Here is a 121,896-nt window from a genome sequence, read left to right as displayed (position 1 = left end):
ATACTGAACTCTAGGCCAGGCCCAGTCCTAAGAGATTTATGTGAATCATCTCAGTAAGTCCCACGTTGGCCCAGTAAGTTACGCATTTCACTCCATTTTACAGATGAAGAAACTGAGGCACAGAAAAGTAAATTACTTGCCCAAGCTCCACCCACTGAGTGGTGAGATTTGGACTCAGGTAGTCTGATACAGAAATAGTATTCTTCACTTCACTGCTATTCTATAGATATACTCTTTTAGGAGTTTGTCCTTCCCCAACCTTATTGTCTTAGAATGATGTTTACATACACTTCCAGAGCACTTTACAGTTTATGAGTGTTTTGCATCTAATATCTCCTTTAATCATTCATTCAAAGAATACTTATCACTGAGTGTCTGCCAACTGCCTACCAACTGTAAAGTCCTTGCTGCTCCAAGTACAGTCCTTGGACCGAGCAGCAACAGCAACAGCCCCTGGGAGCTTGCTGGAAAGGCAAAGTGTTGCACCCTGCTAGAAAGCTGAGTCAGAATCTTCATCTAAATAAGATTCCCAGGTGATTCACTGGCATATTAAAGTTTGAGAAACCCTCCTTTTTGATATTTCCATGATAAATCCATATATAGATCTCACAACATGAATAGATACAGAGATACTGTGACTTGCTTGTCTTCCCACGGCTGACAATGTGGCAGTTCAACATAAAGAGCTTACAGCTGTGCTTTGCACATTGTATGTACTCAACAAATAGCTATTAGTATAAATGACGGAGGCAAGCTGTGAACCATTTGATTTCTTAACTCTAGAGTCCTCTGACCTCTGCAGAGCCTTCTGAGGCATCAGGCATTCATTCCAAGAGGCAAGGCAATGACTGTGGCTCTGGCTTCCTTCCCAGCTCAGCCAGGGTCTAGACAATGTGGATTTAGGGCTCCAAAAGCTACTGTTTGTGTACACCTGATCCTAGAGCAGGGGCATCCCAGTGGGGATGTTGTTCTCCAGAAGAGGCCAGATATAGAAAGAGGGAGACCAGAATGTTTTCAGGGGATCCCTCCTGGAAATTCAGCACCTGTAAACCTCATGCCCTCTGTCTCCAGGATTCCCCTGTGTTGAGGAACTTCAGTACCCCACACCTTCCTAGACTTCCTGTCTTCACTTCCTGCCCCTATTCCCTTCAGGCCACCTGTACTGCTCCCTCTCAATCAGCAGTTCACAACCTGAGAAAGAAATGGGCCTATCTCCCTTGCTGACCAAGTCCTCCTCCTCAGGACTCTCTCCCGTCCGTGGTGCCTGTCATCCTGGACAGTTTCCAAAACACGTGCTCTGACACTTCCCCAAACATCCCTGCTGTCTTCTTGGAAACTGCTGGCCCCCCATCCTCTTTGGAGAACTAACAATGGAACACAATTATTTCTGAATAGTCTACCATTTTATCTTTATTACTCTCCGAGACAAAAATTTAAATGTTACTTTTGATAAAGCAAAAGTTGCTTATGACAAAATCAATAATACTCAAATAATATAAAGTGAAAGATCCCACTCTTTAAAATTTTCATGAGAATTTCTTGACGACCTCTTTCCTTTGCCAAATGACCTGAGCTTGGAAGCCGTTCAAAATCAACTCAAAGAAAAGTTCTCATCAGACACTTCACTTTTCTCTATAACTTCATGTCTCCGTAAGACAATAAACGTTCGTTCCAAATGCGATTTGCCTTGTCTCTGCCACGAGCCGGATCTCGGACCCTCGGCCCTTCTCCCACTCTCCCTGGTCCTCAAGTGCGGCCCCGGCCCCGCCTCCAGAGACCCCTCCCTCAGGGGAGGAGCCTCGCGCCCTCCCCAGTCCGAGCGGGGTCCGCCCCGCCCCGCCCTAGGGGCGGAGTCCCGCTCTACCCCACGCCCCGGGGGAACAGCGAGCTCTACCCCGGCGAAGGAGGAGCCTTGCGTCACCCCGCCTCTCCCCACTTCGAGACCTTTCCCGGCTCCCTACTCCCGGGACCGTTCCGCATCCATCTGCGGGTGTGGGGTGCGCGGACGCGGGCCGGCCGAGTCCTCTACGCCCTGCGCCGGAGGCGGCGTGCGGGCCTCGCCGCGGTGCTGGGGCGGGCCGAGGGGCGCGGGCCCGGAGCCGGTGAGTGCAGCCGCCCGCCCCCCGGCGCGGGCGGGGAGAGGGGAGCAAGCCGGGGGAGGCGGCGTAGGCTCCCTGCGCAGCGGTGCGCGGAGCCGCTGCGGTCGGGAGTGCCCGGCTCTCCCGCGGGCTGCGCGCAGTCGTCGCCTGCTACCGGCGAGCCATCGCAGTGACCGGCAGTTAGAAGAAGCGTGCCTTATGGGACTGATCCCCTGGCCCAGTTTTTTGGTTGGTTTATTCACCACTGTGCCGCCCTGCATTTATCCCTGGGAGCCTCCCCCAGTGTCCTTAAGCCTGTCTCCGAGACCCCCCATCTTCTTCCCTCACCCCGAGAAAGAGTTGGGAAAAGCAGCCATTTCAGTCTCCCGGGGGAGTGAGTGCTTAACCTCAGAGAAGAGGACGCCCTGACGCCCTCTTCTCCGCCACTGTCTACTAACTAACCAGCCTCACTGCCCTTAGCGTCCTGAAGTCCTTTACGCATCTACTCCCTTAAGGCTAGGGCGGAGACAACTTGCTGCCCGCCTTTACATCTCCGTGAGTATACCTTAAATGTGCCCCTCTGTGAAAGAGCTTTCAAGGATTAGGTGCATTTCAGATGAAAGCCTTTCCAGAAACTTCGTTTTGTTGGAGAGGACCCGGGCACTGAGAGCTGGCTGAGGTTAAAGTAGGCTGCAGTTAGGAGGTCTCCTTGCAACCCAGCACTTTTGTCAGTATGGACTCTCCAGTGTCCTAAAGATCTGACTGGGGGGAACGGCACTACTTTTTAGCAAATCTAAAGCACCACCAGGTGTAAAGTACACATTATTGGATGTGCTGCTAATTCAGCTGTGAGAAGGCGTGGATATAGTAAGAGGCATCCTCGTTTTAGAGATATTTAATTGTGTTTTAGAATTGCTGAACTGCGATAGCTACCCCCTGCAAGGTATCCACGCAGTCCTTCAGGTTTTCATCATAACTTACAGTCTTGTGCAGGGGGTGGGGAACAGGTGGTTAAGCAGTGTACCCTGGGTGAGGGGGGCGGGAAGGGACTCTGAGCTTCCAGAAGCCAGGGTACACACCACTCAGACTCAAACATGTCAATGCTTTATACATAAACTCTGAGTGAACTTCGATGATTGGGGGCAGAGATAGATGGGGTCACAGATAACCATATGTCAGGGTTAAAACAACCCCAGCTGTATTCAGTTCCCAGGGGCAATTATCTGCAGTTAGGCTGGACGTAGCCTTTCCATGCTCTGAACTAACATGACCCCATGTCTGCACTTGTCATGGTCTTGAGCTCCGCCTCCTCATCACATACTGCCCCTATTAGTGGTCCTGGGAAGTCAGTGGCTTCTTTTCCCCATTTCTGCCTGTAGGGATGCCAGAGGGACCATCTGTGAGGAAGTTCCACCGCTTGGTCTCCCCCTTTGTGGGGCAGCAGGTGGTCAAGACAGGGGGCAGCAGTCAGAAGCTGACCCCTGCCAGCTTGCAGTCTCTGTGGCTCCAAGATACACAGGTGAGTTCCTCTGGGCTTGTTTGACACCTCAGGTAAATGGGCAGACTCCATCACCACATCCTGTGATTCCCTTAAAATTTATCTCAAGACTTTGGTGCCATCACTGCCTCGAGCCCAGGGCAACCACGCGAGGACTCCCATAGCGCTCATCCCCTTTAGGTCTGATGTTTAGGTCTGATGTTAGCCAGGAGTGGGCATTGCAGTGGCATGTGGAACTAGATAAAGTACCCGGTGCAGGCATGAGCTGTAGATTCTGATTGAGAGAATCTGGAGTGATTCTGGTCACCGAATGTGCTTCTGTGGTTGGGAACAAGCAGGGACGGAAGGAAAGAGCATAGCCTTCTGATCTGGATTCTGGTGGCCTCACCCATGCCCTTAGTTAGCATCAGGCAGAATTGCCTCCAGGGGCTCCCAGGGCTTCTGTGGTCTGGTTTGTGCCTCTTTAGGCCTGCTTCTTCCCCTGTGCCAAATCTCTCTTCCAGTCCTGTCGAACTCTCTGGGGTTCCTTTGCCAATCCTTATTGCCCATGGTTTTGATGTGCTGCTCCCCTGCTTGGGCAGATCTTCCTTTTTTCCCCCCAACTCTGCTCTCTTTCTCATCCTTTCACGTGACCATGGTAATTCCTCGGCTTCAGGATTCAGCCTCTCCATCACATCCTCTGAGAAGCCTGGCCTGCCTGCTCTGAGGGTGGAGAGAGACTTCTCTGGGCTTGCTGGGGACCCCGTACTTCCTCCTAATAGATCCTTATTGCTGAGTTTGTCCTGCTGGTTGAGTGGAGGAGACCAAGCAACAGGGTAGATGCATGCCCTCATCAGTATTGTATGCCTAGCACTTCGCTGAGTGGCAGCTCTTAGGAAGCATACATATGGTAATTGTCTATAGAAAAAATAAATTAGCCTGCTGTTCAGCTGTGAGCTCCTAAGCAAGTTGCTTAATCTCTCAGCTGTAGTTTCTGCAGTTGTAAGATGGGGATAAATACTTAGCAGTTACAATTGTATTAAACAGACTTTATGTTTGGCACAGGTGCTCAATAAATACTGGTTTTCTTTTTCCCTGCCTTGTCCTTCGCACACACCTCGTGGGTTATAAAACCATTCTAGATCTGAAAGAGGTCTTCTAGACCTTCACTTACCTTTTCTACCTTTGGAGATGGGGCCTCAGAGGGAGAACACTCCATCCAAGTTGATGTCGCTTGTGGGGGCCCAGGTCACCTGACCTCCAGGTATGCGCTCCTACCTGGAGAGTTTTTGACCAGACTGCTGCAAGCTTGGCAGGGTCGGGATTAGATCCTTTCATCTCTGGAACCCCAGCACTTAGCCGGTGCCTGTTACAGAGCTGGCTCGCAGAGATTATTTATGGAATGGCTGAATGGACAGACAATGTGTGGACGGGGAGCCTTGAGATGGAACTGGGAGCTGGTCTTCTAGTAAACCAAGGCAGAGATTGGGTGTTGTAGGAGCCCAAGAACCCTGAGGGACACAGCCTTGAGGAACTGCCTGGCATGTAGGAGGCTAAGTTCTCATCACTGTGCCCCCTTCTTTGCACCTCTGCCTCCTAAGGATCTGAGAGTTGAATTTGGAAAGTAAGACCTGGATCTCCAACAGGGGAAACTATTAGGTAACAGTGAATGGGAAGGAGGGGAGTATATGATTAAGGTTCATTTGAGGGCCTCAGCAGAGAAGAGGTGCTGATAGCCTGGAATAAAAGACTTCATAGGGGTCCTGGGTGGCTCAGTTGGTTGAGCCTTCAGCTCAAGTCATTATCCCAGGGTCCCGGGATCAAGTACCACATCCGGCTCCCTGCTTTGCTTCCCCCTCTTTCTCTGCCCCTCCCCTCTGCTCCTGCTCTCTCTCTCAAATAAAAAAAAATAAATAAAATAACATAAAATCTTTAGAATAAAAAAGAAGGCTTCATGAAGGAGGTGAGATTTGAGTTGGACCTTGAAGGATGGAGGATTTAGATCGACCAAAAGGAAAACAAAGGGCACTTCAGGTTTGTGAAGCAGTTATAGACAGGCACACTGGGCTAATGAAGGAGGGAAGAGATTGGCTCTACTCTGTGCCACCTGTTTTTTTCTGGCAAGTTCCTTCCCTGTCTTTACAGGTTGGTTCTCCAGTTTCTGTATTAGGATTGTGTTTGCTTACTCATAACAAATTCAGAAGAACAGATTATTTGTGTCTGGAGTGTGTGGGTTTTTTTTTTTTTCCCTCCCTTGACATAATGTCAAGTCCAGAGGAGGAAGTCCAGGATGATATGGGAGCAACACGTGATCACTGGGCACCAAGCTCCTTCCGCTCTTCCCTCCCTGGGGGTGACCCTCATTCTCATGGTGATAACATGGCAGCTGAGATTCCAGCCATTACATTCTAGGCAGGAAGAAAGAGGAAGGAAAGGAGATAGGGCAAAAGGGACCTAGAAGCCTGTTCATATATTTTAAAGAGCTTTTCTGGAAACCACATTTGAGCATTCCTGCATATGTTTCACTGGCTGCCCCATCTCTAAGGGAGTCTGGGAGACAGAGATTTTTTAGCTGAGGATGTTGAAGCACCCTAAATCAGTAGCTGAGGTTATTGAGGTCCCTGTTAATTGGTTAGTAGGGAAGAGGGGAGAGGGATATTGGGAAATAGTTAGTAGTCTCCCTGCACCTGGTTCATTATCTTCTCCTGAGAAAGAGTGCATGGGGGATAAGTATTGAGTCCTTCCTTACATGGCTGTTAATGTTTCTATTCCATCCTAGTTTGGGTGGAATACTGAGACTACATACTGAGACTTTTAACCAGTCCTCCAACTTACTTTTAAAACATATGTAACAGCTTTACTGAGATATAATTTACATAACATACCATTCACCCACTTAAAGTGTGTAGTTCGGTGGCTTTATTGTCTTCACACAGAGTTGTACAACCATCACCACAATCGATTTTAGAACATTTTCATCTCCCCAGAAAGAAACCTTGTGCCCATTAGCAGCCCCTCCTCATTTCACCCTTGCCTTCTGCCTCTAGTCGTAAGCAACCACTAGTCTATTTCCTGTTTCTATAGATTTGCTGTTTGTTTTTTTTTTTTTTTTGACATTTTACGTATATGGAATTATACGACGTGTGTTCTTTTGTGAGTGGCTGCTTTTTTTTTTTAATTAATTTATTTATTTGTCAGAAAGAGAGAGAGAGAGAACACACAAGCAGACAGAGAGGCAGGCAGAGGCAGAGAGAGAAGCAGCCTCCCCACCGAGCAGAGAGCCTGATGCAGTACTCGATCCCAGGATCCTGGGATCATGACCTGAGTTGAAGGCAGTGGCTCAACCCACTGAGCCACCCAGGCATCCCGTGAGTGGCTTCTTTTACCGAGCATAATGTTTTCAAGGTTCGTGTAGCACGTGTCAGAATTTCCTTCTCTTCAAATACTGAGTTTCCAGAGGGAACGAGTGGAGCCTTCCTCATTTGTATGCCCCTCTGAACCTAGCACACTGCCTGGCACATTGTAAAAGCTCAGTTAAGGGTCAGCTAATTGAAATAACAGTGTCCCAGGAATTTAAAAGAGGGACAGTAGAAATTGCCGTAATTGGAGAGGACACAAAGATGTCCTGACCTAGACATTTTTGACCTGGTAAATATTTTGATCCTGAGGGGCATTTGGCATATATTTTCATCAGTATTATACCAACATTGCTGAATTTGCATCAAGAAAATATTTTCTGGAGTGAATTCTATCATGCCCACTTTAATTCTTTTTTTTTTTTTTTTTTTTTAAGATTTTGTTTATTTGACAGAGATCGTAAGTAGGTAGAGAGAGAGGGCAAAGCAGGCTCCCTGCTGAGCAGAGAGCCTGATGCTGGTCTCCATCCTAGGACCCTGGGATCATGACCTCAGCGGAAGGCAGAGGCTTTAACCCACTGAACCACCCAGGTGCCCCATGCCCACTTAATTCTTGCTCAGCTTTTTACGTAGTTCAGTTAAGCCATTTCTAATATGTGGCAGCAAACTGCTGTGCTCACATTTGCTGATGAGTTATTCTGGAATTATTTAGAAAGGTAATGCCTTCTTTTAGGGAGAGGATTTCAAAGACTACTATAGTTAAAATTTTTATACTAATTGACAAATTGGAGATCATATCAGAACTGTGGTCTCTAAGTATGTACTTTTGGAGGCCAAAAAAGTAACACAGGCATTTCCATTGCTGATGCCGGGTGTTTTGGTTCTAAAAGGCTGCTGGAATTTCAGAACATGCAGAACAGGCTCATCCTGGAATCTGGACTTGCACATTACATAGTAGGGCTAGCTATGGAAATAGAATACAAAGCACACAGAACATTCTTTTATATATGTTTCCTGTTCTCATCCACTTTTCTTGAAATCGTTTTCATTGGGGATGAAGTTAATTCTTTTCCTTTGTACATTTTATATACATTTTACGGTTTGATCCATTCATCAGTATTTGTGTCGATACTCAATTTCTATTGATTGTCACTTTCTTTTTTATTGTGAGTTCTCTTGTGGCCATTTCTTCTACCAGATCCAATTTCATCGAGTGAGATGAAATTCTACAATGTGTAAAATATGTTAGTATTTACAGCATCTGAAATGTAGTGTACTTTAGCTGCCATCCATTAGTGTATGGGGGGTGTGTGTGTGTGTGTGTGTGCTGCTTATTTCTAACAAAGAGGAAGTATTATGAATTAAATACAGGATGACAGTTTGTATTTCTTTCTCAGCTTTCGTGAACACATCGGGAGCATTTCCCCTCCCTTATTCTAGGGTGGTCCTGCTCTCTAGTATGGATCTATGTTACTGCTAATCCAATTCTTCTTGCTTTCAGTCACTTTGAAAACCGTGTGCTAACTGCCCGTACCACTGGAGCAAAGGGCCAAAGGCAGGTCCAAAATACTAAGCTTGGGAAAGCTTCCTTGAAGAGGCAAGAAAGGATAAGTTTGCATTATAAACATTGGCATATACATACCTCTTTAGTCTTTCCTTTTCTGGGTCTGTAAGGCTTAGGCCGTTCAGGCTCCTATAGCACAACAGCACAGACTGAGTGGCTTGAAACCAACAGAAATTTATTTCTCCCAGTTCCAGAGGCTGGAAGTCTAAGATCAGACAGCCTGGCAGTTTTGGTGTCTGTGAGAGCCTGCTTCCCAGTTCATAGACAGCCAGCTTCTTGCCTTCTTCACATCACATGGTGCAAGGGGCAAGGGCGCTCCCTGGGGCCTGTTTTATAAGGACACTAATCCCATTTGCAAGGACTTAACCCTACTGACCTAATTACCTCCTGGAGGCCCACCTCCAGATGGCATCACTGTTGTGGGTTAAGTTTCAACATATACATTTGCACGGGAGGGGCACAAACAAGTCCATAGCAAAGACTGAGATCGTGTTCGTTTTTTTTTTTTTTTTTTCCTAGGTCCATGGAAAGAAATTATTCCTTAGATTTGAGCCAGATGAAGAACTTGGTTCCCTTGGCAACATCTCACTGCCAGAGTCTCTAGAAAAAGGAGAGAGGAAGGAAGAGGCCCAGGACCAAAAGCAGGCCTCGGGGCCCAGCAGCCAGAAAACCTCTCAGCCGCCCTCTCAGTCCCTGGAGCATGTTGCTCTGAGTGGAGACAGTGGTTTGGAGGGTTTGCGGGGAGATGCCGCTATGGGAGCTGTGGAGAGGTGGCTGCAGGTCAGCTTTGGTATGTTTGGCAGCATTTGGGTGAACGAATTCTCCAGAGCAAAGAAAGCAAACAAGAGGGGCGACTGGAGGGACCCCATTCCAAGGTAATGGTGTGGTTGGGCAGGCTGTGGCTGTGCCTCTGCAGGTCTGTGCTGTTTGACACGGCCCCCCTGTGCAGGCTTGGGGCTGGGCTCTGTGGGCTCACTCAGGTGGGTGTCCCACCGGCTCCCCAGCAGTCCGAGTCCTAGCAGAGAGTACCCGTGCTAGAAAGGAGACTGTGCCTGCATCCGGAGAGGGCTGGAAGCATTCTGAAGGCAGATTAGAAAAAGGGAAGAACTTTCCCAACAAGCATGACTCTTGAGAGTGGGATGGCGCTGAGGGACGTTTTATGGCTTGACGAGTGCACTCAGAATTCAGGGACAGAATTGTCTTGGTTTTCGTCTGCCAGTGGTGGGAAGAATATTTTGGTGTGTAAAACTCAGTCCCTGTTCAGGATTATTACCTCCGTGTAGATTTCCCAGAGGAGTCATTGCTGGTCACTGAGAACGAACATCCTCACAGCCTTGCGTAAGTGCTCCTTTAGCCGAATTCTTAACTAGCTTCCTATTGTTTGTATACTTTTTATCAGTTTGTAGAGGCTTTTGTATTTTGCGTGTTAATCTTTGTGATATGTGATGCCAGTGTTTCACGTCTGCCTGTGTCCTTTGACAGTGTTTGTGCCTTTTGCCATTCAAGATTTAAAACCTTTTTAGTTCTTAGCGAGTTAAGTGTCTGACTCTCGGTTTCAGCTTAGGTCACGATCTCATGGATCATGGGAAGGAGCCCCGCGTCGCATCAGGCTTCACGTTCAGCAGGGAGCCCCCTTGAGATTCTTGTCCTCTGCCCTCCCCCCACTCATACCATCCTGCTCTTTAATCTAAAACTTTTACAAATTTTTATTTATTTTTAAAGATGTTTATTGAAGTATAGTTGACATCAATGTTATTATATCAGTTTCAGGTTTAGAAAATAATCATTCAACAATTCTAGACATTACTTAGTACCTACAATAAATGTGGTCATCATCTGTCACCAAACAATATTATTACCGACTATATTATTACATAATAATATATTATTATTTGCTATATATTATTTATTATTGTATATTCTTATAGAATAATATTATTATTAACTATATTCCCTATGCTGTACTTTTCATCCCTGTGACTTCCTTATTTTATAACTAGAAGTCTAGACCTCTTTTTTTTTTTTTTAAGATTTTTATTAATTTATTTGACAGAGCGATCATAAGTAGGCAGAGAGGCAGGCAGAGAGAGAGAGGGAAGCAGACACCCCACTGAGCAGAGGGCCCGATGCGGGGCTCAATCCCAGGCCCCCTATATCACGACCTGAACTGAAGGCAGAGGTTTAACCCACTGAGCCACTGAGGCTCCCTGGAAGTCTAGATCTCTTAATCCTCTGTACCTATTTACCCATCCTCCCACTCCTTGGGATTTTAAATTTTTATATAGTCAGTGATCAGTATTTTTTTTTTTAAGATTTTATTTATTTATTTATTTGACAGAGATCACAAGTAGGCAGAGAGGCAGGCACAGAGAGAAGAGGAAGCAGGCTCCGCATTGCGTGGCTCCATCTCAGGACCCTGGGATCAGGACCTGAGCCGAAGGCAGAGGCTTTAACCCACTGAGCCACCCAGGCACTGCCTGTGTCATCAGTATTTTTCACAATAGCTCTTGGGTTTTCCCTTCTTGCTAAAGAAGGCCCCTTCTACCTAAAAGCCATACTATTCTTCCATCTTCTAAAGTTTCATAGTAATATGTTTTTATGTTCAGAACTGTAGTATTTATTTACAGTATGATTTAGGGCTAGTAAGATGCTTTGGACTGTAAAGATAACTGAGACTGGATTAAGTGTGGAGATTTTTTTGGCTCACATAATTGAAAGTTTCAAGCGAGGGTGGGTTTTGATGTTGACTCTGTTCCCTGCCTTGGGCTTCATGTTCTTGTGACTCTCCTGGGCCTTTTCCCGTATGTTGGTTTTGTCCTTAGACCAGTAGCAAGAGGCTCTTTTGCAGTTCCAGGCCTTCCGTCTGCAATGAAGAGAGAAGAGGCGAAGAGATAGTCATTTTCTAGAAGTTCAGATGAGCAAGCAGAGCTTTCTCAGAAAATCCCAGCCAACCTTTTATGGCCTGAAGCTGGTTCACCGGCTGATTGCTAAATTAATCACTAGCTAGGGCAGTTGAAATGCTCTTCACGAATAAGCCTCAACCCTAACTAAATTTTCTGAATTTATTGTCACAGAGTTAACACATATCATTCTCTTATTTTTAAAATTTCTTCTTGTGAAGTTATGTCTGCCTTTTCCTTCTTTTTGTTTTTTATTTTCATTTGTTGCTACCTCCTGTTTCTTAATTAGGCTTAAGTTTTATCAGAGTTTTATCAATTTTGTTGGTCTTTCAAATAAATATTATTAGTTTTATATACTCTATACAGGAAGAGTATTTTCTGATTTTCCAGATGTTTGAGTGGGGTCATCATTTTGTTGCCCTTTTTTTATTGGATTGTGATCAGGATATAGTCTGTAAATTTTCTACTTTGGGCATATTTGCAGTCAAACACGTCATGGGTCTTTGCTTACGTTTTGTGTACGTAAATGAAGACAATATGTTCATAAAAAGCAAAACCTTATATAACTATTAAGAACAGGTTATTGCTTTGGTAATTTAAACACTCTATCCTTGCTTATTTTTTGTTTACTTAATATGCCAAACATGGGAAGAAGAGCATTAAAATCCTCTAGGGTGATTGTGGTTTTATGGTTTCCCCTTGTCTTTCTAGTGTGTTTATGTGTTTGCTCCTCTGTTGTTCAAAGCATCAAGGTCTCTGACTTCTTTGCAGCTTTTTAAAATAATAGCATACCCTTGGAGTGCCTGAGTGGCTCAGTCAGTTAAGCATCCGACTCTTAGACTCAGGTCGTGATCTCGGGGTTGTGAGTTTGAGTCCTGTGTTAGGCTCCACACTGAGCATGGAGTCTGATTAAGATTCTCTCTTCCGCTCCCTCTGCCCCTGCCTTCCACCTCCCTCACTCTCTCTTAAAAAAAGAAAAGAAAAGAAATAAGATATTAACAGACCTTCTGTTTGCCTTTGGTCTTGAACTCTGCTTTGCTTGATGGTAATGATGCCACTCTGTGTTTGGCCCACATAGTCTTTTTCCACTTAGTGTGTGCTTTACAGGTGTGCTTTTTCACTTATTTTAGGTATATTTCTTAGAAATGGCAAGTTTCTGGCTTTTGTATATCTTTAAACTCAAACTCCTTGTTTTGAAATGAGGTGACTATGGTATTTGGATTTTCTTCCATTTGCCATTTTATTATACCTAGTTTATTTTTTTCTGTTGGATTTTTCAAGTTTCTTTCTTTTCTCCTTTCCTGCCACCATCTTTTATTCCTTTTGAGTAAGTAGCAAGTACTGCTATTTATCTTCTTTCTGTTGGTAATAATGTTCCCTTTAAATTAGACTCATATTTTTCTTGGTTAATAACGACCAAATGTTTAATAACATTAAACTAATAACATGTCTCCCTTCTTATTGAAATTGGTTTTTTGCTCCTTTCCTTCATCCTTCTGAGAGGAGGCCTTTGAAATAGTTCCACTTCACCACTTCTTTTGTCTTGTCCACCCTGTTTCCTCCGGGAGTAAGGGAGGGGTGAGATAGTTCAGAATTTTAATTCCAGATTGTTAACTATATATATTATTAATTATGTATAATTAAGTTAATTAATATTAAATATACATTAACATTATATCTTCTTTTTTTTTTTTAAAGATTTTATTTATTTGACAGAGATCACATGTAGGCAGAGAGGCAGGCAGAGAGAGAGAGAGGAGGAAGCAGAAAGCCCGGTATAGGGCTCGATCCCAGAACCCTGAGATCATGACCTGAGCTGAAGGCAGAGGCTTAACCCACTGAGCCACCCAGGCGCCCTATCTTCTTTGTTTTTATTCAATTTTGCAACCCTTTATTTTTGTGTGCATAATGCTTATTAACAAATCTATTCAGTAAAGTTAGAATTCCAGTGAAAAGCAGTTTTTCCGGGAAAGCCTCAGGGCTCCATTGTTTGTCAGACACCTGAAGTAGCACTGAATTTGGTGTGAGACCTAGTGACCTTATTTACAGCCTCCAAGGAATCCTCCTGGGTAGTGATTTTTCAATTTTTCACTGTGCTCTTGTGACAAGCATACCAGCTTCTGTGCAGATGCTTCTCATCTCAGCAGCAGAGCGATTTGGACACAGTCCAAGTCCACACTGATTATCTTTGTACACCTAGCAACCCTCAAAGGCTGTTCACTCTGCAGTGTTTGCTTTTCTGCAGCCAGATCCCTGAATGCTGGTGGGCCAGGCCAGTGAGCTCATTAAGCTTCTTAAGACGTTTTCACGTGTCATCTTCAACCTGCTCTATCTGTCTAGAGTCAGTGCTCTGACCAGACGTGTTCAGCAAAATGCTGTCCCCCTCATCCAGAGTTAGGCTTCTCCTCCTCCTCCTCCTTGTTTTCCACGGATCAGCACTGAGGTAATCTGCCATTTTAGGAGCTCCAAGTGCCTCAGCTCCTTAGTGATCACACAGCACCTCTCTCGTTTCCAGTGGTCAACAAGGGTATCTTCTGATTTCCAGAATTCCTTCTTAATGCACTACAGTTCTCAGCTGTGCTATCATCCAGTCCTCTGGATCTCTCACAATAAATATTATGCAACCCAGGGCTGCCCCTTCTGTCTTACCCTTTTCCTCTGCCCTTGGCTTGAGGTCCCTGCTGCTCTCATTTCCATTAGGCATTTATTTTTCCTTGAGTAATTACCTCAGATACTATGGTAGATGTGTCTCTGAGGCCTTTTCCTCTGAAGTTGTCCTGTTAGGGGCACCTGGGTGGCTCAGTTGGTTGAGCGTTCAATTCTTGATTTCAACTCAGGTTGTGATTTCGGGTTGTGGGATCAAACCCCAATTGGACTCTGTGCTCAGCACAAAACCTGCTTGTCCCTGTCGCTCTGCTCCTCCCCACAATGACACACATGGGACCTCTCTCTCTCAGATAAATAAAATTAAAAAAAAAATTGTCCTTTTGTTTCCATGCCAGAATACCATCTAGATCAGATATATGGATATTTCCCTTCAGATAATGGAGTCTGGCTGATTATCTGCCCTTACATAGTAACCCATTGTGTCTTTATCAAAGATGAGAAAGTTTTTCCGTGTCCTTGGAATTCAGGAAGTTCAGGGGCATACGGGTGGGTATGTTGTTCTTGTTAAATCTTGCCGGGACTGGGAGTGGTACCTCTCTAGTGTTCCATTTCTCTGTCCTTTGCAACAAACTCTGCTTTTGTGCAGGTACACACCTCCTGAGCCTTGAGACTTCCATAGGTCATGTTGTCTTTAGTGAACATGTATGGCCCTGATCAGAAAGAGGGAGCGATATATATATATATGTTTTAATTACTGCATTTAGCCCTGAGAACCATCCCTTTTCTCTCTTGGCGTCTTAGCTTCCCTGGGTGAATCTTGACTGCGGAGTGGGAGCACTATGAACGTGTGACTTAACTCTTGAGTGGGAGCTGTATGTATGTATGTGTGCCCTGAGCCGCACGCACTTAGGACCTTTTCTTTCTTCCAGGTTGGTCCTGTACTTTGGTGGTGGCGGCTTCCTGGCATTCTATAATTGTCAGATGTCTTGGAGCTCTTCCCCAGTGGTCAGACCTGCCTCTGACATCTTGTCGGAAAAGTTTGATCGAAGACAAGCCTTGGAAGCTTTGAGCCAGGAGCAGCCTGTCTGCTATACCCTGTTGGACCAAAGATACTTCTCAGGCTTAGGTATGAGTGGCGGGAAAGGGATGAGACCCGCCACCTGTGTGCTTGAGGCAATCACTTAATCTCTTTAGTTTCACTTCTTCATTTTTTAAACTAAGGGAGTGAGGGACACCTGGGTGGCTCTGTCCGTTAAGCATCTGCTGTAGGCTCAGGGCGTGATCTCAGGGTCCTGGGATTGAGCCTCACATCAGGCTCCCCCCTCAGCGGGGAGTCTGCTTCTCCCTCTCCCTCTGTCCCTCCGCACCACTCATGCTGTCTCTCTTTCTCCCCCTCTCTGTCTCAAATAAATAAGTAAAATCTTAAAAAAAAAAAAAAAAAAAGTAAATAAACTGAGGGAGTTCGATGAGGCAGTTTCTAACTTCTCTCCAGGCTTCAGAATTCACATCCTAATTACATTATCATCTGGAGTCCGCCCATGGCCACATCACAGAATAACTTCCTAAAGGGCAGGAGTCCTGTTTTCTTTCTCCTTGAATCCTCCACTGCCTGGTGTAGCGCCTGGCACAGCGGAGGTACTCAGTTACTCAGTCAGTATCTGCTGGGCACCAGAAGCTCTGCAGTTTACTGAGGGAGAGCAGTGCGTTTGTTAATGGGGACTCTCGGGCAGATGGGGCTGCCTGCTGGCAAAGCACAGATGCCTCAGGCCTTCGTCAGGATCTTCAAAGACATGGGTAAAGCAGCAGGTTCCCTCCCTCTGTTCAGGTGTCATGCACAATGAAACTGTTTTGAGCATTTTCCAGGGGGAGGGAAAAGGAGCTGAGTGATCTGAAAACCAGAACAGCTAACTCGCAGAACTACAAGAACTGATTGCTCTTACTACCTCAGCAGAGGCCTTAGTGCCCTATGACTGGCTGCTGAGGCAGTCGAGGGAACTGATGACAAAATCACCTCATATCCAAGGCCTGATGGTGCCTACTGCTGGCATAGCTCCCCTCAGGAGCGGGGAGGAGGCCCGGGGGCTCCCCAGACAGTGGCCTTGCATTTTCACATTAAGATTATGGGAGCCCTTGTGCCCTGAGGGACGAAGAGACCTCCAGAAGGAGCCTTTGGGTTATTTATAGCAGGACCTCAGGCTCTACTGACTAGTCATTGTTACCAATAATATTAGTAACAGCTGACATTTTTCGTGTGACTCTTAAAGTGCTAGTTGTGGGGCTTCAGCCTTCCTGCTCTTCTGTAGGATAATGACTCGTTAGTTTTCCCTTTCCTCACACAAAGAAGCCAAAGCAAAAGACATTGCTGGTATGTGGTACTGCTGAGATAGGAATCCCGGTAGTTTGTCAGGGAATTGTAGAGAGACAGTTGTGTATGACTAGGGGTGTGATTAGGAAGCTCCAGCAAAGAGCAGTGATTTCATTCATCCATTCATCCCACACAAGCTGAATGCTTCCCTTCTACCGAGTTCAAAGTTTCACCTTCAGGAGGTTACTAATGGCCCAGCAAGCATGGGCTCAGTTCACTGCAATTTCAGATAGATTGTGACAAATGCCTGGTAGAAGTTAAAGTGCACTGTTGGGACATTTTGAAGAGAGTTATTGATTCTAGAAGGAGGGGTCAAGACTAGCTTCACCAAGAATGAGGCAGTAGTAGAAAAATAATGAAATAATACTTCCTAAATGATTTATATCTCAGGCATTACGCTTGACATTTTAAATAATAGCGGCTAATATTTATTGAGTGCTCTCTACATACCAGCCACAGTGCTGAATGTGTATGTGTGTGTGTGTGAGAATTCTCATTTACTGCTCACAAAAGCCAGGTAAGCAATTGCTATTTTACAGGTGAGGAATGTGGAGCTTATAGAAGCTAAGGAACCTGCCAGGGTCACGTAGCTAGGATGTGGTTGAGTGGGGTTCAGATGCTGGCAGTCAGCTTCCATAGGCTGTTTGGATAACCCCCCTCCTGTAACATGGGCCACACACAAGTTTTATTTCCTTTCGTCTCTACAACAGCCTTAAAGGTAAGTATGTGCAAATCCATTTGGCAGACAGGGAGGTGGACTCAGAGTAGGTGACTTGCCCGAGAGCCCGCAGGCCGTGACAGGGTCAGTCCCAGTCATCTGTAGGAGCCCTCCCGCCGCCATCATGCCAGCTTCCATTTGTTTTGTCAGTGTTGTGGATGAGGCTCATGACCGAGGTGTTCTTTCTCCTTCCCTTGTCCTCTTCTTGCCTCCCCACAGGGAACATCATTAAGAATGAAGCCTTGTACAGAGCGGGGATCCATCCCCTTTCTCTCGGCTCGCTCCTCAGCCCTCAGCACCTCGAGGCCCTCGTGGATCATGTGGTGGAGTTCAGTGCGGACTGGCTTCAGGGCAAGTTCGAGGGCAGACAGCAGCACCCGCAGATCTACCAGAAAGAACAGTGCCCTGGGGGACACCGGGTCATGAGAGAGGCGTTTGGGCCTCCGGGCGGCTTCCAGAGGCTCACATGGTGGTGCCCGCAGTGCCAGCCCAGGTTGTCTCCTGATGAGCAAGGGCAGGTCCAGCTCTCCTAGGGGACTCCCGCCCGTCTTCACAGAACCTGGCCCTTGGGGGGCTGTGATTCCTGAATGTCCGGAGGGTGGGTGTTGTCGGTGCTTGGGCTTGGCTACAGGAATAGAGGGTGGGGGGATGGGTGTCAGGACTGTTGCAAGCCGTCTCACTGGACTTGGGTTGAAGGCTGTTCCTACAGGGTTAGATGTTTTTTTGCTTCTCTCATTTCTGTTAATTCTTCCATCTAATTCTGCCATTGTGGAAGATGAGGAAAAGTCATGAGGACAGTACAGGGAAACACCTCCCAGTGGGGCATTGAAATGAAAGCGCCTGCAAAACAGCTCTGCCTCCACATTGCTTTGTATGTGCTTGGTTTTGTGTTTGAAACCTTGGTTGGTTGTAAGGCTCTCCATTTGAGAAATGGGACAACAGAAGTCTTTTTCTTTGTTCCCCTAGGGGGATCCAGGAGTGAGGATGAATCGCACACGAGAGGAGGCTGAGGCTGACTCAGCTTCTTGCGTGGATCCTTACCCATGGGATGGAGAGTGGGGATGGAGAGAAGGGCCAGAAGAGGAGAGGGACCAGGGAATTGGCCACCTTCCTGCTGTGCCCAGTGGGATTTAGAAAAAAGCTACTTCTCTCTACAGTAAGGTGATACTTTTGTGACTATTGGTGTGTTGAACAGTGCAGGAATCAAGGGTGGTAGAGACACACTGTCAGGCTGTTAGCGATAGCCAGAAGAAAGTAGGACAGTGACATGAAAATAAATCTTTTGTTATTTTCTGTTGTCATCTTTATTTGGCGATCAATGCTCTCACACTGTGAATAATTGAGCTCCCAGTGAAGGTGGCTATGTAGGCTCGCTGAGTTGGCCTGATGGGTCCACTTAAAAGGAACAGGGTAGGGGGGCGCCTGGGTGGCTCAGTGGGTTAAGCCTCTGCCTTCGGCTTGGGTCATGATCCCAGGGTCCTGGGATCGAATCCTGCATCAGGCTCTCTGCTCAGCGGGGAGCCTGCTTCCCTCTCTCTCTGCCTGCCTCTCTTCCTACTTGTGATCTCTGTCTGTCAAATAAACAAATAAAAAATCTTTAAAAAAAAAAAAAAAAGGAACAGGGTCGGGGGGGTGAGAACACACCTGCTCTTCTGCCCATAGGTGCCCTGCCAACTTGAAATCTGGCAGAGCACAGGATTTCCTCCTGTTGGACCAGCCTCTGGCCTGCAGCAGATAGTGAATTGCATGAGCAAAATTGAAAACAGTGGCTAATGTTTCCATCTTCCTTTACTCTCATCTCTCTTACATCATCAAGATTTGTTACTGGGGAAAGCCACTTTATAGCAGACCTATAACCTGTAGAATAGTTCATCTGTACTTAATACTTCCCAGTGGAAAGCCTTTAGCCTAATTCTTGCCATATCATCTATAGAAATCCCCATGGTGATAAGTACTCTGTCACTGTGTATAGATGAGGAAGCTGACCTCCAGACTAGAGGCTGAGGAACTTGCTTAAGATCATACGGTTAACAAGGCTCAAGGGTGCGCACTTACCATCCACAACTTCGTGGTCCCCTCTGTATCAGGCCTCCGTAGCTGTGCCCCAACACCGCCCCAAGCGCTGGCTGCCATCACTGGGGGGATGTTACTGAAAGCAGCCAAGCTTCCTTTGTTCCATCTTCTCTGCAGATAGGCCCCTGGGAAGAAGCAGCAACTGTGGTGTCTCATAGGTGAAGGGCTCTGTCATCAAATAATGCTCTACCCCCTCTCGGAGCTTGGTGGGGCTCATCAAAGCCTCCAAATTCTGCAGTAGAACAAAGTAAAACACTTTGTGTTTCTAAACCTTATTTTACCATGAAACCCATTTTACCTTTACTCGTCTTTGGAACAGGGTGTAGAAAAGGCTGTAATCCATTAAGATCCAACTTTCCTACACTCATCCTTTGAATCTGCTTTCAAATGTCCATCTGTGAGGTCTGTTTCTTCTTGGGGTCATTGTCTGCAACCAGTTTCCGCAACCCCTGCAGTCATGACAGTTCTTACATCGAATCTAAATCCTTCCTGCTTTGTTAAGTATCTTACTCACTGTACCTCATTTATCTCTTTTACTTGGCAGACATGCCAGTTCTTTGGGCCTTAGGTTACGTATGCCTAAGGAAACAGCATGGTCTGGGAGACTTAAACGACGGAAATTGCTGCTCTCGCAGTCCCGGAGGCTGGAAGTGCCCATCAAGGTGCTGAAGCTTTGCCTATGCTGAGCTTTCACTTAAGGCCTTGCAGCTGCCTTCTGTTCCCAGGCCCTTTTCTCTATGTGTAGGCACTCCTGGGGCCTCTGCCTCTCCCTGCGAGGACACCAGTCCTATAGAATGGGTTAGGACCCCATGCTTATGATCTCATTTCACCTTAATTACTTCTTCAAAGGTCCTATCCAAATATCCTACATGGTAGGCTAAGACTTCAAAGTCAGAATTGGCTGGGGTGTGTGTGGTGAGGGTAGTGGACACAATTCAGTCCATAACAGGATTCACAGGGTTTTTGGAGAGAATCTTCAAGTTTTCAGAGGCCATCTCTCTGCACTTTTGTTCTTTTAAATTAGTTGGTAAAACCCTACTTCCAGACCAGATGGTCTGAAAATCCTGTTTGAGTAATAGATTGCTGTTTGTATCTACAAGAATATATTTACTCGTGTGTGTGTGTGTGTATGTATGTATGTATGTCGTGTGAAGATATATGTGGGGGGGCACATGGGTGTATGTACACATATACACATGGATGTGTGTCACACACATCCATGTGTATCCTTAATTCTAATTGACCTTTCTAACCCATACGGGTAACAGAAGTGTGAAATGTTAGGCATAAGCTGGGGCAAAGATGGTGTCCAGCCCGTTTGCTCTACGTCAACATCTGATCAGTACAGGGGGTCCAGAGTACAGGAGGGGAATGAGATGGGGAAGGTCTGGAGACATGAGGGGAGGACTGGGTGCCAAGACCCATGCGTGTGTCTACACCCATTGTGATTGGTAGAGAAAGAAAGAGAAGTGCTATTGCTGTTGTTGCTACAAGTGCTAGAACTGGAAATAGCAGTGGAAATGGAAAGGAGGAAGGGTATAATGGCATCATGGGGTCGGGCTCCTGGGTGAGCTGAGAGTCGGGAAGCCGAAGATACTCAGGCCTGGCACTCACACTAGAGGAGGCCAGCTGCTGACTGACAGGGGAAGTCGGCTGGGAGCCGAGCAGGTTCTGTGGGGGAAGGTGATCAGATGTGAGGCATGTTGAGCTGAAGGTACCTATGCGGCACCCCAGCTTGGGGGAGAGCGTAGTTAGGACATAGGCTGGGAGGCACAGATTTGGGAGCGTTCCTCATAGTGGGATGGTCAGTGAGAGAAGGTTAACAAGGGCCGTCACATGGCATGAGAAAAGATGGCAATCACTGTGGAACCATAGAGAAAATCTTGTGCTTAAGTGGTAAGAGCAGGAAGAGAAGCCAGTCAATGAAAGATCAAATGTAACAGGAGGAAAAATAAGCTTCAGGTGGAAGTGAATAGTCCATAAAAACAAGCTTCTGGTAGAAGTGAATAGTCCATAAAAATAAGCTTCATGTCGAAGTGAGTACTCCATAATACTGGCTTATGCTGAGTTGAAGGAGAGTGAGAAGAGGCTTTTGGATTTGTCAGTCGATCACATTTGAGGTCATGATCACCTCCAAGAGAGCAATTTGTGCAGAGCGGCTGCCAAGTCTGAAGGGGCTGAGACCTGCATGGGAGCTGAGGAAGTAGGAGCGGTGAGGGTGTTCTGCCCTTCAAGATGGCTAGTCCTGAAGGAGATGAGAAAGAGGAGGTCAGGGAGGAGAATCACTTATTAAAGGGTGGTTATAACGTGAGGATTTGTATATGAGGTGTTGAGAGCAAACAGTAGGAGGGCGAGAGCACGCCAGCGCCACCAAGATAGCTGGGCAAGCACAGGAAGACAAAAATAGATTCAGAGAAAATTTGCTGAAGGTGAGGTCTTTTTTTTTTTTTTTTTAAAGATTTTATTTATTTATTTGACAGAGAGAGATCACAGGCAGAGAGGCAGGCAGAGAGAGAGAGGGAAGCAGGCTCCCTGCTGAGCAGAGAGCCTGATGCGGGACTCAATCCCAGGACCCTGAGATCATGACCTGAGCCGAAGGCAGCGGCCTAACCCACTGAGCCACCCAGGCGCCCTGAAGGTGAGGTCCTTGAAGTACAAAGGAGGAAGGGGAAGGTTTGTAACAGCTGTCCTGGGAATTTAGAGCCGCTTAGGGTTCCAGGGAAGGGTTATAGAGTCACATTGGGGATCCAGGCTAGATTGCTTCACCTCCCAACTTTTCTCCTGCAGGATCCAGTAGACGAGGATCAAATCCAATGATACAGATGCTGTATGAACCCCTAGTCAAAGGTGGTCGGGGTAAGAATGGTAGAAAGCCAAGAGGTGAATGAGAATATTTACTATAGAAAAATTTTATTATTATTTTTAAGTTACAGATGTCAAAAGATTCAAGTGATATGAAAGTTTACAGAACAGAACATGGAAGAGTAACTCTCACACCTGCTCCATCCTCTCAGGAGCAGACTTCTTCTGATTTCAGGGACTTAATAAAGTCCATAGAGTGGGGGAAATAGAGCAGCTAGCCGCTGAGTTGTAGGGGTTGTCTTTGGGACCATCAGAATTAGAGCGGAAGTACACCGACCGGGTTCTGTGTGGAAGAAATGTAGAAACAGAAATGTGGACAGCTGAGTGAAACCACAGCTGCCGTGCTCCCTTCTGAGATTTTATCCATCATGGCAGGAGGTGCTCAGAAAGTTTCAGTTAGTCCCCAAAGGAGGGAGGGAAAGGAGGCATAAGTGGAGTGAATGAGGGAGCTAGAAAAGAAGTAATGGGGGTGTGTGTGGAACAGTGGGAATTACTCAGATTGTCCATGTGCCTTCTGGGTGGAAGGAAAGGTCTCTTGCTTGGCACAATTACAGGAGAGGGATGGGATATATAGATACAGGTTTCACTCAGAAGTAAGGAGAGGTGCGATTTGTACTCAACAGATTCTAGGGGAAAGATTTATTTATCTCCTGAACTTGAGTTTTGTGATAATTGATATAGTGAAAAACTTGATATTTAATGTTAGGTTTCAGTGGCCTTAGCCATTCAGTAAGTATTTCTGACATGCGTCTTAAATGCTGGGTCTGGGAACACAAGGAGGAAAAATACCAGAAAACCCCTACAGTAACAGGAGGGGGTTGGCTTATTACCAAGAGTGTTAAAAGTCTTTCAGTAGGGGGGCACCTGGGTGGCTCAGTCATTAAGTGTCTGCCTTTGGAGCAGGTCATGATCCCAGGGTCCTGGGTTCGAGACCCATTTCTGGCTCCCCACTCAGTGGGAAGCCTACTTCTCCCTTTCCCACTCCCTCTGCTGGTGTTCCCTCTCTCGCTTTGTCTGTCAAATCTTAAAAAAAGAAGAAAAAAAAAAGTGTTTCAGTAGGTTAGAGAAAAAATAGTGTGTGGGGTGGGGAGAATATAAGTGTGCTCTTAAAGTTCCAGTTCAAGGGTGCCTAGGTGGCTTAGTCAGTTAAACTTCTGCCTTCTGTTCAGGGCATGATCCCAGGGTCCTGGGATGGAGCCCCACATCCTGCTTCCTGGTCAGTGGGGAGTCTCCCTCTCCCTCTGTGCTCTAGCACTTTTTTCCTGTCTCTCTCAAGTAAATACAATCTTTAAAAAAGTTCCAGTACAGTCCCAATATAATCAAGTGTGTGTTTTAGATAAATTTACTCAAGTTGTCACATGGGAATGCATGAAGAGAGATGGAAGTGGACTTGAAAAATAGTTTGGGATTGGGAGAGAAGATGGGGCTTAAACCAAGATGGATCAGAGAGGAGAGATTAAGACGAAAGAGGTTTGGTTCTTAGGCTCCATAGACTTGAATGATTTCAAAGGGGGCAGGTGTAGGAAGAGAAGGGAGTTAGGGACGACAGCGGGATTTGATAATTAGGCAGCTGGGACGCTGTTAGTGCCATTATCCGAAGAAGCAGTTTCAGTGGGGGAGAGATTTCACTTACGGACATCCTAACTTTGGAGGACATCAAAGAGGAGGAAGTACTGGTCGGTTCGGTAAATACTCACTGTGCCCCTAGTATGTGCCAGGCACCGTTCTAGATGCTTGGGGGTATGTTAGTGAACAAAATAAAGATGTCAGTCATTGAGCTTACGCTCTAGCAACAAGACACCGACACTGAATATCCCGAGTCCATTTTGGATTGTATTAGCACGTGATAAATACTAGGGGAAAAAACTAGAACGGGATTGGGAATGGGCAGCGGAGGTGGGTGGAAGATCCAGCTCCGGGGGTTGGCGGGTGGAGAATCCCCGCCCTGCCAGGAGTCCGCGTCTCCCTGTGGGCTCGCGCGCGTTCTCAAATTAAAAAACAAACGAAACTAAAAACCAAAAAGCAAGGATGGAGATATAAATTTCCGTATCATACACTGTTTACACAGGGGTAGAAACGCTTCAGATCCACTTTGGGGATAAAGTGGGGTTCAACACATTGAAAGAGGTCCTAGAGCTTCAATTCGAGGGGCGAGGTAACTTCGCCCGGAGAGAAGGGAAAAGCCTTGAGGGTTGTGAAGCAGGAAAAGGAGGGGTGTTCCTGCTGCACCAGGTGCCTGCCGCCCTCTGCGGCTGTGAGAGCCGCGCGGAGGACTTTTGCTCCCGTGTCGAGGGTGAACGCCGACAACTCGGCGGCGGGGCCCTCCCGGCTTTTAAAGGGTCCGCAGCCTCGCGCAGGCAGTACAGGAGGGGCGCGTCACTGGAGAGCTAATCTGGCCGCAGGACAAACACCGCTACACACGTGAAGGGATTACTGACAAAATCCTCGCGAACTCTCGCCAAAAGCCCACGCACCTCGGGGCCAGGACCCACCACAGAAACGTTACGGCGTCGGGTCTGGGTTCGGGCTCCGAAAAGGCCCGCCCCCGTAGACGCACCAATCCCGCTCTACCGTCCTTTTCTCTTCTCCAATGGGCGTCCAGGGTATGGTCGTCACGCCAGCCTCATCCTGCCGCCGATTGGCCAGCGTCTTCCTCGTGCGAGCGGTCCTAGCTAGTCAGAGCCCGTCAGCCCACCCCGTGAGCCCACGAGAAGTGGCGCGAGAGCCAGAGACCCGTTGAGGTGGGCGGGGGGGTGGGCGTGGCGCCCGCCTGGGCCCGCCTCTGCTCCGCCCTAGTCGTCGCGCCTCCTGGGTTTAATGCGCTGAGTTCCTGCGGGTGTCCTCCAGGGGTGTACGGGAATTGAGCACCGAGCCCGGGCAGCCGGCCGCCTGCTACCAGCATGGAGTTCGTGAAGTGCTTGGGGCGCCCCGAGGAGTTCTACAACCTCCTGCGGTTCCAGATGGGGGGCCGGCGGAAGGTGATACCCAAGATGGACCAGGTGGGACGAGCATCCTTGCATCCTGGCTGGGGCGGGGCGGCTGCGCGCGGTCCCCGGGCGTAGAGCCTGGCGGGTAGGCCCCACAATGGAGGGCGAGGGGCGCGGCGAGCGGGTGCCGGAAGCCTCTGGCGCCCTCCTACCCTAGGGGTAGCAGACACCCACCCCTTCTGGCGGCCCCACCCGCCCGGCCTGGTTCCGCTTCCCTTACCCCAAATCCGGCCCAGCTGGCCGACGTCCCTTCGGCGGGCCGCCTCTTCCCTTCCTCGCCCTCCCTCAGGTGATGGTCTTGATGTTTAAAATGTTTCTGTTCTTTCCAGACATGGGTTGTCAGGTATTTTTTCGTCTGTCCTTCTGTCTTTGAGCATTGATGTTTATCAGTTTCTTAATAGGTGGTTGCAAAATTGAGATCGTATGGGTAGATTAAGTGGGAGAGGACGTGTGAGAGCATATCACGAAGGGTATGAACTATGCAAATATTGCCCCAATACCTTTTCGGGAATGAAACCTTCCTTGCTCATCCTTCAGTTTTTGGTTACACCTCTTCCAAAAGCTTGCCTCACTGTCCTGCAGTCTGATCAATTCCAATTTCTCAGTGCGTCTTCGGTTTTTTTAATAACACCTACTTACTCTTCCAAGTTCTTAGTTGTTATTATAGTAGTTAATTATTATATTATTTTATTAGTTACCTGTATTCTGTCGATTAGCAACATTGTTGGTTGCTTGAAGGCCAGACTTGGTTTTATTTACTTACATTTCATCTGCCTCATTCTTGTGCCCTTTGCTAAATGAATGCTTACAGAGGTATCTGTTACAACAAGAAAATGATTCTCAAGTGATTCTTGAATGAATAGACACATTTAGCCAAATTCGTGGGTTATATCAAAACTTTTAAATTATTTTCTCTGATGGGAACATCACAAAGACTATTCTTTGTTTAAATATATTCTTAATTGGTGTTCTTTATTAAACCACTTTAATTTCCCATCAGAAAAGAATTCTTCACTTTCCCTCATAACTTGGGTCATCTTCAAGGTCTAGCTTCAGTGAGTGCCACCTCTATTCATTCAGTGGAGATTTTCGGACACCTGTTCCGTGCTAGATGTTATGCTGGTTGGACTGTGGCAGGATGGCATGTATAGACAAATAAGACCTACAAAGAGCTCACCATCTTGTGAAGTCAATAAAACATTATGATTGTTAATAGAAAATTCAGGTAGGCACCATAACAAGATACCTGTGAAACTCCCTCCACCATTTTCTCCAGTACTACTTTGTAACAGTCCCATAGTCTTGTATTGTGGTTATTTGTGTTTTGGTTTTATGATCCCTACATCCCTTCTGGATTTAAGATTCTATATTTGATTCTGGATTTTTAAGCTATTTGGATGTAGGAATCCTGTTCAGTGTCCTTTTAGTGAATTAATGAATAAAAGGTGGATGCGCTACCCTCAAGAAACCTCTAGCTTTTTAAACAAGCAAAACTTAAATAACTGTGGCAGAATATAGTAAATGCCATAAAGAAATTTCAAGTAGGGAAAGCTCACTGCTGGCTGGAATAGGGGATTCATCTTTTGGGGGATGCCTAAAGGAATTACAACTAAATATTGTTCCTGTGCCTTGCTCAATAGATGTTTAATCAGAGATTTTTACTAAGAGTTTTTGGAGCTTTCTTGAGATTGTTTGCAAGTTTTTATGTTCCTGCACATTTGTGTGTTTTGAGGAGAGAACAGTGTCTACTGTCATCATATTCTTCCAGGGACCTGTAACCTAAAATAGTCACTGCTTTGTAATCCAGTTTGTATAGTCTCCTGATCACCTCCTGCGACAGGTAGTTCACTGCCTCTGGAGACTTGCCCACTCCATCCGCAGACAGTTTTGGATCTTAGGAAGTGTTACCTTACAGTAAGCTGAACTTTTTTCACTCTGTTCTCCCTCTGGAACCAGAGTCCAGTCCTTGTTGTGTAATACAGCACTTGCCATATTTTAAGAGAACTCTCATGTTATCACTGAGAATACTGATATTCAAGCCAAATGTTCTATGTTCTTCCTTTAGTTATCATTATCTGTTGTTACTCTTTCCAGATCATTTACCAACCTGGCGTCTCCTTTTAAAGTCTTTTGTTCGAAGTTGAATGGTACTCTTTCAGTGTGACCTGGTCATTTCAGAACTTAAAATTTCTTACGGATGCTGTGTAAAACTGCTTTCACTTTGAAAAGTATATTTTAATTATAAAATATTTCAAGCAAATAGAAAACTAATGAAAATACTCTAACCAATTTGTGTCTATTTCTAAGATGTATAATGTTTGCTATATTTGCTTCATCTTTTGTTTTTTCTTAAGAAATAAAATGGCCATGTACAAATAAAGTCCTTTTCCTGCCCCCCCCCCCCCACTACATCAGTGTTCCTTGTCTTTTTTAGGTAGCCTTGTCATGCTATGGACTTAGAATTGTAGTCAGTCAGATCCCTAATTGCACTTGTTCAGGATGATTTCTTCCATTCTGACACCCTGCGGAGAGACTCTTAAAACCTAGATCTTTTACCTTTTAGATAAAGGGCATCACAATAATGGCTAACATTTTATTGAGCTCTTATCTATGTGCCAAGCACTATTTTACATACCTCCTTGCTTCTATTATTTAAACTTCCCAGTAACCTTATAAGGAAGGTACTATAATTTTTAGCATTTTGTAGATTAGAACAGAGGCATAAGGTGGCTAATTAACTGCCTGAGGTCCAGTTATCCTGGGACAGAGCCTGTCTTTGAGCCTGGCTGTCTCACTCCAGAGCTCACTGTCTTTCTTACCTCCATCACACTGCTTGTCATTCAGGTGATGGACCAGACCACACTAAATGAGTACTGTTCAACTTTGACCACTAGACGTTAAAAGGAGAGATGCCAGGTTGGTAAATGATTAAGCAGAGGAGACACATTGAGTAGAGGATTGTCCAGAATCAGCTAAAAATTGACAACACTTCCATGTGAGGGACACAGAGTAGAAAATGGCTACTCTGAATATATTCACAGTCCTGTGGAGAATCGGTGTCCAAAGGTCAGATAACCTAAGCAGTAATCTTTATTTATTTATTTATTTGGCAGAGAGAGAGCGCTAGTGCACAATTAGGTAGAAGGGTGGGGGTGGAGGGGGGAAGCAGAGTAGGCTCCCTGCTGAGCAGAGAGCCGGATGCGGGTCTCAATCCCAGGACCCTGAGACATGACCAGAGCGGAAGGCAGAGGCTTAACCCACTGAGCCACACAGGCGCTCCAGTGCCAAGTAATCTTAAGTACACTTGGATTTCAGAAAATTTTAGTGAAATGGGAAATGTCTCTAAGTGAAACGATTTTAGAAAACACAGGAAAAGGGCTTTGTAAGTTATTAGATTTAATTTAGTTGGGGAGCCTCCTCAGTTGAAAAAACTACTGTGGGCCAAGTTATAGAGGACTGGGCATGCCCTGAGCAAGTCATAGAGGACTGAGCATGACTGCGCATGTATGAAGTGAAGAGAAAAGCAACCTGAAATTGAAGAATACAAGCTTAGAAGTATGAAGTTCATTGAGGGCATGTGGGAGACCAAGAGCTGAGGTGTCTAATCAGTGAAGCAGGTAAGGGTTAAGAGCAGAACAGTGACTTGATGAAAGCAAAATTTTTGGAACACAAATTTGACAAGTGAGTGGGATTAGGAAGAAATTATATTGTGAGACTAATAAATTTAATAATGATAATAACAGTTTCCTAATAATAATAGCATTTATTGAGTTTTTATGTTTGCCGGGCCCTATGCTAAGGTCTTCAAGTCTTTTATCTTAAGTGTTACCAGTTAACTTTCATTGAATAACAAACCATACCAAAACTGAGTGACTTAATTCTGGAGATTGGGTTTATAACATTGTGAAAGTCTTTAACACTGTTGAACTGCCCACTTAAAAGTGATTAAGGTGGCAAATTTTATGTTCTGCATATTTTTCCATAATTAAAAAAACAATTCAGTGACTTAAAATTCCAACAACTTGAGTTCACAGTTTCCTGGGAGAGCTGGGGAGTTCTATGGTCCGGACCAGTTTGGTTGATTTCTTCTGGGCTTGCTCAGCAGGCTGGCTGGGTTGTGGCTGGACAGTTGGATATTTGGCAGACTGTAGGTTGGAGTGGCAAGGAGAGACTGGTGTTTCTGTGTTTCATCATCCACAGGCTAGCCCTGGTGTCTTCAAGCCTTTGCATGAGTCACCTTTGCTGCTGTCTTAATGGCCAAAAAAAGTCACAAGGGAACCCACACGTAGGGAGGCCGAGAGAGAGAGAAGAGAGACCCCATCCCTTGATGGGAAGAGCCACAAACTTTTGTGGCACACTTAGTCAATCTTGACAACAACCCTAAATTGACAAGCACTATTATTACTCTTCTTTTACAGATTAGCAAACAGTGGCATAAAATAATTAGATAACTTGTTCAGGTAGTGGTTCTAGGATGCCCACCCAGGCTCGTCTGACAACCTCCATGCTCCCTGTTTGGAGGCTGTCTGCAGTGAAGAGCTCAGGTTTGACTGGCCCCAGATCACTGATCAGATCCCAGCACCATCACATGTGCTCCTGGCACATCGCAGATACCCTTTAATTCCTAGTTCCTTTCTTCCCTTCCCAACCTGGTGTATGGTAGCTTCCTTCCTTCTTTCCTTTCTTGAACAAATACATGACCACCAAATGCATGGCAGATACTGTCCTAGGTGCCGGAGATAAAAGAGTTAATAAGATGGGCAAGACCTTGCTTTTATGAACCTTTCTTATATTCTAAAGAAAGACAAAAAAAAAAAAGAAAAAGGCAAGTACAGTTGACCCTGGAACAGCATGACTTTGAACTGTGTGGATTTACTTACATACATGGATTTTTTTCCCACTAAGTACAGTATGGCACTGTAAATGTATTTTCTCTTTTCTTAAGCTTTATTGTAAGAATACATCATTATATAACATACAAAAAAACTGTGTGTTAATCAACTGTTTATGTTATCCGTAAGGCTTTTGGTCGTAGTACGCTATAAGTAGTAAAGTTTTGGGGGAGTCAAAAGTTACATGCAGATTTTTGGCTGTGCAGGGGTCCATGTCCCTTATTCCCACACTGTTCAAGAGTTTACTGTATATAGTGTTTCGGGTGGAGGTAAATACTACAAGGAAAAATAACAGCAGGGCAAAGATCTGAGTGTCTAAAGTCAGGATACACAGTTTGTAGGGTTGTGATTTGGGTCCAGAGACTTGACTTCTCTGACTCATTCTCCTCTCTATAAAATAAGACTGTTGGAGAAAAGGGTAGCATTGGTTACCCCTAGAAACTGAAGACTTTGCACACTATAATCTCTTGATTTTTTTTTTTAAGTGAGACTCTTCTAGTTTTGAGATTTGATGAACAGTACAGTACAATATTATTTGTTTTGTTGCTCGCAGTTTTTCTGAGTCCTAAAAACCCTAAGAGCCATTAAAAAAGAAAATGGTTGAATAGAGGGAACATAGGTTCACACATTTTCTTTTGCTTAACATGATTTTAGTTTCTCTCTCTCCTAATATTTTACTTACTTGAGAGAGTGAGCAGGGGGAGTGGGGGGAAACAGGGAGAAGCAGACTCCCCCTTGAGAAAGGAGCTTGATGCCAGGCTCCATGCAGGGCTCTATCCCAGTACCCTGGGATCATGACCTGAGCTGAAGGCAGAGACTTAAAACCAGTTGAGCCACTCAGGTGCCCCCTTAGTTTCACTCTTTTGTAACAAAGAAACTGGGGGGAAATGTGCACTTAGCAGATATTGATGGCTATTTCTTTCACAGAAGGATTTGGCTGTAGGAATTCAGGGTTCAGTAAACTTGATTTCTACTGAGTTTTTAGGAGCCTATCCATAAATAGGGGCATGCTGGTGTGATCACCCAGACAGTACCTCATGGAAAAAGCAGGTGTTTTGTAATTGTGCATTTCTGGCCTCTATTAAGTCTAAATCCTGACTCTTAGCTAAATAATTTTTGGTAACTTAACCTCCAGGTAACAGTTTCTTCATCTATAAAACAGAGATACTGATCGCAGTCCCTGAACCACGATTTTCCAACTCAGAAATGGTCTGAAGATGAGAAATGTTTTCATAAATCTGGCTCAAAGTCATTTGGCGGCAAAACTGCCCCTAATTGAAGTGAATCTGGCTTAGTATAAATATGAGTGTTTTGCTGAAGAAATATTAACAATTAATTATGGGATATTACTCTATAGCAATTGGGGCTGTATATGCATCTTATTGCCTATTTTCTGAAGCACTAAAAATTCTGAATTCAGCTGTACATCTGGCCATGAAGTTTGAATGAAAGTGCATATAGGTCTGTAATATATTCCTTAAAGGATTTTGTAAGGATAAAAAGTAATATTTGTATTGTGCTTGGCATGCAGTAGCTGCCCAGTAAATGGTAGTTATTAACTTTATATAAATTTGGTTAAATTTGTGGGGTTTCTCCCCATTCTGAGGAATCTGCATTCAAGTCTGAAGGAGAGCTGTGGAAATGGTCGATAGCTGTTCACCTGTGGACTTTTCCTGGGAGTCCCAGTCCTGGGAGTTCGGTCTCACACTTCTAGCCACTGCACACTCTTCCTCCAAATGCCTTTCATCCCTGTTTTTCTCTCACTTGAGAGTTCTTGGGAGCATACTTGATGTCAGACAGCAGTGGAAAACATCAGGAGGCTCTAGAGACAGGCAGCTGTTAGCTCTAGTCTTTTTTCCACCCTCTCCTCCCTGCCAGCCCATGGGAATCAAGCAGTAGAAATTTTCATAGGGAGTCTAGTTCTCCAGTGCTTAATAGTTATAGCTTCCTATATCTTCTTGGTAATTTGAGGAAATTATTGTTATGGAGTGAGGAACTGAAGCAAATAGGTGACAGAAAGAAGAATGGTGAGGGAAGGAAACTGGGAAGGGGTTTATTGACCTTGCTCACTTTTAAGAGTGGGAGAGGTGTGTTGATAAGGAAGGGTAGTATTCTTTAAGGTTGTTGCTCTTCAAAAACCTGTCCAGCTTTTATAGGAGCTCATGGTTAGATGTCAGGTCCTAAACCGTAAGTTGTAGTTGAGGATTAAAACATTTGGCAGTGCAGTGAAAGGAATCATTGTGGCCTGGTAACAACAGTTTCTGTGAAGAGCTGCCATAGAGCTCAGTAGTAGCTGTTAATTCTGTTTCTTTGACTTGACTGCAAAGCCTGAAGCCTGGCCTCTCTATACTCGAGAGGGAAGGAGTTGGTGAATGGTTTTTAAACACTCTCAATGGGGGTGGGGGTGGGGCGCCTGGGTGGCTCCGTCAGTCGGTTGGTTAAACGCCTGCCTTGGGCTCAGGTCATGATCCTAGGCCCACACGGAGGCTCCCGGCTCAGTGGGAGTCTGTTTCTCCCTCTCCCTTAGCCATTCCCCCTACTTGTGCAACCTCTCTCTGTCAAATAAATAAAGAGAATCTTTTAAAAATAAATACATAAATACTCTGAACATATTCATTTATTCATCAAACCTTCACTGAGTATATTTGTATGCCAGACACTGCATGAAATGATTTTATTAGTATGGTGCCCAGTAAACACTAATTTTTATTAATCATGTTTTATTGAACATGGCAAGAAAATGAAATTCTCATGATTATGTAATTTTTTTTGCTTTATTCTTGTTAATATGATACGCATTCATGATAGGAAATTGAGGAAATAATACACATAAAAAAGAACATGGGCCCACTAGGGTTCAGGATTCACTGTTAACATTCCAAAGTGACTGCAGTATTTCCCACCAGTGGATATGCCATTAGGTATATTTTTAACCACTCCCCTGTTAGGTATTTCAAATGTTTTCTTTTTCTTAAAAAGAGAGGTTGGGCGGGGGGCCAGGGGTTGGTGGGATACACGAGAACTCTGTACTTTGCACTCAGTTTTCCTCTGAACCTAAAACAGCTCTAAAATTAAAGTCTGTATAAAATACACATTAGTTCTTTCAGCTATGCTTGCTTTGAAACTATGGCTTTTTTTTTTTTTTTCCTGGAAAAAATGATTCTTGTTGGGGGCGCCTGGGTGGCTCAGTGGGTTAAAGCCTCTGCCTTTGGCTCAGGTCATGGTCTCGGGGTCCTGGGATCCAGCCTCACATTGGGCTCTCTGCTCAGCAAGGAGCCTGCTTCCTTATCTGTGCCTGCCTCTCTGCCTACTTGTGATCTGTCAAATAAATAAATAAATAAATCTTAAAAAAACAAAAAACGATTCTTGTTTTCCTAAGGGAAGAGTAAAAGTTCAGGAAGCAGCTCATTACAGCTTACTAATTTGAAAGAGAAAGAGGATCAGAAATCTTAAAAGTAATATCTTTCCAGAGCATAGAAGAAGTGAGGAAAAAAAAAAAAAAAAAAGAAGCCAGAGGTGGACTGTAGTTAAAGCAGTAAAAACAGTTTCTTCAGAATAGTCATTGCAATGACTCAGTATAGAAAAGAGACCTCAGTATAGAACTGGGCTCAGTTCTGGGCACCTGGGTGGCTCAATGGGTTAAATAAAGCCTCTGACTTCCACGCTCAGGTCATGATCCTGGGGTCTTGGGATTGAGCCAGCATCTGGCTCTTTGTTCGGCAGGATCCCGTTTCCTCCTCTCTCTCTGCCTACTTGTGATCTCTGTCAAATAAATAAATAAATAAATAAATCTTAAAAAAAAGAAAGAAAGAACGAACTGGGCTCAATTCTGAATACAACACGGAAAAGTGGGAATTTCTAGCCAAGGAGCAGAGTGGAGGGAGGGGTCGGTGGATGGAAAAGATGAAGATGGAACATGTTGGGTGAGGGACGTTCTCACCACACGACCTAACCTAGTGGGATTCTTGCCAGAGGCAGACCAGGGTGATGGGGACTGAGGAACCCTGCCAGTCGGTCGGGGTGATCAGTAGCAGGATTCTTGCTAAAATTGAGCCATGCAGGGGTAGACACAAGTACAAGAGTGACTCACCGACTCCAGTTTGGTGAAGGAAAGATTCTGGCACCAGGAGGAAGAGCCAGCTTCTCAGAGTCGACTGGGCTTTGGCAGCTGCCCATGGGGTCCGGGGACAAGGGGAAGACTTGGAGGAAGGCACAGGTGGTGAAGGGATGGCAAGCGGGGAGGAGGGGGGCAGGGGGGCGGGGTTGACCTCGGCCCCCGGGGGGGGCGGGGCCGGCCAGCCACAGGCCTGGTGGGGTGGAGGGAAAGCCTGCCCCGCCCCACGGGGCGCCTCCCAGCCCCGCTCAGGTCTATGGAGGAAAAACTCTGCTCGGGCCCCACGATTCCCATGGCCGTGGCAGCCTGCGGCACCAAGGCCATGTCCCTGTTCAAGCGGACCTTTGTGCTGAGTCCGGCCGCGGCACCCCGGGGCACAGGCGCGGGCGCCGGCTCCCCGCCGCGGGGCTGCCCCTTGTCTTCCGCCGCCTGGCCCTCCAAGGACTGGCCGCGGGGGGAGGGCGTCTGCGGCTGGCTGCGCACCCCGCCGGCAGCCTGCCGCCGGCCGCAGTCCCACTCCTGCTCCTCTGCATCTCCCACTTCAGTGTGTCTTCTCTGTCCCCAGGACTCGCTGAGCAGCAGCTTGAAAACTTGCTACAAGTATCTCAATCAGACCAGTCGCAGTTTTGCAGCTGTCATTGAGGCGCTGGATGGGGAAATGCGGTGAGTGGCCAGACAGCTCCTTTTCACGTGGGGGAGGAGAGCTTTTCCTGGGGACCTTGAGCTAGTCCCGGACGTTGAGCCACTCAAGGCTACTTTCTGACAGCCCCTAGCGTTGTAGTGTCCGCTTGTGGCTCATCTAGAGCGTGCCCCACCAGAGTGAAGGAAACGTGGTCGGAACACCCATGTATTTACTCTAGAATGCCCTTCCAGGCACTTCGCCATCTAATAGTGTCCCTGTGGGCCCAGCTCTTTCAGGGAAGCAGGGGGGAAGGAGGGTGGGGGATGGTGGTGTTTATTGACTCTTTTTTAGTCCTGGCAGCTGAACTCTTGAGTTCTCTGAGTAGGTCATGAATTTTTCTTGGCTTCACTATGCTACTTTGCAATTCTAGTATATGGGGCTAATTCTAATAGAGTTGCTTTTTTTGTTTTTTAAAGTTTTATTCAAGTAATCTCTATACCCCACCTGGTACTCAAATTTAGGACTCCTGTGACTAAACCAGCCCAAGTTGCTTCTGGGCAGATTGCCTGCGTGAACCTGGACCAGTTGCCTTTGTGTATGATAGTAATTATACTGAGAAGTTATTGTGTTTTTTGACTTTATTTTTATCCTCAAAAATACTAGTTCCATGTAAAAACTTGGCCTGTTGATCTTTGTACAGTTGTTCTATGTTTGTTAAATGTAACTCATTCTGAGAGTAGTTGTGACATCCAGCTGGCAGGGTTTTTGTTTTGTTTTTTATAAATAAACCACTGAAGTCCGTTGCTCCCACTTAAGAAAGGAAAACTAAGATGTCTCGTATACAAAAAACTTTGGCTATCCTTTCATAGTTCTTTAGAGGTGGGGTCCTAGTAGGGTTTGCATAAATGACATGTTATTTTGAAATAAATATCTTGGAATGTTTGTCCTGTTATATTAATAGTTTCTCCATTTTCACAGCCATGCGGTATGCATATTTTATCTGGTCCTCCGAGCCCTGGACACTCTGGAAGATGACATGACCATCAGTATAGAAAAAAAGGTTCCACTGCTACACAATTTTCACTCTTACCTTTATGAACCAGACTGGCGGTATATGGAGAGCAAGGAGAAGGATCGACAAGTGCTAGAGGACTTCCCAACGGTAGCGGAATTACATATCTCTTCTGCCTATGGTTGTGTGTATAACTGATGATGTATTTGTCAGCCAGCCCTCATCCCTATAGAGAACTGTAAAATCAGGGCAGTGTAATCTAATGTGATGGGTAAGAATCTGAAGCTACGCTGCCTGGGTTGGAATCCCACCCCTTCCCCTTATTAACTGGTTTGGAGTGATGCGGCCTGTGTAAACCTCAGTTCTCCATCTATAGTGATAATAATCGTACCCACTTCGTAGTATTGTTGTGAGGTTTGAAAAGAGTCAAGACAGGTTAGAATGGTATTAGCTACTATTACTGTTACCAGTATGTTGCCTAGAAGTCCAGTGTTTCTTCTTTTGGAAAGATACATTTCTTTCTTTTCTTTTTTTCTTTTAAGATCTTATTTATTTATTTGACAGAGATCACAAGTAAGCAGAGAGGCAGGCAGAGAGAAAGGGGGAAGCAGGTTCCCTACTGAGCAGAGAGCCTGAAAAGAGGTTCGATCCCAGGACCCTGAGATCATGACCTGAGCCGAAGGCAGTGGCTTAATCCACTGAGCCACCCAGGTGCCCCTAAATAAGTGCTTCTTTCATATCACATAAATAAAAGGTTGATTTAGTGAAGTCTCATGTTCTCTAACAGACCAAAGAAACCCTTCCTTTTGTACACAGTTGTCAGAATTTGGGAGGGAGAATTGCCCTCATGTGGCTGTTGCTACTGAAATAGATCTATATTCTTGAGCGGGGAGGGCTGTAATCCACCCCATACAAAAGAGTGTTTGAGAGACTTCTTTGGAGCAAGGGCTATTTCAGATTACTGAGAGCATGTTTTTGGTGTCAGAGACAAAAATAAAAGACAATAAAGTTCAAACCAAAAGAAAAGAAATCTGTGAGAAGTAATTACATGGAGCTGCTACAGTACAATACAATAAAAAACAAGAAAAAGGAAAAAAGAACCTGTGAAGAATAATTAGGTGGGGAATGAGAGCACTCACCTAGAGAAGGTACCAGTGATTTGGCTCTCCTAGAACACCTCTCACGACCTGAGCTGAAGACCGATGCATAACTGACTGAGCCATCCAGGTGTCCTGATGTGTATTCTTACTTAAAAAAGTTATATTCTAGCTAGAGCCTCCAAAAAAAAGAAAGAAAGAAAGAAAGAAAAACAAAAAACCTTTCACACTATTTTCGAATTGAGTAGATTCATAACAAATAGTTTCTAGTTGTGGGATAAATGTCATAGGTATTTGAAAAACCAAGGCAGCCCTATCTACTCGGCAAAAATGAAAGAATATGAAAACGTGTGAATGTCAATAATTTGGGGGGATATAGCAAGTAAATGTTTAGATAATATTTCAATATGCTTAGAAAACCAAAGTGGTCTTTATAAATATTGCATTCCAATGAGAAAACAACAGTTTGTTCAAGCAGATTTCAACATTAAATTGATCGTTTCCTATGTTGGGTAGTAGGGTGAGAGAACAGAGCCTCCCCTGCAGAGTGGAAACTCGCTCTGCCAGAATAGAAGGGAGCAGAGTGCACAGGCCAGGCATCACCAGTTTGCTGGTGTTGACCTTTTATATCCTTAAGAATGTGAAATATACGAAGCTATGTGTTGGTGAGGATGGAACTTCAAAATCAGAGGTCCTTTCAGCTTGTCATTCCTATTGAGATAGGAATATATGGAAAATCGTAGTGTCTTATTTTCAGTGGGAAAGTTTTGCACACCTGCTGATCTATCCCAGCATCTCCTTGAGACAAGATGCAAAATTTGAAGGATAAAGCAGTGTCTTTGGGTTACGCGCACCATCAGTTTCGGGCGAGGTCCTAGGGCAGAACAGTTAACTTGGCCTCACTCACACAGTACTGCTCTTAGACCGAGGGAAGAAGGGCCTGTACCTCCTGGCCCCTCACTTTTAGAGGGCCCCACTCAAAGGGGTGAGGGTTCCCCAGTGCCATGGGAGTGTGCCTACCCAGATCTTATGCAGCTCACCTTCTAGATTATATTCCAGGTGTGTGGAATTCCTTGCCCTCAGCTCCCTGAGCCTGCTTCCTGGGTTTGCAGTCTGTTTCCTCAGGCCTGTCTTCTCCAGGGTGAACCGTGCACCAGTGACCCTGCCCCTAGGTCTTCTGGGTGCTAGACAGAGTTGGGAGTGGGAGGGCCAGGCTGCAGACCAGAAGCTGGGGATCGCCAGTCTCTGCTCTTGCTTTTTGGAACAGAGCCCTGAGGGAGATTTAAACTCACACCTGAATCCTTCAGGTTGTGGTGAAGGTCTTTGTAAAAGCAAGAGAATAACACATACTGTTTAACAGATTACTAGTGTGACTGATAATTTCAAGATTTTGAGCCAGGATGGTGTGTGTGCCTCCTTTTGTGCTCTTGTCCCAGGTCCCACAGACTTTAGGCATAAGCCTAGACAGAGTTTTCTCACCAAGTGAGCCTCTCCCCAGTGTGTGTGCATTAAGATTGAACATGGTGTTTTATGCTTTGTGGTCATTAGTTAGTATCATTTGAAGCCAGGCTTTCTAGAACTTTCGCTGTATATTATGGATTAGAGCTTATCTTTTTCGCCTGGTACTAGTGGAAACTAGTAGTCTTTGAGACCTACCCCAAACACAACTTAAAGAATAGCATAGGGTTATTTTTAAATGCTAATAGTGGTAATAACATATATTTATTGAGCTATGAATTAGTTAATGAAATATTCATTCAAAGTTTGTATTTTATGGTAATGTAATTTTAACATTTAGCCTTATAGTAGGGGAGACACTATAACTTCCTGATAGAAATTTGGAAATTGATGATAAAAATGGTGGCTCATCTCCTCCGTAGAATGTAAACTGTACCAGGTTTAAGTTTCTGTTCCTTTCCAGGCTGTGTATCCCCAGTGCCTAGAACAAAGCTTGTTACATAGGAAGTGCTTGGTGCATGTTTGAAGGAATGAGTCTTCCCTATCATGAGGTTTGTCTAAAATGGGGCATTCTCCCTAAAATTCTTATGTTTATGTCCACTTTATGTTGAAACACCTCATTTATTATCTATTGGAAAGATGAGTGTAGAGTGAGACTTTGATTTTCTTCAGAAATTTTAGCAGTTTTTAGACTCTTCTATTTTAACAGTTATAACATTTCTGAGCTTATTACGCAATATGTAGAAAACTAGCATGACCTAGGTGTTAGGCTTATAGATGAATCATCTGGGAGTCTTAATGAGTTCTACTGTTATTTTATCTTACGATCTGTACGTACCATGTTCCCAGTGTAAATACATATTTCATATTTTCTTTTCTTTTTTTTTTTTTGTGATTTCCATTTCCAGATCTCCCTCGAGTTTAGAAATTTGGCTGAGAAATATCAAACAGTGATTGTTGACATTTGCCAGAAAATGGGATTTGGGATGGCGGAGTTTTTGGATAAACACGTAACCTCTGAACAAGAGTGGGACAAGGTCAGTGTTTGCAAGCTGTGTTGGTGTGTGGCGCATAGAACAGAGCTGGCAGCATGTGCTGTGAAGTTCAGAGTGAGGAAGAAAGTTGTCATACCAGTTCCAGGTTTTCTGGTTTTACAGCCCACCTGTGTAGCTTGAATGTCTCATCATAAACACTTTAAATAAAGGGGCTTAGAGTTGAATACTTGAAATAATCCATGTCCTGGGGAGTTTGCCATTAAGTTAGGCCGAAGTAAATATAACCTGTCCCAGAGATACAAACATTAACTGACTTGCTGTGAAATTTTAGATTTCTTAAAATTAATGTAATATAGAGATAGCCGAGGTTTTCAAATCTTCAAAAATGTGGTTTTGGTTATTTGCTTTCTTCCGTCACTGAGTATGTGTGTATGTGGACACACCTTAGCATCTGAATCAGTTTCCAGTTCCATCTTAGCATAAGATGACTTTTAAACTCTGTGCCAGCCTGACCCCATTTGTTGAGGAGAAGTAGGTACCACTTAAACTGTTAAATTATATGTGTGTTTCCTTTCCAACTTTTTGAGTATCCATCCAGAGGTACTGACTTAGGATCGTGGGTGTGTTGTGCTGAGGAGTAACTCTCCAATACCGTACTTCTTCCTTTCCCGTCATCTCCTTACAGAATTAACACAATGGGAGAAGTTCCAAGTTTCTCAGCCTCCCTCCCCCAGTTCATATGGCCGTTAGTAATGAATATGTGTGGGGATTAGCAATGGGAGACCCCTCATGGGTGAGGTGGTCTTCCTTGGGAGGCAGGGTAGCTGGAAAGGGCAATGAGAGCAGATGATGTGGCAGATAAAATTATGATGACTTTTATTTGGCCTGAGTTTACTCCTGAGCAGCAGCTGCATAGGATATGGCCAGGGTAGGAGTTAGGGGACAGGGAGAAAGTGCCTGTCTAGACAAAGTGACCTAATTGACCATGGGGACTAAACTAAGCATCAAAATACTGGATAGGAAGGAAGGATGTTGCCCATTTTCCGTAGGAATGATGTTTGTGAGACTTGTTCATCTCCCCAGTGGAAGCAAACACATTTTAAACATCTGAACTATGTGTGTATTTTGTATCTTTATTTATTTATTATTTATTTTTTTTAAGATTTTATTTATTTATCAGAGAGAGAGGGCGAGAGAGCAAGCACAGGCAGACAGAATGGCAGGCAGAGGCAGAGGGAGAAGCAGGCTTCCTGCAGAGCAAGGAGCCCGATGCGGAACTCGATCCCAGGACGCTGGGATCATGACCTGAGCCGAAGGCAGCTGCTTAACCAACTGAGCCACCCAGGGGTCCCTATTTTGTATCTTTAATAGTGTTTAAGTTAGGATCTCAGAAGAGAGGTGACTACATGCATACTGAATATAGGTTCAAAGTCTGGCCTCTTAATCCTTCAGTCCTCAAAACTTGCTGGCAACATCTTTGCATCTGCTGGGTTATGCTCTCCAAGTTAGCATGAGTGATGCTGCTGCTGGAATACCCATTTATGAAATTAAAGTTAAAGCTGAAACTCCTCCGGGCCAGGAATCAGCACTGGTTAGCTGCGTGGTGACTCCCTTTTCCGCTCTGCAGAACTATTCAGGAGACCCAGTGGTAGTTTGTTGAGTATAATTTCTGATTAGATGAAATTCAGTACTTTGAGTGATTCTCCCCGCCTTCAACTTTGGAGGAAGAAAACTACTTCCAGTCTAGGAATATTTCTATCCAAAGAACTGTTATCTTAAAATCTCCTTTTCCTAGGGCAGTGCAAGGACAAACGGATGTTTTTAATTTTCTAGTAATTCTTTTTAAGTTTCTTTTAGCTGTCCACAGCTCATTTCTCTATTTTAGCATATCTTTACTCTTTCCAGAATCTTCCATTCTTAGACCACATTTTGAGTGCTTTCTCTTTGCCATTTCATTGTGCCTTTTGATTAGTCTGGCTTTGCACATTTCTTTCATCCAGAGGTCCTCCTTGGGTCTTTCCTGAATGTTTACCCTTGCTGTTGTTCACCCCAGAGTGTACCTTCTTTAACTGCTCTCCACCTCTTACAGTGTATAATGGACATTCATTTCATAGGAGTATTGCATTAAGTTGTCTTGGAATACTCTTTTTAAGAGAGGAGAGCTTTGACAAACTACTTCTACAGGAAGGAACTTCTTTGACAATCAAGAATGACGCCAAGATTTCTTTGGAGAAAAGGCAGTTTCAGTAAAGTTGTTAGAACCTGCCTTGTAAACCAGACCACCTGGCTTTGATTCCCTCGCCTCTAACTTCCAGATGAGTGATCTTGGGTAATTAATTGACCAAACTCTGTCTGCCCCAGTTTGCACATCTGTAAAATGGTGGTAGTAATAATACATGCCTCGTAAAGGTGTTTGTGAGGAGTGAATATGCAGAGTGCTGTGAAATGTGGCAAGAACAGAGCTGTGGTACTTTGTCCTTCTATGTAATGAAGATTTTGAGACACGGCAAGATCTTGAAGTGTCCTCAAAACTAAGCTCCACTTACTATTCTAGTTTCTATTAGAATATTCCTTATTCCCTCATTGCCTTCACCCTCAATTTTAGATACCAAAAAGCTTACTGTACTAGTTTATTTTTTCAGTGACCTTTTATTCTAGGAGTAATGCATGTCCACAATAGAAATACGGAAAAGCAGGTGAAAAAATAAAACCATCACACCAGCCAGAGATCAGAGGTCACTTTGGTTAAATCTTTTGTGCACGTGTTTTTTATTCCTCACATGTACATAGTGCATATTTGTGTTTTTTAATCAAAATCAGATCTTGTACATTCTGTTTGGAACCTGTTTTGGGATTTTGTTTTTTTGGCTTTTGAGATCTTTTTTATAGGCAATTATCTCGGATGTTTCCATTATAGTAAGTACTTCATTGTTTCTTACAGTACTGTCACTATGTCGCCGGGCTGGTGGGAATTGGCCTTTCCCGTCTGTTCTCAGCCTCAGAGTTAGAAGACCCCTTAGTTGGTGAAGACACAGAATGTGCCAATTCTATGGGCCTGTTTCTGCAGAAAACAAACATCATTCGTGATTATCTGGAAGACCATCGAGAAGGAAGAGAGTTTTGGCCTCAAGAGGTAACAGATGTAGGAAATTTGAGAAAAATAATTTTAAGTACTTTCTGAGAACAAAACAAAACAAATCTTTCAGTTGTAAATCACAGAAATGTGAACAAACTACCTTAGACAATGTAAGAGAATATATGAAACAGGTTAGGATTTAGTTTGCTTCAGAGTAGACTGGCTAAATCCCGGGGTTCAGACTATGTATAGTAATGCACACACACACACAGACGCTCACACAGAGGCTCTATCCTTGTTCTTTCTATCTCTTGAATAGGCTTTCTCCAAGTGGTGGATCTAACAACTCATGACTCACAATCTACTAGCTTAATAAAGAAGTTCTTAGGAAGGCCCAGTTGATGAGACATGGATCCTGTGCCCAGCCCATAATCAGTTACCATGTAAGCAGAGGGCTGAGTACTCTGGCCAGACCTGGGTTATATCTTCCCAACACACAGAGTGGATTCTACCCCACCCTTAACCCCTGTCAAAAAAGGATTCTGTGGCAAGAAGGAAGAAGACCATAGAGAAAGGCAAAAACTACTGAATGTTCATTATAAGAGAAGAGTTGATCTTTGACTTAATTTTTAAAAAGCAAGTAGTCAAGGAAAGCCATGGATGTTGGCTTTATTCAGAAGGACAGCCAGAAAGTATTAGGACTATGTCCTGATTTTACTCCAGTATTTGTCTATTGCTTTCTGTAAAATGATTTCCTAAAAGCAAGCGCTTTTAATTTTTTTATTATTTAAATATTTTATTTATTTGAGAGACAGAATGTGAACAGGGGAAGAGGCAGAGGCAGAGGGAGAAGCAGACTCCCCACTGAGCAGGGAGCGCCTCCATCCCAGGACCCTGAGATCGTGCATGGCCTGAGCTGAAGTCAGTCACTTAACTGACTGAGCCACCAGGCACCCCAACCAAATGATTTTAAAGTGAAAAAAAGGCAGGTGACAAAGTAGGGAAAGTATTTGCAACTCATATAGCAAATACGGGACTGCTATTCCTAATATAAAAACTGCTAAAAGTTAAGACCAGCTACTTTATAGAAAACTGGGCAAAGAGATAACAGGTTATTCACAGAAAGAACAAATTTTTTTTTTTTTGAAAGATCCTTAAACAGCTGAAAAGATGATCAGTCCCACACCTAATAAGAAAAATTCACATTAAAACGACCCTGGGCTGAGACATCCTAGTTTGCCAAGTTTCCCAGGTGACTCCTGTGTGGGCAGGGTTGCCAAAGAGCTCTAGACCACCCTTCTGGGATGCCACAGCTCAGCGAAGGGAAGGGGTTTGTGTGAGGACCCGCAGTGAGTCAGGGGCCACCTGGAAGGGCCACTTGAGTCTCTGGGTCCCAGCTGGGGCTTGTCCCTTGTCATCACACTGCCTGTCACCCAGGCATGTCCCCCCAGGGTGGGTCATGTGCACTAGCTCTACAGGTCTGCATACCGTTTACATCCTCTTCTGTAATATTGAATAGCTGTTAGACCACAGGGTAGTGGTGTGAATAAAGTGAGATAAACCTTGGCCAGGGTGCTTCTAAATGTCAGTCCAAATAGCTTAATCAAAAAAGAGAGAAGAACCCTGAGAGACTATCCAGCGCCGGACTGGCAAAAAGTCGTTAAGGTTGGTATTCACTAAGAAAACTGGGGACGCAGGCACTCTGTGGCTGGGGAGAGTGTATCCTGGTGCAAACAGCCCTGAGCGCTGGCAGCTTGGCAAGTGAATAATATGGGGGCTTAGTCGTGCAGCTTTGTTTCTAATAGGTAAAGTTTATAAACAACTGAGATGTCCATCTATACCGGACTGAACGAACTATGGTCTATTCCCTTGGTGGAGCACAGAAATAACTATACTACTATGGAGTAATCTCCAGGTCATATTATTAAGTGAAAAAAAGCAAGGTGCACAGCACCATAAACATACTGAATGTAATCAAATATGTATGTAATTATACTGGAAATAATATTGAAATACTGAAACTGTTAACAGAAACACTGCAACATACAGCAAATAGGCAGTTGTGTTCTTATCAGTCTGAGAACCAAGATGTTCAGTCTAAAATAAAAGGTACAAATATAGAACTATTAATAAAGTTAAGCAAAATTCCCATAATCCTAAACTGACTTGAAAATGTCAGCATGAATTCCTGATACAGATTCTCTATTAAAAAAAAAAAATGTCTCGCTCTCTCTACAAAGAGGTGTAGAAACAAACCAGTAATAATGAGTACCGCTGGTGTTCCAGTTTGGTCTTTTAATACTGTTTTCCACCACACAGAATAGGGGAGTAGGAACTGAGAATACACTGTCGTGCCAGGAAGTAAGGTGGCTATCAAAGTACAAAGTATAGGGTAAAAAGGTATAGGGTCCAATTTAAAGGTGCCTTTACTGACCACATATGGAACAATTTGAATATCGAAAAGAATGAAGACTACAGTGGGTTGAAACACAGCAAATGTGTTTAAATCTAAAGAGAAATGAGCATCTGCCTCCTGAAGGATGGGGTGCTCTCTTATCGAGAGGCACACAACGGCTGATCTTTGCCCACTTTGATGTTAGCAGTCCTTAGGCTTCATGTCTAGTTCTGTTCATTTATTGGGGATCAAGTCCCACATTGGGCTCCTTACTCTGCAGGGAGGCTGCTTCTCCCTCATCTGCCACTCCCCCCTGCTTGTGCGCTTTCTCCCTTTTCTGTCTGACAAGTAAGTAAGTAAATAAAATCTTTAAAAAAAAATCACTGATTAGGTTTAATCTGTTGTAATTATTCTCACTATTAAAGCTCAAAATTTCCCTCCTTTGGTCAGGAACAGGTTTAGGTTGGCTCCTGAGTCCTCACAAGGGGACTCTTATTACTTTGATAGCTTCCTTGCCGTTTGGTATGTACAGATGTTCTAAGCTCATTTTGTACATTTCTTGCTTGAGTACTGGACTCATCCAGCTCTTAGGAACCCCAGGTAAGACACCTGGGCTAATGGGAAATAGTACCCAGCACTGTACTTGGACACTAGGCACAGTCACTGCTTTTGGGACAGTCACTGTGTGTGTGTATGTAGTTTTAAAGCTTAAATACCTTCTAAGTTCATGTTAATATTTCCAGTTCAGGGATTGTTACATAACCACCTCCTCTGTATTACATTTCTACTTCATTTCTTCCTCATCGAGATTCATAATTCTCAGGGAAATCAGAGATGCTAGAATTAGTATATGCCATGATTACTCATTTGCTTTTCTCCCCCTGCATTACAGATCCTGCAGTCTCTCAGTAGAGATAAAAATGCACCTACCACCAAAATGATTCTTGAAAATAATTGAAGACTATTTTTGCGTATGCTATAATAATTTCCAATTTTTTATGATTGTATTTATTTCTGAGTTGTCAGATTAGATGGCCACTGATATACTGTACTATCTCCCTTTCCCCCTTCGTCTTAGTTTAAGCTCATCTTAAATTAAGGTGAGCTTATATTGATGTCTGTAGTCATTTTGGTTGTCTGGAGCTCACACACTTACCGATTGGAAAGGCCCATGAGAATAATAACTTCTCACGTTTATACATATTGGTAATTTGTGACTTTGATATTTGAAAGTTAGTTTTTCTAGATAAAAAATTTTTAGCTCACATTTTTGAGTATCCCATTTTCTTCCACTTTACAGACTGTTAAAATTCTAAGGATAACTTAATTTTCTTTTCTTTGTAATTTATGGGATCTTTTTCTTTTCCTTGGTGATAACTACTTAGATCCCTTATCACTGGAGATACCAAAAGGTGATGTCCTAAATTCTGTCACCCTTTCTGTATTTTTTAGCAGGAATTTTGGATTTTGTAAAAATGGTAGTGGTGGTGGCCAGTCATTTATTGGGGGAGAGTATAAAGTGACAATAACCATTATTCTTTGGGAAACTTAAGAGTGACCAAAAATGAAATTAGTTCTTTGCTAGCTTCAGAGACTCCTTTAAAAATATCATTAAAAATTGTTAAATCAATCACACTGTTGGAGTTGAAGATTTTCACTTTTGAGTTACTAAGATCCAAGGAGGTAATGTTCTCGTGTAGACTCAGCTCATTCTCCCCCCAAGACACTTGTTCGGCAGCATTCTTATCGGAATTGGGAACGTCATGTTAATCATTCATTACTTTGAGTCCTGACCATCTTCAGAATATTTAACATTCAGCTTGCATAGTACTCTTGTAGCTGATTTTGTAAGGAGACTAATGCCTTCTGGAACAACAGGAGTCCTCTTTATTTGAAGTCATCAAAGTATTGCTTAGTACATGATGTACCAACTGTCCCTAAGGGACAGTTTCCCAAATACTTAACTGACTCCTAGGTTGTGATCAGACCCTGACTGGTCATCACAAGTTGCCACTTTGTGGAGCTTGAAACGGACTTGATCTTGGTGAAAGAGGAGTATGCAGCTAAGAAAAACTTCACTGTAGATCTTTTTTTTTTTTTTTTTTACTGTAGATCTTATTAATAAGATAATTCTTATTAATAAGATAGTTCTTATTGATGAAGATTCTTTCCAGTTGCTTGTATGTTCTTCACTTATGCCCGTGCTAACTTACTTTTTAAGGTTTGGGGCAAGTATGTTAAGAAGTTGGGCGATTTTGCTAAGCCACAGAACATTGACTCAGCTGTGCAGTGCCTGAACGAACTTATAACCAACGCACTTCACCACATCCCAGATGTCATCACTTATCTTTCAAGACTTAGAAACCAAAGTGTGTTTAACTTCTGTGCTATTCCACAGGTAGGTAAGGGAGCTATTCTTGTGTATGAGAGGCGGAAGCTAAAAGGACTGGCATGGTGGTGCTGATGGGGGTGGACAGAATGCATTTACTATTTTGGTTTGCTGTATTCAGGAATATGGTTCCTTTTAAAAAGATGACTCCAGTCTGTTTTCTTTTGCTGGGTGGGAAGGCAGGCACCTCCCCTCTGCCCCACAACCACCACACCCAGCTCAGCCTCCTTAGATCCTTAGCCTCACAATTAAATCTAAGGCTTTGGCTTAGGTTTAGGGGGAATGCTGGGTAGAATATAGGTGAAGGTTTATCATTACAGAGTCTTACTTAAGGGCCTTGTTTCTGCTGTCCTTTTCCCAGACATGGGATAACAGAACCTGATCCTATGGACCTAGCCCCTCAGTCCTCTGGTACTTAGGCTTTTTTATTTTTTTAATTTTTTTAAAAAGAATTTTATTTATTTATTTGACAGACAGAGATCACAATTAGGCAGAGAGGCAGACAGAGAAGGAGGGGAAGCAGGCTCCCTGCTGAGCAGAGAGCCCTGTGAGGGGCTCAATCCCAGGTCCCGAGATCATGATCTGAGCTGAGGCAGAGGCTTTAACCCACTGAGCCACCCAGGTGCCCCACTTAGGCTTTTTTAAATGCCTTTGCCAATTATTTTAGTTTTTAACTCAAATACATGAAACTCATGGGATTTAACTGATTTGGAATCTTGGTTTGATCTTTTTTCGTGTTTTTTCTCTTCTTTTCTCTCCTCATATCTATAGGTGATGGCCATTGCCACTCTGGCTGCCTGTTACAACAATCAGCAGGTGTTCAAAGGTGTAGTGAAGATCCGAAAAGGGCAGGCAGTAACTCTAATGATGGACGCCACCAATATGCCAGCGGTCAAGGCTATAATCTACCAGTACATGGAAGAGGTGGGTTCTTACTTAACGACCTGGAAAATTTGTGTCTCTTCTTAAGATTTAAATACTGTCACTCTTTCAAGAGTTCATATTTGACTACTAGATGATTGTAACAGCTCACGGTGTTATGGTATAGAGACAGGAGTTGGTGTCCTTTATTAGGAAGTGTGTGCACAGGTTGCTGATTGATTGGAGCTGCACGGCCCCCTGCTGGGAAGCTATAAATGGAGCAAGGCTTTAGGGTGGAGCCCCTACAGAGGATCGGATTTTTTGAGGAGGGGATCAGATTCGAGGTGAACCAGGCTTCATGGGTGCGCTGAGTGAAGCTGAGGCTTGTGCATGCTGATGCAGGATCTGACCGAGTGCATCTCCAACCCCAGGCCAGGTTGCCTGACACCCAATCCAGTACTTTCCGTTACGTGATAGGCCTCAACTGAGAAACTAGAGTAGGGAAATGCAGCAAAGGAGAATCATCAAGTGGCAGTGATTTGTCAATTTTCTAATGCGGATCTCATTTCAAATGCCAAAACCACCTTATAGGACAAAACACACTTGTTCAAGTCAGATCTCCTGCTGTGGAGGATATAATACATGACTAGGTTCTAAAAACCTTTTCTTAGAGGGTAAAACTAATCACTAGGCCCTAGAGCAGTGGTTTTTAACTGAAAAGGCTTTTGCGCCCGCCCCCTCCCCCACCCCAGGGGACATTTTGCAATGTCTGAAGACATTTTTTTGTGATGGTCACACTGGTGAGGGGTGTAGCCACTAGCTTCTGGTGAGTGGAGGCCCTGAGATCTTGGGTTCTTACTAAAGATCGAACTGCTATGGAAATACATGAAACATGAAAGACCTTCCTCCTTCCTCTCTCCCAGAGAGAACTACTGCTGCCAATAATTTTCTCCCTCCTTCCTGTCCTCTGGTTACACCTTTACAGGGATGTGATGTGTAATAGTGGTCTCCCCTAAACAGAATTCTGCAAAAACAGTGATTTCCTTGGATTTCTGTTGTATAGTGCACATTCTCCTTGGAGTTCCTCCCTGTCTTCTATCTGACAAGATTTGGACCTCTGCATTTCTACCAAAGACACCAATAGAAGACATAAGAGCAGGGACCCTGGGTGGCTTAGTCGATTAATCATCTGCCTTTGGCTCAGATCATGATCCCGGGGTCTTGGGATCGAGCTCTGGGTTGGGCTGCCTGCTCAGTGGGGAGTCTGCTTCTCCCACTTCCTTTGCCCCTCCACCATCTCTCTCTCAAATAAATCAATAAAATCTTTAAAAAAAAAAAAAAAAGAAGACAGAAGACCACATTTAAAAAAAAAAAAATCCTAAAATTCTTTTAGTGACTAGGTACAATGTTTAGCCATTGATCAAAAAAATTGCTACTAATGAGGCTTGGGGACAGTCTTGTTGACGGTATCGCCAGCACTTCCTCTGAGCTTGCTGCGCGCCTGGCATAGCAACTGACTAGGTGGGTACTATTAATATCAAGGAAACCTGAGGCTGGAGCCATAATTTGGGCCTAGATCTGGCTGACTCCAAGCCTGTGCTGTAAGCCACAATCCTAAGGGGTTTGGGTTACGCTTTCGAGAATGAATAGTGCCATAGTAGTTACTTTTCCTTCATTTTATATAAATGAGAAACCTTTTATGTAATATGTAGTTCAGAGAAGATTTATTTGAGTCCAGAGGCTGCAACAGAGGGTGGTCCGCACAGCTGAAAATAGCTCCTGGCCCCTTTAAGAAAATTTGCAGACCCCCAATTCAGGGAGTCAGTTGTTTAAAGCTACTCCAGTGAAACTCAGTGTAATTTGGGGGACACATTAACGCTTGAGTTGATTTGACTAAGAAAAATCTCTGAAGACTTCTGAGTCTGAAGGAATAAAATGTAGTAATGGTTTTGATGTCAGCATGAATGAAATTTCAAGTCAACTTTTCCTATCAAGTCCACAAGTTGTCTGGCTTTTATTTATTTATTTATTTATTTTTAGGATTTTGTTTATGTTGAGAGAGAAAAAGATAGTGCACATGAGTGAGGGGGAAGGGCAGAGGGAGAAGCAGACTCCCTGTCTAGCAGGGAGTGCAATATGGGACTCCATCCCAGGGCCCCCGGATCAGGACCTGAGCTGAAGGCAGACACTTGAATGATTGAGCTACCCAGGCATCCCAGCTGCCTGGCTTTTTGCTGCTGTCCAGATACTAACACTGATCAAGTCCGTCCTTCGCAGGAAGACAGGCAGACACATTTATTCTGTCAGGTTTCTGGGCCTAACAGGTGGTAACCAGAATGTCCTTGCAGGGGACTTGAAGGCTTTCCTCACGCAGCTCTAGTGTTTAAAGGAACAGTCAGAGGGACAGCCGACCGTTGCAGAGTAGGTGGGCTCTGCTCCTCATGTCGTGGGTCCTCTGGAGCAGCCACAGCTTCAAACCACTCTGATTACCTGTCAGCTGGCGAGAAGCTCCGCCAGCTATTTTGGGACAGAAACAAATGCTGAGGCAAAGAGCCAGAAACTATTACTTCTTTCTCTGCCAATGCTTACTCCTTGGCAAGGGCGATCTTTTTCAAGCTGGCACTGCTTCGCGACTCACCCTGCGCTGTGGTTCATCTAGAGCATTGCCCTGCCTTTACCAAGCTCTCCAGGTGATCACCTGTGAACCGAAAGTCTGAGATGCACTGTTGTACTCCCCGTCCTCTCCTCCTCAGCTGGCACTGCTTTCACCGTGGGAGGAAGTGCGAGATTGTGTGTTGTGTGGCATGAACCCCCTCCACTCCTCTGTGTCCTCTGTGTCCACCTCTCCTGGGTGAGCCTTAGCCCTCCTGCTCCCCTCTGTCACCCCTAGATCCACCACCTCGTTATCCAAAGCCCCCCCTACCCCAATCACTCCTCTAGTTGTTACGTGCAACTCAGGCCACTCTGCTTCCAAAAGGGAACAGGTCATGGCTCTGGCTTGACTTTGCTCCTCTCTACTTACTCCCCCTCACAGTTAAGCTTCTCAAAAGATACATGTACTTCATGTTATTTATTCCCATTTTTTTCTTTAACCCACCTCATGCTCGCTGGCTTTTTTTCCTGCCTTGTCATGAGACTTTTCTTACTAAAGTGATGTGATGACCCTCTAATGACTAATTTTGAAAACATTCTCCCCGGTCCCACTGTTTTGACCCTGTGGATCTTTCTTACCTTAAAAGCTCTTTCCTCTTTGGGCTTCTGTGACTCTGGCCCCCAGCTTAACATCTTACCTGTCTGTCGACTCCTTTGCCTTTCTGGCTTCTTATTATACTGGTATTTCCTGGAGTTCTGTCTTTGTTTGCATTTTTTCTCACTGCACAAAAGCTTTCTGGTATTCTCTTCAATGGCCAGGCTTCTTTCTCCACTACACACTTGTCAGTCCTGACTTAATTAGTCCAGCTCAGGACTTGGTCATAAACTTTTTCTTTTTTTGGTTAATGATATTATCATTCACCTAATCACGGAATCCAGATAACCCAGGCTCCTCTTTATTCCCTCTAACCCTCATCCATATGAAACTCCACATCCTGCCTTCTACTTAAAAGCTTTCTTACTTATCAGAGTTTTACATGCATTACCCTCTGACCAAGCAATTCTAGGGCTTTATGTACAAAATTAGCTAGAAGATGTCCAGAGGTGTTTGTTGTAACATTTTGTCCTCAGTCCTTATTGGGAAGGAATTGATTAAATTTTAGTACATTCACATTATGTGGCTTGTGTTTAGAAACAGAATGACATCATTTTCTAGGTTCTGGCATTAAGAAATGTCCATAAAAAATTACGTGAGTGAAAAAAGGAAAATTGCAACATAATCTATTTATAATCTATTTTAAAAATAAAATTGTGTATAATTTTATATGCACAATGTAGTCATGTATTTATATGTTACATAGAATGATAATCATTTTTTAAAAGATTTTATTTAATTTATTTGACAGAGAGCACAGCAGGGGGAGCGGAAGAGGGAGAAGCACCTCCCTGCCAAGCAGGGAGCCCAATGTGGGGCTCGATCCCAGGACCCTGGGATCATGACCTGAGCTGAAGGCCGGCACTTAACCAATTGAGCCACCCAGACACTATGATTTTCTAAATCATAGTCATTCTATGTAGTATATAGAATATATAATACATATATGCATTTTATGTGTTTGTATATAGTTATATTTGCGCATGGCAACAGGTATAAAAGTAACTACACCAATTTATGATGTTATTATTATAGAGGACATTTATACATTTCTATATAGAGTTTTAGTGCATAGTGAAGAAAGGTTATAAAAGGTATAAAAGCCTATGGCTGAGAGAGTAGTATAAGGGAATTCCGTTTTTTTAATTTTATTTTTGTATTGTTTATTTGTTTTGAAGATCTTACTTGTTTATTTATTTATATTATTTATTTATTTTTAAAGATTTTATTTATTTATTTGTCAGAAAGAGAGCACAAGCAGGGGGATTGGCAGGGAGAAGCAGACTTCATGCTGAGCAAGGAGCCTGATGTGGGACTCGATCCCAGGGACTCTGAGATCATGACATGAGCTGAAGGCAGATGCTTATTCGACTGAGCCACCCAGGCGCCTCTGAAGATTTTATTTGGAGAGAGACTGTGAGCATGCCTGCAAGCAGGAGGAGGGAGCAGAGGGAGAGAGAATCCCAAGCAGACTCCCTGCTGAGTTTGAAACCCAATGTAAATGACTGGATCTCACGACCCTTGAGATCATGACCTGAACTGAATTCTGGAGTCAAATTTTAACTAACTGAGCCACCCAGGTGCCCCTGTATTGCTTGTTTTTTACAACTGTAACTCCATCATCTAAAATATTTATTGAAAGAGGGGTGCTGGGGTGGCTTAGTTGGTTAAGTGTCTGCCTTGAGCTCAGGTCATGATCCATGGGTCCTGGGATCCAGTCTCATATGCCGCTGCCTGCTCAGCAGGGAGTGCTTGTCCCTCTCCTTCTGCCCCTCCCCCCGACTCATGCATATGTGCTGTTTCTCAGATAAGTAAAAATCTTTTTAAAAATTTTAAAACATAAATTTTTTTAAAAAGAAAGTAAAGAGGAAATTGTAGTTTCATCCCAGTTTCTGTTTTTCTCTAAAACTGTTCTTGGTAGCATAGTATTAGATATTAGATATTATTTGCATATTTCTGTAGGCTTTTTTTTTTTAAATTAAGTGAGCTCTCTGCCCATTATGGGGCCTAAACTCATAACCTCAAGATCAAGAGTCACATGCTCTCCCAACTAGCTAGCCAGGTGCCCCTGTAGGACGTATTCTTTTATTTTCTTGTTATTCTAGATTGTAGCTATGCCCTTTTGGTGGAGAGGTAGGAGGCTGGCAAGAATATAATATATGGAATATATTCTTGCCAGGAAAAAAATACCTATTATATAATGAGAATTTTGGGAAAAATTTATTTAAAAATACGCCTGCTCTGTCATCTTCCTTCTCTTTGCCTCCGTCTCGGCTCAGATCCTTGTTACTTCCCACCTGCATCGTCTCTATCTGCTCTGTCAGTTTGAGTCAGTGGCCATTTGAGCAGGGCCTCCTGTGTGCCAGGCACGGAGCTGGGCTGGAGGCAGAAAGACCAGTAAGATGTGGTTCCTTTGAGACTTGCAATCAGGGAGACTCATAGCTGAATTCAGTGTTAATTGAGAAGGTAGGAGTATGTGCAGGAGGGGGCATGTGACCCAACCTGGGGGTTCAGGCAGGTTTTTTTTTCTTTCTTTCTTTTTTTTTTTTTTTTTTAAAGATTTTGTGTATATATGTGAGAGAGAGCGAGCGAGAGAGCATGAGATAGGGGAGGGTCAGAGGAGGAAACAGAGTCCCCCGCTGAGCAGGGAGTCCCATGCTGAACTTGATCCTGGGACTCCAGAATCATGACCTGAGCCCATAGAGCAGACGCTCAACCAAATGAGCCTCCTGGTGCCCCAGGGCAGGTTTCTAGAAGACTTAACTCCTAATTTGAGACTTGGGCAGCAGATAAGAGTTGGCCAGGTATCAGAGCATCACAAGGGCATTCCGGGGGTTGTGGGGGGATGGTGTGAGCGAAGAGGGGAACAGAAGCATGCAGAGTATCACGTGAGTTCCACGTGGGCAGCGGCAGATGAAGCTGAAGAGGTTCAGTGGGCCCAGGTCATGGGTGGCCTTGTGCTCCATGTCCCAGAGCTCACACCTCACTCAGCAGCCCATGGGGAGCCAGTGGGGGTGTCAAGCAGAGGTTTCCATTTCTTTGGTGACGGTGTGGCAAGCAGGTGAATGGACTTCAGGATTCAGTAGAGTCAGAGCTCAGTTTGGAGGCTGGTCATAGCTCAGATGAGAGGCATCAAGGCCTCAGCTTAAGCTGTAGTTGGAAGCATGGACATGAGGCCTGGATCAAATGCTCTGGAGAGTTGCGGAGGGAGTAGGAGGGCCAGGAGGCACCGAGAGAGGGTTCTGGGAGGACTACTCTGGCTCCCAGCTTCTGCTCTCAATTTTCCTTGTCCAGCCTGTGGTCCACACCACAGATTCCATCTTGTCTGGCTGCGTCTGCCCCGTCTTTTCAGTGGCCTTTTCGCTGCTGTGTGAGCGGAGCTGTCAAACCCTGCTGACATTCCCAGGCTCCACCGCCCCGCCCCCCTCCCCCCCCATGCCCGGCTCTGTGTGAGGCCCAGGGAGGTGCAGCTCTATGCGGTGGCTCCCCGGGGGCAGGGACTTCCTGGTGCTCTCGAGGACAGGCTGCAGGACAATACAGGCCTCCATGGACAGTCCTGCCTTATTAGTGGAGTGACTTTAAGTTATTCCTTCCGTGTTCTCTGAGCCTGTTTGCTCATTGGTAAGAGGGACATAAAATGTCCCTTTGTAGGGTTATTATAAGAAGTAAATACAGAAGGTGTTTATAAAGTTCCTAGGACTCATGAAGTGGCACTTATAATTTTCTCCTTTCTTTGGCAGATTTATCATAGAATCCCCAGCTCAGACCCATCTTCTGGTAAAACCAGGCAGATCATCTCCACCATCAGGACCCAGAATCTTCCTAATTGTCAGCTGATCTCCCGAAGTCACTACTCCCCTCTTTACCTGTCATTTGTCATGCTGTTGGCTGCCCTGAGCTGGCAGTACCTGAGCACGCTGTCCCAGGTCACAGAAGACTATGTGCAGACTGGAGAACACTGATTGGGTCTTAGTCTGGAAGCTCAAGTTCACCATGAAATGGATTGGCCTTTTCTTCAAGGAGAAGGATATTGGTACCCCTTGTCCTCCCCCTTTTCCCTCCTGCTTCAATCCCTGAAAGAACTCTGTGGACTTGGGACTTTTAGGAACTGTGACGTACAGTCAAGAAGCTAAGAATAAAAGGGAAGGCTACCTCACCCTCAGCAAGCAGGCCCTTGTGCACGGTGCTCCCCTCTACGCACCGTGGCCGGCAGCAGAGGGCCCCTCACTGCAGGTCAGGGGACATGGTGGCCTATGGGGCTGCTGAGAGATCTTACTTAGTGTGAATCCTAGCTAGAATTATAATTAAATGTATTTAATTTGAAGCAACCTTGGAATATATGTCCTTGTACAAAGTGAAGTGATTTTTCTTGGTTGGGTTCCCATTTTTCTCATTTTGTTTCCTTCAGTTGATTTGAATGTAGTAGACATCCATCTTTGTGGGTCTAGGCAATGGCCCCAGGTTTCCTAAGAATGCAGACTGTCTTCTGCTCATGAAGGCTAAGGACTGACTGCTGGGGGTTCTGGAATCGCTTCCTGGTTTAAAAGGAGGTTAGCTTTCAGAAAGAAACTGCAGGATTGCTTTGGGCACCATCGTAGAAGACTGGCCTCCAGTTAAGGCTGACTTTTTAAGTAGACATCATATCTCAAGATGTGTTTGTAATAAACAACTGAATTACTTTGCATTTGTTGAGGGCAGCTCATTTGAAAGCCTGGGTGCACGTGGCAAATAAGAACACAAGAATGGAGTTAGTGATGGAGGGACATGGCCCCATGAAGCCAGCCAGAGCAGGACCAGGAAGAAAGATCCAACTGCCTGGGCTCTGCACGCTGTGCCCACTGGAAGTGAGCATGTGGCAGCCTCGCCTCCTCTGCCCGCTTGTGACCTGCACTCCCTCTGCCGGCCTGCTCTCACTTTGGCCAACTCTGCTAGCTGCATGCAGAAATCTTAACCATATCCAGGTTTTATGTGTTTTTTTTTTTTGTCTTTTGTTTCTTTTTTAAAAAGTCACCAGTTTATACACGGAGGTCTCAAGATAGGCAAGATGGGTTTTCACTTGGTGGGCTGGAAAGCCAAAGGGCATTTAGCCTCATTCTTCTAGCATCACTGTCTGCCTTTAGCCCCACACAGGCCAACGGGGTGTGAGGCATGCTCCTCCAGTGACTTACTGCGAATCTCGGCCTGGGCCAGGGAGGACACGGTCCCTTCAAAGGGTGTTTGGAAAAGCCCCCCAAGCTGAGGAATCACTGGTGTGGGGCATGAAAGTACTTTCTGGAAGCCATTGATGCTCTCGGTGTATGTAGCCTGCTCTTATGCAGTCCATTGTGTGTGGTTGTTTAATCATGGAAGCTGGGGGTTTTCCCTGGCAGGAATGCTGGCCTCTGGTGATTATACACATACACCAATTTTCCTCCTTGTCCTCGGCTGCCACCAGACACAGTGGCTTAGTTTTAGTACATGGCACCTGCAGTGAACTGGTTCACTTGAGGTCCTGGACAAACTTGTCACCATGCTGAAGTCAGGCACTTGCGACACGGAGTACAGCTCTGAGCTGGGCTCCTAGCAATTTAAGCATCAGAACTTGGTTTCAGATTCCAAGGTAGGTGGTTTCTACACATCATTTCTACACAGAAATGATGGATGAGTTCTCTACAGCCTGTGTAGGACAGAGGACAACCTGGTAGAGTCATGGTCTGAGGTGGTTGTACTGGAAGGTTTCTCTCCCAGCTCAGTGATGACCTGTGGGACTTTCTGAGCTTCTAAATGGTTTAGAAGACCTAGGCCCCTCCCAGCTACAGAGTTATGTGACTTTTACTATCACTGACTTGTGCAAAGTCTTAGCTTTTGTGCCCGCTCCTGGGTGCTTTGGAAGATCATTTTCCTTCTAGAGTTCTCTATCAAAATTGCCGGGTAAAATACAGGATGACCAGTTCAACTAGAGTTTGACACCCTAGTTTTTGTTTTGTTTTGTTTTAGTATAATTATGTTGCAAAATTATTGCACAGGATGTATTTCTACTAAAAAATTATTTGATCTGAAATTTAAATCTGACTGAGCATCCTTTGTTTTTGTTGAATCTGGCAACCCCATCCTCCACTCCACACTTTAAATCAATCAGATATATTTATCTTTGGCCTCTAGTCTACTTGATTTTTACTTACAGAGGAATATTTTAGCTTTCCCCAGAGTATCTGATACATCTGAATCAGGGCTCTAAATTTAAAAACTCCGTTAACAATGGACAGGAGTAGGAGCCTGCTCTGCCCTTTTTTTTTTTTTTTTTTTTTAAAGATTTTATTTGACAGAGATCACAAGTAGGCAGAGAGCCCGATGTGGGGTTCAATCCCAGGACCCTGGGATCATGACCCGAGCCGAAGGCAGAGATTTTAACTCACTGAGCCACCCAGGCGCCCTGTTTTGGGAGCTTCTAAGGCTCCAGATAGACCTGCACACATGCACACCCATCTCTGTTTGGGGAAGTGCCTGGAGCAATTACTGGGAAGCCCGATTCTGTCTGAACCATTTCTGTGGGGCTAGCATGCACGTGTGTGTTGGAGGAGAGGAGGCTAGCCATTTTGTTAATTAATCTTAGCAGTTTGGGAAGCAGAGCTCTAAAGCTGTGGTTCTCCAACTTAAGCATCCAAACTACCTGAAGGTCCCAGATTGCTAGGACAGTTTGTATCTCAAACCCCGAAGCATTTTTAACAAGTTCTCAGGTGATACAAATGCTGGTCAGGAGCCCAGTTTGAGAACCATTGCTCTAAGGCCTTACTTTTCAAACTTTAATGAACATGTGAACCAGCAGGAGTCTTGTTAAATTGCAGGGGCAGATTCAGAGCTCTGGCCCAAATTCCACATTCTAAGGTGCTAGGTGTCGGCCCTGCTTTTGGTCTGAAGCACAGCTATCTGACACATTTTCAAAGTGGAAAAGCAACTATGTGCCCAAGCTTCGAAGTCTAAACTATACCCACACCCTCTTCTGGGTCATGAACAAAAAGGCACGGTGCCTTCCACTGATTGAATACCTCGTTCCAACAGGCACCCGAGAAAAGCATACCACTTGATGAACTGAGGTGACAGGTTGGTCAATGAGGTAATTTGAGGTTTATTTAAGTATTGACATTGATCCCAATCCTAAACAAACATTGCTGGTTTTGTTTTCTAACAAAGGCTCCTAAGCCAAGCGTGCAGACGCCTTGCGGTTCATCTGGGTCCTTGCTGTCCATGTCCCCTGGCTTCCTGGCTGAGCGCAGGGTGGACATGGGGCCATCCAACTGTTCGGGCACAGGTTGAATCTGTCAGAACTACACTGAGGTTATGAATGTCTTCCAGTTGAAAATTTAAGAATAAAGTGATTGCAAAGTTGTGGCTTTGGCCTTTGTATTATGCTAGGTTTCACAGATTTTTAAATTTTTCATTTAATTCTGGCTTAGTTTCTGATCCCTAACTTCTAATTTCAATCAGAAGTCAAACATCCCATGCTTCTGAACTAGTCCGGTCCTCAGTGGGGAAAGAAGTTAGGTACTGACATGCCAGCGGGATGGGAGTAATTTCTTCTAGTTTCCTGTTCCCTCAAACACTAGTATACTTCACTGCTTGGGATTCTTAACCAGCAACAGAACCCAGAGACACGGGAACTCAGAACAGGACACACAGGCTCTGCTTCCACCCCGTCCCAACATCAGCAGGGCCCAGGGCAACCTGGCTCTCCACTAGGACAGCTGGCTTCCGGCATCACCCACACGCCATGCTTGTGTGAGTCCCCACATGGGTTACTGCTGGCTTGGGGCTGGTACAAAACGGACTACAACTATGTTCTTAGCTCTTGAAATTAAGCAGGGGCACAAATCATTGGAGCCTGAGACAGTTTAAGGGATGAATTGTAGAGCAGGGCTGATGAAAGTGACAGGAAACGACAAAGAGAGAAACTGGTTTGAGGCAGGAGTTCCCTGGTTTGAGTTTCAAGGACACCCTGATCCAGGAAGACAGGAATCTGCAGGGTAAGAACGGATGGACCGCGGCATCCCACCAGAACACAGACTTCGCGTTAAGGGAGAAAACGTTTAATTGGCACAGTCATTCCTTTCCTGATTAAATTAACAGTGAAGCAGTGATTTTTACAGTTAAAGCTGGTTTGTCCCCAGTGAGTGTCCCTGTTAGGCTGGGAGGCCAGTTCGCTCACGCCCCGCCGGTGGTACTGGAGGGACACAGTCTGTGAAGCGAGGACAGCTCTCCCAGCTGTTCCTCTTTCAGCTGAGGTGCACACAAAATAAAGTGTTTATTTAAAAAGGAATCATGCCAAGGACAAGACCAGAGGGTCTTTGCAGCAGCACCGCAAAGCTCATGAGATGCAGGTGCCCTGGGAGAATGGCTTTCTCCCAGGGCTAGCCCACTGGTTTTCTTTTCAACCCAGCCCACAGCTAGCGAGCTACTTGCTTAGAAGTACCCCTGCTGGTAGGGGACTGGTCTTGTTAGGGACTCCACTTTCCATTCCTCTGGAACGCCTAACAGACCTCTGGGTCTCGGTCTGGCTTCTTGGTGAGTGTGGCCGGGGAGGACACGGGGGCAGCAGGCACTATGCGCAGCACTAGTCTAGGGGGAGAAGGACTCACTTCGCTTGCGGTGGCAGCTCACATGGTCTAGGTGTGCACGGGGACTGCAGTCCACCCAACGGGCTGGGAGGTAGCCAGGCCTTGGATGTGTCTCCTTGGAAGACGGCTCTGACAGTAGACACGAGGTTTGGCCCAATCCCTCAGGCCCTGTCTAAAACCTCTTGTATCATATCTGAACTCAAAAGAATAAAAGACATTCCTACCCTCCATCTCCTCACCAGCCCAACTGGCTATATTTAGGGAAACAGTGCCCCAGGGCTGGCAGAACTAATCCCACAGCACATTAGATCTTTTTCCAGTACTGGTCAGTGCATGGAATACCAGCCACAATTTCTGATTCAATTCCACAGTGATCCTGTCCTCTGAGGATTTTAAAGAAGCCTGGAAAGCAAAAATGATATGCCTTAATAGTGTGCTAAGTTACGAGCCTTGCCAACATACTCCAGGAAGACCCAGGAGCAAGAGACACCAGCCTAGCCAGAAAGCAGTCACCAAACTAGCCCCAAGGTGTTCTCCCGACATGTTCTGTTCACCCAGCAGCCCAGCTCTAACCCCACTTCCATGTGACCCCACATAAGCAAGCACTGCATCCCGGGCATGGGGAACTGTGAGGGACAAGCACCTCAAAGCCATGGCCTGACCCCTACCACCCCTTCTCGGCATCAGCGTCTGCCCTCATGGCAAGGGAACCCCTGGGAGGTCACTGCTGAGCCCCAGGCCCAGTGTTTGGAGCAGAGTAGGACAAGATGACCACCCCATCCTGGCCCAGACATCCTATGAGCAGGCAGGGGGCCGCCACTCACCATTGTCGCCCCAGTCCGTGTTCCAGGAGTTGCCCACCAGCCAGTAGGGTGTGCCATTCTCCACTCCCCAGCCCAGGATGCGGACAGCGTGGCCTCCCATCATTTCTCCAGTGACGTGCTGGTACACGCCTGAGAAAAGGACAGCCCGTTCAGGCAGAGACTGGGCTGCTGCCTCACTTCCCAGAGCATCCCTCCAACCCGGCTGGCCCACCACGCCCTCCCAAACAAGGTTATAGAGAATGCCCTGATGTTCTCTCAGAAGGCTCCAGTGGCTTGCACGATGTGGGGCAATGATCTCAATAGGTTTTTGAAAGCCCAATGCCCAAATATGTTGAGTAAACAAAGTGGAGTCCAACAAAATGTGCTCATTGCTTGCCTTGAAAACTGAAGCTATAAATTTTAATTTGAGTAGTAAATTTAATGTTACCATCCAATTCCAGTTACCCATTCTACGTGCTAGGTCTCCAGGTGAGGATTTATTTGTCAAAAGGGTTCTGTAACTTAAGTTTTAAGGTTCTGTCCTGGGCAGCATCCTGCAGAGGCGAAGTGAGAGGGAGGCCAGGGTGGTGGCAGCCGGTGCTGACAGAGAAAGCTACAGGCCAAGGTGCTCACAGGGCCTGTGCAGCAGGTGATCCCCACACTGGTGAATCCCTCTGTCAAACTGGAAATGCACCCTTTTAAATTATAGGGAGGGACAACTCTTAAAAACAGCTGCTTTATCATCTTGTCTTCCAGAATTATCTCCCTTTATCCAATGGTGTTCCCTAACCGTGGATAATGCTGAAATATTTGAGCAGGCAGAATGGAGACAGCTGGGCCAGCCACACACTGTGCCAGAGTAGGGGTATTTCTAAGGCAGCCCTCAGGCCAGGGGCATCGGGATCTCCAGGGTGAATCCCCACAGCCTCAAGCAAAGCCAGGTGCTTCCTGTTCCGCCGTCCACGTGGAGCATGGTCTGGGACTTCGCCAGCACAATTCGAGTTCTTCCTCCCTGATCTAGTCCTGTTGGTTCCCTGGAACCCACACCTCCCCTGCCCCGCTGCCATCGGGGGGCCAACACGCACCAGACTTGTACATCAGGAAGTCAGAATACACGGAGAAGGCCGCCTCTACCGGGCCGTTCTTGTAGATCTCCGCCATGATCTCCTTCTCGCTACTGGACACGCTGTAGGAACTGCATCCTGGCAAATGAATCGGCCGAGTGGGTGTGAGGCGTGCCCCCCGCGGTGCCGTCTTCAGCTCTTCACTGACTTACGGGGAGCCGCCAGGTGAAGCCTGCATTTGGGCTCTCACCCAGACCTCATGGAAGGCTTCCCTGGGGAGGAATGAACGATGGCCCTGGACCCTGAAGGGGAGATGTGGGAGAGCACAGCTCCGCAGCGGGAGGGGCAGTGAGCATGAGACCCTGGGAGAAGGACGGAGCGGTGCCCTGAAGGTTCTAGGCCTGATCACTCCCCTGTAAAACAAGGGGTCTGGTCCCTCCAACCCTAAGGGTCTGTGACTGACGCAACAGAGATCCTGGGGCTGGAGACAGGCAGAAAATACAGTGTGCTGCTCCCTCTGACAACGTCATGACCTTTCCTTCTCCCTCCTGTGTTCCTGGCTCCAAGGGTCAACCGCCCAGGCCTCTCCCCTCCTCTGGCTCAGGAAGGGTGTCAGCGGGTCCCTGGCCCCAGGGTGCTGGGCAGCATGGGCCCCACCTTACCATAGTGCTTGTCTTCTTTGTAGGACGGGGTGTAGCCGGGCTCGCAGATCTTGCTGCACTTGGGGGTATCCCCCTCCCCTGTGCATGGGGGCCGGGAGCCATTCACGTGGTGCTCACAGGGAGGGATGGAGTAGGGTCTGCAGCCTGCGGGGGCCCAGCGGAAAGGAAGGATCAGCTGAGAGTCTCTTCAGAAGCCCCTTGAGGGCAAAACTGCTGCAATGGTAACGGGGTCAGATGTGCAGCACTGACACTGTTGCTAATTCTGCCCTGGAAGGGACTGCCTCCGATTTCTCCTGGATTTTTCCACCTCCCGACCTCAACTCTCAATCCTCACTTTATAATGCAAGCAGAGACAATGGCTTAGAAAATCCATTGGCCAGGTATGGGCTGACGGCAGACACTCACCGACATGCGAGTCATAGAGGCCACCGGAAACCAAGCCTTTTTTTGTCCAGAAGTTCCAAGCTTCAGCAGGAAAGCCCCCATTACAGCTAAGGAAAGAGCCACTTATTAAATTCACTGTGTGAGAACTTCTAAGCTGTTTCCAGACCACACTGCCTGCTGCCTAAGACCCCAGGGTCCCTTACGGATCCACCAATGCCTTCGGCAGCTGGCCTAAAAGTTCTCCTGGGTCCCAACCAAGCCCACTTCACCCACCCTGGGAGTCACTTCTTCCAGGGAATCTCCCCAGCTCACAGGCCCACCCACCACCATCCTCAAAGAGACAGAAGGACCCTCGCATTCAGGTCTACCCTGAACCAGGCTGTCACACAGATTCTAAGCACACTGCAATTCCCTGGTGTTTTAATACAAAAAATGCTAATGCCAGAGACCAGGTTAACTGGAAGGAGAGGAGGCTGGACACTTATTTTACTCCCAGGTATTCCTAATCCGCAGTCATATCTGAGAACCACGGCTGTAAAACCAAAGCCAGTCGGCAGAAAGACAGGCACCCATGCTGGGAATTCAGTTTCTGCAACCAAGCTGGGAGCCCATCATTCCTCATTACAGAAACCAGGTGCCAGGGTTATTACATTTCCATGATCAAGGAGAGGCAACAAGGAAAACAAGCAGGCTGGAGATCAGAAATGTCCCCACATATCCTGAGACCATGTCTGTTGTGCCGGGACGCACCACCCACACCCCGGGCAGGGTCAGCCTGGCTGTAGGCAGCTCCTGGAAGGCAGCAGTCCCACCGGGGCCTGCTTCCAGACTCCCCCGGCCCCCAAGCTGTCCAAGCAGAGGGCTGTTATCGGACTTGGAATACCACTCCTGCACTCACGGAGGCTACAGCCTGGGGGCTCCCATGGTGGGAGGGGCCGGAGCTGACTCACCCGTCCCCACATTGGTCACCACAGCAGGTGAGCATGTCCTCAGCAGACACCTCCACGCTGACGTGCCCATTGGTGCGGATGCAGATTCGGTCTGAAATGGCTTCCACAGCCCCAAACGCCTGCAGGAATGAGCCCCGCCCGGGTGAGCTGCAGTCCTGGGATGTGGGCTCTGCCAGGCACCACGTCGGAGGACCACAGTGAACCCCACAGACCTTCCTGGTGGCTGGTCTCCCCCAGTGTCAGTGAGGGTCCTGGCACTCAAGTTTGTCTCTAAAGCGGGAGGCCAATCCGCCCCAAATCTCCACCTGCGCACTCAGTTCACTTCTAAGATGTGGTTTTTGTTAACATAAAGCAGCTCACACGGGACGATTACTATATGATTTACGAACAGGAGGCAGCTCAACTGGTCAGTAAGAGACGGAAAACAGATGGTTCAATGTACACCAAGTGCACTTTACCACAGTTTGAAACAAAATTAAGACAGCTCACTGACACAGAGGGGTACTTCATGGAGCAGAGCAGGGCTCCAAACTGCTGGTATTTGCTGACGGCCTTGGGACAGCGTGTCAGAGAAGTAAGAATAGCTTTCCCACTGACACATGGGCCACCGGTTCTTCCACCTCGTCTTTGCAATAACTCATGACCACAGGGATCATCATGATTTGTATGTCGACAGAAACAGACATGCAGAAAGTTTCTATAACTTGCCTAGTCACCTGGTGGTCTGGTCTGACACCTGCCCTCCCACCCCCCATGGCTCGGGCCCCTCCCAGCCAACAGGGCCTCACCCAGCAGGACCCGCAGGAGCCCTGGTCCCGGATCTCTTTGATGGTCGGGCAGTTAGGCCACTGCTCCCGGGAATCGAAGCTTTCAGGCAGAATCATGTTCTCGGCAAACCAAAGTCTAGATAAAGGAAGACCTCCATGACAAACTCGCATCTTACAACTCTCCCCCATCTGGCAGACGTTAGCGCCTGCCACCTGGGAGGGAAGGCACGGGGAAGCCAAAGGTGACATCTGTGGGCACGTCCCCTGGGAACTTTATACAACCAAACCAGGAACTTTACCATTTAGCACATCTCGTTTCCTGTGTTTCTTGCTAGTCTTATTTATGGGATATTTTTCAGGAGTTCGGCCACAGGATCTACATAACTGTGTTTCTTACTTCCCTCACTACCCCCTTGGGTCTGCCCAGGGTCCCCACAACGTTTTTAGCATCTTTGCCATTGCGTGATGTCCCGCAACTATTCCAACCATATTGTTAGGTATTTCTAATGCTTCCTACGAGAGTAGTATCTACTTGAAAATGCCTACTACAGAGTTCTCTAGGAAAAACGGAACACTGACGGCAGATCAGATAGCTTTTCTCAGATTCTCCTTCAATTCCTAAAGACTAGATCTGCTAGGTCATACAGGGCAGACCTGGGGGCCTGCCCATTGGGTTCTGAGACATGTGGAGAAGCACAGTGGGAAACACGGCACTGGGGGCTGAGCCCAGTCAGGCAGTCTCGCAGCTCCGAGGGAAGGGACACCTCCAGATGCCAAGGAGGACTTCTTACTCCCTCTTTCTCGCAGTCCCAAACCAACCCCTGCTGTTCCTAGGGCAGTGGGGCAGGTATGGCCAGCATATCCATCCCCAGGTAGCAGACACTCACCTCTGGGGCGGCTTTGGCCCACCCAGGAAGGTGCCACATAGCTTCTTCAGGTAGCTCTGGTCCACATTGTGGAAGTTGTGTCCAGCCTGCAGGACAGCCACAGCAGTCAACAGAGGCAGTGTGCAGGGGTGGGGTGCATGAAAGCCTGACAGGGCCAGGGGTCCTGTTTAGCTCAGGAGAGCAAGGGGGTTTGGGGGACTGCAAAAGAAATGTGTTTCCCCAAATTCATGTTGAAACCTAAACCTCAAGGTGATGGTACCTAGAGGTAGGGCCTTCAGGAGGTGATTAGGTCACGAAGCTGGAGACTTGGTGAATGGGGTTAGTGCCCCAATAGGAGCTGTGAGAGCTGGCTCCACCCACTAAGTGAGGCACTCCCCTAGAACCCAGCCATGCTGGCACCCTGAAAATGTACTTCCAGCCTCCAGAACGGCAAGCAATTGCACTTCTATTTATGAAGTACCCTATCAGTGGCATTCTGTTACAGCTGCGTGGACAGCCTCGGACAGGCACCCTGCACAGCAAGCAAGGCCCTGCCCCAAGGGAGCCACCCAAGGGGCACGCAGCTCCCAGACCACTGGGTATCTCATCGGATCTGCTACACTTGCTGAGGTCCACAGAGACCCTCTATAGCCCTGAACATGGCTCATTCTTTATTCCTGTAGGCCCACGCCCCAGGGCTGGGCAAAAGCAGGGAGCCACCTGATGGGCCTTAACAACTACCAGGATTGGGGGGGGAGGTGTCCAGGGTCTTCCCAGCTGTGAGCACTTCCAAAGCTCGTTTAGTCCCATGCACCACCGTGTGCATGCACACACAGCATGGGGCAGCGGGGAGGCGCAGGGAGAAGGTTAGCATGGTCTGGAGTGGCTATGACTCTCAATCAGCCCCACTCTGGGACAGACCGTCCCACGGCTGCAGCTGCAGCCACCACCCTTGGGAGGCAGAATGCATCAAATGAACCCCTGGGGGAGGGGCGTGCACAGAAGCGATCCCCACAGCTCACCTTCCACGTAGTGTTCTGTATGTTAACATAGTGGACCAGCTCATCCGACAGCGGCTGGAAAGGCGGCCTTCTCTGGGCACTGGTCAGCACCACCAGGCAGCTAAGGGTGGCCAAGAGCTGCCACATTTTGGAAGCTGGATCTTCGATTCACCTAGAAAAGAAAAGACATCAGGATGCTCCATGCACGTAACGTATACGAGGGGGCTGTCTCAGGCAGCAGGGCTCTGAGGCCAGACACAACCCAGGGGTCGAAAGACCCGTGTTCTCTTTCCGGCTCCACCATGTGCCCCCTTCTGTTCCTCAGCGTCCTTCTCTGTGAAGCCTGGGTGTGGGGGCAGAGAAACCTCAAAGACCCACAGCGCCCATGAGCTCCCAGGCCCCGTCTCACCACAGTCCCCAGCTATGCCCGTAGCACAACGGGCCATGCTGTGGACTGAATGCGCGTCCACCCCAACCCCCACCCAAACTCATGTTGAAATCCTAACCCCAACATGATGGGATTCGGAGATGGGGCTGTTGGGGGTGATTTTCATGAGGATGGGACTAGAGTTCTCACAAGAGACCCCAGAGAGCTCCCTCTCGCCCTCTGCGCCAGGAGCACACAGCAGGAAGGGGGTCATCTGGAAAAGGACCCTCACCTGACAGTGAGACCTCACACTCCCACAGTGTCCCCAACTGAGAAACAAACCAGGGGGGCGAAGACAGGCCGTGTGCACTTCTCCAGATGCCCAGGAGCTGGGAGAGAGCGAGCTGCGGGCAGAGAGGTCCCTCTGCGCTGCAGCCTGGTAACCGGCGTGTTGCTTGGGTCTCCTGGGGTCCCCTGAGCCGATCTCAAGCTGGACTCATGCTCTGAGACAGGGCTGTTCCACTGATGTGCGGCTAGCTGGGGAGCTGTGGGCCCAGGACCAGCCCAGCCCTCCTGTCCATCAGAACCGAAGGCCCAGGCCACAGGCAGTACCTATGACAACATCTGAACCCCGTCAACAGACCCATATCTTCAGGCTATAAGGAGTTCGGGGCCCTCCCTGCTACTGCCAAATTGCCCCTTGCTGGGTTTGTCAAACTGGGTTCAAGCCTTTTCCAGGCTAGTGCTCTGAGTGAGTGAACATTCTTAGGTGATTAGGTCCCAAGGGGAGAACCACTAAGATTAGAAAAATGCAGAACAAAATCTATTTCACAAGCTACATTTGGGATATAAAACAAGCATAAACAGGGAAACAAGCAAAAACAGGCCAATGAAGCCCAACAGCACCAGGGAGGGAGAGCTAGTCTGGCCAGTGGCAAAAGTCTGGGACTTTCTCTGGTTTTTCCAGTCAGCCAAGGGCTCTGTTTCAAAGACAGTCCTTCCAGGAAGGGAACCCATCACAATATAACCACAGTCCTTAGATCTTAGACTGGCCAGCAAGTCAGGAGACTGGCTCCACCTCTGAATCATGCTCTTAGGCAAGCAGCTCTAAGGAAAGCAAGGAATGTTCCGGGTGTCACAGTCTGTCCTTCCCCCTCCCCCCCTGCCGGGCCTTGTGGGAGACCCACGTGCACAGGGGGTTGGGGGGGTGGGGGGGTGGTTTCTCGGGCTGGAAGCGGGAGGGTTTCCTGTCCCTGCCCTCTGGAGCTTCCAGAAGGACCCACCTCCTTCCAGGTCACAACTGGGCCTGCTGCCTCCCACAGTGAATTACAGTTAAAGCAAGATTTAAACCTGAGGGCTCCTTAAGCAACAACCCACCCGGGAGGACAGGGGTGTGACAACAGCAAACAGCTCTGGAAAAGAGCAGGAAGAGATGCCTGCCTGCCCCCTGGGGTAGTGGAGACAGTATACAACCCTGCCAGATGCTGGCCAGGAACAGTCCGATCAACAAAACCATTCAGAAGCTTAGATTTTGTGGCAGTGGGAGAGGAAAGGCCTGTCTCAGGGTATGTGCCCGCACCACTGGCTCTGCATTGCGAAAAACATAGGAAGGCCAAATGTTTACACCTGATTTCTCACACACACGTGGTATGTGGAACAAAGATCTTGAATAAAAACACATGAAGGAAATAAATGCACTTTAAAAACTGTACTATCCAAATGAGAAACACCTATGATCGACAAACAGAATCTTAAAGAGACGGAGCTTGATTACTGAAAGTAAAGCCTCTCTTTCTAAGAGAAAAACAAAATAAGATAAAAAGTGGCACACTGACAAAACAGTGCTTCCGTGCGCTTAAAGCTTCATTTCCTCAATATGCAAAAAGTGCTCAACAACCCGAATAAAAACAGAATAGAGAAATGGCAAAAGGACACACAATTAAATTACAGAAAAAGTAGTACAGGGCGCCTGGGTGGCTGAGTTTGTTAAGTGTCTGCCTTTGGCTCAGGGTCCTGGGATTGAGCCCCACATGAGGCTCCCTGCTCAGTGGGGAGTCTGCTTTTCCGTCTGCCTCTCTCATGAATAAATAAAATCTTAAAAAAACAAACAAACAAACAACAAATAGCCATCAGATATCAAACGATACGCAAGCACGGGGAAGTACAGATAAAATGAAGGGCTTGCAAAGGCTGCGCAGCTGGCCGGTCCCTGGCAGGGTCAGACATGGGCAGGCAGCAATGCTGGGCTACTGAACCCCGGAGGCAGGCCCAATCACGGAGACGACGGCCAGGACATTTCTATTACTTTTGCAATCTGCATGCCCTCTGACTCAGCAATTTGATATTTAGAAATTAACCCTACTGGCCTCAAATTCGAAGATACAGAACAGGTATACAGATGTTTACTGAATATTCTCTGTATGACAAAAGAAACAAAGCAGGTGTCTAATTAAAAAAATAACTGTTAAATTACAGTAAATGATTAACAGAAGACAGAGCAGCCATCAAAAATGAACTAGGTAAAGTGAATCATATTGTCCTGATAAAGTAAAATACGCCCAACACACGCATAAGTGGAAAAAAGCAAGTAGCAGATGAGTCAGGGTAAGCGTGTGAGCCCAGGAAGCGACGTACATGCCTTTTACCGTTACCACATGTAAAACATCAATAAAGTGTTAAAAGTGGTATGTGTGGCGGGCAGACTTATTTTTCACTATCCTTTTAAAAAAATTAAATGAACATACTATATTCAAAGTTTGGCTCGTTTAGGAAGAAAAGCAGCTAGGACTACCCAAAACCCTGAGCCCCAAATGTACTTCCAACGGACTACTGGGCAACAGTGAGGCCTTCTCCTAGTGACTTTCTGCTCAAAACACTTAACCTTCTCGTTTTCAGTGCCTTACAGGGAGGCTGTGGCTCCCATGACCATATCAGGATCCACATGGCCTCTCTCATGGTAGGTAAATGTCTTGTGTCCTCACACCTCGGAAGGAGCAACGGAGCAGAGGTCTCGCTCATAACATCTTCTGAGCAAAGGAGCAAAGCAGTCGTGTTCCCTTCCTTTATCCTGATACCCCTTATACTCGCTCGGTAGCTTCACGTTTCCTCACGACAGGAGAACCTCATGAATGAACACTGGAGTGTGGGCTCCGGGCACACGGGCCATCAGACCTACGCCAGCAGGGCCAGGCCTGGATGATTAGCCCATTCAAATCACAGTCAGAGGGCTGCCCTCCCTGGCTTCCACCGTGACCCATTAGGGGTCCGGGAATGTGGCAGGGTGCCGAGGCATCCTCAGGGAAATACTCCCCACAGGTCACAGAGGGGCATCCCACAGTGATCCCTGGGGGCTCTGCCATCTGCTGAGATGTTAAGTCACGAGCAAGTGGGGAAGGGGAGCAATTCATGGTAACTTGGACTTGAAACAAGCTTTCTCTGTTTTTTCTCATGGCAGAGAACAAAGAGGCACCATCCACTTCCCAGTCTGTTTCTGTGCCGAGGGCTGCGCCATGGCCATAGCCAAGTCAACTCCCAAGGCCCGTGAGGCCCCCGCAAGCGAGACTTTCACGCACTTGCCCTTCTTCTCTTGGTTCCACAGGTCCTCCTCCATACTTCCTGTCAACGTCATTCTCCCCATCTTAACCCTTCACCAGGGAGAACCAGGTACCCCAGCAAACTGCAGAGCCATTAGCCTGGAGGCCAGGAGCTCAGCTTGAACCCCTGACTCCAAGCTCCACTAGCACTGGGCACTGGGCATGGGGCTGTGGCTTTGGGAGAAAGTCTGGATTCGTTTCAAGTAGTGAATAGGCTGCTGTGGCCGATGGCCAGGATGAGCACTGGGCTTGGAGTCAGGAGACCTGGGTTCAGATCTTTCCCTTACTGTGCACTCTTGAGTACCAACCTGCACTGAGCCTCAGCTGTAAAAGGGGGCTCATGACTCTTCTTTTTTCCAGGTGGAAGTCAAGAGTGCCATGATGGCACCTGGTCTATAGCAAGAAAGCAACAAAGGGCTGCTCCCTTGGGCACCCTCAACTCCCAGGTCCCACCAGCCACCCTCCTTTTTTCCCTCCCTGCCCCCTTCGTCCCCACTTCTAGCCTGTGCCAGCTAACTCCCACTGACTCCAGATGTGCCCGGAGTACCTCTATACCACAGTCTGAATTAAAAAACGAGGTTCTAACCTCAGTTAACCTCCAACTGGGCTTCTTTTTCTAGAGGCCGAGAGACTGCTGAGCCCAAAGACTGTGAAGTCAGACTTCTCCTGCTAGAAGGGACAGACACAGATGTCCCATGAGCAGTGGTGACTGTACCCCAGGGAGTGCCCAGCATCTTTCTGCATCTGCAGAATCATGCACAGCGGACCAGCTACAGCAGCTGGCTAATGTGAGCTGTGCGCTCAACAAGCCGGCCATGGGTCAGTCCTACAGCCTGAAACAGAAGCAGCTTTCGCTTCCCCTCTTTGGGGCAAATACTTCCCTTTTGTCAGTTTTGTAGGTTTTTTTTTTTTTTTTTTTTTAAATTACAGGACAGAATGAACAGAAAGTCCTTATTCTGTGAGAAAAGACGGGCCCAAACTGGTAAGAACATTTGGAGTCACCAGACTTGCTTGCAGGGCGTGGATGGGCAGAGGGAACAACTGTGGGCAGATGGTTGGTCCCTCCAAACCTCAGGCAGCTGGCTGCCTTTGGGGGACCTGGGGTGCCACTACATCCCTCTGGCCCTTTGCCAAGCCAATCTCTGGCTATGAAAAAATAGGCTCTGGTACTTCTTCCCTTTCCAGACCCCTACAGCACTCAATGGTTTCTATGGAAGCACAGGCCACTGAAGTTCTGTAGAATGCTGTCATGTGTGAAAGGGGCCTGTGGCCAGCAGATCCTATGAACCCCGCTTACAGCATAATCATTCCCCAGATGACTTTGAAGCCATTCCCGGGACTACGGTGGACCTTGGGGCTCTGGAAGAAGATGGAATGGATGCGGGAGAGGAGCCAATGCTGAGTTGCAGACTTCGGTCCTGTTATTCCCCAAGGACACGGACCTGCCACCGAGCTTGGTTTTTACCAAAGCTTCCTTTTAAGGCTGTAGAATCCTCGGGGAGACTGGATTCTCAATATGCCCCAAATCTAAGGAGACGGGACACAGGTATGTGAGGTTTCCAAGTAAGCCCAGCAGTGATCTTCTGGGCAATACTGACACAGATGAATGGGTCTCTGGCACGGCTCTCATCCCCTTCTCTGCTCGGCCTTGCCCGCTGCTGCTGTTCATGCATGGTGGGACCTCCTTCACAGCTGGCTCTAAAGGACCACAGGCTGAGGGCCCCGATTCTGCCCACAGCTGCGGAATAAGGCTATGCCCTGCAGATCAGATTAGTGATAGTGCCTGCAGACCAGGGGGCAGGTGGACAGGCAGGAGCGCTGGGAAGATCGAGTGGGACCTGTCTGGAGAATTCGGCTGCAACTTTCTCTCTCACATTCAAGGCAGATGTTCCTGAAGTTTCGGCTGCTTCGGTGCACCACCTACACATCAAAACTACACAGCTCTTCATTTCCTCCGACGGCAACTCGCCCAGCTACGCCTCCGTGCTGGGGCGGCGCCATGGGGGCTGACACCAGTGCCTTCATCTCTGATCACACCAAAGGAGACCTTGCCTTTGAGTCTGAATCACGGCCTTGATGTTTCCTGTTTCTGCTCGTAATGGAAACGTGTCTAACTGCCTCATGGCTTACAATCCTCAAATTAAAAATAACAAAACCAAAAGGGCTCCTCATCGCCATCTGCCTCCTTAGAGCTGTGAGAATAAACGGGCACCAGCTGGCTCTCTGTGGTCTAGAGCCAAACTCCCTGCAACTGAATGGCCCCCGGGCGACTGCTGTGTGACCCACAAAGGGCACCCACTGCAGTGGGCCAAAGCTGTGCGGCTCACAGCCCTGCAAGCCCCAGGGGGACCTGAGGAAGCAGTGAGAGGGCCCCGGCTGGGGGTGCTGGGGTGGGGAGCCTCAGTTGGTTAAGCATCTGCCTTTGGCTCAAGTCATGATCCCAGGGTCCTGGGACTGAACCCTGCCTTGGGCTCGTTGCCCAGCAGGGAGTCTGCTTTCTCTTCTTTGCCCACCCCCTCCTTGTGCACTCTCTAATAAATAAAATCTTTAAAAAAAAAAAAAAAAGGCAGCCTCACCTGCCTCACCCACTTAAACAGTTTAGGTCACTCACAGGTACACCTGCCAACCATCTGTCCCAAAACCAGAGACTAATTCCCACCAGGCTGAGCAGGCCAAGCCAGTCAATCTCCTCTCCCACAGTGCCTGGAAACCTTCTGGCTACAGTGCCCACAAATGGAACTCTGCTTCAGATCAGCCATAGCAGCCCACATCCTGAAAACAAGAAAATTATGACTTTGGTCTTCAAACAATAGACCCCGGGAAGGCCCTGGGCAGGTGAAAATATTTGTATTGTTGAGAAACAAGAATTTGGGCAAAGTTCTAGAAGCTTTTGCTCACAAGCTTCGCTCATGGACTCAGACACTGACTTACTGGGATGCTAAAGGGGGCATTACATTCTCAAGTCTCGGTTTCTAAAACAGGCATATTGCCTGGATTCTGAAGGACCTTAGGACTACTTTATACAAGCTGGCGGAAACCCTTGGAGATTGAAATGAGATCAATGTTCCAGGCCTCCCCAGCTCACAGGAGCACTGCGGCTCTAACTCGATTGCAGGCTAGATCCCATTTCCGGGCTGGCTGGGGGCTCAGAGGGGCGGAGACACTGGCAGTGACAAAAGCAAGCAACTGAAAGACGCTGCCTCCCCAGCTTGGTTCTAGTTCCTCTTGAGGCCCCAAGAAGACGAAGACGTATACACCCCACAAGGCTGCTGGGAGACGGAAGGAGATGGTCTTTTTCAAAGTGCCTTCCATGCAGTCTGGTTTGGAGCAGACAGCCAAAGCAATGAACTAACTGCCACCAGGAAATGGCTGTGTCCTCAGTGGTGCGGGAAGCGCACAGCGCTCTACTCACAGGCTGCTCAAGCTGTACCATCCCAGACTAGTGTTTTCTTCCCCCGCCTCAGAAAAATTATGATCACCCTAGTTTTTTTAAAAGATTTCATTTTTTATTTGTCAGAGAGAGAGCGAGCGCACAAGCATGGGGAGCAGCAGGCAGAGGCAGAGAGAGAAGCAGGCTCCCCGCTGAGCAAGGAGCCTGATGCAGGAATGATTCCAGGACCTGAGCAGAAGGCAGTGGCTCAACAGACTGGGCCACACAGGCATCCCCACCCTACTTTTAGCAACACGTCCTCAAATAGTGGTTATTTAATTCTGCTACCTTGACCAGCAGAAAAAAGCACTTCCAAGCACCCACAGTGGAGGTGGGTGGAAAAGATGGCTCCCAGATGATGTCTGACGATGCCTCAGCCCTGGAGTGGCCACAGGCCTGGGCTGGCACCACCTTCCCAGGTCTTGTGCAAGCCCAGAGGCCGAGTGACTGGTGTATGCATAAGCATACCCCACCCCAGCCCAGGTCAGAGGGTCACGGAGAAGCCCAGCCCCTGCTGGGTCCTTTGGCAGAATAACTGGGTTGTTCTCAGTGTTTGAGACTGGATCAGTTTACTCTTTTGGTGGTACCCATCCCATCCTCCTCCCCTCACCCTTGCTAGTGACTAGGTTATCTTGACGACCAGAGTGAAGTGAGTTAAGAGGCTGGTAGAAACAGATAACACTGGCAGGCAGCTTCCTGGGCACCCCACAGTCCAAAAACAGTAATGCTGGGAAAGGACCTCTGGCTTGTATAGAACTCGTTTTATAGGTGAGAGAAAGTGGTACCTGAGAAAACAACATGAGCAAGCCCGGAGGAGTGTACCTGGGGAGGGACAGACAATTATGAAGAGTTCAAACTCTAAAACTCCTCCACAATTATTTTAGTGACCTCTGTCATGTCACAAGCTTACAGGAGCCACAGTGTTCTCATCTGCAAAATGGAAGAGTCAAACTGCACTACCCAAAACTCACACGCATTCTGAAAGTTAAAAAAAAAAAAAAAATTAGAAAAGGTTATCTAATTGCATGAAGTCCATTAATACCTGTAAGGATCTAAAGAAAGCTCGGTGAGTTCTAGCTGTTAACAAATACATTAAAACTACAAACACAGTCAGCGATTCACAACAAAAATAGAAATCCTCACTCACCAATGATTTCTGAGAGCAAAGAATTATTTGAATTCCTGGTCATCGAAAAGAAAAGAGCAACATCATTACAAGCCCATCAGGTGGGTGAAAATTAAAGTCTAATACTACCCGGTGGTGGTAAATGAGGAAAAGGGACCCTCACCCACTGCTAGCAGTACACAATGGTAAAACTCGGACAGCATTCTATCAGCAAAATAGAAGACGCACACAGCTTACGCCCCAGGAGTTAAGTGGACTTTTCCTGCTTCTGCCCTAGAGAAACTCAGGAGTACCAGAAAGATACCAGGATTTACTGCCAGCGCTGCCTGCCCTGCCTGCCCTGCCTGCCGTAAACAGTGAGAAAGTAAAAACAACCTGCCCCTCAGTAGACACTAGACCTCCATGTATTAAGAATAACCCTCATAAACCGAAACGGGAAAGAATATGAACAGCATAATTACAGTTGCATCACTTTTACTAATATTGTTCGGGGACTGATACAAAGTAATAAAAGCACCCCCCAAAAGGTGCAAAAGAATTACAAAGAGACAAGATAGGAGCTACCTGTCCCTCAGGAAGACCAGAAGCAGGCTCTGGGGTGGTCATGAGTCTTGCAGAGCAAACAAGCCAGCACCGGCCTCTGGCTAAGAGGAGCTGTGTCCAAGAGGAAATGTACTTCCTGGGAATCCCAGGAAGCCTGGGTTGTGTGAGCCCCAAATTGGGGGAGGGGGGTGGGGATGAGGCTGGAGGGTAAAAATGAGATAGGTTAAGTCTAAATATATACGGGCATTTGATCCCTTGGTGGGATATGAACATGAACAGCCATGGAAAGACCCAGGATTTACTGCCCACCCACCCTTAGGCAGCTTCTAGAAGTGTGCGCAGAGCTTAAAACAAGAGGTGATGAAGGACACGAGACCAGGTGTAGACACTGATGAATGCCTCCCAACATCCACTGAGTACAATACATACCTGCATGTGCCCAACTACATGCATCAACTTGTCAACCCCACCACCTCTCTGCATGTGAGGCTGAACCATATGAAAAGTGCCTGAATTCCTTCCTTCTTGATCTAGAAAAATTCCCAGCTCTTACCATCTTTCACATTTTCCTTATGTCAAACTATCTAAAACAGGCAGCAGACACCATGAGCCCTTACTTGGAAATAGCCTAGTCCTATCCTCCCAAGGACAGGGATATTCCACACAACCACAACTTTAAGAAAATCACCCAGCGGGGGCACCTGGGTGGCTCAGTGGGTTAAGCCTCTGCCTTCTGCGCAGGTCATGATCCCAGAATCCTGGGATCGAGCCCCGCATCGGGCTCTCTGCTCAGCAGGGAGCCTGCTTCCTCCTCTCTCTCTGCCTGCCTCTCTGCCTACTTGTGATCTCTGTCTGTCAAAAAAATAAAATAAAATCTTTAAAAAAAAAAAAAAAAAGAAAAGAAAATCACCCAGCGGAGGCCCCACAACTCCCCTGAATGTGCTCTCCCTTGCTTCCCAATCCAACTGCCCAACAGGAATACAAAATATCTCTTACTCCTAAAATGTGCTCAACTTCCTACCCCCACGCCCAGGTCCTATAATTGAGGTACGAACCAACCGGTCTCGGAGGAACGCCTCAATTCAAGCTGCTGAATCAGCAGCGCGTGGACAGGTTCATGGGGCCAAAGAGCTTCCACCCTCACCGCCCACCCGACCAGTCCAGAGACAGAGATGTCCTGACCCAACAGCAGGGGAGTTACTGGAGCCAGGGCTGGGCTGGCCTGTGGAGCCCCCAGATAAGGGATCTACACCTTTCCACTGCCGAATGGCAATACCCCAGCTCCGGGACAGATGCCCAAAAAGATCTGAGCAGAAGCTTTCTCCAGAGCACCTTCAACTCTCTCTCTGGGAAAGCCACACAGGGTGTGGGTGTGTGTATGGGGGAGGGGGTACAGCTCAGCCCCTTTCTCTATAAAGTTCAAGGGCTCTAATCACCATCACCAGTGCCATCAGGAAACAATTCTCAGGGTGCCTGTCTGGGTCAGTCAGTAGAGCATGTGACTCTTGATCTTACAGTTGTGAGTTCAAACCCCACGGTGGGCATGGAGCCTACTTAAAAACAAACAAAACAAAAAACCGAAACAATTCTCCATTATTTAAGGATGTTATGGAAGAAAAGCAGCCCTTACCCAACCAGACACCCTTCTAAACCTATTCACCTTATCATTCTCAATCTACAGAAACAACGGGATGAATGCATTCCAGCTGCATCTGTGTCTAGTGGAAGCACCTGAAGATCAGTTTTTCTAAGCAAACTAAAGAGGCCAGATCTCCATTTGAACCACGGGGTGTGAGGGGCTGGTAGAGGATGTGGGGCCTGGGTTAGTGTCCTTATCCTTGCACAGCCTGTTGGCTTCCTCAGTGCCAGGGGAAGATAATGACTTAGGTCCACTAAGGCAAATGCAATTCACATCTACCTGGGTGGCCTGCTGAGCCTCCACACTGCTGCCTCTCCCAGGACTCCACGGTCATCAACCGAGGGAAGAGGTGGTGGCCCAGGGACTCTGCCCTGCTTTCCCTTCTCCCAAACAGTCCTGGGCCTATGGAAGGCACAGTCTCCCTTCCAGGACACTCCAGAGGTAGGGAGTGGCATCTTCTCCTTCCACGCCAGCCTCCCAGGGAGAAGGCAACTGGGACTCTCAAGCCCTTTACCTAGTTTCCTACCCCCCCCCTTAAATTTGTCCTCCCATCAGCGGGTTTAACTCATCCTGTGGCCTCCACCCTACTCCACCCAGTTCCAGGTTCCAATTTTCTGGTTTCTATTTCCCGGGGCCCCCAGAATTGTGCATGTGGTTCTGTGTAGAAAGTGGCCCAAGCAAACCCTCTGGAATAAGAAAACACCTGTAGGGAGACACTATTATTTCAGCAATTTCCTGAGGAAACTGAGGCCCAGAAGCTCACAGGGGGCTGGGGAGCTGGATTCCACGAGAAAGTCACCAGGATCCAAGCCAAGCGCTTCCCGCAAGCTCCTCCCCCGGAGCTCCCCCGCAAACTCCCCAGCTCCTCCCCCGCTGTTTCCCAGGCCCGACCCCGGAGCCCGGCGGACCGTGGGGGTCGGGCTGAGCCCACCTGCGGTGGAGAACACAGCCCTAGGAGAGGGGGCCGGCGGGCGCCTGCTTTCTGGTCAGAGTCGGGGTGGGTGCCGGGCTGCCCGCCTGGGGTTGTTTTTTGGCTTTTCTCTCCCCAGCGACTTTTAGGTGCTCGTGAGCTGCCACCCCTGCCCGCCCAGCTGGGGCAGCCCGAGGGTCCCCCGCCTTCTCGCTCCCCACCCCCGGGGATGCCTCGGGACCGCGCCTGGGCCTGGCTGGGGGCGCAGAGGGGCCCCGGCCTGCCCGTCCCCCTCCAAGGTCACTTCCACCGCGCCCGGGCCGCCCGTCCGCACTCACCGAGCCCCGCAGCCAAGAGCCTGGGCCTGCAGCCTGCGAGCGCGCAGGAGCCGCCGCCACCGCCGATGCCAGAGCAGCCGCCGTAGCTTCCCGGAGCCTGCCCCGGCGCCTATTTACCGCGCCCGGCCCCGCCCTGCGCACCCGGCTGACTCGCCACGTGACGGCTGCGAGCCGGGGTCCGCCCCCCGCCCTCCGCCCGCCGTCCTCCACCCCTCCGCCCTCCGCCCGCCGCCCCGCCGCCCCGCCGCCGCCTCCGCTGCGGACTCTGCGCCCGCCTGTGCGTCGCTGGGGGTGGGCCCCCGGCCCCGGGAAGAGGGGCTCCGAGCCCTGTGGGCAGCCTGCCTTACCGATGGGGGCCAGAAGCGGAGGGGAGATGAAGGTGGCCCTGAGGGCTTCCATCCAGCCAGGAGAAATTCCCCAGGGGCTGCCGCCACCTGAAAGCAGCCGTTCAAAGCCGGATGGATCCCTTCTTGGAGGAGGGGATGACTGTCCCTATTTCATTCATTCGGGAACCACTGAGTTGGGGATATCATGATAGCAGGTCTCCCAGAAGAACCTGAACAGGTTCCATTAGCGTTGATATTTTGAGAACATGCCTATAAGGTCCTCCAGTTTTGTAATAATAAATGGGTATGAATTTCAGGACCTGTGTCAGGATGTCTATAGAGAAGGGTCTTAGGGGCAGAAATCTGTTGGAGGAGGTGTGCCAGACCTGTCCTAAAGGGAACACGCACAGCAAGTACACTGTTTTCCCTGGAGTTTGTTCGGAGAGTGGCTAGGCAGGCTGATGGAGACGGTGGTGTGGCTCTAGACCTTGATGCATCCCCAGGTTTCTGATCCTTCTGACAACTTTGCAATCTAGGTATGATCCCAATTTTATTCGAGAGGCTCAGGAAAGTCTCGGATTTTATCTAGGTGCTCCTGGCAATAAGAAAGCTGTAGGTCTGGTGGATTCCAAGAGGTTCCAGGTGATGTATTTTTTGAGTAGTGCTCCAGCTAAGAAGGAATTTTTCATAAGTCTTTAGTGCAAAGAAATTACTTTATTAAAGCAGGGGAACAAGACCCATGGGCAGAAAGAACTGCTGCCCCAGGGTTGTTAGTTGCAACTGACAATATACTTTGGGGTTGGGGGAAGTAAAGAAAAGAGAAGTTCCAAAAAACTTTCATAGGCTAAAGACTCACAAGGTCTTGGAGGCCTTGCTATTGCCAAACAAAGGTTGTTTTTCCCCTCTAGCAAAGCATTAAGACGGTTGGGAGCTTCCTGGAGGAATGTTATAGTCTGCGGATCTCAAGTATTTGTCAATATGGGCTGCAGGTTATAAGGGCATTTAATTTTTTTCTACATTTCCTTCTGCCTTTGTTTCCCCTATTAGAGGCTGCTATCTGCTGCGTCTTGCAGCTAGCTGTTGCACAGTCCCTGTGCCTGCCAGGGCACATCAGAGAGCTAGCTAGACACATATACTTATACCTGTTCGGTCCCAATTAAAGAAAGGAGTGGAAGCAAGGAAGTCTCAGAATCTGCCCATGGTTACTAAACCCTCAACTGAGAGGGTTAGCTGAGGAGCTAGCTATCACGATGGTCCCAGCTGCAAGCTCACCCAGTCATATCTTGAGAACCGTGGACTCTAGACTGCAAATCAGTGTTTTGACATTTCGTCTCCCACATGGTGTCAGTCATTTACAGACCCCGTAATGGTGCTCATAAAAGGAAACCCCAGTGGGGAAGACACACAGAGGACCATGGTCAAAATCTCCTCATCATAACAGGAGGGCTAAGTACTTTACATTTATCTCCTTTTTATGAAATTTTGAATGAGTGCCATTGGAGAGTGAGAAGTCATGTTTTTGAAATAAAAGAAATAAGCAAGTACTGTTTGAGTAGAATTTAACCCTTCCTGCTGCATCTAGGACGGCTTCACGGAGAAAGGAACACACTGTATAACTGACTTGTTTATTCTCCTCAGTGCCCTCACTAGATCTTAAATTCCATGAGGATAAGCATTTTTGCCTGTAGTTAAAAAGAAAGCCACAGGCCCAGGGAAGAGTTGGTATAGGATTGTGGGGATACTCGTCTCTCAGAGTTAAAGAATGAATCTTGTGGACACAAAAGGGTGAAGTGAAGTGAAAGTTTATAAATGAAGGAGAGAGCAAAAAGGAAAGAAAAAAATCTCTCTACAGCGACAGGGGTCCCGAATGGGTTACCACTGGGCGCTTTTACTGGCAGTCTTTTATTGAGAACTGACAGGAAGCTTGTAGCCTTGAAATTCTTATACTGGCTTGGTTTGAGCAAGGACTAATGATAATACCCTTAATGGCTCACTTCTTTGAGGTCTGGTCATTTTCTGCGATTACAGTATAGCTGTCAAAAAAAACAAAAACAAGAACAAGAAAACACCAAAAAAATCCCCCCAAACTTCCTGACATTCAAGGCCAGGTGGTCTGATTTGTTCCCTTATCTCTGGTTTTGTCCACCTCAGCATTTCTCTGCATCTGGGGGTTCTATGAGCCTATTTGGGATTTCTGTGAGCCTGGTCACGTAGCCCCCTGTGTGAGCCTAGTCAGGGGAGTCATGGGCCTCCTGTCTTTCCCTGCCTATACCCTCTTTTCCTCAGAGTCACTTGCCCCCAGGACAGCAAACCAAGACTAACCTGCAGTTTCTGTCTTCCCAAGAATGGAATTTTAAGCGAATGAATCCAGAATTTCTGGTCAGCACCAATGAGGTAATCCGTCACATGGGTTTCCATCCACCCACTCCCCAAGGAAAATGGCATGACCCTCTACCCTTCTGGCTAAGGGAAGGTAACCTCACCTGACCAGTCCTTTCTTTGGCTAGTAACTTTTTGCCCCAAACTCTCTCCCATTAAAAACCTTCCATTTTGTACAACTCCTCAGACTTCCCCTTATTTGCCAGATGTGGGATGCTAGTCAGTTCATAAATTGCTTAATAAAGCTCATTAGATCTTCACATTAACTTGGCTGAATTTTGCTTTCAAATGCTATGCTGTTATTTCCACATCCCCAGCATGTAGCAGAGAGCGTGGCACCTTGTATAGAACGAATAAACATTTACTGAGTGAATGTGTCCCGTGCATGAAGTGGGCCTTGATGGTTGAGTAGAATTTCAGCTTAACCTGCCAGGTCTGAGGTCAGAGGCTCAGGGAATACCCCTCAGAGCTTATGGAAGGACCTGAGCCTGTATATGCTGAAGCCATTTGCCTGCTGAGCTTCTGGAAAAGAGGCCTAGGTATATACTCAAAAGAGAGGAAAACCTCTGTCTTCACAAAAACTTGTACTGAGATGCTCATTGCAGCCTTCACAGGATCATCAACTGTTAAAGGATTTACTTCTCCTTTTGTGTCCGTGGTTCTTGGTCACGCCACTTTGAAGAATGAAGAAGTTAGACCAGAGTGGTAGGCAGCAAAACAAGGTTTATTGAGCCCTATCAGGAAGCTCCCAGAATGAGAGGGGACCCGAGAAGGTTGCCTCCACCTTCTCTGAGTCTAGGGGTTTTTATGGGTTTGTGGGAGGGCCATTTCAGTCTGATTTACCCTCCCTGCACCAGTTGTCCAGTCAGGCTTTTGTAATCTATCTATCCCGTAGAAAACGGTGGAAGGCTCCCTCCAGGGTGGATATAAAAATCCTTTTAAGGGAAGAGGTGTTTGTCCCTCCTGCCTGTCTTCCAATTATCTTTCATCAAAAAGATGGAAAAACCCAATGTCCACCACTGATGAACAAAACGTCATACCCATGCAATGGAACATTTTTCATTCATAAAAAGGAATGAAATACTTGGGCATGCTCCAACATGGATAAACTTTGAAAACATTTATGCTAAGTGAAAGAAACCAGCACTCAGATATCTGACCAGCTGAAGCCAGGGAATCGATGATACTGACCCTTGCTGGCCCTAGTGACTTTGACCTAGACTCAGGCACCTTACGATGACTTTGCCCCAACCCCAAGCTGTATTCGCATTGCACCAGGCCCTTCATGAATATGTATGCACCCTTAGCTTAAAACTGCCTGGTTCCACTGTGGTTCAGGAAGACACTGCTTCAGGAAGGATCCCAGTTGTTCTTCTGCACTTGGTGCAAGCAAAACCCTTCCTTTTCCTAGTCTTTGGCTTGTTTTATCTTTCGGCTCAACATCCACCAAGAGGTGAGCCCAGTTTCAGGTAAGCGTTTTAGCAGCAGTCAGTTCTTTCTCCCAGGTGTGGACCCAACAGTGACATCTGACGAGGGAATCCCCTCTCGACCTTCTCTTTCCTCCTGATTAGCGCTGGAACCTGGAAGTTCAATTTTACCTTCAGGCTTCGGGTTGCAAGGACCTTACAAGGTCAGACCAACTGTCCTATCCAAACTGATTTAAAACGACAGCAGCAGGACAAGAAGGTCCTAGATCCAAGGCAAACTGGGGCAACACGGAGCTGTATTCACCATCCCCAAAGGAATAGGATAGTATTTAACACAACAGAACAAGTTAACTTTGTTTCTTTTTGACAATCTGTTTGGCCAAAGACCAGAAGGGGAAATAAAAAACAATAATTGATCATCTATTATATAATATGTACCTTGTAAAGGATATTCTTGACCTGGGACATGGGAAAATTCCCTCCATTCTACAGATGAAGGAAAAGGAACTCAAAAGACATATTGGGGCAATATATTAGGGGTAGAGCAGCTCATAACACAGCCTCAGGCTTTCTCCAGCTTCATCAGGTGAGAGGAGTGGCCACCACTCACACACCTGCGGGTCAGAGCATCATCAGTGATGGGATTTCAGGAAGGGACAGAGGGTTCCCCCCACTCCCCCCGACCAAGGTCTTGTGTCCTCAGGAGATTGCTGCTGAAATGCACACAGGTAACCTGGAGAAGTAAGTGCCCAGGGTCCCCTGGAGCATTTTGGACTAAGAATTGCTCTCCTTTTGCTGGGGCTCCGCTGTGGGCCAAGTGTCCCTCTGCCAGGGGGTTGGGGGTAGGAAGGGAAGGTGGTTTCCTTCCCTGCCTTCTTCGGGCTCTGGTCCCTCCTAAGATGGCATGGGAGGCACTGTCTTGCCTCAGGATCCACAGGCTTCATTCAGCATTCTGTCTCAGAGGTGGGGTCTCAACACAGAGCGGGTGCAGTTGAAGCTGAAGCTGCCTTGTTGAGAATGTCCCCTTGGTGTGAATTCTCCCATGTAGTCTGGTAGGTCACAAAGAGTCTTCTCTCAGCCCCCAGCCCCAAGCCTGTGATTCCGAAGCCCTTGCCTCAGTCCTTCGCACCAGGAGGTGGACAGAGTTTGCAGTCTCCCACGCAGAACTGTATGACCCTCTGATCTTCAGATGCTTCATCTGGCTAACAAAGACACTTGAGTTTGCCTCATATGATTGTGATGGTTGGAGTGCCATGTGTGCTGTTTCCTCTCCGTTTATATCCCAAACCCCAGCAATGACATATTCTTTCAAATCTGGGAGCTCCCCAGGGACATAATTGGCTCTCACTGGGTCAAACAGCCCATTCGAGGTTATTATTTCAGCAAGGCAGAGCTGTAACTGAGATTAGAGCTGCACCCAGAACTCCTTATCCCCAGTGGCAGAAAAGACCTTTGGAAAGTTTCTCTGGGCCCTTCATTCTTCCTTCAAACCTTTCATGGTCCTGAGAGCTTCATTTCCTAAGACCTCTAGCAGGTGCAAAGAGGCAAGTGTTTGGAGAAGGATTTCTCTCCTTTCTTATCCTCTATCCCCAAGTCCCCCAAACCTACAGGGTCAGCTTCTAACATGGACCAGAATCTTCTAAGCTTCCTAGTGCCCTAATGGGAAACAGTTGACAACACTCCTTTGCACAGGGATCTCCCTTCTCAACACATTGTTTTTAATCAATGTGAAAAAAAAAAAAAAATGGGACCAGAAGAACCTGGGTTTGAAGCCCAGTCCCACAATTACCTTATTTCCCCCAGCCTCTGAGCAAGTTGTTAGAGGAATAAATTTAAATTAGATTCTGTACGGGATACTAACCACAGTGCCCACTGTACATGCTTAGTAATGGAAAGCCCCTCTCATTTCCTACTGTCCGGAGCCAGACATGTAGAAGGGTCTGGTTTTATTAAAAACACTGACGACGCCAGATGTTGGCGAAGATGTGGAACAATGGGGGTAACTGTACATCATTAGTGGGAGAATAAAAGGGCACAGGCACCTTGGTTTAAGAAACACTCTGGCAGGTTTTTCTTTTTTTTTTAAATAACAAACTAAACATACCCTTGCTCCATGACTCAGCAATTCCATTTTTATGTGTTTACCCAAAACAGGTGAAGACAGAAGGCCACAAAAGGACGTGTACAAGAGTGTTTATAGTGCCTTCCTTCAGAATAGCCAAAAACTGGAAACAGCCCAAGTGTTCATCTGTAGGAAGATGGATCACCAGCCCCATTGGTATTTAACAATTCTTCCCAAACTGAAAAAGAGGTCAAATGACTTGCTGTGCACAGCCACAGGATCTGTCTCAAACACATTATTCGGAGTGAAAGAAACTGTAAAAAAAAGAAAGCATACTCTATGATACCTTTTAAATAAAGTTCTAAAGCAAACACAACTAATCTGTAGTGGAACAAATGTTATAATAGAGGTTGCCTCCGGGCACGGTGAGGGTGGAATTGACCAAGAAGAGGCATGGCCACTTTTTCAAAGCGTTGCTCATGTTGTACATCTTGACAGGGGTTTGGGTCCACAGGGGTGTGAATGAGACTGACGCCATCTTGGAAAAAATCCGCCATGTTGACTGGTCTGTGACCTGAAACCTCCTTGAGCACAACTCTCTCTCCCTCATTCTTTCCTTTTGTTTAACCACATCCTTAAACACACCCTCAGAGCATAATGTCCTTGATCTACCCCGGAGATATGACCGTGACACAAACCCATTTTTAAACATTCTCCTTTTGGGGGCATCTGGATGGCTCAGTCAGTTGAGCATCCAACTCTTGATCTCAGCTCAGGTCTTGATCTCAGGGTTATGAGTTCAAACCCTGTGTTGGGTTCCATGCTGGGCATGGAGCCTAGTTTAAAAAACAAAACAAACATTTTCCTTTTGGGTGATGCCCCAGCAAGTACTCCCAGTCTCTAAGGACTATAAAAGTCTTAAGGGAGATGTGATTTCAGAGAGATCTGGTCTTGTATCCACACAAGACTCAATTCTTTCCTTAGTTCCCCAAATAAATCATTTCTCATCTAGATGAACTTATCAAACTTTTTCTTCCGTTATAGGGCTCTTTTGGCCTTTCGAGGTCTTTCTGCAAATACCTCCCTTTCCCAGAACAATAGATGTATATCACTGTCAATGCTCAGGGTTGTGAATTTCATCATTGTAGATACACTTTACATGCAAAGAAACCACTGTAAACAAATACTGGATTCTGGTTAACGATATGGATGCTGAAAGGGAAGTTAGAGACATCTGCAACGTACTTTGAAACGCATTAAGATGATGGATGGGATGGAGAAAATGAGGAAGGGATGGGAAAATTGACAGGTGTGCAATAAAGCAAACACAGTGTGAAATATTAATGGTAGAATATCGGGTCCATGTACCAGCGTTCATCATAACATTCACTGTAAAATTCTTCCAGTTTTGTTGTCTTTGAAATTTTTCTTAATATCACCTTGGAATAAAAGTTCTGGTCTTAGAGCCATAGGTAACAAAGCGTAATATAAGTTGGAAATAACTCCACCAAAACTATATTTAAAAGGTAGGCTCATGTCTCTTTTTTTCACTGTGCACACACAATCCCTGGTGTCTCTTTTTGTGTCCTAATATCCTTTTCTTATAAGGACAAGAGTCATATTGGATTAAGGATCTCCCAGGACCAATAGAATCATTTAACATAATCAGGACTGCCTTTAAAGGCCCTGTCTCCAAATGCAGTCACATTCTGAGGTCCTGGGGTTTAGGGCTTCAACATATGAATTTTGGGGAAAGGCAGTTCAGCCTCTAACACTGTCTTAGAGGACAGGGCTATTTTGGACTTTCCCGGAAGAGGCAGGCTTATTGGCAACTCCAGAGGAAAAACTGACCGGGGACATTCCTGACTATATGTTTTTGAACCAAGAAGCAAGCAGAAAACAATGAGGCAGCGAAGGCTAGTCCTTCTCAGCAAATGTTAATGGACAGTCTATTATGGGACAAGTGCCCTGACAGGTACTGGAAATTAAAGGATACTTTGCTACAAAACAAATTGGGTTAGGTTGTACACATGTTGGTAATCAAAATACATGTCCTTGAAGACAAATGCAACAGCAAATGAGCTTTCCTCTATTACTTTTAAAAGTATCTTTGTGTTGGGACATCTGGGTAGCTCTGTTGGTCAAGCCTCTGCCTTTGGCTCAGGTCATGGCGCCATCATCCTGGGATGGAGCCCTGCATTGGGTGAGGGGTGGGGGTGGGTCCTTGCTCAGCAGGGAGCCTACTGCTCCCCCTACTTGTGCAGTCTTTGACAAATAAATAAAATCTTTTTTTTTTTTTTTTTTAAAGAGTATCTTTGTGTTGTTTCCTGGTTTATAATCAGAGATAGTATTCAGGTTTTTACACTACCAACAGATAGCTTTATCATTTTCACATAAGATACTGGTTTGGTTGTCTTATGTTTAGAGCTGACCTTCGATTATTCAACCATCCTAAATGGTAGAACCCACTTGCTGCCTGTGGCTCTGGTCAAGTGAGAGCTCAGTAGTCCCTGTTAAGAAGGACTCTTGGAGATGCATTAGTCAGGGTAAGGAATGCCAGGTTCTATAAAAAATAGACCTATCCCAACAACAGTTCATTTCCTTTTTTTTTTTTTTTTTTAAGATTTTATTTGTTTCTTTGACAGAGAGAGAGATCACAAGTAGGCAGAGAGGCCGGCAGAGAGAGAGGGGGAAGAGAGAGGAGAAGGCGGCTCCTTGCTGAGCAGAGAGCCTGATGTAGGGCTTGATCCCAGGACCCTGAGACCACGACCTGAGCCGAAGACAGAGACTTAACCCACTGAGCCACCCAGATGCCCCTCTTCATTTCTTTTCTTTCTTTCTTTTTTTTTTTTTTTAAGATTTAATTTACCTGTTTGACAGAGAGAGAGAGACAGTAAGAGAGGGAACACAAGCAGGGGGAGTGGGAGAAGCAGGCTCGTTATTGAGCAGGGATCCTGATGTGGGGCTCGATCCTAGAATCCTAGGATCATGACCCAACCTGAAGGCAGATGCTTAATGACTGAGCCACCCAGGCACCAACAGTTCATTTCCTACAGAAGTTGGAGACCAGTGAGGGTTGGCTGGGGGGAGGCGCTCTGCCTCCTGATGTCACTGAGGGACCCAGGCTGCTCCCTTCTTGTTGCAGGGCTATCTCCTACACATGGATTCTGAGGTCCCTGCCACAGGAAAGGGAGACAGTGGGGAAAATGTCCCTGTCCTCTTCACCATCCTGGCTTATGGGCCATATACAGTGCCTTCACATATATTCCACTGAAGAAAACTCTCCAGGTAACAGGGCTGAGAAACATGGTTTAATTGTGTGCCCAGGAAGAAGAAATAATTTAGGTGAGTTCTGCCGGGTGTCTGCCATGAATTCATAATCCTGGTTGGTGGCCTTGGCCTTGGACAAGTTCATTAAACTCTCTGGGTTCCTTTTTCCTCATCCACAGAATGGCCATGAGGACAGGGGCAATCTCAGGGTTGTTACCAGAGTAAGAGAACGTCTGACTCAGCTTGGGCTGCTCTAACAAAATAGCATAGACAGGGTTTAAAGAACAGGACTTTCTTTCTCACAGTTCTGAAGGCTGAAAGTCCAAGCTCAAGGTGCCTGCAGAGTTGCTGTCTGGTGAGGGCTGTCTCTTTGGCTTGCAAGTGGCTGCCTTCTTAATGTGTCCTCACATGGCCTTTCCTCCCTGTGGACAGGTGAGAAGAGAGAGGAGGCAGCCTTTTTAGGGTCTCTTCTTATTCCCATAACCTCATCTAGACCAACTTACTTCCCAAAAGCGCCGTCTCCAAATACTGCTCCACTGGGGATTAAGGTTTTGACACAACTCCATCTGTGGCAGAGTCAGTACACGTCCAGGCCCTAGTACCCAGCACAGAGCAAGCTCAGAAAAGAGCCTGCTCCAATTCAGAAGCAGTGACAATAATTTATACTCTTAAGGCTTCTTACAGTTTACAACACGTTCTTACCCTCAACCTTTTCTGCTTGGAGCCTCTTAGCAGCCCTGTGATGCAGACTTGTTCCAGATGACAAAACCAAGGAAAGGCTGGGCGATTTTCCAAAGTCACATGCACTTAAGCAGCTAAGCCTCCTGACTCAGAGCAGTGTTCTTCCTGTCTCGCTTTCTGACGTCATAGTCACTACCTTCAGCGCCATGAGGTCCCCTGGACCCAATCCAAGGCTGCTGAGAAGCTTGACAAGAGGGTCTGAACTAAGAGAATGGATGAGTCTACTTTGGGTCTCCTACTTTGGGCTCTCATGGAATGTTTCAGAGTATTTTTTTCCCTAGGTGCTAAATTTCCCCCTAGGGACAGACCTAGTGACTTAGCTCTCTGTGAAAACGCAGCTCCATGCCCTCCAGCAGTGAATACTGAGTGTCCAACTCCTGAAGTTACCAGGAGGGGTTACAGTAAGGAGGTACCCCAACTTAAGGTTTCCCCATCATTTGTGGCCCAGCCCATGATCCAAAGGGAATGTTAACAGTGAGCTGTTTCCATTTAGATGCATAATCATGGCTCAGGCTCATTTTAGATATCGATGAGATGGGCCATAGAGAATGAACTAATTTCTCTATAATTTTATAATTTTTTATTTTTTTTTTAAAGATTTTATTTATTTATTTGACAGAGAGAGAGGGAGCACACACATGGGCAGAGCAGCAGGCAGAGGGAGAGGGAGAAGGAGGCTCTCTGCTGAGCAAGGAATCCGATGTGGGGCTCGATCCCAGGACTCTGGGATCATGAACTGAGCCAAAGGCAGCTGCTTAACCAACTGAGCCCCTCAGGAGTCCCTCTCCATCATTTTAGAAACATGGACTCATTTGCTATAGAGAGCCAATAAGTACTTTTAAAAAATTAAGTGATCGTTGAAGAAGCGTTTTTATTTTTTGTAAATTCTACTTTTGTTTGAGAATGTCTTCAGACTTTTTAATTTAATTTAATTTAATATTTATTTTACTTATTTGTTTGAGAGACAGACAGAGATAGTGAGAGAGAGCCCTAGTGGGGAGAAGGGGGGAAGCAGGCTCCCCATTGAGCAGGGAGCCGGATGGAGGACTCCATTCCAGACCCCGGGACTATAACCTGAGCCGAAAACAGGCGCTCAACTGACTGAACCGCCCAGATGCCCAAGAAGGTCTTGGGCATGGTAAGACATGAAATCCTTTGTTTCCTCCAGACATTTACCTGTGTGAGCTTCCCATCCTTGTTTGTTTATTTAGGCTTATGCGTATACGAGACCTCCTCTAATTGATGTGTGTGTTCGTGAGTAAACGTATAAAGCATGCTTCGCATGCTAATCATCTCATTTGTGTGTGCCAAGGGAAGTCATGGCTCAGTCATCAGGGGATCAGGAGGGGGAAGTTGGTGAATTTTGTACCGAGAGCTAAGAATGCGTTGGACATTTGGTGGGGGGCAGAGTGCAGCGTTAATTTCACCTCAGTTTGCTGCCTTTCATTCAGGCAGACATGGTCTTTGGTCCAGGAACAGGAGCTTCCTGCACGGTTAGCCAGGATTGTGGACTCCAAAACCTATAAAAGAACAGAGTCTTCTGCCACCATTGGGGAGCTGACAGGTAGGAGGAAGGGTTGTAGTGTGACAGAGTGAGTCATCAGAGCAAGCACTGAGCCAGATGTAGGTCAGGTGGCCTACGGCAAGAGGACAATCTTTGCTCAAGCCTGAACCAGCCTTCCTGGTGAACCAGCACATTAGCTCAAGACCATGGGACAGGAGGGGACCCGTGGACTGAGTATCTGAGATTAACCTGAGTTAGTCAAAGCAAAGATAGCTGTGCTCTGGGAAGCTAGCTGTTCCTTCTATGGTTTTCTATTTTTTGCTTTTGCTTTAGGTTTTCAACTGGGGCTTCCCCCTTCTTTAGATCCAGGTAAAATGGATGGAACCCTTCTGTTTTCACGGCCCTTTGGCTGTTTAAAACCCTCCCTTTAATGTTGGATGTCTACGGGGGACGAGAGAGTGTTTGCTTTCTGAGGACGGAAAATTCCTCCCCATGCTTGATTTCTATACACATCTGCACAAATCCTGGCGAGTTTAGCAGACCCTCTGGGAAATTCCTGAGTAGGCAGCGAGGATGAGCAGGAGGTTGCCGAGAGGTGGAGAAGGGTTTTATCTTGCAGAAATGCTTCTAGAACCTGAGGCATCTCCTTTGAGAAAATGTTCTTTCGTGACCCCCAGCTCTGCTGGATTCCATTCACTCCCACGCTCTCCATCTTTCTGGCTCCCTTGCTCCTTCCCGAATCTCTCCACCTTCCTTTCAGGGCCCAAACAACCCATCCCATTCCTGTGTCCTGCACAGTGGCTTCCCCATTCTGTGCAGTCCCACAAGCCTCATCTACCCCAACCTGCTTATATCAGTCAGAGCTCCAGGACCAGCCACTCTACATTTGCCTTTCAATTTGACTTCTCTGGGAAAGTTCTTTTTGGAAATTCCAACCTTGCTCAGTCGAAGTAAGCAGGTCAGGGCAGGATTGCTGGTGGGATTGTGCGTGCTTAGAGAGCCAGCATTGTGCTGGGGTGTGCCTGGAGAGAGGACATGCTGGTTAACAGGGCATCCAGCTGTTGGGTCGGGAGTGGGGAGTCGGGGGCACAGCTCCTTCCCAGTTGGTACAATGGCTTTGCTGGTGCTGCTGAAGCCTTCCTGGGAGAGGGAACACACCTGACATATCTAGACCCACCTCCCCAGACAACAAACTTGCCCTGAAGTGTTTTTTTTTTTTTTTAATTTTTATAATAGACTTTAATTTTTTTTTACAGCCATTTTCAGTTCACAGCAAAATTGAGAGGAAGGGACAGATGTTTCCTATATCACCCCTGTCCCCCTTCTCCCGCCACAGCTTCTCCTACTATCAACATCCCCCACAGAGTGGAACATTTGTTACAGTGATGGACATCGACACACCATTAGCGCCCAGACTCCAACAGTTTACGTTGGGGTTCACTCTGGGTGGTGTACGTTCTGATACATCCTTATATCCACCAGTACACCCAGTAGCTTCGCTGCCCTGAGTATCCTCCGCGCCACCTCTTCATGCCCCCCTCACTTTTGCCCCAGAGTTTTCATCTTACAAATGCAGGTCAAGTTTGACCTTCGTTCATAATTTCATATTCATGTTTGTGTTAATGTGAAAATAACCCAATCTTCGGATTTGCAGTGTTTATCGTATACTGATTCTGCTCACTGTGTGCCAGGCACTGTACCGGGCACTGGGAATTGAGGGGCAAGCCTGACTCAGGAGGAACTTAGGATCTAAGTGGAGAGACGGATGTTAATCAGTCAGCCCTCCAACAGAAAACACCAGCACTCTGGCTTTTATCTAGAGGCTGCCTGCCTCGAGGGGTCTGGTAAACTAGGTTAGCAAGTGCTATTTCACTCTTTCCCCAAGTTTTTCTGTAGCTATTCCACCGCGTGGCTCCCAGGGGGCACTTAGTCCATGTTGGCTGAATGAGCGAATAAAGGGATAAATGTATGGATTATAAAGTTTGACTCTGATTCTCATTTAGGAGTGTGACAATTAATTTTATGTGTAAACTTGTCTCTCCTGAGGGATGTCCAGGTGGCTGGTAAAATATTGTTTCTGGGTATATCTATGAGAGTGTTTCTGGGAAAGGTTGCCACTTGATTTAGGTGGCTGAGTGAAGAGATCAGCCCTCACCAGTGCAAGCGGGCGTCATACAGTCCACCGGGGCCTCAATGGAACAAAATGGCAGAGGAAGGGTGCCCTCTCTTGACCTGGGACAACCATGTTCTCCTGTCCTCAGACATCAGAGCTACTGGTTCTTATCCTTTGGACTCCTGGACTTGCACCAGCAGCTTCCTGATTCTTGGGTTTTTGACCTTAGACTGAGAGTTATATCAGGCTCCCCTGGTTCTCAGGCTGTTGCTCTTGGGCCGAATTCTACCACAGGATTTCCTGGTTGTCCGACTACAGCACACTGTGAGACTTTCTGCCCCCCACGCCCATAACCGCATGAACCAACTCCTAGAATAAATCTCCTCTTATCTAGCTCTCCTTCTCTCTCTATAGATCTATCCTGCTGGTCTGTTTCTCTGCAGAACCTTGCCTAATATAAGGAGCTTGGTGGTACAGCCAGTCTGGAATAGAGATGAAATCCAGGGAATAAAATCTGAAATGATCTTCGGAGATGATTCCACTTAACCTCTTGATTGGGTCTTGAGGAGGATGAGGCCTAGAGAAATAACATGGATGAGACAATAACCCAAGATCTTGGGAGGCACTGTGGCTCCAAATCCACTACCCCAGCTGTCCATCCTTTCAAGCACACGCGGATGACTGGCATCACCCTTGACGTAGTTGTCAACAAACGTGACACAGGCATTCACCTGATACAGATCATCATTGTGCTGGTGTTTCTAGAGCCAGAGTTAAGCAACACCAAGGTTCTAGTGTGCAGCCTGGCTACTCCCCCAAGCTCCGGGCTGCCCGCGGCAGTGCGGGTCGAGGGTGTGGGGTGGAGAGAGGTGGGGTGCTAGGAATAAGGGAAACGGCTTGGCAGGAACATGCTCTCTGTAAACCATCTTTGGATGTCTCCTGGCTGGGTTCCCATTTTATTAGGCCATAATAAAGGTTATGAGGTTGCCATCCCTGGAGGTCTCCTGTCTCTTGTGGTGAGGCTACAAAAAGAGACTTCAGTGGGCTCTTGGGGATGTCTTCCGAGGGGTCTTGGGAGCAGCACTAGTGGGCTGCCCAGCTGGGTCCCTTTGTGTCATTTGGTTTCCCTCAGCGTGCAGCAGGGAGGAGAGGAAGGACAGGCTTCGGGGAGATGGCCCTTGGGCTCTGTGCCTTGAGCAAGTCACTCAGCTTTCTAAGTCTCCCTATCACGTTCTGTGTCCTCCATGATAGGAGATGGTATTCACCTCCGAATATGGATGTCAAGTGACTAGCATTGTGCTTGGTCGATGGAGGTTGTAGGTGGTGGTCATCATCATAATTCTTGGAGAAGGAGCCTGACTCTCTGCTGTCCATCAGAGAGGGGGTTGAGATCAGTGTTTGTGGAATAGCGTCTCTCTGGGAGAGTATGAAGAATGCCTATTCCTCGTCTGATCTGATTTGATTTGATTGATTATTCAGTCCTGTTGGACGCCGTGCGACTCTGAGACCATGAGAGGCCCGGATGGAACACTCCCTGTCAGTCTGTCATCAGCTCTCCTGGTCCAGATGACCTTGCTGTGGGTGGAGGTAGAGCATGTTCAGGAGATTAAACGGAGTAGAGCCCCTTCCCCTTACGTCCCGGCAAGAAATCCCTCCCATCCGATACGATACAATACGATATGATATCTCTCCCAATACGTTGATTGCTCTGGTGCAGGATCAGTTTTAGAGTATTTTCCGTGAAACGTTAGTTTTACTGGGCGACTTGATGTGGTAGAAAGACTACAATACAATGGATTGTAATGCACAAGCCTGATAGAAGACAGGTCTAAGTTCCGAGAGCTACATGTCTGAGATGAAGGTGTCCATAAGTTTGGTTTCTCCTGAGGTCTCTCTCCTTGGCTTGCAATGGCCACCTTCTCTCTCTGTCTTCATGTGGTCTTTCTTCTGTGCTTGAGCATCACGTCCCCCGATTGTCCATCTTCCTGGGCTTATGACACTGGTCATCTTGGGTTAGGACTTACTCTAATGACCTCGTTTGAACTAAATCACCTCTTTAAAGGCCCTATTTCAAGGAGCACCTGGGTAGCTCAGTCATTAAGAATCTACACTCAGCTTGGGTTCCTGGGATGGAGTTCCGCATGTGTGTGTGTGTGTGTTGGTGTGGGGGTCCCTGCTCAGCCAGGAGTCTGCTTCTCCTTTTTCCCATCTTTCCTCTCCACTCATGTGCACACGTACTCTCTCTTTCAAATAAATACAGAAAAATTTAAGTAAACAGAGGCCCTATCTCCAAATATAGTCACAGTCTGAGGTACTGAAGAATAGGGCTTCCACATACGAATTTTGCGGGGACACAATTCAGCCCATGATACCAGGTGAGGATTCTAGCCAAGTAGAGGCTCCCTTTGATGAGACCCAGCCATTTCTTTCCCCAGCCTCTTTCTCCCTGCCTCTGTTCTGGAATGTTTCTGTGGTTTGCGAGTTGGTGATTGCGCAGGGGGTGATAGAGATATTTTTCAGAGTTCAGTAGTAAAAGCCGATTAATGGCAGGAAGAAAAACATGAAAAGCTTGCTCAGCATTGCTCTCTAAGCAAAGTGTCTACCCTCAGGTACTTTTCCAGGGCTAGTATTACTGAGGAATTATTTGCTAGCTCAGGAATATGCAGAAAATGTGTCGAGACTGGGTCGAAAACATGCTGTGGTCACCCCACATGTCTTGTGCCTTTTGTGATGGGCCGTTTGCTGCATGACTGAAGAAGGGGTGGTTTTGTGGATATTTATATACCTACATAAGTGGAGGCTCTTTGGCGAGAAGGTCTCTCTTAGTAGCATTATTATTCACACATATAATTCTTGACAGAGTCTAAGTAATCTTAAAATGGAAAGGCACTTCAAACACGATTGCCTATACCAGGTACCACAGCAGATATTGGGAATAAGACTGGCTCTTGACAGGCTCTCTGCTCTCCAAGAGGTCAAATTTCTTTCTTTCTTTTTCCGAGATTTTAATCAATTAATTATATTTTATTTATGTATTTATTTATTTTAATTAATTAATTAATGAGAGAGAGAGAGAGAGAGAGAACACAGAGGAAGAGGGAGAGAAAGAAGCAAACTCCCCGCTGAGCAGAGAGCTCAATTCAGGACTCGATTTTAGGACTCTGGGATCATGACCTGAACCGAAGGCAGACGCTTAATGGCTTAGCCCCCCAGGCATCCCAAGGGGTCAGCTTTCTACAACACACCACACACACGTTGTCAAAAGTTTATAAGGCCATAGCACTTAGACACATAAGCTGAACCAGGGATCGCTGGCCCAGTGCCTGCTCATTTGGGCTGCCAGGATCCTTGCTACCTTACAAGGCCTCTCCATTTTCTGAATCTCTTGGATTTCTGCCCTACCTGCCACTTCTCTGGTTTGAATATCGCTTTGTGCTCAGGCGAGGCTGCCATGTCCTTTGGTGAAGAGCCAAATGGCCTCTAATCCATCAGCCCATGCCCTTGGGATACAGTTCCCAGATCTGACATCATCCTGGGCGGGCCTCTTATCATTTGCCATCATCTTCCTAAACACAGAGCCTCCAGAATGGCCCCAACTATGCGGTAGTGTAGCATTTGGAGGATAGAACAGGATGGAGACTGCACTCTCCAAAAAATCCAAGTACCATTTCCTCCAGGGACAGTGAAGTCACAGATGGTTTTTCTAATGGCAAGCCTTTTTCGGAAATTTCTAATGTTCATACTCTTTATTAAGTCACCTGACTTCTCTGTCCTCCACATTAGGGTGGCATAATGAAGCCACGGGTCTCTCATCTTCTTTATTATTATGAATAATAATATTCATTTATTTATAAAAATGTTGACCAGCTAGGGAAAGTGTGGTGTTGCAAAAGCCCTGTCCTGAACATTGCATGGATTTCTTTCTTTCTTTTTTTTTTTTTAAGATTTTATTCATTTGTCAGAGAGAGAGAGAGAGAGCACAAGCCAGGGGAGCAGCAGTCAGAAGGAGAAGCAGGCTCCCTGCTGAGCAAGGAGCCCCCTGTGGGACAGCAAATGCCTCACAGCCTTCCAGGATCAGCATGAACAAAGTTTAGGGAAGAGAGACGTGGCGCAGCACACCCCTGAAGAGGGCGGGCTGTGGCGAGAATATTGGACCTGGGGGTGGGGGTGAAGCACCGGGAAGGAGGAATGATAGACTCGGCAGCCTTGTGAAGTTTGTTTTCAGGGTGCCCTTTGCTTCAGACGCTCTCCCTCTCTCCATCTCCGCCTGGACTTCCAGGCTAAGAATAAACGCATCTTTCTGCTCAAGTGTTTATCGATCCCTGCCGCGGGCGGGAAGTGCTCTTCTCTCCCTTTCCTGAGGCTGCTGGAGTCAGTTCTCGGTTCTCTGTGGTCCCTTGCTGGCAGCCTGTGGTTATCTGGCGGTGAGCACCCTGGGGAGCCCCAGGACAGACAGATGGTGCCCTGCTCATCTCTGTCCCTTCTCAGGATCCTATTTCTGACCCTGCCCATGCACATCTCAGCACCCATGGCGGCCTCCTTCCTTAATCCTTGCCTCCCCAGATCCCTCAGGCGGAAGTATCCACGGTCTGCCCCTTGGCCAGTCCCAAGAGGCCTTGGCACTCACTGGGCAACGAGTTCATTATACTCTGACATTCAGGTGAAACTAAGCTGGGGCCAAACCCCTCACCAAGGTTTGTGCTTCCCTCTCTCAGGACATAGGTCGGACAGAGAAAGGAGCAGGGGCTGTACCTGCAAAATCTCTGGAAGAGCCCCTCTGGGTCTATACAGTAGGCTTGCTTTTTAATGTTTCAATTTGCATTTAAAAAATCAAAGCACTTGCCTCTAGTTATTATAAATGACGTAAGTGAATTATGATAGCGTGTCTGGGTGAGCCCCCATTCGGCCCTAGGGTTTGGGAAAAAGGGCCTTGAAAGTTACTACCCAGTGGCTTCCCCAGACCCAACAAAGTCACCTTGTGGCCAAGGGAGGGCTGCCCAGTGGTAAGGAAATAAAGGGAATGCTAAATATTTGAACTAGTTTCTGTCTCTTAGTGTCTAGAACCTTCTTTTCCACCTAAACAGCATTAAGTTGGGGCCTAATCTAGGGAGATCAGTTATGCCTCGTTTGCTCCTGAGTCTGGAGTCCTCTGCAAACTCCAGCCTCCAGCCCCTCTGACAAGGGCAAGGTACACGTTGCTCACCTTGGATTTCAGAGGCCTCCTGATGTTTGCTCTGCCCTCTTCCCTTTGAGGATTAGGTGCTTTCCTGAAGGTGAAAGCAGAAAGAATTAAATGCGTGCATTTGCTTCAGCAGTCTGCTGTCATAATCAACCCCACGCCTTCCTCATTTCTGTTCTTTCTTCTAAAAAAGCTATAAAGCTGAAAGGGTTCCTTTTGTTGCCCCCCCTACCCTACCCCTACCCTGCCTGCTCTATTCTCACAGGTCTGTGTCACACCCATATCTTTCTCATGCCTCCAGAATGCACTGAACATCTGTGCAGATTGCTCACTGCACAACCCTGGAGGGGCACCATTCACAGGGCAATGGCTCAGTGGGCCCCTTCCGTATTTCATACACTTTCTTTGTCACGTCAGAGTCCCTCAGAGACTTCTCAGAGAGTTGGCAGCTCTGGGTTCCATTCCCCATTTTTGAGAGAGTCTTGCACAGAGATATATTTCTCAATTATAAGAAAAAAAGTTCATTATGACAAGTGGTAATTAATGCATGTCTCAGTATTAGGGAGAAGCTTGGGGAATGGTGAGGAGAGGGGAGCCATGGAACACACAGGCAGATTCTTGCCATGCAAAGGATGGCAAAGGAATGTTGCCATATCTTCTGGTTTACCAGATGGAAGTAGAAATCTGGATTTTTAGGGGCATCTGGCAGGCTCAGTCAGTGGAGCTGAGGACTTTTTCTTACCTTCCTTAAGTTTTTTTTTTTTTTTAATTTAAAGTCAATTATCAACCAATAGCGTACTATGAATTTCAGAGGTAGAGTTTAGTGACTCATCAGTTGCATGTAACACCCAGTGCTTATCACATCATGCCCTCCTTAAAGCCCATCACCCACTTACCCTATCTCCCACCCACCTCCCCTCCAGCAGCCCTCTGCTGGTTTCCTAGAGATAGAGTCTCTTATGGCTTGTCTTTCCCTCTGATTTTGTCTTATCACCTATGTTCATCTGTTTTGTTTCATAAATTACACACATGAGTGAAATCATATGATATTTGTCTTTTTCTGATTTATTTCGCTTAGCATACTACCCTCTAGTTCCATCCACTTTCTTGTAAATGGCAAGAGTTCATTCTTTCTGACTTTATGATGCCTGAGAAATATTCCATTGTGTATATAGACCCCATCTTCTTTATCCATTCAATAGTTGATGGACATCTGGGCTCTTTCCATAGTTTGGCTATTGTAGACGTTGCTCCTATAGACATTGTGGTTCATGTGCCCCTTTGAATCACCATGCTTGCCTCCTTTGGGTAAATACCTAGTAGTTCAATTCCTAGGTTGTAGGGTAGAGTGGAGCCTGAGACTCTTGATCCTGGGGCCGTGAGTTTGAGCTCCATAGTGGGTGTAGAGATTACTTAAAATAAATAAATAGAATTAAAGAAAATGAAAATGGATCTTCTATTTTTCCCGTTTTATTTGTTTATTTTTTAAGTTGTTGAATTTTTATTTTAAGTACAAAGAGCTAGCGTTGGGGTGGAAATCTTGGATGACCCATTCAAGGTGGTTCATTTAATCCAAAGTAATGAAGCCGATCTTCTTCACGTCCTGACAGAAACACTGGTGGCACATATTGAGGCCATATTTCTGGATCAGACCCCTAAGGTCTGAGCAGACGTGGCAAGAATGCCAACTCTGGTGGAATTTTCTTGCATAGCTCCAGCAGAGCAGCTGGTGACCCACTTTAACTTTCTCAGATGCAATGAAGCAAAAAGAGAAGAGATCCCAAATGCACGTGTTCTTCAAATTTTGGGGGGGCAGGGAGAAGACACAGTTTACCCAGAAGGTGGTGCTCAAAAATGAAGCGTAGACTGTGTGGCTGACTGGTTCTGGGGAGTGAGGGAAATCTGGATTTTTAAATGAAGCCTCCAGCTTTTAAATGTTGGCTCAAGGGCACCTGGGTGGCTCAGTTGGTTAAGTGTCTGCCTTGGGCTCACGTCTTGATCTCAGGGTCCTAGTAACAAGCTCCCAAACCCATGCCTTGGGCTCTTTGCTCAGCTGGGATCCTGCTTCTCCTTCTGTCTTCGTGGATCCCCTGACTGTGTTCTATTTCTCGCTCACTCTCTCAAATAAATAAATAAAATCTTAAAAAAAAAAAAAAAAAGAAGTTGGCTCAAATGAGAAACAAATAACAGATGGAACCAAAGAAGAATGATTGTGAACTGTTTTTGTCCTACAGGCTTCAGGAGTAGTGATTTCTGCTCTAAATCCCAAAAAGGAAGATTGTCACAGAGAAAGAAAACTGTCACCAGACGTTCTGCCGTAGGGGATGGAGACTTTTTTTGGGCAGCATCTTGCAGCTTTGAAAGCTATCTAACCAGGGATGACATATCTCATTTCAAGCTGAGATGTTGAATAGAGAGCTGAGTTTGGAGTTCACAGGCAGCAAATTGAGGATCAAGATTTGCAAGCAATAAATGTAATGTGTCTAATGCCATCATCCCACCGATGGGATGAGTGGGATTTTCCTATTATGATGGCACTTCCCCCACTGTGGTTCCAAATTTTCTGGTGAGTGTGTCTTTGTCCTTATGGCAAGGCAGCAACATTTGATTTCTGGGATAACAGTTTGGATACAGTGGTGTGCCCTTACCTGTCATAAAATGGACATAGTTAGTAGTGGTAAAGAGCCCCTGAGGACTCTCCCCATTATTCAAGACCTCTTTGGAACCCTTTAAACTAAAGAGTACTAAAGAGTTACTATTTAGCACAGCAGGAAGCCTCCAGGCTTCCTATCTACCTTCAGGCATCAAATTGGTCACTAAGTACTTTGAATATTATCCACATGGTTTCTATTTTCATATTGAGAAAGGAAACCTAGAGGTTTTCTCAGTTTTGCCCATGACCAGCCTTCTGCCTGGTGACTGGTAGATCATCAACTCAGCTCTTTTTAAAGAAGATTTTATTTATTTATTTTCAAGAGAGAGAGCGAGAGAGAGAGAGAGAGAGAGGGCGTACACTCGAGCACAAGTGGAGAAGCAGCAGGCAGAGGGAGAAGCAGGCTCTCCACTGAGCAAGGAGCCTGATGTGGGACTTGATTCCAGGACCCTGGGATCATGGCCCAAGCTGACGGCAGACGCTTAACTGACTGAGCCACCCAAGGCGTCCATCAACTCAGGTCTTACCTGGGCTCTCTCTTCATGAGAGCACATGATTTTCAGATATTTAACACCTTTGCATATGAAGTTTTAAAGACCAATGTAGTCCCCAGGTCTTCACAAAAGGTAAAGAAACAATGCTCTGGGTCAAAGGATGCAGGTAGGGAAGAGCCTGGTGTATACACAAGGTGGTGGCCCTCCTTTTGTAAGACACCGGTAAAGAACGGACATGCCCCTAAGAGTCTCTGCCTTTTCAGAATGGGTCTCAGAATGAACGGAGCTGACCTGAACCACCGGTGCAGACTGTAGCTTGGAGCAAGTCACTGAGCTAAGCACAGTCTAGATCTGCCAAATGAGTCAACTTGAAAACCAGTGAGCAAGAGACCAAATGTTTGTTGTTGTCCGTCACCAGGGTTTGGGATGGTTTGTTATGTAGCATCATTGTGGCTGTAGCTGACTCATATAGAAGTTGGTTAGTATTTTGATGTGAGTCAGACATAAGTTTGGCTTGGCTTCTGTTATCACCTGTATGATCCTGACCAAGTTATTTAACTTCTTACTACCAGAGCCTGGAGCTTATTCGTGTGAACATTAAATGATACTATCTGTGTGTAATTTGTTTAGAATATTATCTGGCACACAGTGTCTTGTGAATATTCTAATTCATAATAATGTCAATTGGTTATTTGAGGAGAAATGCACTCCCATTAACCTAACAACTATTCTCATTTTGCATATTTCTTTCCATTCTTGCCCACGTGAAAACGTATTTTAGATCCTTGCAATCATAACGGACATAGCCATCTCCAATTTGTTCAGAAATATTTCCCTCTGTTTCTGCATAGCTTTCATGAGCTCACATTTTTACTGTGTATAGAAGAGTTGTAGTGAAAGAACACAATTTTTTCATGAATTTATAATAGTTCTAGTTTAAAAAATGTTGCCAATGCCACAATAAGTACTAATTCAAACATTTTATTGGGCATCGGGTATATGCCAGACACTGTGCTAGGAGCTAGGGACGCAGGAGTAAATAAAAGCAGACAAAAATCTCAGCTCCTCAGAACTCACACTGTGGCAGTGGAATGGCCAATCAGAACCAACCAAATAAATATATTGTGCCATTGATGATAAGCTGTGGGGAAAAGTAAAGTAGAAAAGGTGGATGGGAAGTACCAGTGCAGATCAAGGTGTGGTTTGCAATTTTACGTAGGATGCTGTGGGAATATCCTCTATCTCACCAGAGAGTACAGGAGGTAAGCAGTTAAGCCATTCAGATATTCGTGGGAGAGCTTTTTTTTTTTTTTTTTTTTTAAGATTTTATATTTAAGGAATCTTTATTCCCAACCCGGGGCTCCAATTTACAACCTCGTGATCAAGAGTCTCATGCTCTACCAACTGAGCCAGACAGGCGCCCCAGGGAAGAACATTTTTGATAGAGATTAGTGAGGGCAAATGCCCTGAATGCTCTATGTGTTTGAAGAGTAGTTAGGAGGCTTATGCGAGTAAAGAGGAATGCGTGAGTTGGAAAATGGTAAGAGATAAAGTCAGGAAAATAAAAGGGAGTCAGAATGTGTATGGCCTTAGCTTTTTTTCTTTTTAAATCTATCTATCTTTTGTTAGATAAATAGCTATGCATGCATCCATTTCCAGAACTTTTGGAAGTCCCAAACTGAAACTCTGTACCTATGAGATACTACCACCTCGCCTCTTCCTCCCAGCTCCTGGCAGCTCCCATTCTATTCCCTGTGCTCTGGCTTCTACGTTGAGTGTTATGGGAACTGCTGGTGGGTTTTGAACAGAGAAGTGCTATGATTTGACTTAGGTTTCAACAGACACATATGACTGTGTTTAGAATGATGTAAAGAGGAAGAGGGGCAGAGGCAGGATGGCTAGTTTGGTGGGAGAAGGTGGAACCTCGGACCAGGGTGGTTGCAGGAGAGGTGGTGGGAAGTGGTGATATTCTTAAGGCAGGGCAAACAAGACTTTCGGATGGATATGATATGAGCTATGAGAGGAGAAAGGGAAATCAAGGATTTTTTGGCCTAAGCAACGGGAAGAATAGAGTTGCTGTAAAGTTAGGTGGGGAAGACTTCAGAAGAAGAACTTTTTTGGGGAGGATCAGGAGCTCCGTTTTGGTCATATCCAGGATGACATACCTCATTTTAAGCTGAGATGTTGAATAGAGAGCTGAGTCTGGAGTTCACAGACAGCAAATTGAGGATCAAGATTTGCAAGCAATAATTGTAATGTGTCTAATGCCATAGACGGATTGAGTTTACCAACATAGAGAGAATGCCAAAAAAACAAGTCCTGGGAGTGAGCTTGAAGACTCTCTAAGATTAAGAGGTCAAGGATACAAGGAGGAATCAGAAGGAAACATGGAGAGAAGCAGCTAGGGAAGGACAACCAGAAGGGTCTGTCTTCATGGAGTACCAGTAAAGAATGTGCTCCATGGAGCTCTACACAATCAGGGGTGGTTTGTGCTTCATGGGATTTGTCCATGCACCTGCTGAGGGTGGGGGTCACTGGTAAGTCAAGGAGTGAGCCAGCATTTAGGAAAGGGGATTGAAGAGCAGTTCAGGGGAAGGCCAGGGTATGGAGGAAGAGGGCCCTAAGGAGTGAGTGGAATTTGTGGCTTAGGGAAAACAGCTGCCCAGAAGTGTCCATTGTGAGATCCAGGTAATGGGATTGAGTCCCAGAGTAAAGGAGACTAAGGCAGTGGCAAGATAGGGGAATGCAGCAATCCCCCAGGTCCCTGGGCCCTCCCCCATAAGAAGGATCTCCAGTGAGTTTTGAGGCTGCTCATAGAATTGTCCTCAGTCAGATGCACCCCGAGGCTACCAGTCTGATGGTGAGGGGCAAGGATAGTGGGGCAGATAGATTGGGTCTATGTTATGGCCTTAACTGAATCCCTGTCAATCCCAATTTCATATATTGAAGCCCCAACCTATAGTATCTCAGAGTGTGACTGTATTTGGAGAAAAGTTCTTTAAAGAGGTGATTAACTTAAAATGAATCCTTTAAAGGTGGGCCCTAATCCAGTCTGACTGATGTCCTTGTAAGAAGAAATGTAGATACCAGACAAGCACACACAAGGGGGACCATATGAGGATGCAGTGAGAAGGTGACAACCTGCAAACCAAGGAGAAGTCTCAGAAGAAATGAACATTTCCAACACCTTGAACTTGGACTTCCAGCCTCCAGAACCATGAGAAAATAAATTTCCTTGTTTAAGTCATCCGATCTTTAGAGAAGCCCATAAGGCAAGAAACTGAGGGTCACTTCTGACCAGAAACCAGCTAGGAAGTGAGGCCCTGAGTCCAATAGCCTAAAAGGAGCTGAATCCTGCTGACAACCACATCAATGGGCCTAGAAGTGGATTCTTCCCCAGCTGAGCCTTCTGATAAGAACACAGTTTTGACCAACACCTCACGTGCCACTTTGTGAGAGACCTTGAAGCAGAAGACAGCAAAGCTGAGTTCAGATTCCTGGTCCACAGAAATCGTGGGATAATAGCTGTGTGCTGGTTTAAGTGCTAAGTGTATGCTAATTCGTTACTTGGTGATAGATAAACAATACAATGTTAGAATGATCCTTGAGATGTAGACTGAGGTTTCTTTTGGGCCCAATTAGCATTGGTCTGAGGTGGCCTCCTTGAATGTAACCAGAAATTTGAGTCTCCTGGAATAAATCACATGACTGACCTCCTCAAATTCCTTATGATGAAATGAGAAGTTTGCACAGATCTCCAAGATCTCTCTGCATGTAAACTTTCTACAACATGGATTGAGAGCCCACAGCTGGTGCACCTGGATGGGTTAGCTTGGGACAACCCATTTTTGACTTCTTTAAAAGCCAGTTATTGGTATTTCAGATTTTTGCAGAAGGCAGCTAGAGTGGATCAAATATTGTCTCCAAAATTTAAGTCCATCTAGAACCTCAGAGTATAACCTTTTTTGGAAGTAGGATATTTGCACATATAATTAGGTTGAGATCATACTGGATTAGGATGGACCCTACACCCAACAACTGATGTTGTTGTGAGAATAGGAGAGGCCACAGAGAGGCAGAGAAGAAGGAGATGTGAAGACAGAGGTGAGGTTAGAGTCATCAGCTATAAGCTGATGAATCCTTGAATTGCCAGAAGTCACCGGAAGCTAGGAGAGAGGCAAAGAAGGAATTTTCCCTAGATACTTTGAAAGGAGTGTGGTCCTGCTGACACCTTGATTTCAGGCTTCATGACTGTGAGAGAGTCAATTTCTCCTGTTTTAAGCCACCTGGTGTGTGGCAATTTGTCATGGCAGCATTAGGAGACAAACCAAACAACGTTACTTTATATTCCTTTAAACTCACATACACTATACAGAATCACTAGGATTCTTGGAATTTTCATGAAGGATTATAGGTTTCCCATTATGTGGCCATGAAGAAGGACGATTTTGAAGATTTTAGGTAATTTGGAAAGATGCTTAAGATTCAGTGTTACGAGCCGAAAGCAGAAGTGTATACAGTATGATTATAACTTGTTTAAAAAGAAACCTCCTGCATAGGGAAAAAGAGGAGGCTGTGAGGTGAAATAGAAATAAGATGGTAGGGGCACCTGGGTGGCTCAGTGGGTTAAGCCTCTGCCTTCGGCTCAGGTCATGATTCTAGGGTCCTGGGATGGAGCCCCACATCGGGCTCTCTGCTCAGCAGGGAGCCTGCTTCCCCCTCTCTCTCTGCCTGCCTCTCTGCCTACTTGTGATCTCTCTCTGTCAAGTAAATAAATAAAATCTTAAAAAAAAAAAAAGAAAGAAAGAAGATGGTAGGATGGGGGAGGATTTTCTCCCTTCTAATTTTTCCAAAATTCTTTAATGTGTCCATATTCACTTCTGTGGATAATATTATAGGAAAATTGAATAAAAGAAATACCGAGTTTGAGAGAGAATCTGAGAAACATGCAGGTTATGGACTGTTAGACTGAAACGAAGTGACCCAGGTACCTGACATAAGATGAACAACATTAAGACACCTGGGTGGCTGATTCGGTTAAGCAACTGACTCTTGATTTCCATTCATGTCGTGATCTTGGGGTTGTGGGATCCAGCCCTGTGTTGGGTTCCACACTCAGGGGGGAATCTGCTTAAGATGCTTTCCCTCTCCCGCTGCCCCTTCCCCCCACTGTGCTCTCTCTCTCTCTCTCTCTCTCAAAATAAAGAAATAAATCTTTAGAGAAAAAAAAAAAGAATAACACCATTACCGATGAAAATGCCTGACCTATATCCTTCCCTATCTATCCCCTCCCTTCCAGAGCTTACAGCTGTTCAAAATTGAGTACATATCACTATTTTGCCTTTTTAAAAAAAAGATTTTTAAAATTATTTTTAGGTAATCTTTAACCCAGTGTGAGGCTGGAACTCACAACCTTGAGATCAAGAGTCTCCTGCTCCACTGACTGAGCCAGGCAGGCACCCCTATTTTGCCTTTTAAAAGGTAGCATTATTATAGATTATGCATCTGTAAATGATCACTGTTTGGTTCTCCTTATTTTGAGGTTATGAGAACAGTTGTGTGTCCTAGTATTGTGATGTGCTCTTTTCATCCAGTGTTACACACCTAACAACCATACGTGTTGATTTATATATAGTTATGCTTCATCGAGGTAAGCCTGGTCTTAAAATGTATGCATTCGTAGCTTTGTCTGGATCTTTGCAGACACCACAGGACCAAGTCATGGTGGTTGTTTTCTTGTCTCTCTCTCTTCACCACTTTGTGTATTTCGTATTTCCTGTCAGGCGTGATTTATCTCAGGCACCCCCAGGCCAGTTCCCCTTCTGGGAGGCAGTGAGGGCTGGATGACAGTGGGGGAGGGCGCCGTCCATGAATGAGGGACACCTGACATATGGGCACAAGGCCCAGACTTCACAGCGCAGCAAAACTCTGCTGGTTTCTTGGAAGTCGTTAGGAAGGATCTTTCATTTTTGACGTTTCTGCTTCCTCTCTGGATCTTTGGTCCATGCAGTGACCTCAGTGTCTCCTGACTGTGGAGTCACATGTCTTTTTCTACTTTGGAGTTTGAGCTTTCTAAATCTCCAACTCTTTGGCAATAGACAGCATGTGGGCCTGATGTCAGCAGCAGGGAAATGTCTTTGTATGGCTTTCCGTCAACATCCACATGACACCAATGACTCCTGGTGGACCCCTGATCTGACCCACTAATAGAAGAGGCCACACTCTGCAGATTCTCCTGAGTCAGGGTCTTAAAGGCTAATAACAGCATCTGTGAAGGACTGGAGAGTTTTACCAAGCTTCTCCAAATACATGGTCCATTTGACTTGGGAATAACTCCACTGGTGAGCAGTTCAAGTCCCATCTGACAGAGTAGAAGGCCATTGTTTTTTTTTTTTTTTTTTTTAAAAAGATTTTATTTATTTATTTGACAGAGAGAAATCACAAGTAGGCAGAGAGGCAGGCAGAGAGAGAGAGAGGAGGAGGAAGCAGGCTCTCTGCCGAGCAGAGAGCCCGATGCGGGACTCGATCCCAGGACCCCGAGATCATGACCTGAGCCGAAGGCAGCGGCTTAACCCACTGAGCCACCCAGGTGCCCCTAGAAGGCCATTGTTAAGTGAGGGCTTGGGGCACAGTGTGGTTAAGAAGACAACCAGCATGTATTAAGTGTCTCCCCTGGGGCCTAGGGACTGTACTAGGGATTTTATGCCTCATCCATCCTTTGAACAAACTTACGAGGCAAATAGTATTTTCATGCCATTGTCTTTTAAAGATAAAATAACTGTTATGGATGAGGGCATGTTGGCTCACTCCCTCCCATTCATATGTTGAAGCTCTAACCCCCAAGGAGGATATTATTAGGAGGTGGGGCTGTGGGAGGTAATGGGGTTTAGATGAGGTTATGGGAACAAGGCCCCCATGCTGGGATTAGTCTCTCCACCATGTGAAGACCAGACACGGGGTGTGCTGGGACCTAGATCTTGGACTTCCAGCCTCCAGAACTGGGAGAAATTAATGTTTATTACTTATGCCGCTCAGTCAGTGGAATTCTCGTTATAAGAGCCTGAACAGACTAGTACAATAAGTAGGTTCAAAGAAAAAAGTGGCACAGTGATAGGAGAAGACTAGAATCTGCAGCTCAGCTCTGTCTCCTGTTCAGTGCTTTTGCGTATCACTATTCATGTTATCCTTTGCTGAGCAACTGAGTACCCTAAATCTTAGTAGTTTAAAACAATGGCAGTCATTTGTGATCTCACGTTTTCTATAGATTAGGACTTTGGGAGATGTTGTAGCTGGGCTGCTCTGACTCAGTGTCCATCATGGAATCCCAGCCAAGATGGTGCCTGGGGCTGTTGTCTACCTGAGGACTTGACTAGACCTGGAAGATCTTCTTTTTGGAGGATATCCAGCCTTCCTGGCTGACTCACATGGCTGGCCAGTTGATGCTGGTTACTGGCAGGTGGCCTAGTTTCTCTGCATTCTGTGGTGCTTGAATATCTTCACAATGTAGAACCTGGCTTCCCAGAGTGGGAGACCCATGAGAGAGCCAAGACCGAGCCTTGGTGTCTTTTATGACTTTGCCTTAGAAACCACAACTATCATTTCTGTAATATCCTATTGGTTGCAAAGGCCAGCTCTGTTTGATATGGGAGGGTACTACACAAGGGCGTGGATATTGGGGGATGGCATTATTGGGGGCCATCTTAGAGTCTGGGTACAATACTATCTATGTTGCCTAGCAATGTAGAATGCTGGTGTTGGTTAAAATCCAACACAGAGATAGCATCTTCCTAGTGTTAATGGGGTTTCAGAAGCTGACAGCATGAAGCTTTCAGGTTTCCATGATTTTTATTTATTTATTTTTTTAGGTTTCTATGGTTTTATAATAAAAAATGGACTTAAGGGATTTTGTTTGCCAATAATGTAAACATTAGAAAGGATTAACAAAATATAGATAGTATTTTGAGGTATTTGACTTTAAAGTCTCAAACATAGGGTATAGGTTAAAAAAAAAAAAAAAAAAAAAAAAAAAAAAAAAAGATTGGGCGCCTGGGTGGCTCAGTGGGTTAAGCCGCTGCCTTCGGCTCAGGTCATGATCTCAGGGTCCTGGGATCGAGTCCCGCATCGGGCTCTCTGCTTGGCAGGGAGCCTGCTTCCCTCTCTCTCTCTCTCTGCCTGCCTCTCCATCTACTTATGATTTCTCTCTGTCAAATAAATAAATAAAATCTTTAAAAAAAAAAAAAAAAAAAAAAAAAAAAAAAGATTATCTCCCAATATACTCTAGTTAACATTGAGTATTTAGTATAGTATAGTATAAAGTACAAAGTAACATTGTACTTTAAAAAAGGGTAGTTCTAGGGGTGCCTGGGTGGCTCAGCGGGTTAAAGCCTCTGCCTTCAGCTTGTCATGATCCCAGGGTGCTGGGAACGAGCCCCCCTCAGGGAGTCTGCTTCCTTCTCTCTGCCTGCCTCTCTGCCTACTTGTGATTTCTGCCTGTCAAATAAATAAACAAAACATTTTTTTTTTTAAAAAAAGAGTAGTTTTTTAATACCAATCCAAGGAGTCTGCCAAATATCCTTTTTCGTTGGTTATACATTGCATTTGGTCGTTATGTCCCTTAAGTTTCTTTTATTCGAAAGCAGGCCCTTTTATCATGACCTTGACTTGGGAAGTACCTGAGCCAGTGGTTCTGCAGAATGTCCCACTTTCTGGCCTTCTAATTGCATCCTTGCTGGGAAGCTTAGCCCGTTTCTTTATTCCTTGAATTTCCTGTAATTGAAAGTTAGGTCTAAAGTTTTGATAGGTTTAAGTTAACTCTCTATACTAGAAGAAATCAAAGGACACAGATTTCATGTTTCTGTGTATTAAGAGACACATTAACTCTAGTGTTTGTGATATTGTAATAAAATAAGAAATATATATATGGTATGTGATAAAATAAGATATATATGTTTGGTTTTCATCCCTGGTTCCTGGCACAAGAGCTTCCCAAACCCTTGGAGTTTCCTGACTGGTAGGGGAGAGAGGAATGTCTTTTTTTATTCATTAAAAAAAAGCCCCTTTTCTGGGCGCCTGGGTGGCTCAGTGGGTTAAGCCACTGCCTTCGGCTCAGGTCATGATCTCAGGGTCCTGGGATCGAGCCCCGCATCGGGATCTCTGCTCAGCAGGGAGCCTGCTTCCCTCTCTCTCTCTGCCTGCCTCTCCATCTACTTGTGATCTCTGTCAAATAAACACATAAAATCTTTAAAAAAAAAACAAACCCCTTTTCACTGTACCTGGGTTTATACAAATGAAGTGCCTCTTGGTGGATCCCTACATGGCTTCAGGATGGGGACTGTTTGCCGGTGGAGTCGACCGTGGGAATAGAGGCTTGGAACTCTGAGCTCCATCCCCAGGCCTCCAGGGCTGTGAAGAGCCTCCAAGTTGGTGAACGTATGCTGGTGCTGGGAAAGAGATGCACCCCAGCCCCACTGGACAGAGACTCCGGTACTAGAGATCCTTCTGGTCCTAACCCTACATACCTCTTCACCTGGCTTTTCATCTCAGTTCTTTGTAACGTCCTGTATACTAGACCAGTAAGCATGAGTGTATCTTGCCCTGAGTTTTGTGAACCATTCCAGCAAATTACTAATCCCAAGAAGGGGGTTTGGGGGCACTCCTGGTGTATGTACAGCTCCTTGGTCAGAAGTATCGGAGACCTGGATTTGCGATTGGCATCTGGAGTCGGGGTACTACAACCTGTGGCGTCTGGGCTAACTCCGGGGAGTTAGGGTCACATCTGAAATCGTAGGACACCCAGTAGGTGCTTGCAGAGAACTGGAGAACTGGTTGATATGGGAAAAACAGCTTCACACGTCTGGTGTCAGAGGTGCTGTGAGCAGAGAAACTGCTTTCCCTTAGTGTATAGGATAACTCCGGGGTTGGGGTTGGCAGCCTGGTGCCTTCGTGGGGGGACCCCTTGTGGCTAGACCGTAGTGACAGGGTGGTGCTTTGGCATTACACAAAATTCAGCTCCCCACTTACAATTCACTTCACAGTTTCAACATTAAGGAATAATCTTCGATGGAATCAATAATTCCATCAGGCTTGAAAAATAATGATTCTCCAATGCTGCCAACCCTTTTAGGTTTGTAAACTGGTGTTCTTCTATAAGGCAGGGCTTTCTTTCATCAACTGAAATACAGTTCCTGCTGGAAAAGTAGAATCAGTGTGAAGGCCTTTCTTTTACATGACTGATTTTCAAAGTAAGGGATTGGTTTTATAGTCACCCCCCAAATAACAAATGAATGTTTTTTTCCCTATTGTCTTGGTTTTCTCTTCTTTGATTATCATCCTGGATTTGTGGATTTTTATTGATTCATGTGTTTCAAGCAACTGTGTTCATAATGTTTTGATGCTTTAATGTAATTTTTAACAACTTTTTTGAGGTATAATTGACTAATGGTAAACTACACACACACATATGTAATATACAATTTGATGAGTTTTGACATATGCCTATATCAATGGAACCATCACCGAATGAAGATAATGGATGCTTCCATCTCCCCCAAAAGTTTTACTCTGCCCTTTGTAATTCATCCCTACTTCTACCCTTGTTCCCAGGCAATCATCGATATACTGTCTGTTACTACTTGTTTTCATTTCCAAGAATTTAATTTAACTTAATTTTATTATTTTTTAAAAGATTTTATTTATTTATTTGACAGACAGAGATCACAAGTAGGCAGAGAGGCAGGCAGAGAGAGAGAGAGAGAGAGAGAGAAGGAAGCAGGCTTCCTGCTGAGCAGAGAGCCCGATGCGGGGCTCGATCCCAGGACCCTGGGATCATGATCTGAGCTGAAGGCAGAGGCTTTAACCCACTGACCCACCCAGGTGCCCCTCATTTCCAAGAATTTTAAATAAATGGAACCACACAGTGTCTTCTAGTTTATGTCTTTTTTTTTTTATTCAGTGTAATGATTCTGACAATCCCCCCTGCTGTTATGTTTATCAGTACTTTGTTCCCTTTTAAAAATTTAAAAAATTTAAGCAGCATTATTGAGGCGTAATTGACATACAATCAGCTATGTATTAAGCATGTACACGTGGGTAAGTTCTGATCCATGAATATACGCCATAAAACATCACTATAATCAAGATGATGAAATCATACAATGCTGCCCCAAATTTTCCTGAGACCCTTGGTCATCCCTCCCTTCTGATTTTCTCTCCATCTCCATCCCTAAGTAACCACTGATCTTGCTCTCTCCACAGATTTGACTGCATTTTCCAGAATGGAATCATATAGTATGTGCTTTCTTTCTTTCTTTCTTTCTTTTTTTGAGATTCATCTATGCAGGTTCAGGTATCAATACTTCATTTTTTTTTTTTTTTAAATTGCTGAGTAGTACTTCATTGAATGGATAGACCACAGTTTGTTCATCTGTTCATCTGTCAATGACAGTTCAGGTTGTTTCCATTTTGGAACTATTATAAAGAAACTGCTATGAATATTAGAGTACAGTCTGTGTGTGGATGTATATTTTCATTTATTTTGGGTAAATGCCTTGAAGTGGAATGGCTAAGTCATAGGTAGGTGACTTTTTTTTTTTTTTTTTAAGTTAGGTCCCACACCCAGTGTGGAGCCCAGCACAGGGCCTGAACTCACAGCCCTGAGTCAAGACTGGAGCTAAGATCAAGAGTTGGATGCTTAAAGGACTGAGCCACCCAGGCACACCTGTCAGTAACTTTTTTTTTTTTTTTAAAAGATTTTATTTATTTATTTGACAGAGAGATCACAAGTAGGCAGAGAGACAGGCAGAGAGAGGGAGGGAAGCAGGCTCCCCACTGAGCAGAGAGCCCGATGCGGGGCTCGATCCCAGGACCCTGAGATCATGACCTGAGCCGAAGGCAGAGGCTTAATCCACTGAGCCACCCAGGTGCCCCTGTCAGTAACTTTTTAAGAAAACAGTCAAAACTGGTTTTGGAAGTGGTCAAACCCTGTTACTTTCCCACTGGCGGTATATGAATGTTCCAAATGTTCCCCATCCTCACAAACGCTTGGGGTGGGCAGTCTTTTAGAATAATTATTCCAGTGGGTGGGCAGTGGTGTCTCATTAAGTTTTTACATCACATTTCCTTGATGACTAATGACCTTGAGCATTTTTTCATGTGCTTATTGGCCATTCATGTATCTTCTTTTGTCAAGTGTTTATCCAGGCCTTTGGCCCATTTTTTGAAATGGGGCTGTTCATCTTCTGAGTGTCTAGAACGCCAAGTATATAGAGTTATTAACACGAAAGCTATTTGCGTGGGGACAGTGGGTTCTGCCTGTAGCTTGCTGCTCCCATCATGACCAGAGTAACCAGAACGCTGTTGGCGGTGGTAGAAGAGAACTGTAAGTTCCCCAGGCAAATGCAGCAAAGAGGGTCACACAGCAGGGGAGGAGGCAGGTGGAAGAGAGGGAAGGAGGAGGTTGGCAGGCATTTTATGGCTCTAGAACCTCTAAAATGGGGCCCACGTGACTGGGAGGATCATTCTGTCTGCGCACCTCTTTCCACTTTTCAGTCCTAGCTCATGGCTCCTAGCCAAAAATCCTTCAGAGTACAGGCCTAAATGGCCAGGGAATTTGGCCACCAAGCGTGAACACTGTAGATTAATCCCATCTCCAGACTGCTATTTGTGTGAAGTAAAAACAGCCAGGAATCCGGGTCTGGTGATCTTTGCTCTGCTGCCTCAGAGAGGTTTTGTAGATCACTGGCCAATGACTTTGCCAATAGTGATGATTAGAATTGGGAAATTCTATATTTTTTTGTGGATGTAACAGTTTTGAAAGTAAGTCCTGGCTTAGTCTACTTCTTCCCTTTGTGATGGGAAGGGCCTTGGTCAGTGTGGCCATTTTACAGTGAAACTGAGGTTCTGCTAATTTGGGAATACTGAGGCCAGGACTCCTTCTCTAGTCCAGGAACTGGATGGAAGTCATTTCCAGGATAGCATCACCTTCTTGTGACCTCCCACATGTTTGCCAGCTCTAGAATCATAGATCTAGCCTGTTTCTTTTTTTCTCTCTCTTTCTTTAAGATTTTCTTTATTTGTTAGAGAGAGAGAGAGAGAGTGAGTACAGGCAGGGGAAGCTGTAGGCAGAGGGAGAAGCAGACTCCCTCCCTGCTGAGCAGGGAGCCAGATGTGCCACTGGATCCCAGGACCCCAGGATCATGACCTGAGCCGAAGGCAGACGCTTTAACCCACTGAGCCACCAAGGCATCCCTATCTGGCCTACTTCATACCAAAAACTCAACTGAGAACACTTCAACGATGTAATTGGTTTTATGAAACAATTCATGAACGGGGCAGCATCCCATCTAGCAAGTAGAAGGGCTCCGTGGAGGTGTACAAAATGGAAGGTTTTTGTAGGAGGGCAGGGCAAGAAAGTTATCAGCGAAAGAAAAGGATTGTTTCAGGCAAGGCTGCATTCCCGGAGGGGGAAAAGCCAGGGTCTCTTCATGCAGATTAGCTCATCTTTCTTTAGGGGACAGAGGGCTCGTGTGGTGGACTCATTGGCGCTGTTGGAAAAGTTCCTCCCGGGCTGGTTGAGACAGCATTTCCGGGGTAGGCTGACGCTGCAATTAGATTAGGTATCAAGCCCCGGTTTGGGAACTTGGTTTAAGTGATACCATTTGGAGCCTGTGGTTTGTTTTTAACAAACCGATCTTCCCTTCGCTGTGTTCCCTGTTGATTTATTGCACAATCAAGCACTGTTCACAAAACAACAGAAAGAGAAACAACGGTGCCTACTGGACTGGGGAAGCAAAGAAACTCGAGCAAGTCCTGTAACCTCCGGAGGCCAGCCTCCACCACGGTAAAATGGCCAGCCAGCACCCCTGTCCTGTCATCGGAGTAGGTTCCACGGACCCTCTCCTGGAGCCCCATTGCAAAACCAGCCAAGAGCTGGCGGCCCAGGTTTGCGCTTGTTCCTAACTCAGGCGCGCAGGTGGCCCCTTGAAGTCACGGAACCTCGGTTTTCGCCGACCCAGGCCAGGCGGAGCTGGGCAGGGGGTGGGGACGTCGGGGCTGGGGGCGGTCAAGTCTCAGGTCCGAAGTCGCGCCAGCCGCCGCGGAGCCCGGGGCACCCTCTGTTCTTGCCGACAGCGCCACCCAGCGGCCATTCTGGAGAACAACTCGCCATCGCCAGAAGTCGGGGGACGCAGGCTCGCGTCTCCAAGCGGGTGGCCACAGTCCCGGGTCGGTCCGGATGCGGATCCGATCCCGCGGAAACCATTCCGGGCAGGGCGGGGCCTTCTCCCCACGGAGGCTGGGTGGCGACACACAGGCTAGTTGGAGCCACGTCCGTGGCTTCTGCTGTTGTGATTGGAGCTTTCCCCCCTTTCCTGCGCCCCAGGTGCACCCGGCTGCGCAGGGGGGAAGCCCCCCGCGTGGGTCCACAGCACGTTCACAGACTGCGTGGTGCCTACAGGTTTCCATCTCCTCTCTCCCCTCGTGTCTCGCTGGGAATTCATCCCTCCTCCCTCCTCCCGCTCCGCAACTTCGTCCTTCCCCTTCATCTTTAAACTCCTTAGGGATTTGGCCACCCTGGTGTCTCGGGCTGAATGACCAAAGCGTGGCGTCAAGAGACTTGGGATTCTGATGCACCTGTGCCGCGCCTTCTCACCATTAAAAACAGAGCCTCCGCGATTGGCTTGCGCCCTCCTGGCCCTGCCCTGGAGACTCCAGAGCCTGGAGGTTAGAGGACAAAAGACCCTGCCTGCAATTACAGACCCCAGCCTATTCTTCCAGCCTCACTGCCACCATTCTCTCTCCCCCGGGGGAAGATGGGCTCGCGGTGGTCACACAGGATCTCCATGATTTCCTACCTCCACACCATTGGTGTTTCATTCCTTGGTCTGGAAGGCATCCACCCCCTCGCACGCTGCCTGAAACTGGCACATTCCTATAAGCTTGAGCTTCCTACAAACCTCCCAGGGCATCCAGAGACAGTCTGCTCCCAGAGCTCCAAGACCAAAAGCACAGGTTGAGTTGTGGACGTGTCTGTTATCTTAATGTCTTCTTCTTCTTCTTCTTCTTTTTTTTTTTTTTTAAGATTTTATTTATATTTGACAGAGATCACAAGTAGGCAGAGAGGCAGGCAGAGAGAGAGAGGAGGAATTGGACTCCCCACTGAGCAGAGAGCCCACAGCGGGGCTTGATCTCAGGACCCTGGGATCATGACCCCAGCCAAAGCAGAGGCTTTAACCCACTGAGCCACCCAGGCACCCTTATCTTAATGTCTTCTAACCAGAAGGGAAATATAGTTGCTGTTTTACACAAAAAAGGTTTGAAGAAAAGGAATCATCCATTTTCCTACATAATTACTATTAATTTAAAACTCATTTGAATTAATATAACCCTCTAGACATAAATTTTTTTGTCTGCAAACACATTCATTTTACAGATATAAGATCATATATATTAAACATCTTTTAATGTGCAAAAGCGATGTTTCTGCAACTAGTTCATTGAGTGTGGAGAAAGCAGGAACTACTATGCACCCTTCAAAGCCCAGCCCATGTTTCTTTTCCCTACAGGAATCTGACTGGCCTGCAGAATAGTAACTGCCCTCTTATCTGGGTATTGATGACCTAGTGACCATACTTTTATATCAGTACATACTGTTTTGTATTTGGTTTATGCATCTGACTTCCCCCACTTGACCAGAAATCTCTGAGGCTGGGGACCCTTCTGATAGATTTTTATATTCCTAACTGTTAAGGGGAAATTATTCTGACACTTGTTAAAATGGTAAGAAAGATTCGGTTCAGTGTATTGGAGTAGGGGCCAGGACTCTGGCAGGAGGGGACGGAACTGGGATTACACTTCGAAAACGACCAGGACAAGAGGGAATTCACAGCCGAGGAGTAGGGTGGGGTCAGTAGATGGAAATTACTAAGAAGAAACATCAGATGGGGCATTCTTGCTGAAATGATGTCCCTGGATTCTTACTGAAGGCTTAGGCATCAGGGATGCTGTGTGAAGCACTTGATCAGGTAGGTATTCAGGATGATCAGATATCAAGGGTAGGGAACACTTGTAAACTGACTTAGCAGGATTCTTGCTAAATCCTGAAGACAGGATGGGGCCAAGGTCAAGGCCTCGTGGAGAGGGGGACTCAGATGAGCTGCATTATTTCAAAGAGCGTTTTTGTCATACTACATATTCACTGAGTGTTGAAATAAGTATCAAGCATGTAACTAAAATATACCACTGTATCTTTTTACTATCTACTAAAAAATGAAATTCAGTTTCCTCTCTAGGGTTTATTGGTTTGAAAAGAAGGAGTCTGGCACCATGCACCATGTCACTCTTGGTGCCAGAAGACTTCCAGAGAACAAGGAAGCTTTATAAAGATAAGGGATCCCTCAGACTGCCTTCTATTCTGGTATGTTGAACCCCCCAAATCCATTATTTGTTCAGCAGATTTTTACTGAGCACCAACTATGTGACCAACAATGTGCGGAGAACAGTAGTAATCAAAACAGATCCTGGCCTTTCCTGGGGCTTGCAGTTTTCTGAAGGGAATGAGACAACAAGTTAAAGAAGTAAAATAGATAGTATATCAGAGGAAGGAAAATAAATTTGGAAACAGTCAATCCCATCCTTAGACCTGGCAAGCGGGACCCCTACCTTAAGCTCCACAATCTAAAGGCCTGCCCTGGCCCTCCTTCAGGGTAATGAAGGCCAAGGGGATCTGCCCCTGAGAGCCTAAACCCCCTTTCTGGACCACCTGGTTACTTAGGACCTCAAAATTTCTGCTCAAATGACACCGAGTCCATGTCCTAGGCTTGCATGGATTTGCCATGGGTCTGACCTTGAAGAGTGGAATGTCTCTCCATGCCTGAGGGACAATAATGTGTGAAGCTCCTTGAGGTATTGGGTCAAAAATGGGGAGTGGGAGGAGAAAGGGGACAGGTCATATTTTGGGGACCATCACTTTTGCTTTTGCTTCAGGCTCTACAAATATTCAGGAAAGGCATGGGAGAATAAGGATAGGGACTTTTTCCTGGGGTAGGGAATGTCACTGCAACTTTCAACAGGTTGGTCAAGGAAGGCATCATGGAGAAGGTGACATTTTACTAAAGACCAGAGAAAGATGGGGAAAGGAATGATGTGAATCTCTGTGGAAGAGTATTCTAGGCAGAGGAAAAGGTAAGTGCAAAGGCCCTGTGGCAGGAATGTGCCTGGCATGTTCAGGAAAAGTAAATGTAGCTACTCCCCAGGCACCTCAGCCTATGGGGACCTGCCAGATTTGTGTTTGTGCAAAACATAACAGAAATAGGCCCTCCATTAAAGTTCTAATGAATGAATGAATGGGCCATTCTCTTTGAGGATTCACTCCCACAGCACACAGATGCATCTCCCTTTCCTGTTCTGTGCCAAAGGGTATTTCTTGGCCAGCTCTGATATCCTGATGGCCAGGGACTACTACTCTTTAGGCCAGGATTTTCCCAAACCTGTTGTTCTTAAAAGTTTTTCCCAGTTCCTTCAAGATGCTTTCCTTATCACCTCCACCTTCCTGTTTTCCTCTCCCAGTCAGCACCCTTGATCTCCCCATGGTGTCCCCATATGTCTGCTTGTCCTCAGGGACACCAGCGTTTAGGATGTGGCTGCAGACACAGAACTGAGAGGGGGCAGTGTTGGCGGGGGTGTGGAGCTGTGGCCTCCACTCTGGGCTGAGGGGAAAAGGTTAGGGCCTGAGGAAGGAAAGACTCAGAAACTGGAGACTTGACCTGGTCTCAGCCCAGGGGAACATGTACAGGTATTCAGATGGTAAGAGGAAAAAAAAAAACAACCCCAAAACAAACAAAAAAACCAAAAAACAAAAACATCCCCCAAAAACACCTTAAAAAAAAAACCACCCCCCCAAAACACCTTATTTTTAGGGATAGGTCCTGAAGTTTTGACCTAACATGGAGTCTGGGTCTCAGATTTTCATCTGGTGGCTTCTAGCTTTGCTGCTACTGCTTTGAGCCTTTCTCCTCAGTCCTTGGATATGGATATGGTCCTTGTTGGGGGAAGAGTTGTGCCCTCCCCTTTCAAGGACGTGTAGATGCCACTTCCCCACCCCAGGGCTGCCTTTTTCCCATTTCCCTTTGCACAGGCTGTTCCTCTGGGTATGCCCTTCCCACCCTCTTGTGTCCAGGCACCACCTACTCATGGAACACTCTGCTCAGGCCTTCCTCCTCTGGGCAGCCTGTCCTGGCCAGCGAGGCTGCGTGGGTATGTACTCCCCCTACCCCAGAAGCCCCCAATTTTTTGTTTTTTTCCTTGATCTGTCCCAGCCTCAATGACCTCATTTGCTTCCCTTGGTGTCAGAGGCCATTCTTATTCTATGTCCCGAGAGCCAGCACGGACTGGACATGTGCAATACCTGTTTGGACTGTTAGTTTAGTGAATGAATGGGTAGAAAGTGAACCCCGGAATATGCTCACCGGAAATTTAGTACGTCCAAGGGGATCGCTATGGTGAAGGAGAGTGCCAGGAGAGGGCACATATGCTGGGGTGAACATGGGGGCAGTACTTGGATTTGGCCATGATTTTTCATGCAGGCTCTGGAGGCCAAGGAAGGCAGTGCCTGCTGCCTGTGTCTGCAGAGGTTGGGTGGGTAGGGGAGCTGGGGGAGTGCCTGACCCCTGTTTGTAAAATGCTTTAGATACAAAGAGTTCAAGGTTATCATCTAGTAGGCAGAGCAAGGACAGTATGCTCATTACAGATAGAGAAACTGAAGCCCAGAGAGGCCACTTGACTTGCCTCTAAAGGCAGCGCCAGATCTGAGTCCAGTCTTAGGTTTTTCTGGGATCTGTCTGTGCCTTCTCACAGAATCCTATCCCTCTGTACAGCCTTCTTCCAGTGACAAATATTGATACAGCTAGTGCAGAGAGGACCCAGGGTGTGTGTCAGCTGGTACCTTCCACAGTGCATGGGCCTGCTGGGTTTGGAGCAGGTGCTCTCTCTGGCCTCTAGCAGCTCTGTGGTCAAAGCTTCTGGCCCCTTCAGGGGACTTATAAAAAGCACTCTTTCCACATCTGCCCTTGAAAGATCCCTGTTGAAGGGGTTTGTGTGATAGAGCTTGCTGGTGGCTATCAGGAGGCAGTGTTGGAAAGCAGTGGGCTCAGCTCCTGTCCTCCATTGTTCCTCCAGTTCCTGGGCCCCATTTGTGACAGGTTCTCTGGTTTTATAACTGCCCTCATATTTCCAGTTTCATCATCACTTGGGGGAGGGATAAAAGAGGTTTATAAAATGGGGCATTTAAATGAAATTGACTAGCTTGCATGTAGCGTTTCCTTCAGCATTTTCTTGTACATTTTGAGGTAGATATTGTTATTCCCACTTTGCAGGTGAGTCAATTGAGGCATGATTAATAATTATAATTAGACACTTAGGAAGTACCCAGTACTTTATTTGAATTATTTATTTAATAGTAGTGGCTTCTATTTATTGAATATTTTGTATGTGCTGATACTGTTCTAAGCTCTGTACATACATGAAATCATCTTATCTCAATGAAAACCCTTGACAGGTAGCCCAGATGAGTAAATGGGGGCCAGGAGAGGGTCAACAAACCACCTAAGGCCATAGCAGTGAAGTAGCAGATCGGGGATTCCATCCAGGCAGCTCTGGAGGTGCATATAGGCATCTCATAAAGGCAGAAAAATCCTCTTTAGAGAAAGGTATCTTTATCCTAGATCTGATATCATTACCATAAATATTTTTCCAAGTATAATGAGTAGCTCACAATAAAAGATAACCTGGCACCAAAAGAAAGAAAGTTACCATGAGAAGAACAAGCAGAAAGAATGGACAATAGAAGTAGATCTACAAGTACTTTGATTATTGGAATAAGTAGAAAGAGAGCCCCTCTCTGTCTGATTAGTTTAAACCTATCCCTACCAAAAATGTAGCTAGTATGCTTAAAGACATAAAAGGGAAGCTTGAAAATATATGTAGGTAACTCTCCAAAGTGACATAAGAGGTCTTGAAAGAAACCAAGTAAAACTTTTAGAAATAAAATGTGCACTAACCAAAACAAAAAGTTCAATGGCTGGCTGGCTTTAATAGCAGGTGAGACACAAGTAAAGAGAGAATTAGTGAATAGGAAATTAGCCAGAAAAATATCTCTTGGATTGCAACACAGAGAGACAAAAGCTATAGAAAATGGAGAAGAAAGGATATGAGATATAGAAGGTAGAGTAAGAGAGTCTAACATATGTTTAGTTAGGATCCTAGAGGACATGAGAGAATAGAATAGAGTTTATACTTGAGAATTAATAGCTACAGATTTTCCAGAATTTATGAAAGAACTCAATCCACAAGTTCAAGTGTAATAGAATAAATCCCTAGGGGAATAAAGGAACACTAGCCATATCTTAGTAAAACTGCAGAAAACCAAAGACAAAGGAAAGAATCAAAAGTAGCTGGAGGGGGGATGACAAAACCAATAATAATGGAATTTAGAAGGTAATCAAATATTTTCAATGTGCTGAAAGAAAATAACTGTTAATCTAGAATTCTATAGTGAAAAAAAAATTTTTTTTAAAGGCATAAGACAGGTATCTTTATTTTCAGGTAAAACCAGAGGACTTTTCCTATATTAGTAGCCATGTAAAGGAATTATATAGGATATGCTCCAAGCAGACAGTAAAACAATCCCAGATGGCAAGACTGAGATACAGGAATAGAGATCAGTGAAAATAAATAAATGTATGGGTACATTTAAATTTTGTATCATACATGGTATGAAACAACAATAATAATAATTTGCAGGATTTAAAAGAAAGAATGGAAAGACTGATATATATAGCAATAGCTGAAGGGGTAAATGGAATTAAAACACTGTAGGCCATTATATTGTCTGGGAATAGGATAAACATTTATTCAACTATAGACTTCAATAAGAAGTTAACTTTACATGTTGTGGTTTCTGGGTTATTATGATAGAAATAGGTCTTATGACTTCCAAGGTAACAGAAGGGGAAAAAAGCATGATGGAATTAGTCAAGTTAAGTGATGTCAAGAAGAAAGAGGAAAAGCCAGTGTAGGGCAACCAGGACAAAATACCACTTTGCTTATTCCAAAGTGGTAGACTTAAATATGTCAGTAATTATATTAAATATAAATGCACTAAATGCTCCTGTTAACAGACAAAGATTTTAAGACTGTATAAAGTTACTCTATGTGGACCAGAGAGGGAGCACTAACCTGCCCAAGGTCCCTGGAGGAGTCAAGTCTGGGCCGGCAACTTGGTGACCTGCTTCCTAAGCGTGAATTCTGTCAAGTCTACGCAACCTATTCAACTGAGTCCATTTACACCGAGCAGCCAACTGTTTGTCAGGAGGTGTCAGATGCTCAACATATGGATGATTGGAACAAAGTTGCTGTCTTCACAGCATTTTCCTGAAACAAAGAGAAAGTAGGTTTTAGCATGAATCCTAGGATACAGACTTGTCTAGGGATTCATGGTGACACCATATCTGCATGGTGGGAGTGATGGGGGTAGTGATAGTTTTGAGGCTGCATCTGAGACAGGCCTTGCCTGTGTG

At 46.2% G+C, this 121,896-nt stretch overlaps 3 protein-coding genes across 8 annotated transcripts; 2 read left to right on the top strand and 1 right to left on the bottom strand.

The window, feature by feature from the left end:
- The first annotated feature begins 1,894 nt into the window (after positions 1 to 1,894).
- NEIL2 (nei like DNA glycosylase 2) lies at positions 1,895 to 18,356 on the top strand. 3 transcript variants are annotated; one of them, XM_032332249.1, is made up of 5 exons: positions 1,895 to 2,102; positions 3,458 to 3,597; positions 8,995 to 9,350; positions 14,912 to 15,108; positions 17,285 to 18,356. In XM_032332249.1, exons 2-5 carry the CDS (start codon positions 3,460 to 3,462, stop codon positions 17,596 to 17,598), a joined length of 1,005 nt encoding a protein of 334 aa, XP_032188140.1. In that variant the 5' UTR covers positions 1,895 to 2,102; positions 3,458 to 3,459; the 3' UTR covers positions 17,599 to 18,356. The 3 variants fall into 3 exon arrangements, with proteins under 3 accessions (XP_032188140.1, XP_032188142.1, XP_032188141.1); XM_032332251.1 differs by lacking the exon at positions 1,895 to 2,102 and adding an exon at positions 2,118 to 2,327; XM_032332250.1 differs by lacking the exon at positions 1,895 to 2,102 and adding an exon at positions 2,118 to 2,633.
- A 6,364-nt stretch (positions 18,357 to 24,720) lies between these two features.
- On the top strand, positions 24,721 to 55,829 carry FDFT1 (farnesyl-diphosphate farnesyltransferase 1). Of its 4 annotated transcripts, XM_032332245.1 has the most exons (8): positions 24,722 to 24,999; positions 34,559 to 34,656; positions 35,594 to 35,777; positions 39,091 to 39,219; positions 42,119 to 42,310; positions 46,870 to 47,046; positions 47,809 to 47,961; positions 54,886 to 55,829. In XM_032332245.1, the coding sequence occupies exons 1-8, from the start codon at positions 24,901 to 24,903 to the stop codon at positions 55,105 to 55,107; spliced, it is 1,254 nt and encodes a 417-aa protein (XP_032188136.1). In that variant the 5' UTR covers positions 24,722 to 24,900; the 3' UTR covers positions 55,108 to 55,829. The 4 variants fall into 4 exon arrangements, with proteins under 4 accessions (XP_032188138.1, XP_032188137.1, XP_032188136.1 ...); XM_032332247.1 differs by lacking the exon at positions 42,119 to 42,310 and having other exon boundaries at positions 24,721 to 24,999; XM_032332246.1 differs by lacking the exon at positions 46,870 to 47,046 and having other exon boundaries at positions 24,721 to 24,999.
- A 3,575-nt stretch (positions 55,830 to 59,404) lies between these two features.
- Positions 59,405 to 78,306, bottom strand: CTSB (cathepsin B). Its single transcript, XM_032332248.1, has 10 exons — positions 78,180 to 78,306; positions 66,255 to 66,405; positions 65,254 to 65,339; positions 64,388 to 64,502; positions 63,600 to 63,718; positions 62,671 to 62,756; positions 62,266 to 62,409; positions 61,625 to 61,741; positions 60,561 to 60,689; positions 59,405 to 60,138 (listed from the first exon to the last, which is right to left on the bottom strand). Exons 2-10 carry the CDS (start codon positions 66,378 to 66,380, stop codon positions 60,041 to 60,043), a joined length of 1,020 nt encoding a protein of 339 aa, XP_032188139.1. The 5' UTR covers positions 66,381 to 66,405; positions 78,180 to 78,306; the 3' UTR covers positions 59,405 to 60,040.
- Between the last annotated feature and the right edge of the window lie 43,590 nt (positions 78,307 to 121,896).

This window comes from Mustela erminea, chromosome 2 (assembly GCF_009829155.1).
Source record: "Mustela erminea isolate mMusErm1 chromosome 2, mMusErm1.Pri, whole genome shotgun sequence".
In the NCBI taxonomy this organism is placed as follows: Eukaryota; Metazoa; Chordata; class Mammalia; order Carnivora; family Mustelidae; genus Mustela; species Mustela erminea.
This window is presented reverse-complemented; position numbering and strand designations above follow the sequence as displayed.

Coding starts and splice junctions, on each gene's coding strand:
- NEIL2 (XM_032332249.1), top strand. CDS start 3,460: ATGCCAGAGGGACCATCTGTGAGGAAGTTCCACCGCTTGGTCTCCCCC. Junction 3,598..8,994: donor TGTGGCTCCAAGATACACAG/GTGAGTTCCTCT, acceptor TTTTTTTCCTAG/GTCCATGGAAAGAAATTATT. Junction 9,351..14,911: donor TGGAGGGACCCCATTCCAAG/GTAATGGTGTGG, acceptor TCTTTCTTCCAG/GTTGGTCCTGTACTTTGGTG.
- FDFT1 (XM_032332243.1), top strand. CDS start 34,250: ATGGAGGAAAAACTCTGCTCGGGCCCCACGATTCCCATGGCCGTGGCA. Junction 42,311..46,869: donor GAGAGTTTTGGCCTCAAGAG/GTAACAGATGTA, acceptor TTACTTTTTAAG/GTTTGGGGCAAGTATGTTAA. Junction 47,962..54,885: donor TCTACCAGTACATGGAAGAG/GTGGGTTCTTAC, acceptor TTTCTTTGGCAG/ATTTATCATAGAATCCCCAG.
- CTSB (XM_032332248.1), bottom strand. CDS start 66,380: ATGTGGCAGCTCTTGGCCACCCTTAGCTGCCTGGTGGTGCTGACCAGT. Junction 62,410..62,670: donor CCTCTATGACTCGCATGTCG/GTGAGTGTCTGC, acceptor GGGCCCCCGCAG/GCTGCAGACCCTACTCCATC. Junction 61,742..62,265: donor CAAAGAAGACAAGCACTATG/GTAAGGTGGGGC, acceptor TTCATTTGCCAG/GATGCAGTTCCTACAGCGTG.